Here is a 144,179-nt window from a genome sequence, read left to right on the forward strand (position 1 = left end):
AAGGGGAATAATTGCGGGATAAAACGCAATCGACGACGATCAGACGAAAATGATACGTTTAATCGGCAACGATCGATGCTGAGAATACGCCGGTTTGACAACGATGATAATAACGATGATTATACTGGGTTGAGCAACGTGGTCGTTTGGAGTCCGAAGACCTTTGCAGGACAGTCGTTGTGAAACATCGCTCGACGCGTTGAAAGAAAGAATTTAATAACGATAAGTAATATATTGAACATTTCATTATTCCCGTTCGGATGTTTTATGCAATTTTCCTATAGAAGAGTATCCGAGCTTTACACAGGGTGGTTTATCGCGCTTTATCGCGACATCGTGGCAAATAGTCGATCGAATATGCAGCGTTGACACCGAGGAAATTGACATCAACGTTCCGTGACTTCGTTTAACTTGGAATCTGTCGGAGGACGCAGATAAATCTCTACATGATCGCCCCGATAAATAATCGAATCGGACGTGTCAGCTTGTTGTTTTCGCGTAGCCGAACGGCGCGCGCTTAATGACCTTTCACTCCGATTAATTCGTAGCATACGAGCACCGAATTGACATTAATCGCGGAATTTTCTGTTTTAATTGACAACTACTTATCGAACTAACGAATACCATGTTAAATATTCCTAAGAAGTCACTTTGCTCCTGTTCTTCTGCTCGTTAAATCGAATGGCAACGACCCCAGGCCTCCGACAACAAAATCGTGACAAAGTAACGCGTGACCGAAACGAGTTTGGACCTCGCGAAGGATCACACGGAGACAAATTTAACTCGTCGCGGTAAAAATCGTCGGGCAATCGTCGTCCATTTTACGTTCGTCGACGGAAATTCCGCTTCGTTCGAGCCACTAAAAACGGAAGTTACATTCTGGCAGCTGCACGATTCGTCCCGTCACGAAAAACATCTAAACTGGCCTGTACCAACTCGGTGAAAATATCCCCGAGCCGAATGCCACCCTCGCGTGGGAGTTCGAACGTCATCGGGAGACTCGAAAAACACGCAATCCTCCTTTGTCGTTGTGCTATTGTCGCTTGGAACAAAATTACGAGGTCGTCGCCGCCGAGAAACGTCACCGACTGCTCCTCTGAGCACGCAGCAAAGAATTAGATTGTTCCTCGACACGGCCTGCGTGTCTTTCCGCCCTGAACGAAGTCGATGACGACAGCGTTGTCTAAATTTATAAGTCTGATTTAATAAGACCATCGGAATAAACGTGTGGCAAGTAGAAACTATCGATTTGTCTGGAAAGTCCATGCCAATTTCTTGGTAAGAGGTCTGAATATATCGGAATAGCTCAAAACAAATAACATGTCTACATTCAAATGTGCCTTTGAATTTTTCTTAAAAATTGCCACGAATTTTCTGGACAACCCAATACTATTGTTTGATTTAAAATATTCAGTCAGAGTCAGCCTTTCATCTCCCGTGCAGTAGGTCACGTAAATTGAATACCGAAAGGCGAGCACCCTGTAAACGAGCCCAGCATAATCCAGACTTGTACTCGGCCAACCAGAGTCGTCCAACAACGAAAACCATCGGAATTAATCGACGAGCATCGATTTTCCCTGTGCTTCTCTACCGATCGAAACGGGCGCCATTCGACGCGTACACGCGGTCTATGTAACGAGCATGTGGTGGCCAGGTACAAATTTCCACGAGGCGGCCAATTTAAATATGCATGAGAAACGCGACGAAAAAACGAGGCACAGAAGAAACGAGAGAGGCGAGGGCGGTGGGTTGTTTCGCGGACGACCTCGTTAAGCCCTATAGAAAGTGTCTCGCGGAGGTGACGAAGGTAGACGAGCTGCAGGTGGCAACAGCTACCCCTCAAGGATTACCGCAGAGGATAATCAGCTTTCCTGGCAGGCACCGACGCGTTGCCGCCCACGCCGCGAAGGAATTTATTATTCGCCTCCCTGGCAAATGAGTAAATTAAACGTTTCTCAAGATAGCATCGAGGGGTAGGGCGCTGGAGTTGGATCCTTTATTTCGCGGGGCTCAAAGATCGTCCTCTCTCGTCCGAGGGGGTTGGAGAGGGGCTCGGCGATCGGTATCCTTCTCCACCAGATGTTTGCCGGAGAAGATAAATTATTCCTCTGGCGTGGAGGAAGTTCGGACATCGAACAAATATAACAAGGAATCGCAAACGAACGACGTAAAGATCGCCTGCGGAGTCGCTTCTCCGCAATCGCCGAAAACGCGAGGCTCGCAAACGGAATCCTTCATTTTGTTGACTGAAAGTTGCCAGACGAGCGCTCGGAGAAAGGTGGAACCACGTGACGGAAATAATTAACCAAACAAGCCGGGGGTAGCTTTGACTCGACTCGATCCTTTATCGAACACGATTCTACATGGATCCTTCACTTCTTAACTGAGAAAATATTTGTTTTTCTCGAACGAGACGCTGAAATAAAAGCGAACATTATTGGAGCGAGGTCCCCTGATATTTTGATCAGCCTCGAATAGATAAATATAAAAGTTGTCTTGCCTCGAGTCGCGTACGACGGCCAAGAGCCACTCGAATGAAGTTTCCACGTTTCCCTCGGAACTTCTGGATTCGATGGGGAGAGCTATCCTTGGTTTGCAGGGCGACGAAACGAAAACGCTCGACAAGATAAGAGACCGAGGGAAGTTCGTGGAAACTAGCCGATGAACGACGAAAGGCGACGCCGCAAAGAGGAGATTAAATGGTGTGCCTGGCAAAAAGCTTTAATTCCACTTTTTCCGAGGTTTTAATCAACGGCCAGTTTCCTCGCGTAATCCCACCGAGGACTCGCCGTTAGAGAGAGCTTCTGCCAAAAACTATCCGATCGGTTCCGTTCCGCATACACCGTCACGACGAATGTTCCAACGAAAGCGAAAAAAGGAGGCGAAAAAGTGGCCACGCGAAAATCGAGCTCTGGTAATTCGAGCTGAAATGTTTTCTTCGGTTTCTCGTTTTTCCCTTCGCTGGCTCTCGAATTATGAATGGAAGAAGAGGGGAGACCGATGGCTTCGGAACTTCCGGTCGAGAGCTCGCGGTTACATTAATTCTTGGGTAAATTTTTCCAAACTCCCACCGATGAATTGAAAGCAATTTTTGCTACGTTGAATGTGTCCTCGAGGCTCGAACGAATTTTCCATCGGTCTTGTAATATCAGGTTCCGAGGGAAGTTTTTCAAAGGAGATGAGATAATAATATAACAAACTTTTTAATCTAATGCACATCGAGTAACGTAATGAATTTTTACATTCTACCAAGATAAATACAAAATTCCGACGACGTTCCTCGTGGCTACGTCGATTTCCGTAAAATTTGTTCGACTTTAGCGAGATGCAAGAAAGCACAATTTTCACGTGGCAGAGAGCTGTCAACGTGGCCGCGCTTCGCAAGAGACCTGTCTCGAACTTGGCTAATAAAACTTGAGGATTCTCAGGTCGGTTTTTTATCTTCTGCTCGCGAGGGGCATCTCGAACGCAATTATTCGCAAGTTTCCGTCCGCCGCTTAGTTTCAAGCCTGATGCATGCTGGCTACGTTAAACTTTTACGAAATGGAAGGCGAATGCGAGTCGAGCGACCTCGTTGCGCTATCCACTTTTCACAGAGAAGAAATCTGCGGTGGGGAATCTGGTGTCGTTTACCCTGCTGTTTTATGCACGAAATTGCGATTGGATAAATGTTAAAAATCCTTTCTATCGCGGTTCGATGTTACGTCAGGTGACGTTCCTCGAAACACGCGAAAGACACAGCGTGACAGATAGTAATTAACGATGAAATCCAACGCAGCGAGATAGACGTTGGGTCGAAATCATTTTTAGAAAATATGATTTCCTTCACGGTGCGCCTGTAAAATGTAGTTTTCCACTTGTTTGCGTTTCCAATGGACTGACAGTTCGAATTAAACCTCTATCGTATTTACTCGAGGCAAATAGAATCGGAGAAGACGTGGGAGAAAACAAAAATATGTAAAATTCCGTGCAGTGGCTGAACAATTTTAATTATGATTTCGAGATAATTTATTCAGTTTCCATTATATCCCTTCGTCGCTTCGACGGGAGCATTGACAGATTCGTAACTCAAATTTGCATCAACGTTATTCCCTTTTCGGATGCTTCGATCCTTCGGTTTGTTTACCAGAATCGAAGGCACCCTGTACATACGCGTTTGCAAATATTTATATAACGAGCAAACAGGAACTTCCAGATTTACGTTCACGTTCGCGAATAATTTTGTAGAACTTCAAAACACAAATTTGCTTTTCCAATTTCGCAGGAAACGTTCAACGAGAGTTCCACTCTCATAAAAAGGTGCAACTAGGGCGCGATAGCTACATCTGGTAAACATTCGCCGAGTGGAATATCGTCAAATAAACTCAACGCTTGCATTGAATATAGAACTGCAATAGGATCCTCATTGTCTCGCAAGAACAGCAATTTCTTACGAAAAAAAAAAAAAAAATATTACACCAAAAGCGTTTTTCCAGGTTCCGTCTGCGACTAAACGCGTCGCGACAAAAAGAGCTAAAGGCGCTCGAGTCAGGGGTTCTTCGAGCAAACAAAATTTCCTCGTGGCGGTCGTCGACCTCTTTGGAGCGCGGGGGTGGAGCTGCTTCTTCAAGTTCGTGCATATAAAATCAAATGCAACGGCAGTTAAACCAAAAAGTTTACGCGCTGTCGCTGTCGCGTGGGCGCTCGTACACTCGTCGTGTTAGCGTCGAGTGCAAGGGAAATGAGAAAATTCCTTTCTTCCACGGGACCACCGAACGATTTACCGCACGCAGAACAACCCTCGCGTGTCGTGCCGGTCTCGATTTTTAAGAAATTAAGCCAAACAATGTTTATTCTGACTGCTAAGATAGCATTACCTCGACAAAGAAGAAAATGACTCACTCGATGATTATTATTTTATTTTTTGTACGGATGTTCCTTTGTATGCAAATTGATACGGATTTGCAGAGCATTTCGAGGTACCAGATTTCTATTTTCCGCAGTGGTTCCTTTGAGACTTTATAACGTCCAGAAGTAAGCTCGTACGAGGGGTGGATAAAAACAGAATCTCCTGTTTAAGGTCTTTGTAAAGTGATCCGTGACGAATCAGCGATATTTGAAACACAGAACGCCAATTGATCGGTGACTCGTTAAACTAATAAGATGGAACGACGGAAGGGCGCCTATATCCACCCTCCTGGATAACCTAAATGTGATTGGTAAAGTCGAGGGAGACCTCGATCGGCGTAATCACCGTGACGCAGTTGAATTTAAAATGGATTCTTTCATATTACGATGCACCCCACTGCTACCCCTGACTCTTTCGCAAAAAGAGACTCCGCGATGTCGGTTTTGTCCTGCTTTCGCTTCGAAACTTTTCTATCGATCCATCTCGCGATACTTCCCAAACATTAACGCCATACTACAACTGAATTTTGAGTGCTCGAGATCTTTACGACGTACGAAATACATTACGTTCATTGACGATAATCCGTCGCAATGTCTCTTAACACACCAGTGTGAAACTCGTGGCGAAAAGTGTACAAAGACTGAAACCGACATTGAAGTTCAAGCCGTCTGTGCGCGGAGGCTCTAATGGCCACCTATTTGCGTTACGCGGTCTCGAGTTTACGGGAATTCGTAACCCAAATAATTTCACGACGCAGCTATTCGTTCAAATGATCGTCGTGACATCTCGTTTACCTGAAATTAACGCGCTCGAAGTTATTTTTAAACCGATAATCGTGTTATCGTCTGCGATTTTGCGGTCACGCACGCAACCTGTGAAAACTGCGAGACGATAGGTTTCTTATCAGACGCGACTGTCTCGCGACACGTTTGTTGTTGTTCGAAAACGAAATTCATCGGACTGGCCCGTTTGGAATTCGCGTGGGCTTAGCTTGCTCTGTCAGGCCAAAAATACCGAACGATGGAACAACAACGCGTTGTCGACACTTGGAGCGTACCTGCGCGTAAATACGCGAGCGCGAACGCGACTCTTCGCGACAGAAAATTGCGCAATGAACACAGAGGAAGCTATTTCGAGCGCTCTCAACTCGACGACGACTTGAATGGAGACGGAAGCCACGCTGAACGTATGTTTTTTTCGCGTTCGACGACCAGGTATTGCGCGTTGGATTGTGTCACGAGTCTTGGGCGATGTTCTTGATATCTGTCAGATAAAGAAAAATGTAGGTTACGCAGTTTCCTCTTTTACAAAACAGTTAAATGGCCAGATGGGTTAGCCGTGAGCAAGTCCGCGATGTTAAGAACGCAAACACTGGACGGTGGTTCCCGGTGATTCATCGTTTTCGCGAGATGGACACCTGAAACGGCTAGAAGATAATTGCCCGCGTATCCATTGCTGTCAGTCTCGATCCATCTTCTTTACGAGGCCGTTCGTCACTGGTCATTCATTGACGTTGCTTCATTTCGGCGCGAGTTGGTCTGCGCGTGAACCAGCTCGCTCGAATAATGGATAAACCGGGCATCGAGGGGAGTCCGTTTGCTCGAGACCAGCTTCCGTAAGATGATATAGTCTATTGGACGTAAGGTATATTAAAGTTACGAAATTAATTTATCCAAAAAGAAGTGATCCGAAGTAGACGGAAAGCACAGACATCCAAAAGGAAGTGATCGGAACCTCGACAGCTGCATAAAGATCATGACTATATTCTATGCTCGAGACCAGCTCCAAATCTAAATTTTCCCGCGAAGGGTACGGTTTTCGAATAGTACCCTCGACCAAGTTCTCGCATTCTGGTCAAGAAACTTAGACCGAGGAGGGAGGGGAACGAAACCAGCAGCCGAACGCTGAAGGCCATAGGGGTGAGTGGTTAATGGACCACCCATTCGGTGGTCAAGAGCTGGCTCCAATCAAACGGCCGTGAAAAGGAAGGGAGGCGAGGTGGGAAGTGGGCGCGGTGCAAAAGTTAATCGTCCGCGAGGTGACATTTGAAGAGGAAAACGGAGGGAAATAGAGGAGTTGGGAGGGGGGGGCATGAATTGCGTAAAATGGAAGTGCGAGCTCGAGAGGGTGGGATAAAGCACGAAAGAGAGAGAAAGAGGAGTGGGTGAAAGGGTGCGGGTGTCGCGAAGGGTGACGAGCGAGAACGACGCCAGGGAGAGAAAGAGAGGGAAGGAGAGGGTGAAAGCTGCATTGCAGTATCCGACCCTGGGTAACAGAAGCGCCATCCATTGGCCCGTCCGTGTGATTCTCGGATCGTTCGGCAAGTAATTGGTCGGCTCTCTTTGAGAACGAAAGAAACGCTTGGTCACCCCTTTGACAGACCATCGTACCTGCTCGCTGAAGGGGGAGACGCTTGGGACGATCGGGAGGTGATATGGTTAACAGGTTGATCGTCATTAGGGGTGGAACCGAGAGGACCGTGCGTCAACGCGAGACGAAAGACGAGGGATCATGAGAGAGAAGAATTTGCATGCATAGTTGATTTGTTAACACATCGTTGATCGGCAATTTTAAACAGAAGTAACTTCATGTCTCCAATGAACTGTATTTATATTGTACTGACATAATGAATTGAAATGAAATATTTTACATACATAACACGATGAGCAACAATGTGTTAACCGCCTATTTGATAAAAAGAATTGTATCGATGTGCTGTAAGATAGATTCGCGCAATTGTTACGCGTCCTCTGGAAGAATTCCTCATAGAAAAATTTTCTCTCGGCTATTATTCGACTAATACCGAAGGTGGGAATTTAATTCCGCGGGAACTGTAATAGAGCCCACTTAAGAATTTCGATTACCCGTTCCATCGCCCATCCTGCCGTCCTTTTAATCCCGCAAGAAGTTTCATCGAGTCATACGTCATTTCTTCCCCCTCGATTGCGAATAATTCGTGCCATCGAATCGCAGGCTCCAAGGGTTGAAGAGCGGAGGGTGCATCGCGTTCACGGGACTCGTTTCACTTTTCCAGGCAAATTTATTCATTGCCAGCGAGGATAGACCCGACGTAACCTTCTCCAGGCGGATGAGAGTGATTCTAATTTTCTGAAAGACGCGTCAAGGGCGACCAGTCTGTCGCCAGAAATTTTTCCCAGGGTGGTACATCCCGCGGGAGGGCTCGTGTCTTCGACGAATGTCTATAAAGTATTTCATTGCGATACGAAAACATCTCGCGGAATTCGACCGCTTCGTGACTGCAAGAATAATTTGTATTCCCCGCGTTCTTTTCGCCAAGAATTAGCTCCAGGCTCCCGCTATGAAATATTAAATTCCTGCGGGAACAGTTCCTTGCCCCCTGCGTCGTGTCATTTTTCCGCGATTCTCGGAACCCGCTGTTCCCTTGGATATCGTATCCCTATTCTGATACGAATACGAAATGTTCGAGAAAGCTCGCAGACAGAAAAAGGAGGATTTTATTTTTCTAGTATCGCGTGAATGTCGAGCTTCGATTTTTGCTTCGAATTCGTGCAATATTTCGCGAGCTGGTGATTATTAAATTTAAACGTATCGCTTTCCGCGAATACCATCGCCACGCGGGAAATAATTTGCCACAATCGCGCGCGTTCAAAAGAGTGCGCAAACACGATGATACAATTTACGACATACATAATTGTATTGCGAAATAAATCAACAACGGAATGAAAATTACAGCAAAGCCAACAAAGCAACGAAACCAGAAACATGTTCTCGCAATCAGATGCAAACGAGAGGCTCAAACAAACGGAAACAGACGCACGTAAACACGAGAGCTAAAAGTTTACAGTAACAATACCAAAAGTCAACGGAAAATTCGTTTGTTTATTTAACGTCTCCATCGCGCAAATTTGAGGGTGCAGATCGATACGCAAATACGAGTATTTTTCCGATTATTAATTCATTTGTAGTTTATCGAATTCCTAAACTGTTAAATTCCAAAGAATTTTAAATTATTATCGTAGATATTCCATATAAAGTATCCAGAAGGAAGGAAAGAGATAGAGAAAGGAAACATGGGGTGAAGGTGCGGTTATGCCATCACCGAAGGTGTGAAAGTCGAAAGGTGGGAAAGGTGATAACTACGGCGTGGGGATGAGGTGCGAGATATGGCCAGGCTTCTATTTAAACTCGTCCAGCCTCTGTTCGATTAAATTGTGAGCTCCGTTGGGGGTTTGAGGGGCTTTCGCGGTGTATTTCCACGGTGGTCGATGGGGTGACGTCGACGAGAGGTTCTGCCGATTAAGCGGAAGCTGCGGACCGGTTCAATTCGAAGCCACGTTTCCGTCGTGCAGAAGTTTTCGCGGCACCAGCCGCCGACTAGCTGCTCGCAAATTAAATTTACGTCCCGGGATATCGAGGTCGACCTTTGTCCGCGAAATTTGAATATAAAACCGAGGACGTAATTTAACGTCCCTCCGACAAAGACCGAAGAGTTTGGTGTCTTGGTGAAATTGAATCTATTCTTACGAGTCGGAAATTCGCATTTCTCTGCGTATTTATCATTTTATTATAAAGCGCTTTCATTTTTTACGACTATTTATCAGTTCTCCTCGAAAATTCCTCTGGCCGTCGATCGATATTCTTACATTTTTCCCTCCGCCCAACGTTTCCTATTCCCTAAACCGACTGCTTTTTCAAGCGATCGTCTCCCCCCGTTCTATCGTTTCCAGCAGTGGCTGCTTGTTAGAGATTCATCCGAAAGTACCTTGGCCTCGGTCTCTAACCAGAGATGAGGCCGGGATTCAATTTATTATTCGCGAGGATCATCCTTCGCGAATAAGGTCGAGGAAACTGAGAGTGAAGATTGAGTGTTTGTACGCTGCTACGATAGCTAGATGCCCGGAGGGCGAGGAAGGGTTGGAAATCGCAGCAGATAAAGGGTAATAATGGGGAAAGGGAACCGACAATTTTCATCACTCGTTTCACCTCGTCACACATGATGTTCTCTGCGAGTGTTTGTTTATAACTGGTACAAAATTCCGAAAATTATAAAAAATTCTCATCGCGGAATATCCATAAATTCTTGGACCACCCAATAAAGCAAGAATTCTAGGTCCGTGGACTTTCCATCCCACTCCAGATGCTCCTATTGTTTGCAGGAAATTTAAACCGCGCGTAAACACAGCGGCGCATCGATCTAACCCACCCTCCCACCATCCGGAGCTGGGGCATAATTCAACAGAGGCCAACAGAGAAACCCACCCGAAACTTCGAAATCCTTGCAAAGCAGCTCGCGTGCGAATCGCCGGGAAACGTCGGCGTTAATCACCGTTCAGCCCAAGCACGGATTAACAATATCCAGTGCTGACCCAGATTCTTTGTTTCGCGGCCGATCTCGAATATCTTCGCGGCAGCATTTACACGTGAATCGTAGCCATGAATTCGTGGCTACGGGTTTGCGGAATTCCTCGCGGCTCGTTGGCCCGCGAGACCCCTTCGTGCGATTTTGAAATCCTTCAGCCCCGACCGCATCCTCTGTCGACCCTTTGCAGAGCGATTCGAGGTGATCGATTTCCGAGTATCCTGCCAGGGGATAACGTTTCGGAGGGGATGATTGTATTCTGATCGTCCTGGAAAGGCTATCGCGAGAGTGGTATTTCTGGTAATCCCCGACGTTGATGGGCGTCGAAGAATAGCGAAATGTTTTTTTTTTTTTTTATTATAAACTCAATTTTTAAATTTTGAATCATTTTTCTGAGTCCAGTCAAGGAATACAGTGATCACGAGGGATGGAATACATTCCCGACACCCGCAGAGTACTATTACTATTTTCAGTGTTGAAAGTTTCGAGAATCTCCGAGTAACATCGCGCCACTCCTAATCGATTTACCCCCGCCAGGCAATTACGATTCCCAAGCAAAGATCTCGTTTCATTGGAATCCCTGATCGTTCCCCGTTCCGAAAGCAGTGTCCGATTAATCTTACAGAATTTATTCTTCGATGCTCTCGCCAGGAAGGAAGCAGCCCTCGTTAATAAAGTACGATTTAATCTTCCCGCAGGGCTGAAGCTCCTCGTCCAACCTCCTCTGGAGTCGGTAATTCTGAAAGTTTTATGCTCGCCGCGATCGAGTTCGCGTTAACAAGGCTGGCTTTGCAAAATGGGTCGGTTTCGTCGCGTTCGCCTCGTAATTTCTCGACGATAGACGGCAGAATACAGGATCGCGCATCCTTCAACCCTTTCTCGTGTAAATTTTATAATACCATCTACTCATTCGAAAGTTATATTCGTCGTTCAAATTTTCTCTTAAAATCGCCAAGCGCGCCGAACGCGGTCATTCGTTTCATTAAATTCTCCGCGTTCGGGGTCCAGAAAACCTGGTGGAACTCGCACGCGAATTTAGCGTGGCAGTCAACGTGTTAAAAAGTCGCGAACAATGCGACGTGAGCACGCGAGTTCGAGAATACGGTCTGCCCTTGGTAAAGTAATGCCAGCAACGTGGCTCCCATGCCGGGAACACGTCGAAAGTACCGTTTCGAATAGCTGGCGAGGCGATCGCGCTGCTGGCTGGAATTGGGAACGAGCTTGGATGTCGTCCCGACGCCAGGAAGCGTCGTTTCTTCGTTGGGAAGAGTTATCGCGCTCGAGACTGCGAACGACGACCCTAGTCGAAATTCCCGCCTCCCTATTACCCTTCGCAACATACATTCCATCGTTTAGTTCTAGAAACATACTCACCCACGACTCGCAACTATTCCTAATTTATGCAACAAAGAACAACACCGCGATAGAGCGATCGAATCCTCAAAGGAGATTTAATCGCCTTCATATTCTGGCACAGCACCGACGGACGAGCGGAACACGAACCAATTCGGAGCACGACTCGGTGCAAATTTCTTCCGACGGTTTTCCCGTGATCCAATAGAGAATCGAAGAGCTGTCTGCGAGAACAGCCCGTGTCTGCAAATGGAACGAAGAACACGGCGAATACCTTCGGTGGGAGTTTATTTCTCCACGGAAGAGACTTATTGCGAGCAGCGTTGTCACGAGTTCCAGGTGCAGTTCCCGGTGTCGTGTCGACGCGTTCTCTCTCCTCGTTCCTCGTGGATGGTATTTGTATACTGTTGCGGCGGCCGAGAAAGTACTCCCGCCTGATCACGTCCGGTCTTCCGTCGGTATCCGGGGAAGTTTAATTAAAATCAAAGTCACGTCAAACGTCGTCCCTGAAAGCGGGAACGCGACTCGAGCGACGACGAATGAACAGGAAAGAGATTTGTCTTGGTTTGGCTGCGTTCGATTCGCGTTGTTCTCGATAACACCTGCGCTAGATTTGCGAAATAGAACTTAAGCTCGAAGGTATCGAATCGTTTTAATTAAAACGATCAAATAAAAAATACCTGAATTCACCGTATTGCTTAGAGCAGCTTGAAACAATTACCCATCGCGGTGAAAAGGAACGTCTCGTAGACTGGTTGCCCACGCGAAAACACCGCTCACAAAAGGGTAATTAACTTTTAGCCGCGTCCAAAGCCAATCCCGCCTAGCCGAAACAGCTTATGCGGCAGGAAGCTGCTTTCCCGCTGGCACGGGGAAATTCATCATCGCCAATGCGGAATAGATTAATGTCGCCTCTCGCGCAGGGGAGGGCTTTCATCCTCGTCAATGCTGGAAACTTCCAAGCTCCGCCACTCAGCCAAGTTGGGCCCCGGCCGCTAAATTACTTCGAATCAAGTTGCTCTCAAAGGGGTCCCCTCCTCCCTCTCGCACCTGACCTAACTATCTAGACTACGACGCGATTCCGCTGAGCGGAACGGACCGCGGACATAGTCGAAATTATCAACCATGGGCGTGTCTTCGTCGCATTTGCGGATTATATAAACAAGTAGCTTCGATAATTCGTGTTTGCATTATACAGGGTCTCTCGAAACTGGTGGAAACTGATGTAGAATACAATTTTCTATTATTTCACAAATTTCCACTTATATCTTTTTTAAATAACGCGTCACACGACAAAATTTTATTCTACTTGTACCACCAGTTACGGGACACCCTGTATAAACAATTGTCTTAACTCTGCAATTCTTATTCTCTTATTATTAATTTTCTATGTCTACGTTATAAAGCTCTCTCGTCCTTTTCTATCAAATCGAGAGGTTTCTCCTCCCTTTCGCGCCCGAACTAATCATCCCCCAAACTTCAACCCGATTCCCCAGAGCGCAACGACCGCGGACAAATCGAAATTACGAATTACTCGTGTGCCTTGATCGCCGTGGATAGTCCGGAGGCGATCGAAAACCCACGGAGCCAGAAATCATTGATTGGGGAGATTCTCTGGTGGATGGCGTCCGTGATTGCCGGGGTTCTCCGATTTTTTCCACGGTCTCTCGTTTTCTCTCTATTTTTCCCCGCGGAGAGCATAGTGACCCAGTGGTTCGAGAACGAAACTTCCTGGCAGCGGATACCTTCGTTTGCTTGGAACAAACGAGCCTCGTAGACGAGGTGGTGGTGGTTTTTACGTGCGAGTTTTTGGGACCCAGCTTTTTTCGACTGGAAACTCGCAGGGATTTAATTAGAGCCGGATTTTTGGATACCGTAACGGATGCGCGCGAGAACTTCAGTTTGCGCGGACCTCTGGTTCGCTTGGGGATTTAAGTTTCGTTCGGTGATGAGAAACGAGATCAAAGGCGATTTTTAACGGTAGTAACGGTACTCGAAAAAAAAAATATGATGTAAGGGTGTAGGACAAACAAAGAAGCCATCCGCCATAAAAAGTTATGACTGTACCAATAGCTTCGACACTTAAATTTCAAATTCAAAAAGTGGAGAGTTCACTCAATTTCATCCACGTTTATTTACTGTTTTATCTGATTTTTAACTCGCTCAACAATTAAGTCCTCTGTAGGAAGTGTCAAGAGGCATAAGAATGAAGGATTAAGAGATTGGTTGACTTGCATAAGTAGCGCTAAAGTAACGACTTTCAGCACGTAACTTTGCGCCTCGAAACGGTGTTAAACTTTCACATGAAATTTGAACGTCTTCATAGTTTCGGCAGCCGTGTCTTACGAAAGAGACGTAAGATCTCGTCGGCTCGCCCAAGTTCCCCAACTAAGTATTAACTACTGAAAATGTAAATTACAATGTTTATACTTGCACGATACCGCCTCTGTATTCGTTGCATAAAAACTATTTCGATAGGAGCTCCACGTTTCTCTACGCACGCTAATCCTTGTTCTCTCGTACATCTCGAGCATGAGATTCGCCATAAAACCCACGCCCGCGCAGCTTCCTCCGATCGATATTCATTAAACCCGCCGTCCACTTGGCAAAACTTCAAAACTCCGCGTACCATCGCAGCCATAAGGCGTTCAAATCCTGCGGAACCTTTCGGAAAGGATACATTTGCCGTTAACAAACGCGCCAGTCGTTCAAAGAAAGCCCCGTCTCCGACCTCTGGGTTCCGTCGTCCAAACAAATCACCCAATATTCGCGGTTCCCTTCGTCGAGACTCCACAATCTGCTCGGTTTACTAACCTAATAAAGCGCCCGAAGCAGACGTCCAGGGGGAGGAAGCGAGCTCGAGCTGGAAAAGCTCCGCCACCCTGCGTTTCGTGCCACGTCGATTATTTAAGAGTCCTTTTAATTATATCCCGACGAACGCCGACGAAGGGAAGCCGCGAAAGGGAGTCGGGGTCCCTGGCAGGGAGGTAGCCGTATCTCGGAGGCGGATTAAGAGCTTCCCGCGCGTTAATCCGCGCGGGAGTCGTTTGCCAGGCGTGCCTCGAGCGAAACCTCGAGATGAACTCACCGATATCCAGTGGCAAGGATCGGCCCCTGGATCCGCTGAGAACTTAAGCCAAGTTCCATTTAAGCGGCGCTCCTGCTCGTCACCCTGCCCGACTACGGATCTGGTCTACCAGCACGTCGTTACGGTGCGGTCGCGATTACCGTAATAAGCGGCTGTGTAACGATGGGATCGATTATCGACTCGTAGGCTTCCTTCGCCGCGTCAGTCCGAACCACGATTGACCACGTCTTGCTTTGGGTTGGACTCGTGACGTTGCATCGAACCCCAGTGGCAAGGAGTAATCCAACAAAGTTCTTAACAATGATGGAGAGGACTAACTCGATCATGGCTCCTAGTTGGATCGCGCTGGAAAATGGATGACAATGTTCGGTGATCCTAGGATCTGGCTGTGGTCTTTAAGGCCTTGGAACTCTGAACCGTTATGAAACTTACGCTGAAATACCATGTCTTGCCACGTACGCTAGTTTTCCTCAGGCTTCCGGGATCTATGCTGGAAAGAATTTCTGTTGATCGTCGGGGCTTCTTGGGTGGCATGCCTATCGCGGTAACTCGGACAATTTCGTGGTACGTTGACGAAATAGGTTGAGGAACCTTTGGTGCTGGCTTTCAGTACGTACGGTTATCGCGAGCGAATCGATGACAACGTGCTGTTCCCGTCTTGTCACTGACCTGTGTTTAAATAGAGCGAACGCTGGGGATAATTCAACGGAGAGTGTAAATATAGCTAGGGAGGAAAGCGGCGGGTTCAGATTTAAATAACGAGCAAGAACGACGATCTCGTCGCTGCTACCTTTAATGAATTTCGATTTTGTAGCTTTCTGATTTGCACGTATCAGGAATTGTAATGGTACCGTGGTTTAAGCTTCCTCGCGTAGCAGATATCTTCCATCTGGTAGACGCATCCGAGGCAGAAATTCCTGGAAAGCCTTGATGATCAAACGATAAACGTAATCCAGATCTACCCTAACTGTGATACAGGCTTAATATTTAATTGGGTTGCAGGACCAGTTTCAGATAGAAAGAAACCCCGAACTCTCGCGAGAAACATCTACCATAGATCTAAATTGAACTCGTCTCAAAGCCTAACGCGGATTTATGTCGGATCTAACGAAAATCTAATCGCAACTTGACCCAACTCCGACACAGACGCAGGATTGAATCAGGATTAACTCCCGTTTGACGCAAATTCATCTCGCGTCTAATTAAAACATAATTCAGTCGTGCGAATGGTGCAAGTTCGTAGATACTTAATATCTCCGACATTTATGATACAAATGGTATCATTCACTGTTCGATTAAATATTAATAACTATTACGGTTCGGAATAAATATTCCTTCGAAACATTAATCGTGAGATTGTCAATAATTTAATATCTATCGATCGGACTTGTCAATAATTTAATATCTATCGATTGGACCAACCAACCGAGTAAAATCTCCATACACGTCCGCGGAAAACCCGATCGAAACAGATGGCAGCCACGTAAAGGGGGGTCGGTAGAACCAGTAGAGATTCGCGACAACCCCTCCACAGCGACTTACTCTCTCCACCCCTCATATCTCGTTTTTCTTTCAACGTAGAACGGCTGGCTTTTAGTAGAACGACGCTTCTATTTTTCCATTTGCATAACTTAAGCGATTTGCCTCTCCATTTTCCCCATTTACGTAGCTCGAACGACCCGTCCTCCCATTTCTCCCAGTCGCCGAGTTTTTCTCGAATTTCGACCATATACGATTCGAACGCTGCGAGTTTTCCGGGCCATGACGTCGATCCATCCAATCGAAGCGGCAGTAAACATCAGGAACAGCGGGCGCTGGAATCTCTTAGTGCTTCCTAAAAATTCTCACTGTTCCTGGTAGAGCATATCAAATGGTTCTAAGCATCTCGCAGTCTTCTTACCACGAGACATCGTTGCCTCTCCACTTCGCAATTCTTAGCAACAGCTTCGTTCCCCCAAACTCTTACGTTTCCTAACCAATGTCACCCGAAAGCCGATAACTTGACAACAACAAGTCGTTCCCTGTCGTTCGCGTCGAGGACCTATTCAGCCCTTCGTAAGATGAAATAGCACAGCGATATCCGGCTCGGAAACATTCTCAAAGTGCGGTGACGCTAACACGCGCGAACCAACGTCGCGAAGAATGCGGTGTACGGGTCACGCTGAGATAAAGGGGAACAGAAAACGCGAAAATCAATATGTCTGAGCCGCGCGGAAACTATTTCCGCGAGCTTCCGCGCTCGACAAATAACTCCACTTTCCAGGAGACTGGCATTGTGACCGGGATATATTGTAACTCCGTCAGCAACTGGGACGATCCCGCCCCTCGCGTTTCGCGACTCGGATACACCCTGCACCCCCACCCTGAGTTTGTAACTGTTACATCGACGGTGCGACGACTTTCCATAATCGCGTCGATGGAGCCGCCGTTTCTAGAAACCCTACCGTTGTTCGATGATCTTCTTTCGAACGTTTTATTTCACAGTTTGGAACTGTTTTGAACTGGCTCCAAATACCATTAGTCTTTGGAAAATTAAATTACTCCCAAGTCCGTAAATAAAACAATAGGAGGAACGAAAGCTCGTCAGCGATGCAAATGAACCGAATTTATTGAATAATTTACAGAACGTTTGGAGATAGGGGTTCTCGAATAATCAGCAAGGATAACTCTGAGTACACTCTGGTCGTTCAAGGGTTAATTAAACCGGGATCGGCGCCCTTGCGTGCATTTTCAGCGCCCTCGACGATACAATTAAAATTTCATAAAGCTCGTGTCAACCCTTCGTGAATTGTCTGACATTGCTGTAATTTTCATATTTCGATGTACGTGCGTACATTTGGAAACGAGTGTTCTTAAGAAACTTTGTCATAGAAATCGAGTTCATTCGTAAGCACATAGTTTAAACTCAATTCGGTAGAAACCTCCTTCTCTAGTAGTTAATGTTCTAATTTATTCCGAGAAAATACTCACTTACCGCTTTGAAGTTACGCTGTTAAAATAATTTTAATTTGAATAACGTCTCCGAGAGTTAAAGAACGTGTGAACGTGCAGCGAAGGAAACTCGGGCACAGCCAACTTCGCTTTTCCTCCGACTCGTTCTTCGCCTCTGCTTTCAAACGAGAGAATCGAATTTCACAGCCGGGGAAAAGTTAATCAGCGCGTTGTGTTTAGGATGCCTGCGAGGTGTACCAGCGAAACAGTATTGGTGTTCCATTAGCGCGACTGAAAGTGTATATACCAGTCTTATATTTTTACACGAGTAATTGATTCCGTAAACTGGATCACAAGGTAACCTCGCATTCCCGAACATTAAGACAACAACATCCAACATTTCACGACTCATTAATAACCATCTGACGTTAATCCAAACACTGTTCAAACACCAGCCAGTCAAGGTCGCGATCTACCCTCGTCGAGCAATCGACCAACCCCTCGAAACAACCCTCGGTAGAAATCAAATCCTCGACCGCAGAGCCCGCGGAACGAAGACACCAAAAGCTACGAGTGGCCCGTGGTAAATCAATAATTCCAGGAGCGAACGTTAAAGAGCCATTAAGTCGACGGAACGCGAAAGGAACGAACGTTAACGAGCCGTAAATAAAACCAGCCGACCGCCCTCGCGAAGAGTCTGGGAATGGGGGTGACGCGCAGGCGAAACAAAGGGCCAGAAAAAGGATTGGTAGCGTGCGTCGGGACGCGGTCGCTGGAACCGTGTCAGTGGTTCCATTGTCGCGTCGACGTCGTTCCTTAAGGGTCCGCGGGAACTTCGGTTGTTGTCGTTCTCGACGACGACGCCGCGCGTCGACGTAGCGCGCCGTTATTGACGAGGCGCCGTGACCTGTATTCAGTAACTGCGCGCTCCAACGCTCCGCGTTTCCTCCTCGGTCATTTGCTCGACGAAGACGATGAGCCACGCTGGTCGTGTATCCGCTGTCGTGGAATTACGCGTTGTTTCGATCCCGTGCCCTTGAACGAGACTCTCGAGACGATCGAATCGGAGGAAATGGATACGAGTCCTGATTTTCTTTTTACGCAATATAAGTTTGACGCTTCGAAAACAGGGTTCTATGGTATCGGTTTGTCTGGAAAGTCCATGCCGATTTTTCGATAGGTTGTACAGGCCTGAATATATCGGAATGCTTGAACACAAATAAGATGTAGACATCCCTTAAAAGGTGGAAAGATTATGGAACAAAATGATACTTATAAAATTCAATGAATATACACTCAGTCCCATAATGAATTATTCAATGAATTGGTCTAAACTAAATGATAGATTTGATGTTTCCTAATAAATTTTTCATTACATAGTAATCTTATTTGAATTTCTCTTAAGAATTTTTCTTAAGAAACACAACACTTGAACAATGTAACGATACCTCGATAGCTTAAAAGTTTCTTATTTACTCTTTTCGCGACTTCGTAGATGGAAGGGTGCTGACTGCGTTTTAATTCTTTTTAATTCTTCATCCAAAGTTTCTTCGTTCTTGCTTCGCAGATACTTTCCGGAAAACTTTCGAAGAATCTTACACCTTCTTAGAAAGTAAATATACCGTAACTGAGTCCGATGACTTCGAGTTTGAAAACTAGTACCTGTACGTAGTGTACAGGCTACTCGAAACAGCCACTTTAGCACGTTCGCTGGTCACCGCGTACGTTTAGACAGAAGCAACCCCCGTACCCGATTCGATCTTCAAAGCCCATCGTCGGGCTATCTCGAGCGTACGTCCGCGAGAAGGAGCCCTCCTGGCCAAAAATCACACGTCCCGGGACCGAAAGGCGGCCATGGGTACATCGGTTTCGCATTAAGCGGCGTGACGGGGGTGGTGGATGCATCGGGAAAGCGGCGCCAGTGTTTTCCCTCTTATGCAAAGCCAGCCGCTTCTTGCTACCCTCGTTGTCGATCCGTGCAACGAGGCTGACGCAGCTCCGGAAAGGGGACGAAAAAGCGGAGTGGTGGTTGCAGGATCACGTGGGCGTGCACTCACCTACGTATCGTCAGCCATCTTGGCAGTTTAAAGGCTTCCCGGGGGGCTCTGGGCAAGGATAAACCAGAACCAGCCGCCTCGTTTACGCTGCCGTCCGCCATCCGCCATCCGGCTGGAAAAAGAGCCGTTCGAGGCGAGCTGGACAAGCTACTTAGATGTTGCGCCCCGTTTCTCGATCCCCTCCTTTACGGGGGAATTCGTGTCCCACGGACGCTGGAGAAACGAGATTATGTTAAAAGATGTTGACTCTCGGGAGACGAGCTCTCTGTGCCCGCGAGGAAATCTCTTGCGAACGCTGGCTGCCGCTTTAAACTTAATAGAACTAGAAGAAGAGGGTAGAATAATTTTAAATTGCTTTTTCCTCTGTTATAGGTATACGTAGAGAGGCTTCACAGTGTGCTGGAGCACCGCTTCGTAAACTGTAATATCCCACTCGATGCATAGATTAATATACAGTTATTAGATAGGGCAGCTTTACGGATAAATCGTGATAAATCGTGTAGCGAGGTGTGAATCAACTGTCAGCAATGATAACACGATAGTTTCTTAGTTTGTAACTATCGCGTAAGGTCATCGAACCACACGAGTCCGTTCGCTTCGAAGTTGAATATACCTCGTAGTTCGTACGTAGGGTCTGGAAGAGACACGACCCTTTAAATCTGACAAATATATTCTCGTCTAGCAATTAGCAGCTGTAATAATAGCGATCAGTCGGAGTGTTTAGCATGGTACTGAACTTCCTCGGTATGAAACCACTAACTGGTGGTTAGTATTCGAACCCCCGAGACCTGCTATCTATTTTACTTACGGTTCTACGTTGGAGGGATGCAAGTGTGAATGTAGAGAGACGTAGTCGGTGTAGATGATAACATATTTTGATAACGGTTAGCTCAGTTTATATTTTAGAGAGAGAAATGTAAAGAATAACAAATAATTCCCCGCTACCGTAATTCTCCATTCGTAATAAATCAACGAGAGTGATCGATCGCTAAATTGCAGTATTAAAATTCAAGTTAGATTCATTACGTATACGCGGCTGTTGTCGGTAGCAAATCTGAATGGGGTAGCGAAACGGGAATAGGGAATAAGTGGTAGGCTGTGGGAGATTGTAATGCGTAATTGCTGATGCTTTTGGATTATAAATTAACTCGCAGTGGCAACACGACTGTTATTTAGTAACGGTAATCCGCGGTAGTACGGCATAGTAAATGTTTCATTAATGAGAGACTCTGCCGCCATGGCTAGGCGGTAAATAATTCTAACAAAGTGTGCTAACTAGAGATTAGTTCTAGTTGACAGCGGGAGATTTAATTCTATTCGATATGAATTCGTTTCTCGACGGAGTATTATCGAATTAAAAAGAAATTCAAGGATAGCACAACAGATGCAAAACACGAGTGGGATAGGATTCAAAAGTACAATGGCACTCGCCAAAGAAGAAAGAAGGAAAGCGCGAGGGAGGAGCTACAAGTCGGTAAAACTGTCTTCTTCCTCGGGGACGCGCGAACTGTCCCCGCCATTTTTTGTTCACGGTGAAGCAAACGCGCCCGCGGGATGCTCAACAGTCGCAATATTTTCTTCCCCTCTCCCTTCGTGTCTTCCTTTTCTTTTCTCCCCTCCCATAGAAACTCTCCACCCCGAGGAGGGTGGAACAGGACGATTCGCTGCAACCCTCGAGCGTCGCTGGTCGCAGTCTCATATTTTACGACTGTTTAAGGTGTTCTGCAACCCATAACTTTGCATTTGCCAGCTCTAACTCACGCTGCCCTCTCCCGATGTCTGCGAACTTCCACGGACCCGCTTCCGGTCCGTGATTTCTTCTGTGGTTCTTTGAACCCGCGCCGGGATTCCCTCCGTCGCTGCTGCACTCGTTGAACTTCTCAACCCCGGCTCCCTTTTTTTTTTTTTACCGTAGTCTGATTTGCGGTCCTTTGAAAATTATTCCGAACTTTTTCTTGTACGACGGACGAGTTTATTTTAATTGGAAGCAAATGCTGGATATACTATAATAGAAATAGTTCCTATACGATACGCATGTGTATTTTAATCGAACACGAGCTATTTTGGATTTATAGAGTGATCCACGTTTCTTCCCCGGTGCTTTGCGTACATTTCTAGATCCATTCAAATACACTCTGCAGATATTAATATGCCACGCTTGACCTTTAATGAAATATACTGTTATCGGGTCTATGCTTGTACAGTATAGACAATGTGTACTGTAAAGTGGCTTCTCTTTAACCTTTTCGTTCGACCTTTCAGAAATACGTTCACCCTGATAATTATCAACTACTTCCGGAACGAACGAATCCATTATTCCTGTAGCATATTTCCATCGACGTTGAATTATACAATTTCACCGGACGACCGTGTCTTAACTCCGACATTGGAAAGCCATCGAGGTATCCGATCCAAGTGCCAAGAAAATCCAATGCAATCGTTCAGACGCGATCTCCAATTTTCCAAACGTATCGACGATGCGCCACAGAGACGTCGCGCAATCACGATACCGACGACACGCGATGTCCACGCGGATCGTCCTCCGTCATCCCCGCGAATACCGTCCTTCGTAGCAGGACAGATTCGTGGCTTGGTCGTGCAGGAAATAGCTCGACCTTGACCTTCGAGCGCCATCTCACGTTCTCGCTCTTAAGGGTGTCCCGAGGTAGCGGAAAGCGAGACAGAGGGTGCAAACCCCCGTTTATCGATTCCACGGCAGCGTCAGGTAGCCTTTTCTGTACCGGAGCCCGATTTTTCGACGTATTTTAGGCTCGACGCGACAAGGTCGCCCACGACTCGCGAGACTTTAATCAACGCTGCTCGGAAATCACGACACGGGGGCAAATAAAGCGTCAGCCTTTTGATTCGGGGATTATTTCTGTAACCTCGAGGTCTCGGATCTAATCTCGCGCGACATGAAATATTCATTCGTCGACGAAGTAATTTCGTGTCCTTTTGAATTTGAATTTATCCTCCGCGCGTTGATCTTAAACGCGGTAGCTGTTTAAAAATTGAAATGACGCCTTTGCTCGACCGCGGTCGGCCACTTTCACCGATGTTTTCCGAGGGTAGTACACGCGGCACGAAGAAGCCAACATGTTCTTTTGATCAAATTCCAGATGTGTTCCGTCCTCGGATGAAACATTCATCGAAATACCTCAATTTCTCCACTCGGAGACCCTGGAAGGATCGAGCAACGAAAAGAAGCAGGGGAGTACAATGCTTTCTCTCGCCATTTGTCGATGCGTGGAGGAACGGAACGTTAGTATTTTGCCGAGTAGAGCTCCAACCTCGTAATCGATAAAGGAGTTTCATTGTTGGAGCAACCGGCGTTGAATTTTCCATATTTTAGTCGACCAAAAGTCCGTCGGCCGCACTCGTAGAACAGTTGGCACTTAATTTGCACAGTGAGACTGTTGTGCTGGTGCATCCGCTGCACGCATAACTAAACTTGTCGCACTTGTGCCCTCGCCGCGGGTGGAAACGCTATCCAGGAAGTTTGCCAATTAATCCACGCGGCTCGTTCAAACACGGTTGCTGCACGATCACCGATATAATATTATTCGCGTGCGTACACCCCTTGCATCGTTCTCCTGTTTATTTACTCAGGAGCTATTGGATCGGTTCGATATGCCCAGGCACCGATTTATTCGATTGCTTCTATCAAAACCCTTTTAATATACCGAGGTAATTTCAAAAGGAAGAACGACGAAAAAGTGCAACATCATTATTTCGGGCCAGACGTTGTCAAGTAACACGTTGAAGGGTATACGCTGATCTGCATATTTTGATTACAAATTTGATAGCGTCATCAGCTTAATTACTTTATACCAACATTGTTACACAAATCACGCATTACTGAAGAACGTAATATTAAATGATCATTACCAAAATATTTTGACCAGTCGTTCCCTACGACACTGGGAAATTTAATACACATATTCGCGCAACTAACGTTTAATCAAAAATTAGTATCCATATCGTAATAAAATTGCATACCCCCGAAGATTAATAGACGCCCTCTTAATTAATAAAATGCAATTGAATTTCATGTCAAGTGGACGTTTGATTCGCTCTGTCTTGGACCTGGTCCATCAACCGAAGAACTAACGTCGGTATAATACTCATGCGAACTTCTAATCAGCTGTGACCTTGCCATGACGTCGATCGAGGATAAAATCTACGGAAGACGTCGCACAGAGGGGGCAGAGCTTTATCTGTCGCTTACCGAACGGACGACGAAGGGTGAGTTGAAGCCATGAATACTAAAGCCGCGTTATTAATGCCATCTGGCAAAGTCGCCGCGATATTAGAAGGCCCGGTTATGGCGATGCTTTAGCGCGACCGGTTTATTACAAAGATCGTTCGAGAAAAGGTAGCGAGAACGGGGAGAACACGCTGAAGAAGATGGCCTAATGGCGGAGCAAAAACGCGCTGGCCATCCTAGTAATGGAGCTCGTCGACCCCCTATTATAATAATCGTAAATGCAAAACTACGCCAGCGTGTCGCCCTTAAAAGGAAAACCGCGGCTGGTAGTTACTTTATGGTAATAAGAATGTCTTCTCGAGGATCATCTCGTGGACTCGGGATCCACCGATCGGGGACCGACGAAATTCCTGTTTAATTTTATAAGGCTCTTCGATAAACCTGCTACGCGACGTATGAGGTATCGCCATTAGGTACTCTAGAAATCGGGGATGAAAGGGTTAAAGCACACGTGCAACAGAAATCGTGCAATCGTTAGAACACGTCTTTCCTGATTCGCGAAATCACCTATTATTGTGAATTCCATCGGACGAACTGGATCGAGTTCCTTTATCGCGGCGCAGTGGATCGTCGAGAAAATACCTCTCTTGACCTGAATTTTGATCGGGCGACGCCATCGTTCGACGTGGCTGTCGATGGATCGATATCGATTTCAACGGGAAAATCCGCAGCATCGGTTTAACAAGAATTTTTCGTCAACTTTAGGTCAACCGGGACTTCTAAATTTCTAGTCGATCGCGTACCACAGAGTTAATTTACTTGAAACTTGCATGACTAATTCGAGTTCGCAACGTGCTGAATACACGAAAAATGCTTTTCATATCCTCACCCCTCGAGGACGCATTTTCAACGGAGTGTTCAACTAATTTAACTCCGGCTTCAAAACTGCACCGCTGGGAGCGACACGAATTTGGCACTCGAAACGGAAAGGTCGCGCAGTTAAGGACACGATGGGGGATCCGAATGTCCTAAAAAGTATAAAAACGTGTTACGTCTGATCCTTGGCAGTGTGCTCGCATGTAACTCATTCATGATCACGTAGTAAATGTTCCAAATATAAATACTGTAATCACGTCGTGGAGAGTGCTCGAAAGCTCGTACAAAAGTTCCAAGCTCGAACTAAACACACCGACACCGTGAGAAGACGAAGAACAGCGTACGGGGTAATAACAACTCCTACAAACCACTGACGCGTCGACAAACCTAAACACAAAGACACAGACGAAAGAATAATAAACCAGGGACGAAATTTGCAAGCTTCTATTAGCGCGTGCATCGCGACGGTAACGACAAAAACTAACAAGGAGAGGTCAAAATGATAAAGCAGCGAAAAGAAGGGTGGAAAAAAAAGGGTGAGTTCTTCTCTTTAACAAAGTCCTCGACGCTACGCTTGTTTACTAGCCACCCTGGCCGAGCAGCCTGGCAAAAGTCGAGCTCTCGGGACAATCGCGATCGATGTACGCTACTCCTCGACATCCCCGACCCCCTTCCGTCATTCTCGTACCCCTGCTGGCATTTTTCTCCGCGCCCCCGAGCCCCGCGCCACCCTGCCGCCGGCTCGTGACCCAATTCGCGATAGTAGGCGGCTGTGCTATCTACATATCGCGTCGACCGTCCCCCTCCGCCAACGCTGCGAGGGGTTGCGCGCACGCTGGATTCACCAGGGCGTTTTCTCGTCCCTCTAACCGGGATCTGCGGAGAACGAAAGGAAATCCCGCGACGGAGGAACGCGAGGGACGGTAAAAGGGAGCTTGTATCAAAGATAATCCTTTTCTGCGAAGGGTTGAACGCCCCTGTTCCGGATTAACATCCCAAAGTGTATTTGCGCGGAACGGTTGGAAGATTGCTAAGCTAGGGGAACGATTCTTCCTGGGAATGTGACGAAATTTGAGGGAACGAATTCCTTCCAGTAAGGAAAGCACGGAATGTTTGGATTGTTCTTTGTACATAGGTTTATATAGGGGGGTGCAAAGTGGTCGAAACGATCAGGGGGTGATTCTTGGGTCGAAAATGAATCGGAAGCGAGGAATAGAAACAAGAGCTTGCAGAGCATGATGACTCTTCAATGTCACTTTTCCACAAAACGAAGCATTCGCGCGAGAAAAATTCGTTCCACGATTTCGATTTATTTTTATCTCGAGAGTTCCACTTCGGCGTTACCAACTGCAAATGTGTCGCCGCATTGCCACGCCACGGAAAGCGGGAATTATCGCGGAGCGTTAAATCTTCCTAAACCTGTCCGCTGTTTCTATTTTTTCAACTTTCATTTTTTCCGTACGTTCGACTGGAAAAGAGGCATAATCCGCACCGGTAGCGCGAATCGTCCAGAACAATGGAGGCGCGCATATAAACGCGAAGCTCCTCTCGTAGCACTCGAAAGGGAGAAAAGCTGTAGAGATTAAGCTCTTGTTACCGGGAGACAATTCTTTTTCATACTCGCGAAATCTGGCGTGTTTCACCGGGGCAGAAAGAGTATCGTTTGTTCCCGTACGCTGCGCCCGGAAAAGGGGTTGTTGGGCTCGGGGGTGGATAAGCTGAAACGGTCTGGGTCCCGCGATAAACAAAACGCCCTGTCGCGAGGACGAGGCTTACGTTTACTTTAAGGGATAAGAAGCAGTGTGATTTTCATCGAAAATTGATGCTTGCTCAGTCCTTAGCTTCCCAAAACGCAAACCTCCGCATCCCTCGGGCGTTCCTTCGATGTTTTGTCGACGCTAACGTGAATCGAGGTCAACAGTTTCGTGGTAAATATTTACAGAGTAAAGATTGCACTTTACCGCGTTACTGGAACCGTGGTTTCTTAAGGGCCATTACCGGGGTTTTCATCTGTTGGTCTTTTAATATCGCAGTCACCGTGGTAACCTAGTAAAAACAATTTGAATTCGTTACAGAGGAAAGTACACTCAAACGGCAAAGGAAACTATCTCTATTTTATTTTGATTATTAGAATTCTCGATAACATTCAAACCGACGCATGGCAATGGTGGAAACGAACGGCGAACCGAAAAATGGGGCACATTGTTTTGTACATAAAGTCCTACAAAAAATGAAAGCTTAAAAATGTTTGGAGCCTCGCGTCCCAAGTTTTTATTTTTATTTCCCCTTTGTTGAAACGTCGGCTCAAAGTATTTTGGCGGCACGGCTACAGCGAGGGCGGGATTCTTTTATCTGACAATTTAATAATAGAAAATGTGGACGGCGGAGTTGGCGAGATACCTTTCGACTCGAAAGAAAGTCGAACTCGTCGGGGTCGTCCGTTCTTCGTCGCCGTTTAAAACCTTTCAGGACATTAAATTCCACTTTGCTCAACTTCTTCGCGCTCCGTCGATTTATCCTAATATAATATAACCAAGTTACGGATGACTTTAAGCGACGCATTTCCTTCGTCAATTAACGATTTCCAGATAATTAGCGAAAAGAAGATTTCCCCTTTCCGCGTTTTCTCCATTACACGATTCATTTACCCCGTGAGAAATTTCTTTACGAATTTATCTTCCACCCGGAGAAAAATTGATGTCGTAACGAACGAGCACGCGCGTTTTTTTTTTATAATTTATTTATTTACATTCGCCACCAAAGTACGACGCGAATCGGTGATTCCTATTAGCTGAGAAATCCGCTGAGACGCGATTATCGATTTACGCGGGCAATTACAGCCAGTCGAGCATGCTGAGAGAGAATTTCGTTGCATCAAAGCGCGAGTTGGGATGTCGTCGGATATTGCGATATTAATTTCGTCGTGTGTTCGCGGTTTATGAATTTCCATCGCGACGCTCAGCGACTTCTTGCCGGGGCAATTTCTTGCGACAAATGAAAACTCTTCCGACCCTGATAACGAACGAGAACACAAGTACTAATTCTGTCGGGTTGCGCGTTCTCGTATCCTGAAACAAGATTTATGAAAATATAGTAATAAACGATAGAATGCAAAACTTTAAAGAACGAAACTACTTTGCTACGATCAGACTATATTTTCCCTTGTTTATAATTCACTTTTCGCAAGCATTTATTATTAAACTCGTGAGGAATGACTTGTTCCAACGTTTTCTTCAGCTCGGTCCCCTTCTTTCACTGGCACGGAGTTGATTTATTCATGGCGACGATGAGGCAATTAAGAATTCCAGTTCGCGTGATTTAACAGGTGGCTCCGCAATAATTTACTCGGAATTGGGTTACGTAAATGACTGGGTTAATTAAATGTGATGGGGTAGGAGGGTTGAAGTAGCGGGGGGCGCGGATACGCTACTACTTTTCGTTTCTAATAGCACAATCCCTATCAATCCGAACGGGATTGACATTCATGAATCATCTGACGTTCGTTTATTTTTAATGCACGTGTAATGCACTTCTGAAGGGCGAATGAAAATACCAAATTCATGTCACAGGATGTAGCTTGCATAATAAGAGGATCGTGCAATGCGTTACAGGAATAATTACTCACATTTTTGGACACCTGTTCTACTCGTTTGGAAGATGTTAAATTAACGTTAAGTAAAGTTGAAAGAAGGAATCCATTCTTACTCGTTATTAGGTCATGCTAACTTTCTCCGCAAGAGAGATTCTTAATCATACCCAATGGAGTCCACGGAGTCTCCTCGCAGACGCGGGGGCGTTACATTATCGCAGGGCATCGTGCACACGTACATACTAACGAAATATTTCATAACGGCATATTAACGGGTTCCACACGGTTCCATAGTCTCTGTCGCGACAATTAATCCTGGGCCTGCGAGGAAACGCGCCCACGAGCACGAGCAATTTATGGTACCCCCGAAATTAATTCCGATCGTTCGACGCGAATCGTTTCGCAGCACAATGGCCCGAAGCCGAGGAAACTTGGCCAAAACCTGGAAACGCGAAGTCATCGAACATACAACGTTTTTATCGGCTTCTGGAAGGCTTAAAATAGTTGCCCCGGAACGCTTGACCTGATCTGGCCCCGATTATGCGTACGACGGGGGAAAAACGGGAAATAAAAAAGAGAGAGAGACGTGCATCCACGTGAATCACGATCGAGCTGGAAACGTTTATCGATTGGTACGAGAACCGGAACGATTCCGCTTTCATTGCTGTTTCATCTCGCTGCTTTTCCCCCTTTGTCCGTATCGTTTCGCGAGAATTCGTCGTGAATTTCGATCAACGTCGAGTCATGAGAAACGATATCGAAGGGGTCGGGAGAGATATCGCGTGCAAGGGTCGATTAAATCTTTACGGGGAGAGCAAACGAAAATCGAAGACGGAAGCAAAAGAGGCGAGAGGTTGCCGAATGAAATCAGAGTAGTTCCGCGAGACCCTTGCATCCTTCTTTCAAAGAACAATGCGATCATTTTCGGTGTGCCTTACGTCCAAAGAAATAACTAGAAACCTGTAGGTACGATGCATATGTACAGTCCAAAAGCAATTTTCTAAATTCCTAAGCCACGGAGAGGGTGAATTCAAAGTTAACCAGAAACTTGGCAAGCGGGTACGCCCGGTGCAAACGTTTATTTTCCATCTGGTGACCAGGCTCGGGTGATAATCCCGAATGAATTTTATTGATTCCAGTTGACGGTAGAGGAAGATAAGGGAACGGGGGGCGGCGAGGGTAGGTCAGATGGCTGCATCGTCGAACGCCAATACGATTGCTCTCGAATGTGCACTCGTCGCCATGACGGGGACCAGTTTCGAAACTCCACGGCTGGAGACCGCTTATCGGTACCCGTAAAGGAGTCCTGGTGAATCCTAACCGCGAAGGAAACAACGAGGTAGGAAATCGAGCCAGGATGAGTTCTGGCTCCGGAAGCGACCGACTCCGAGCGCTCAGAGAGAGGAGCTTATATCTTCCTGCGGGGATCATGCGCCAGGATGCTCTAGTATGTAAACGTATGTACAACCGTGGCTTGTGCATACCAATTTCGCGCAGTCGGGGTTCGCTTTGCCCATGACTGATGAGGCCGTTAAGTTTGCGAGATAAATAATGCCATCAGCCGAAGCCGCGTTCGTGCCTTTGTTAGAGCTCAAATTGAAGGTGAGCGGACGAGACGAGGAAGAGCTATGCAATTGTACGTACAAAAAGTACGTCGAAAACGTATAATAATACGTTTTTAATACTCCATACCGATCCGTCGAAGAATGGCTCCTTATCGAGAAGCGAACCGATATGCCCGTTTCGTCCAACGACTTTTCGGTTTCGAAATCTTTTGAATTATTCACGAGGCGCATTTCGAATAATGGGACTTCTTCTTCGTTGCTCTTTCCGCGAGTGAAGCGATAGCGATAGAAATTTTTCTTTTGACGGGGCGCGATGGCTCGGAGCGGCACGAAATTGAAAAATAGGTCACGACGAGTCTCGCGACTGCGATCGGGAGTGTCTATTATCGAACTTCTCGCAAAGTCGTATCGGGAACGCTTTTCCCTCCGCGAGTAATTGCGTTTAGGAAACGTCCAGCGCGCGGAATTCGTGTCAACGCGTATCGATTAAGTCCACCGAGAGGGAATTTCGGAGCGTGAATTAACTTGGAGCTGTCCAGCGCGACGATTTATGCGTCGTGTACCTGGCTGATGGGAATTAAATACAAGCTCCCGTGATAAGGAGTCTATTCACCGCGGAGATTAATATTCGACGTACGTCGGGGCTGCTTGCCGCGCATTGCAAGAGACGCGTGCTGTTCGCTATATTTGACAGCGTTTTCATAAAAGCTAGCGGTGAACCGATAAGATGGCAAAGCAGGAAGCAGGAAACAAATTGAAACGGTTTCAGAGATGCGGCGCGATAAATTGGAAACAGCGACTGTTTAGCATACGATTAACAAAGTACCCCGTGAATTTTCATGGGCGTTAGGTGCGCGCCGTTTCGAATCCTCTTATTACTCACGCGAGATCATCGGCGTGCCTTGCATGCACGCAGCCCGACGTAGCTCGTATGCATATCAACCGAGCGTGTTTCAATTAAATTACGCATTCCAACGTCCACACTCTCGGCGCGTCCGTAGAACAAGCGCTGCGGTGTCACGCGAGTGTCGTACGCACCTGCGACCACGGCCATTCCGCTGGAACGGTGTAAACGAGATATCGTAAACCGTCTAAGGCGCTCCACTCGGGCTAGTCGGTGGCCAACGATCCTGGACCGTTGCGGACGTCGACATTCCGGCGATTCGATTAACCGACGATTCGAAAATTTGCTGTTGACAACCCGCGGACGTGCAACGCGAGCACGAGTAACTTAAGTAGACGCTAACTCGGTTGAATGAAACATGGTAAAGTGGTATCTGTGCGTCATCGAACACCTGCTGAAGCTAGTCGAACGTCAACAGTTATCAAAAAGCACGGAAAACTTTTAGTAACTTAATTCGACACTTGAACTTACGACGAGCTTGAAATCGGCATAGTCTTTAGAATCGCATCTCGAGAGAACCACTTTTAGCGATGATTGCATATTATCGCTTCGAGAATGCTCGAGTCGCGTGCTGCTGGGAGTCGCTCATGTGCGTTCGTCTACGATACGTTAAACGTTTCAACAAACAAGCCAGCTCTCTGCTCGTGGAACTCTTAACGAGGTGTCCTCCTCGTTCGAGCACAAGATCGATCTTTCTTATTCCTTCGTTTGCTGCCAATTCGCCTAGGAATCGCTTCGGCTGCAGCCAAGACCACCCATCTTCGTTAACAACGATCGATCGAACGAACAGAAACCAATTAAGTAACAGAGTAACTCTCGAGCAACAAAACTCCGATCATCGTTCAGGAATATCACCGAAGCGATACCTCGGAGACCGACAAGTGGGTGCCCCACATTCATGGAGCTATTCCTAATTAAACCACTCCTAATTATAGAATTATAGACAGCGGCTCGTTGTCGATACGCGGAAGCCAGAAATCAATCCGATTTAGCTCCACGATGTTTCGCGTTATCCGTGCTGTGATAAGTAACCTTGAATGTAAATCGGTCGAGCGCGACAATATCGAAACCTTGACCGACGCTCCTCGAATCGTAGACGACTCGTTAGGAAACTGATCGAGGGGTTGCGTCATGTTGGCAATTTAAAAAAAATTGAAATTATTTTTTTCTCAAGTATATCAACAAGACGAAAGTACCTTCGATCAACGACGACATCGAATAAAACAACGTGAGACGATAGACAAGGTGTAGCCGAGATTTCCAAAAGTATCCCCAATTTCACGGGAGCTGTGCAACGTTTCCGGCAAACCGTTCCAGCTCGTTCCATATAATCCCGAAATGTCAAAGTTCGCTACACCGTGAATCGATATTTCAGCGTCCCTTCCCGCGGCGCTTGCAGGATGCGATCTCTGCCTGTGAGCAGGGACGATCGTTTGACCTTCGACGAGGATCCTCCAGGTTCCTCGGGGCGTGCGGTGATTTCTCGCCACGCCCAGCACGCGTGGGACGATCCGACCGAGCATCGAAATGGTAAAGGGCGCGTGCAGAATGGAATACCACCGACCAACGGGAGGAAATCAATTACGTGCCTTTAAATCCCACGTCCTGCAACTTCCTATCGATCTTGGCCCCGATAGAAATGTCTTCGAGCGTACGGGTTCGCTTATGGAAATCCTGATGCATTCTATCGGGGAATGGAGTATGCTCGCCATCAGAGGTTCCATTTTGTAACTGGAGCGTCGACGAATGGCGTGCGACAATCTTAAATTTCGTTCAGGTAAGTCAATTTGGAATAACCCTCCCGTCTCTCAGAATCGAATCGCCAAGTAAAAGCCGTCCAGCCTCGACGACCCTTTCGCAGGTGTCGAATAGGGGCAGCTCGGTCACCTAGGTACTTCACCTGGTACTCGACGATCTTGAAAATCCAAGGGAGTCCCAGCTACAATGCCGCGGGGACGAGACCCAGGACCGTCAAAGGGTCAACGCATTCCGTCCTTTGGAGGCGTGCCGGTTTCAAAGAAAACCACGCAACCGGGGGTGAGCGACGCGCAGAGGGAACACGGAACGGCCCCGATCTTGGCTGGCTGGCAAGGACGAGGTCGGCGAGAAAGGCCTAATCGCTACGACGATGTTCTCGTAGCCGACACACAGGCCTCTGCAAAAGGGGTTGCATGCAGCTGCAGAGTGCAGGCGCACCCCCGGGCCGCGGGTTATATAGAACACGAACGAGGTAGGAAGCGGGACGGTGAACGGGGCGAAGAGTGCAGGCGACGAGGGAATGCACATTGAGAAGGAGAAGAGCGGAAAAACGGAAAGAAAGAGAAGGAACGGAGAAGCACAGAGGGAGAGAGCGAGATTGAGTGGAAAAGAGTGGGTGGTTACCGGTGCCGGGTCGCGAAACGGGCCGCGGAGAGGGTCGGGAGTGTAGCGAGGATTCGCTTCCGTGTCCCAGTAGCACTAATGACCGCCATCCTCCCCTCCTTCCGTTCACTCTTCTCCCACCAGCGCGCCCTTGCACTCCCCCACCCGGCATCCGTGGCTCCCCACCATTCGTCCTCTTCCCCTTCTTCTCCCCTCCACTCGCGGACGTACATCCAGGATGACTCGAGTTACGTCACAGCGCCTAGAGCGTGCCACTTCCCCTCCCCTGACGCTTCACGCTATCCTAGCCTCTCCTTTCCCACCGAGCGTGGTTCTCGCTCGCTCGGTTCGGAGCCACTGGTCCCTCTCCTCCATCGCTCAGCTCCGTTGTATCCAGGAACGGTGTATACACACGTTACGAGCGTTCTATATATCTTTCCACTATACCGGCCAGCACTCAGCGAGACCGAGGGGAACCCGGCAGTCTCCGCTGGTACACCGAGCTGCGTGTTACCCGTTCCTCCGCTTGCAATCACGTTTCTCGCCCGTAATCAGCGTCGACGCGCGTCCGATCTGACAGCCCGAGTCGCGGCGGCACGTCGTCGGCTCAACAACACGCGCGCACCCTAGACGCTGGTGACCTATTCGTCCACGCTGCCTCTGTACACGCGTACACACATACACACACGCAAACACAAACACACGTACACAAGTACACTCGCATACGGAAGTCAGCTAGCTGACAGGGTCGGAGACACTGGATAAGACGTGCGGGGTGTTCTTCGCGAGCAGTGACGAGGAGATCGGCGACCGTGAACCGTGACCCGTGATCGCGGCGACCAGTGAGAAGCAAACGGGACGGGTCGCGTGTTTGCAGGTGCAACCGGCTCCGTTTCGTCCCGCCGCATCGAGGAGTAACACGTGCAGGTGTGTATACGACCGCGCGCACGTGCACGGTGCCCTACGTCACCGTTGTTCCCGTGTATGTGTGTGCTCGGCTGATACAGCCCGTTAGAGGATCGCGTTAGGTAGACGCCAGGTAGAGGTTGGCAGGGGTGTAGAGACCGTGGAGTGTATCGTGAATCGTTTCGATGTGCCTGGCTCGAGGGAAAACGAAACGAGTGTACCTCTCTAAGAGACGCGAGCGGCACGCTACTCCCGAGTTATGAGCACGCCAAAGCTTGTCGCGTAAGCGTTTGGGGGTGTAACATAGTGACGAATTTAGTGACGGGGGCTGTTGTTCAGTTCGGAGTCACGGGAGTATCCCAGGGTCGCTCGACGAGGACCCAGTGGAAGTTGGAGTGATCAATGGCAAGTATCTTTAGCGGAGTTTGTTCTGGAGTTGGTCCAGGTGTCTATGAGTCGGATTCGCGTGATCTGGACACGTAAAGTAGGACTTGGACGGCGCGATCGAGAAAGGGATGATATTCTCCGCGGTAATTGTGATTAGCTGCAATGTGTGATACGGGACTAGAGCTGTCCTCTGTTTGTTTATTGGAACAACGTTCCACGCGGACAAGGGATTAATTAGGTTAATCGACGGGTCACGATTCTTGGGACCGCGTGCTTTCTTCGCATGCTTCCCCCTTGTTGATTCTCGTTGATCGAAGAGCGTATTAACTCGTGGGATTTTATGTCCATGCCAGCACGTGTGCTACTTTCTATCAGCAGCTCGTGCCGTCGTTCATGCGACTGTTTGAATCATAATTATAGCCTTGTCCTATGTACAACTTCTTGTGGCGCGTTTGGATTTAATGTCGGAACGACACTCCAGTATTCGCTTTTTATGTATCGAAACGTCGTTTTACGCGGAGCAAGGATTAATTAAACTCTTTTTTCGTTTGCTGTTGTTCTCTCTATGCTGCGTCGATTCGATGCTGGTAGGATTGCACGCTTTCAATTAACTTGTTCCGCCATAACAGTGCGGGTACCGCGACGTCCGATCGGCCCTTCGGTGACCAAGATTTCCAGCCTTGAAACAGATACGTAAACACGAAAGTATGTCTTTCTAATGCACCTGCTTTATGCGTCGTTAGGTCTGTGGGAACCGAGAACGTATAAGTCGGGGTAACCATCGTTGCACCTCGTCTTGTCGATGATGCATCGTCGCGTCCGTGGCCCTCATAGCTCCGATGCGTTTTTGGTAGTATGGACGAGTTCGTTCGAAGCCAGTGCACATGTGGGATGCATCCGGTGGGTAGCTCAAAGGAAGCGACGATAAGGAAACGTGGATGCTCGGGAGATTGTATAAAGCGGAGAGGTCCACGGCGATGCCTGAAATATTTACGATAAGACGCTTTGTACACGATAACGAGCGACGCATCGACGGGGTTTGGAGGCGTAACCGATAACACTGCATCGTCTACCTGCATCACGGATTAGTCGTATGTGTTGGGAACACGATATTCGAGACTCGAATGGTCTCCTAACTCGCACTTGGGCTACACTCGGTTGTCACCGTAGAGGCAAGCTTGTAAAACGTCGCTTGTCACGGATAACTGTGGGATTCGCATGATGTAGTTGGAGCATAGACGTTTTGCATTTGAATCTTGAGATGTTTTGCATTTTTGGAAGTCTTAACAGTCCTTGTCTGGATGAGCTTACGAGTCGATCTATTTCCTTTTCCGGTGTACACTCGTGTCCCTGTGTGCAATGTTGTTAGAACGCTATTTAGTATTACCTCTGCTTCCTGATAAAGATCTTTTATTGACGTCATAGCCTTTTTTGTTTATCCGCGAGTATAACCTGTATACTTTGAAAGAATATAAAGTATCGCGGTACGTGTAACGTCAGAGGTCTCGATGCTTACTCGACCATAAAAACTCACTGCGCAGGATGTCCGATAGAATTTTCATGTTCGTATTCGCGCGATTCCTCGCCCTTTCGCGTTAAACGCCTCGTAAATATTGACTCGCCGTCGAGTAGGCGCGAAGATCGGATCGTCACTTGTGCTTTACGAGCGGTTCCGTTGACAGCTGCAATTTGTATCGCGTACAGTTTACATTGTTCCCCAGCAAACCGTTCCTGGGTGTCTACATAACCGTGCAGCTTTAAATCAATGCGCGTCGCGTAACGTTATCGATAAAAGGGCACGTGTACCGCGTTGCGCAATAGTTGCATCCAGACGTGAACAAAATTCTCGAACGACGAGTAAAAAGATCATCATTTTCTATTTACGACGTTAGCCGTCGAGATGATGACTTCGAAACGTCGCTTCCCTTCTCGGTCGCGAATCCCTCCGTCCTTGTTTGATAACTTGAAACGCTTCTCGTACGAGTTAGGCGAAGTCTGTCTCTCGTAGTCAATTAGGCTCGTCTCAGAACTTGACAGATCTCTACGAACCAAACAACGTCAGTTAACACCTGGAAGTTAGATGCATCTGCAATGTCCTGAGCGAGAACATACAGCTGCGATACGATTTTATTTACTCCAAGATTTATATGCAGTCAATCCCACAAATGTTCAGAAATTGAACGTGCATCGTTGGATAATTCATGACTTCATTTCTTCTCGAGGAGACACGTCGCCATTGGAGCTAGCATTCGGTGAATTAGCGGGGCAAAATTTGGCATTCGTCTCGACGAATGATTTTGCTCCGAAGGCTCTCTAGTCGGTTTGTTCGCCGACAGGTGTTGTAACTGTCCCAGATTCCGGTTCGTTTACCAATAGAGCGCCTCGCTTAAATATATCGCGCGCGCTCGCAGCAGCTGCGCGCCGATTTCGCAACGATGGAACCGCGGAATCCTTGCGAATCGATATCGCCGTGCGGATCGGTTCGCGATCGGCTCCGTTGATAGCCGAAACGAGCCCCCGTTGCGAAACGAAGGGAAAGTCGATCTTTGTTTACGCGCAGCCCCTACAATGCAATCTCTTCGACGATGTCTGACCCGTCGCGAGATGCTCGCCAATTAAGTTTGCAAAACGTTCGCGAGCGTTGCACGCTTAGAGCGATCCCTCACCGAAAGTGAGCACTCGAGACCATACGGACTTCGAGTTTGCTACTAATTCTCTTCCGAGTATATTTTATATTATAACTGCTGTCGATTGCAGACAAATGTTACGCGTAAAAGATTTCGACTGCGTCTCGGTAACTATGTATTTTGTCTTCCATTCCGAAGGGTGTTAAAAGTTCGCGGTGGATAACCTTTGTATATTAAAGTATCGTAATTAAATACATCAATTTACAAAGGTTATCTAGTTAATTAAATACTCGAATAAGAGTACTTTTTATCTGTCAGCAGATAACCTTTCCAATTTACAAAGGTTATCTGCAATCTGCGAACTTTGTCGCTTTGTGGAAACCTGAACAAACGAAAGTATAGTTGGCAACGTTTGCGAACATTTCGTCGCCGTTCAACGCCGACAAATTATTTTGCGAAATTTACACCTATAATTGTACACCTTGCTTATCGTTAATTCGTTATTCAAACCTTTTAGCTAAATTACGATGTTCCTCGTCTCTGCCGTGCGCCAAAGGCCACGGAATGTCGCTTAGCACGCGGAGAATGAACGTTTGAACTTGTTTCGCCCAATTACGCGCCAGGCCATATTCTCCGGCTCTTTCCGCGACTCGTTTCCAAACCTGAATCGCGGCGCCGAGATAACCGGCAAGCACGATTCGCGCAGACATGCGACATTTATGCAAATTTTGTTTGTATATTATTCTGTACACGGAGATCCCGAAACGAATCTAGCGAGCTGTAAATCGATGCGTCCGGAAAGTACGAACAATGACTCGACGAAATTTTCTGTCGCGACGTAAGTCAGCATTTCTGCGATTTCATCGCGTAGACGAAAAACAGGAAAGCGTTTGGAGTAATTGTTTCAAAGACAATAGCGCCGCTCGCTTCTTTCTCGAGCGAGGATGACACGCGTTCCGTGTCGAAATATCATAGTCACTTTTAACGCTATTCCGATTGCAACTGTGCGCAGTTATGCAATATCAGATGCGCCACTGATACATTATCGCGATTATTGCATTGTTCGTAATCTTCTCGAGTAGTAAACCGAATAATTTATTAACGTCCGCGTAATTTAATAACGCTGCAACACGCTTCTCTGCTGCTTCGATAATTACGAGCTGCGCGATAATCAACTAGAAAGTTGTTATTCACTAACCGTTTTACGTTACTAATCACGTGACGTTTCATGCCACTTACTTCACCCCTATTTCTACACCGCGCCTCATCGCGCCGCTAATCAACGGGATAATTATTGTACCTACTGTTACGATTGATTAGCGGTACAAACATCTATGATCGTACCACTATTAATAATAGTAATTCGTATTTTTAGCTTCGGAACACTTGCGCGAGTATTGAAAAAGGTGTTCCTTCGGTCCCAGAAGATGATCAACCAGAAGGAACGCAGCGTGTCGAAGCGAAGAGGCCGTTTCCTCAATTACGTGACTGTTCCTTTTACGATAGCGAGTGGATCCGATTACATAACCGCGGTGCTCCCATCATTATCGTTCCTGTAAACGGCAAAAGTTGTACTATGCAACACGATTCGCGGTTCGAATTTGCATGCATTTCTGGAACGTTTTTCCCTTATACCGCGGATAATAACGGCCATTAGCGGCGTTAATTATCAACCTTATCGCGAAATTTATCTCTTAAATGTAGCCCGCGCTGTGTCCATTATCGTGGATATTACCGCGACCATCGTACGCGACGTACTCCCCTTGTATTTGTTCGTAAATTCGAATCGCAAAGGTTTGAAGTAGCAAGTCTCCGAACTGTTCACCGAATATCAAAGCGTTACTCGACGAACCGACCGTCATTTGTTAAAATTAAAGCAGTCCTCGCTGGTGTTCCAAAGCATCGAACTCCATTAGTTACACGAATCAAGCATTAGAAACGTAATTCTTTACCGTGACGCCCCGAAATGCTCAACCGTCAAAGCCAGATAGTCGAATTCCTCGTTTCTTGGCAATTCCTCGGCATCGTCTCGCAGTTTAATTTAGCGTCAACGCGCGTACAGTATATTTGACTGGTACATTAAACGCAAGGCCTCGAACCGTGAATCTCGAACGGGGTGAGTCATCCTTTTGGATCGCGTTCAATCAGAGTTCAGATTCGCTTCGCTACGAAACAAATTGGTTCGAGATGGTTCCTCGACGTTCCACTGGTGCCATCAGGGTATCTAGCTTAGAGGTGTCATTGAACAGAATACAGAATACTAGAGCCGGTTCAATTAGCCTTTTTCACGATTCTCCCGTGCGTTGATATTCCTCCTTCCCCATTCTTCCGCCATTGACAATACGGGCTTCGCTTTTAACGCTTAAGCGAGCAACAGCATCGACTGCCGGAACGTTTACGTTATGTAATCACGTTTTAAAAGCCGCTCGAGGAGGTAATTAAGCAATGTTTGCCGTACAATTATAGGAAACGAGCTGTTTTCGATCCATTGGCCTGTGACTCGAACGGGCGAACGTGCACACGTTGGCATATTCGGTGTCGAGCCGGCCGACGAATTAAAGATTCACGGGGAAAAACACCAACGCGTAGTCCATAATTGCGCCAAGTGGAAATGGAAAACTGTAACGTGGTCGGTAGAGCAAATGAAATTTTGGGATAAATGCGAGAGACGCCGTTATCCAGGATTAACGGAAGCCGCTCTTTGTTAAATAAACATCGGCTGAAACGGTCACGGATACTCTTCTCCGCCATACGGAATAATTTCGAACTTCAATCTGGAGGTTTGTGTAACGCTGGAAAAAATGGTGGTTTTCCGAGCGAACGTTAATACCCTCTTCATCGAGCACGATGTTTGATAATCAAATATGCTTGGCGAACCTTTCAACGATATCTTTTCTCCGCGGTCTGGAAATACTATTAAAATTGAATTTCCAAGAGTTGTCGTCGTTGGAAAAGCTTGGTAACAATCTCGCTGGAAATACTATTAAAATCGAATGTCTGGGAACGGTGATTGTTGGAAATTTGTTTAGTAGAATCGATGGAAATATTATTACAATTAAATTTCCTGAATCGGTAGTCGCTGGACGTTTCTATCCCGTTGTTACCTCCGTTGCATTTGTTGATGGTGTGTTCCAGCAAGCATTAGGTTAATGCTAACTTGAGAAAAAGGAGTGAAAAAAATTGCAGGCGTAAGGACAGAGTCGATGGAATCACGGGCATCGAAAGTGGAGCATCGGTCGAGGGTTTTTGGGAATGAGACGAGAGCGCTCTGTGCGACAATCGATCGGCGACCTAATCGATTCGATACTCCCACGCCCGTTCCAATCAGTGGCCGCACAAGTTACACAAGAACCCCGCGATTGGTCGATATTCGGTCGTGCGCTTCGTTTTCGTTTCGGCGTCATCCATCGCATTTTCCGGCAAGCCATAATTTTCGAGCGCGTTTAGAGCCTGGTGCGCCAATACCAGCGCGAATTTATGGCCCCGATATTCTGCCTCGGCCGCACGAAACCCACCGCGGTCTTCCGTGCTTGTTAATTTCCAGGCTGGAAATTAATAAAACATACGCAAGCATCGCTCGAGATCCCTGAGGTAGTTTACTAGGGACCAAAGAAATATTTGGCTGAAAATTTATCGGGGAACACCTGTCGTGGATCGGCGCCACGCTGAAAGACTCGACGATGCGTTCGTAGCGATAGCGGAATGAACAGTTGGCGATAATGGGACAGGTCGACGCTAATAGGAGCGTTGGTATTATTGGTCAATAACAGGGAGAAGTTAACGGGACGCTGTGACGCTGATGACAGACGCAGCTGACGTGATACGACGATGCATGATTATTAATTACACGCGATATCGCGGCGATATGAATTTTCGCGGTCGATCGATACTTTAGCAGAATCTGGTGGACGGAAGGGACGAAACCTGGAGTATCGCGGCGTTTGCCGGTTCGAACGAATTCCTTCGAGGGGTGCATCGGGTCCGAATGATCGATTTGCTAGCATCGAGATAGTTTGAATCGATAGATACCCTCGCACGCTACCGTGGAAGAACTGACAACCGGTCGATGAACGAAATTAAACCGAGAACGAAGTTCGCCTTTCAACCGCATCATCGATCTCCTCGCGGCGCCGTTATTGAAGCCGTACCTATCCGCAGCGCCTCGATGCTAATGAGGTTAGTATATCATAACGTCTGGAGAACGAGTGCGGCACGGAGATAAGTCCTTTATTTATACAAGGAATTAGCATGGCCGCGGTGCACGCGCCAGTTCGCTTGCCGCGGAGAATGCGCTATTATTCAATGGGGAAGTACAACGTATACAGGTGGCGATAAATTCTGGACGGTAATGCGTATACTTCGCCGTCGGAAGTAAATCTTCGAGAAGGTACGCCCTCCTTTCGGCTGCATCGAATTGCTTTCGCGAAACGCAACGTCTGCGCTCAGTTCGAGTTGTTATCTCACATAAAATTTATCCAAATAAGAATAGTACTTCAATCAGGACGAGACAAAAATATTGTAGGTCATACGTGCTAAGAACGCTCGTACTGAAAGTTTGATATTGGTACTTCATAATTTACCAATTTCGTATTAAAACACCGGCACAGACTTGCGAATCTGATCGTAACGTTTACATGTCGCGTCGATGCTATTTGAAAAAGGTGTAGAAAAGAGAATGTTCAAAGAGAATGTTCTCTTGGAGCTTCGAGGTTGAAACGGGTCGTGTATCAGGGGTCAGAATATCGATGTCCAGACGGCAAAAAGCAGATGAAAGAACGTGTCGTATACGTTTTGATCACGTCGAACGTTTTTCTTCTTTCTCGTACCTTGAAACGAATCACGTTTGTTTTTACTCGACCAGAACGAGTTTCGAGGAATCGGTACGTTTCCATCGTGTTCCAGTCACGTGGAATGCGTATGAATGAACCGACGCAGTAAGTGTGTCAGCGCAGCTTTCATTTCGAGCAAGTGAACTTGGTTGTACGCGGTGTCTGGCCGTGACTGTCGTAATCTACTTAGTTTGTATTATTCCCCGTTCGGCAACCTTGTTGTTTGAGTGATCCAGGTGTAGCTTCTTTTGCTCGACCAGTTACTATACTTTTACAAACAAATTTTAACAAGCTGAGTTAGTAGTACGCGGTGTCTGGCTATGATCGTCTGGATCTAATTATCGGGCATATCCAGTCCTAACGATTGAGAAGGTTTTACCGATGATACCTGAATTACTTCAAGCGCCCCAGGATTTTGATTGATACCCATTATAGCGTTCTATTATAATTAATCAAAGCGATACGCCACTAACCGACGCGATCATAAATCATTGGTGTTGTAATTAAAAGCTGAACCTGCTTCTTCATTCGTCGTCTTCGGCACATCAATGAGCTGTTTCTTCGCGTATCGTTAATTCGTTATCGGTGTGCGAGTATCGAATTACGATTGAAACAAATCAAAACGGATTTTGTTTACAGATGGAATTTCATATTGTAAAACGAACGTCGTGGAAAGGCAGAGGTTAAATAATCCGTATCGTTGTCGGAGGAACCGACGGAAAATATGCAGCAGAGGGGAAACCTAGCGAGTGTCCTCCTAATCTACCACGTTCGGAATTAATGTTACCTCTACTCTACTGGTAATCCTCGACGGAGGCTTCCCCCCTAACACATATGTTACCGTAACGCACACGCGGACCGTTCCACGTGTCAATAAGTAGCTGGAACACGCTGGCCCATTACGCGATACGTACATACACACAGGTCTATCGTTGCAAGTTCCGCGGTGAACTTTCCTCCCTTCGGGCACCGCGAGAAACGAGGTCAGTATTTTGGGTGGTGGTGCCACGATGAGATTGATCGAAAAGGAAACATTAGCACAGGCTATCTTTTACACACATTTTTCAGTCACTGAATTATTACTTCGGTTAGCCGGCGACCATTTCTCACTCCGAATAGCTCCGAATAGCAATTTATTTGACGAATTAATCTTTCGTAAACCACGGGTAAGTTTGACTTCTAAAAACAGTTATAGGATTAACTGAACCGTTTCTAGAGAGAGTGAAATCTCGTTATAATATTTATTCTATGTACCAAATTCGATTTACGGCAGCTGCTGTTCACCGTCTGAATTACTTCTCGTCTGACCACATACGGACTGTTACTACTTCCAGACGAACTCTGCCATGGAAATCAATCTGCATCCAAGTTTTCCAATAAGCTCTGTTCTCCGGATTATCTAGGACTGTAAATGCCCTAAAGCTACATTATTAAACTAAAATTGAAGGGTAATTTCAACCCTCGAGAACCTCTTTGGCTCGTTTTACCGTGAAACGTCTACCGAGACGTCCATGGGCGTCGCGATCTTTTGGTTGTTCAAGGAGCGTGGAATAAGGAAGATTACGCAAAACGAATGGGAATTCCCGTCTGTGGGAATTAAAAACGTCCAAGGAAGTTTGGCTGAAAATTCAGTAAATTGCTCCAGCCGCGTGCGAATGGAGGGACACGGAGAAGGCCGTCGACGGAATTAAGTCGCTTGAATCGCGCAGGATTACACGCTACCAGGACGACGAAAATTCCGCTGCTACTTTTCAGCCTAACAGTCGCGTCGCTGTGCTCCTCTAGAGCCAGTGATTCTTAACCACCGCGCTGCAAACGTTGAATTTTAATTTTCCTTTCTTTCCTGAACTTTTAATAATTCAAGGCACGCTAAGGAATATTCTTCTTTTTTACTGAAATAAATGAATTTAGGTCGAAAGAGGTGAAAAAGGTTACGAACCACTGGTCTGTGTACGCGACCGCACGGTCTTACGGATGGCGCCACCAGCTGCGAGCTACGGGCGGGTCCACACTAGGTCACGGGTCGATTTTCACGACGTAACGTTCCAATTCGCGCCTGATATTGATCTGAGCTTTTCCGCCCACGTTACAAACCGCCTTCCGACCTGGCTTGGCCCGCGTCTTCGCGGGGAAGGGTTGAAAAGATCCTCGAAAGGCTTCCGATGAGTTTGGGGAGACCTGGAAATCGAAATCTTGCAGGATTTCAGGGTACATCGATCGCTTCGCGGTTTCGTTTATTTCAAAGAACATTTTTCGTATTTAGTTTCAGTCCTGTGGAAAGTATACGATTAATATATATATAATAACCGAGCGCCTGTATGCAAAGCAGTGTAACGCAAGTACAATTTTTACGTAAACTCACGATCCACGTTGCTCAAGTATTAATATTAATGAAGTTCTGGATTAACAAGCCTGCCGTGAGAGGAGCGCTCAGTGTGTTCATCCCAGTGTTACCGTTCGCATTGTGTTCCCAGAGAAATTATGAATTACGCGAGAAATAAATAACACCGCGATACCGCGTAAACTCCTGGGGAAGAATTATTCATCTCGGAGAACAAGGTTCTGGAAATACGGAAACCGAGGCAATAATTTCGTCTCTCTGGAATAGTTTTGCTATTTCTATTCGCGTCGAGGAACGTTGTTTGCAAAACCTGCGCGACATCGAGAGGACGCAATGTGGTGGTAGACCGAGATAATATCAACGTGGTATTTTCTTTATGGGTTACAGGGGTGGTTTCAAGGCTGTCTAATAAAAGTCCCCGGAACGTTGTTCATAAAATTTTCACGCTTTGTATCATTAAGCGTTTCGTCGATAAAGCATGGCCTGTTAAGTCGTTCGAATAATGCATCGATCGGCTCACAAAATAATAATTTCCGAGGCATGAGCGTGTCCTAATATAAACTATATTCCTCGCACCATGCGGCAATACGTGTTTCCCACGCATCCAGATCGCGCACCACGCGGCTCATGCTTCCCATCCGGCGATTCCCTCGACGTAAAGCGTGACACACCAACACGCGTAGACGCCAACCCGTGTTAAGAGGTTTCGGGGTATTTTTCGTGGTTCACTTGGAAGTTGTGGCTTCCCGTTTCTCTTCAAGATTTCTCCAGGAAGTACAATTTGGCACGCTTCGGGCTCGTATGGCCCCGTTGAGGATCCCTGACGTAGATTACGCCCTGGATACGGAATACTTAGGAAGTTTAACCGGATTCGGTACCGCGCGAAATTTCAAGCCACGGCCCTCCGACTCTCGCAGAAGATAAATCCCGGCGACGTACGTGTGCACATGTACGTAAGTGGCGGGTGCCACCCGGCAACCCTCGCGTTCCACCCCCCATCAGTCGGTCGATCAATTGCGCGCGAAGTAGAAGTTCGCCCGACTCTGGTGGTTAAAGTTACCCTCCTCAGTCACGCCCAGGGTTCGACGACCTCGCGTGTGCCGCGATCCAAAATTACCAACGATGGAAAGCGCAGTCGTAGCGGCGGCGCACAAAATATTTCTGTGTCCGTTCCTCGATTGCGACTGCCGTTTAATTCGTGTCGATCGATCATCCAGGGTCGCGCCCGTTAAAATAGCACGCCACCCTCTTTTCGCTGACGTCACCGTCACGCGTCCTTGGGAGTACCAACCCTCGTACGCCCCCGCGCGACACCGAAGATCCTCCGCGTCCAGGACGATCTCTCGATCGGAAACGGTGGCTGCTCGAGGTGGACGGGGGAGCGATAACGATCCGTGGACTCTCGTTTACTGGGTGGGACGGACGAAAGCGACCATGGTTCGGGTTTAAAATGGCGTCACGATTCGAGTCGCGACGCCTGGCGAGGAGAAATAAAGGAGGGTTGCCAAAATCGTGGCATTTGAGATACTTTGACGTCGGTTTTTCGTTTGATTTTTAGGCAAATTGGTACATAATAATATGCGACATACAGTCGATACCATTAATATTCGTATCCTCTATGTCTATTGAAGAAGTTTGACTAAATTTAATAATAGTTTTGATATCACCAAATGAATTTTTCATTATAATTATGCACATGAACAAACATATACACGCATATATTTATAAATACATCAACATATTTATACACCTGGAAACATCAAACGTACCATTTAATTCAAACAAATTTCTTTGAAAACACATAGAGGGTATGAATATTCATGGGACTGATTGTATTAGAAATAGAAGCAGGACGTAACCGCTATCTTCGATTAAAATACTCGTTGAATTCATTGTACGAGAAACGTAAAAACCGTCGGTCGTTTCAACACCTGTTACGTGTAATACCGCTAACGAGAAAGGACACTTAACAGGGAAAACAGGAGGTGATTGTGAAATATACCACTGTCGCGACACGAGGCAAGAACCATACGATATCTGGACGCACGTAATTGTATCTCGTTATGCTCGTTACAGGGGTGTTATCCTAGGGATGAGATAACTCGGCTCGGTAACGAGATCACCACCGCCACCCCCTATTTTTCCACCGTTTTTCCCGCGGAAGCGTGCATGCAAAAATTGCGACCCGTCGCTCGACTATTTTTCCGCCTTTCTCGCTCTTCTTGTCGACGTGGAAAAAACTCGGTCGTCGAGAGCGAATGTTTTCGGCGATCAATACCACCCTCTCGGCTTCTTTCTCGCATCCACCCCTCGGTCAGGCGCCTCCTCTTATCGTTTAAAAAGAATCCAACGAACAGTGGCGCGCCACTCGTCGTCGAGCCGTGGAAATGGGTTCTAATTCGGAACGCTCGAACGGAACAAAAGTCGAAACGCAACGGTGATCCATTTGCGAATTTTACATACGATAAGTCCGGCCTTGTACCGGCAATCTCGTCTTCCCAAGGTGTGCTTCGCACGTGCATTAAGCCGAAGCTTTAGCAAACACGTATCGACGGCCGCGTCACAATTTCAAACAATGCACAGACGCGACGAGCGGAACGGAAATTTTCATGGTTTATTGGAAATTAGAGCGAGGCCTTCCGCTTTCTCGGAAATGTTCATTTTTATATAGGAGAAGGTCGCTCGGTTCCGACAAAGGAAAACGACTTCCCCAGTTATTCGTCGCGTGGTAAAATTTTCCAGGTCGAGTAACCCAGCCTCGCGGTGAAAAATAATACTCGGAATTCTTTTCTCTCGAAAGAAATTGTCGTTAATCGAGGCTCTCCCTCACTTTCTTTGAAATCATAAGAATCGTGACTATTCGTCTCTCCTCGTCGAGCAGAACATGGAAAACGAATCGCGTGCCCACCGATTAATCCGTGGGCAGGTGTTCGCGTGTCGCGATTCCGCGTAACACGATCCTAGCCGGCAATTACTCCCAATATTTCGGTCCGTGGCATTGCGTGTCCAATACAGCTCCGTAATTGGTGACAGCCGACGTGTTCGTCTTCCGAGAACTTTTATTACCGCTCCGGCTATTTCTGATCCGGCGCATCGGCGCGTCGCGATTGCGTTTCGACGTCGATGCACGTCTGCGGTCGACTCTGTTTTTTCTTGCTTGCCTACTCCCCTCCCACGAAACGGGTTGGTAGATTTAAAAATTGTATCCGATCGAAGGGGGTGACTGAGTCACGAGCTCTCTCGCGTTTCGCGAAACTCGAACGAGTTTCGCAGACCGAGTCGAAATTGCAAGATACGGTGAAAAAGTCAGGGGGGAAACTGGTGAAATGTTTGCAAATGTTGTGGCAAAACACGGAAGCGTGGAGTATTATTGAAATCCTGGCTGTCCATCGGGGTCAATTCCACGGCCAACCGATATAAACATTCATGACCGACATACGCGAAACTCGCGCGTGGTCGTTCGAACTTTGACCCATGAACTTTACTAATAACGCATAACGGTCGGCTCTATTAGTTCAGGGTCGGCATTGCCTGAGCATTTCCGATATTTTTTCCAATTAATCAACGTTGAACGCGTGGTACAATGACCGCGCTATGATAAGCCCTAATTGAAATCGCTTCGAACATTCCTCCCAAACCGTTCCCTTCTGTGAACTCGGACAGATTAGACGAGTCATTTTTCTACTCGAATTGCCACGAATGAAATAGTTGGAGTTACATTTTACCTACTCGATTTATCTTCAGCTTCTTAAACGGAGCGTGCCTTTTTCCTAGTAAACGGTATCTCGTGCCTGTCACAAGTCGTCTAGTGAAAGTGAGGCAATCGTTGTAAAAAACTTCTGCGGTTTCACGCGACAGGCTGCGCTAATTATTATTTATTCATCGATACGAACCGATCAATGGTTTCTTCGGTTGAAAACGAGGGTTGTCGATCCGTAACAACCGCGGCGAATCGATTTCGCGCTTCTCTGAATCACTATTGATGTCACTATTCTGTTCGGCGTTTAGTGAAAGTGCTTCGCGAGCGCGGTGACTTGGTTCATTTCTGGTTTCTACTTTCTCCGCTAACTTTAATATTATTACTTCCAAATTTTACAGGGCACGGCTTATGAATACGTGATAGGCTTTTTACGCGATATCTAGCAAAAATAAATTACGTAAGAGAATACGTTCCGAGGCATTACGCAAAACGTATGTCGAGGAATACTTATTTTTCATCTGACGAAGAATATTTTTCTTCTGTTTTTCAGACCAGACACCGTGCAGAACTCGAACCACCGATCAACCACGGCAAAACCACGCAAGGTAACGTTGCTTTCGCCTTATTTGCGACACTGTTTGTATAATCACGGTTCTTGCCGCAGCTACGTATCTCAGGTGGGGCGTTTCGTTGAATAATTTAACTCGTAATGCGATAAATTGGCGTTGTTAAAGGAGATTCATAACAGCGGGGCGTCCGTTGCGTGGTGGGGGATCCGACACAAAAGCCGAAACAAGTTTTGGTTCGCCCCGTTACATCATAATTCCGCAACGTAATACGGCGCGTAACGCTGACTCACTTCCCGTCGTTTTAGTTTAATATTCCGCTTCTGGCGCACGCCTTTCATCCATTCAACCGCCTCGTACATCGATAATGCGTTTGGCAAGTGTTCGAGCCGAAAGATAATTCATCAATTTAATAAACGTTCCCCGATGAATCGAGGCGAGGGTCGATGGAGATTTCTTGCATTTATATAATATTATAATTATATAATACAGGCTCCCTCCATGGTCTCTTTTTGCAACACTTCGACTTATAAATTGATCGAAGTCGTCGCGACACGAGTAGATTCTATCGACACGAGGAGATCTTCCAAAGTATGATCCACGCGACACGCGCGATAAATCACGCGATGATTAACGAATGACCAACGTGACGGACATCGCCTTCTTTCCACTGACCATAAAACGGTGACCAGTAGGAGTTAATAATCACCCCGTGCTTTCACATTCACGATTAAACAAGATGTATGCCCGTTTAGGACGATAAATCAACCCAGCTTTGCATTTCTTCAGCCGACTGCGTTGTTCTCGCCATTATGTAGGAAAAGTTGAGCAACAAATAAACTTTTACCAGCTGCGTGGTAAAGGTCGATCGTTAATCAACTAGGGAAGGTTTCCTCACGAAATTACTCGCAATCGCGTAGGCATTGGGATCTCGTCGGAAATGGAATCCATGGTTCTGCATTAATTTCAAGTCGAATGGAGGAATTTGCCAACGATGCGCGTTAAATTCAGCGCCGAGTCGTGTTCGTAACTTGTAACGATTGAAAGAGTCTTTGCAATTTATTTATCCGCGTCGGTGCCAAATGCTTTCGTTAGACGTAAACAATACGGCATAAATTAAAACTAGATGAGTAAAACTGGCCCGCTACATATATGTGACAGATGTCAGCTGTTTGTTTCCCCGGGGTGGAGTGGAAAAATTACTGTCGTTCAACGAAATGGAATACTGATGTAACCTAATATAGTGCGTTGGGAAAGTTTCCCCAGAGGAACGGTTATCTTCCCGCTAACCATCGAGGCACGTGTCCCGTAAAGAACGCTCAATTATGGGGGCAAAATCATGCGAGGATGAAGACACTTGGTATCGGGGACTATAGAAACCGAAATTTCTAAAATGCGAAGTATAACGAATGTTCTCGCTAAATAGTAATCGCAGAAAGCAGTAGCGTGCCTTAATTTGCATTTTCGATGCTGGAGGCGAACGTGTTTGTAAGCAATAGGCAGAGCGTATGCCGATGTACTCGCACGAGTCTGACAAGTGGGTCGACGCGGTGTCGTACACCAATCATTATAATAACGTATGACCGGTTCGATCGTGGATGCTAAATCACGACACCGTGCGTACATAATATAACATAAAAAGATGTCTCAATCTCAACGGATAGAAATTTGCAGAACGTGTACGTCTGGTTTGTAACGTACGTTTGCTGCTGTCGAGTGTGCGATAGCATGCATCGATCTTTTACCGATTGCTCGATGAGGATACTTTTTCAACGTTAACATTAGCGTCTTGTCAACGCTTATATTTAAATGGTAAAATCGATTGCATGGCGCAGTGGTTAGCGGAGCTTCTGACTTCGGAGGATCGACCAACGGAGGTAGAGGTAGTTCTAGAAGATGGACGAGTTCTCGCGTTAGGGTACATTGTTGTGGGATTGTTGGAAATCAGCCCTCGTTAATAGTTGAAACGACGCATGCCAGGCTCGAACACGTGACATGGACAAGCGTCTCGGAATCCCCATTTACGATGTTTACAGACGTGACGGCCCCTTTCTCGCGAGTTCTCGTATCCGCCAGCAGGGTTTCAGGGTGTTTCTAAAAATTGAAACAAACTCAGGAAGAAGTAGGATCTTGCAATAGGAATTAAAGAATAATTATTTCGATACTGGAACTAGTACGTAATCGAGTCGATTAAATTTTAACGAAGGGAAAAGAGATATCGGCGAAGGAGTCTCGAATCCAATTCCAAGAGAAGCGAGGACGATTCACGCGAACTGAAATCGATTCGATTCCGTGGGGCGTTCCGTCCGGATGTTTCACGAGTTTCCGCAATTTATACAGCCACAATTTTCGGTCGAGTCGCGTCTTCCGCGCGGGCAAGCCTGAGAATTTTCCAATTTCCTCGGTCGCGTAATAAAAGGGAACGCGTGCCAAGCTACTACGGTCTGGCACCGCGAGCGCAGCCGAGGCTGATTTATCGTCGCATCGCGAGGACGTTAAGGGTCCGTTCGCGACGTTGTTAAAATTTAAATCAACAGAATGTGTCGTAACGGCCAGCAACGCGGGCATTCATGGTACATCGGGAAGAACGGCCTTGCTACATTATTAGACGCGACATTAAGCGTACAACAAAAGCGGCGCGCGTACTAGTCGATCGGTTTCGGAGCTGCCGATCGAGACCACGCTGCCAGATGGTGCTTTATTTGCGTCTTCGGCATCGACCCGTCGCCATTGCCGGTGAAAACGACTCGACGATGTAAATAATTCTGATTTAACCGAAACAGTTGCGGACGCGTGCGTCTCGCCACGTTCACGATGAATATACATCGGCACATTTTTGCACCGGGCACTGTAGATGGAAGTGAAAAATACGGTCCTGGAGCCAGGCCAATGAGACTATTCCCAGAGCAAGTGGCATAAATAGCGTTGTTGTGGTGAACGCGGCGCTGGTTGTCCTCTTCTCGAAACAGGAGGCCGCTTTCCGTGAAAAGAAAAAAGTCAACGCACGGATTTGCCCGCCGCGTTACCAGACACGGCGCTCGAATTCATGGAAATTTGATCTGGCCCCATTGCGAACACCGAATGCTACGCGAACATCGGGGTTAAAATCAATCTCTCGACAGCGTTCGTTCACTGTCACCGACGCGTTCGATATCATCCGCGAGAACAAATTCAACGGGAGGAACGGCGCGAAGCAGGAACGCGATGGTAACCAACCTTGGCTGTACGAATCTCGTTATTTTAGATGAGCTGCTTGTCGCAATTTTATATTTGGCAGATTTACGTGAATACGTGAACGAGAAATGACGGAAAGGTAGGCGTGTATATTTAGCTTACTTATGTTTGCTGTTATAGCACTTCGTATTGCGGCTTCTATATGCGGGGACCGATGCAATTCAATTTACGAAAAGATTACTCGTAACTAATCGTAACTCAAAGATTACTCGTCGTTACTAATAAATTTTCAGATCAAAATCCAGAAGAGGTTTTCTCTTAAAGATCTTCCTACTAATCCATCACACTGTAAAAAGGAGGTTAAAATCGTAAACCGAGCTGTTACTCGTTAAATTCGTCGCTATCACCGCCGTAACGTTCGTCCTTGTAAGACTCGGCGTTCCATCGTTCGGTAGCTGTCGTCGTCGAGCTGGTTTACGAGCGATTTTCCGTCCAGGTCGGTCGTTCTCCAAACGGGGAGACGAGCTCGATGGTTGAAGGCCCATTCACACCGAGGCGACCGGTCACTCGGTCGGCCATGGTATTCCTGGGGTGACACACGACGCGCACCTTCGCTCCGTTGAAGATGAGGCCTCTCTATTTATAAATGTGGGTCGACGTGGCTGCGCAGCCGGCTCGTTTCGTCGTTATTACGAGTCCGCGCGGAAACAGGAGTCCTCGGGTTAGCTGCACCGCGGGAGGGTGACAGATTAATTGAGATCTCGGGATCGGTAATTGGCGCGACGTCTGAAATAGGTCGATCGGCCTGCCTCGGAGATTGTATCGCCCTGCCTCTTTCCTTTTTTCGCCTTCGCGATCGTATTCGCCTCGATGGAATGGCGGAAACAAAACTTGCACTCTCAGGCTTCTTCGTTCGAGGAGAGAAGATAGAGCAGATCCCAGCTCGAGCAGATTCTCGCATCATGTGTAAATAAACCATAGCGCCGAGGCAGTTTTCTTCGGTCGGAGACCTCAAGGATGTTGACCAGGTCTGACCCGATACGGTTCTCGATCTCTCGTTCCCTTAGAATAGTCCTCGGGGAAATCAGTCGATTATTTTCGTCCGCGAACGAGTTCTGGCCCACCGTTTGCAGGGGCTGAAAATACCGACACAGAAAAAAATCCATGCTTAGTCGTCGATCGACGATTGGTTAATCGCTCATATCGTGAAGAGGTGGAAGAGAAAAAGGAGACGAAGAGGAGACGAAGAAGATCGTCCACTGCCAAAAAGTCGATGTGGCAATCGCCGCGTTCTTTCGCCGGCTCTGCCAGCTCAGCTCTTCTGCCATCGTTTTAATTTAAGACACCCCTTCAAATGTCACGAATACGCATTCCGTTCCGCGCCGTCTCGTCGTCGGTACGAAAACACGCAGCTTTCCTGCGGGGAACCGTTCGTTTTCCTCGTCTTCGACGAATCCACACGCCGCGTGACTCACTTTTGGAGCTCACGGAAACGCTCTTATGCAAGCCATGCCCGCGGACGTTTCTTTAAATAATGTCGCCAGCCGTAAAGCGATTTGCCAGGCGCTAAGGTCTTCGCCGGCCTTCGCACGCGAGACTTAATTTGGGCCGCAACGACTGGAGTACGGTTACGAGCCGTGCTCCCATAATTGTCGCGTCTCTTTCCGAACATAAAAACTTACTTGCGCGCTTCTTATCATCGGCACGAGTTTTCCTTATGCGGCTCAAGGACTTGCGGGGAAAAATATTGCATGCACGATGCGTTGGACCTTCTCGGATCGGTACGTTTACTTAAAGTAGATAATCGAATAGTCTTCTGTTTCCCAAATAAAATTTGTCCCATGTTTGCGCGATGGTTCGCAACGACGGAAGACGAGACGAGGAGAGTAACGTTGTAAATTATACTGTCGTTGCGTTGGCGACGATTACGTTGTTGCGTTAAACGATCGGCCTGTTGCTGCCACGGTTCACTTAAAGGTCACCGAAACGTGTGTCCTCGGACCCATCGGGGATCACCGAACGAGCTAATTATTACGTCGCAGGTCACGGTGTCGTTAAACGCCATACTCCTGACAGCGACGATCGATCGCGTTGGCTGATACTCGAATCGCGATCGTTCCTGTGCCTATCTTGGCATACCTTCGTCGTCGAACCGTGGGAGAGAGCATATCGATTATTTTTACATCGAAAGGAAATTGAAACGATAATAAAACCAATTTTTGAAAACTATTGGTCTAGATTAATAGTAATTTTTCATTAAGAGTCGTGAAAATGAATAAAGAACGAGTGACACCGGCAGGTGCGAGAAGTCGCGAGAGTTTAATCCGGCTGAAATGCGAGATAAATCGTTTCGTCGCGAGTAGAATGGAATGGAAACCGTTCTGCTTCCCCCAATAAGAATTCGCTAATCAATTCCATGGACATCGCTGACGTTCAGACGCAGCGCGAAAAATCATATCCAGTTAATTTTCGCGATCACGCCTATCGGGCAGCTCCCGTTCCTCGTTTCTCGTTTATCGTCCATCGACAGTCGATCGGGATTGACTGGAGATTTCCACCAGCCGGGTATTCCCTCGATTTTCTCGGTTATTTCAGCGTTGGAGCTTTCGATATCGGAGCGATACATGGAGGAGCATTACGCGACTAAAAATACTTCCCAATAAATTACTAGAGATACGTCTGCTCCCTTTACGACCTCTTGGAAGATAAAAAGAATATTTTTGTGGCAATCGTGCCATGGTTTTGTCATGGAAATCTCGACAAAATAAAACATTGCCATATAGAATACAAAATTTGTATCTTCTCGTATACGTTGCAAGCGATTTAATTGATTTCTTGGTTTGCTTTCCTTCTCTGTCCGCGATCCGTTCTGTCATGGTGCAATAGACACGTCGAATAAAATAAGCAAATAAGGCCAATTGAAATCGAACGTCCACGAACAAAGGTTCGCTAAAATAAAACGATCGTTCGCGAGCAGGTCGACCAAAACATTCCCGCCTAACTGACCCACTAATAACGAGACCTTGGACAGCCTCGAGTATGTTGCGCGCAATATTTTATTGCTCGAAGGCCGGTCGATCAGTCTATCGACTGCTGCCAGAGTTAGGCGGGCAATAGCTAGCCAGCAAAACAGGAAAAAGAGAATAGGGACCAATATTACAGAAACGATACGGACACCTCGTCGCGGTACTAACAAATGCGCATAAAAATTGATGGTTTCTCCTCATTGCCGCGGAAAATCAGCTGAACGATACTCGCGCGCTAACAAACTAGTTTTCTTAATTGCAACCTAAAGCTAACCCGGCGTCTTCGATGAGATAAACGTGGTGAATTATTCAAAATCATCGGCTGCGTTACGTAAGGATCGTGTAATAGGTTTCGCTGCGATCGTTGAACGAATGCGAAGAGCGTGAATTGCCTTCCGATAAGTACGTGTTAATCGATAATCACATTCTTATTCCATTGTTCGACCATCTTCTCGTTTGGCTCGAGCTTCAAACAAACTGTTCAACGCATACAAACGAACAAAAACTCCATGAATTTTATACATCGAAAGTGGAGATTAAAATTTTCAAATATTAAATATTAATTTACGGATGCTCCGTTTAATCATTTTATATTTTTAAAGTATCAGTTTTAAATATGCATTCAAGCTTGCAAAACTCGTTCTTTGCATTTGTTTTTTGTCGGTTCTTCACTGTAGATGTAAAAAGTATTGCAATGGCATACGTTTGCACCTTAACCTTCGATGCAATGTTTAATGTATAAATATTATGTAGAGTTACGTAACTGACCATGACTGCGTCTAAAAGTTAATTTTACGATTAAAACTTATCTCTCGTAACAGCAACTTCTTTCATTATTTCTATCGGCCAGTCGAGCAATCGATTAAGGTGTCTGTATCGAAGACTTATCGCAGTGAGAATTGATTTTTAAATCAAATGAATAGTTGGGAGTAAATTTTGTGAACGATGCTTAAAAAATGAACACGTTCGTTGATACCGATGAAGAGTTCAATTCGAAACAAAGTATCAGTCTGATAGCTATGTAATTGTTGGATGCACGTCGATCATGCAGTGATTTCAATCATCGCGTTACATGGTGTGCAGCGAGTGCACACGATCGAAGAAATCACGTGAAGATACACGACGACTGCGGAATTCCGTGGTCAGGGTTAACGAAACTGATGCAAGCGTCGGTGGCCATTACGAATTCAATTAGTTCTCGGCCTTTACCAGGCTGGCTGACGGAAATTTTCGATCCACTGGCCATTCACGTGCTTCCTCGCGATATTCACGACGAAACGAGCGTTACGTTGCGAGCGTTACGTTGCGAGCTCGCGATCATTCCATTGAGCAATCCCCGATGACTGGACCGAGTCGGTCACGATCAGGCTCTCGCGAACGTGGAGAGCCTCTTCTTCTGCGATTCACGATCTTTGTCAAGGTCGCGGAGATCGACGCTCCGAATCGATTCGTGTCATGCGTGGGGAGCTCGTCTGGCGTTCGGTTTATTGTTGAACCCGCGTTTTTACTACAAACGTGCATCCTTGGCTGTGGAAAGTAAAGTGGATTCAGACACGTGCTGTCTGTTGATAAATACGATGGCGTGAGAGAGTGAAGATTGACCTTTTATCGGGATCACAACGATGTCTGATTAACGTTATAACGAGACAGAAACATGTCGTTCCCGATAAACGATGGATGAACGCAAGACTGGGACCAGAGATGGACGACATTTTATTCGAATAATAACGGAACCAAGTACACTGTAATTTCGATCGAAAAAGCAACGAATTACAAGTAATCTTTCTTCTACTCGTTGTTCGAAATTTTTATCTAGCCAGAAATTCTGCCCATCTCTGGCTGAGACAACTTGTCGATTTTTCCGTCGAATATATTCCATGAATACGATTTGAATACTATTAGAATACTCGAGTATTCCAATATTGCGTGCACTGCTTTAGAAATTCATCGTTCATTCTTAAATCGCGTTTTGATCTAATATTCGAACGATGAAATTTCTAAACTCGAATGTTCGAAGTTTATTCATAGCGTTGGAATTTCAATAGTTGCCGTTGCGAAGAGTTTCAGATAGTTTCGCGAATTCTCGAACTTCTGGGACTGTAGATTCAGACAACCGCGTGAATTATTTTTAGTTAACCTCTAATCCAGAGCGTAGGCTGTCGAATAAAACAATTTTGTTTGACAAATACTTGCAACACACGATTACGTAAATTACTGGAATGAATTTCACGGACCTTCGCAGGCTTCCGTGTTGCATAAACTTGTTTGTTATTCGTTACGAAATGCCACGAATTTGTAAATACACCGAAAACGTTCATTTTCCGTGCCAGTAACCTTGATTGCGAGTAAACAACACTTTCCTCGCAGCAGTGAATAATTTATTTACTTTCGGGAGCCACTCCTTTATCTGATCTAATTGGGTCAGAACGTTTCCCGGAGAAAACTGATCGGAAGATTTTGTGTAATTCCCCTTTGATAATCGTTATCAATTCCAAATTATTGGTGCTGTTGCTGCTTGCTTACTTCGTTTCGTAACTCGTCAACGCGAGACTTTTATCTAGCGAACGAACCCGTCGAAATTTAACGAAGCTTTACTTGAATATCGAAAAGTATAGATTAAAATAGGACGTAACTACCGCTACTATTTTTAGTTCCGCGACTAATTAAGATTTATTTTATATCGATTTGTTCTCGACTCGTTGTTATTACCAGGTTTTCTGTATTTTTATTTCAAGAATATTTCTATCACGCATTTCCGTGGTTCAAATGAAGAAATCACTTATCAATGCCTTGGCCGTAATTACACGCAGATAACGGAACACATGTCTTGGGTCACCAAAATCCCGATCCAGAAATAACGTGCTTTTTGAATCATTGCCCGAAACTTAGACTCTGATTATGGCTGGAATCGGTCGCGATAACCACCGTCATACGATAAATTCTGCGCTATTTAATGGACGAATTCGATTCGATTGTCTCGATACCGCGACATAATCGCGAAACGATCTTAATTGATGATCGCCTCCATCTAATTCGCAATATTGTTTACGTTATACCGCGATATTAGCGCTCCGTTGCGCAACCGCCATGCGACTGGAAGACAAAGGATGAAATTACATAACGCGATTAAGGAAAGAGAAGCCGAATCGTGTGCGAATGTATCAACACACGAGGGGACGATGTAAACAATTGCAAAACGCATTGCATCGGTCGTGTTTAACGTGGAAAACACGTTTTAAGGTCGATCACGGACAGGTATTTATCGAAAACTGTTTACGGGAGGACAGAAATTTATGTTCGGCTACGCATCGAAGGTGTTTGAAACGCAAACGTTCTCGAAATTGAAACATACCACGCCTGGCGAAAAAGAAATTGCGATCTTAACTTTGGCAAGCAGGATTTTCCTACCGCTGATTAATGCCGCGACGAAAAGGCCAAGGGTCGAATCGCTGGTTACTCATGTTTTATAAATAAACTTCAGCAATTGTTCGACGGTCCGTCGAATAAGCGATAACGCAGGGACGACGAGACACGAATCTCCGAAATGACGATTGAATCATGATCTACTATCAGCGTGGTTTATGAATGGCAAGAGGCACGCCCCGTGAACCCGCCACGCACGCACTTGCGCATATACGAGCTCCTGGTGGGCAAAGCTGTTATCGAAGCTACACGCGTTCATGCTGCAACGTCGACATTGCATTTAACATCATGGCATTGCGCTGTACTTGGCCGAGCCGCGCAATCGCTCTCTTGTGTAACCGCTAGGGATGGCTGCGAGAGAATCGCGAATGCCAACGAACTGGACAAAATTCTCAAGAATTATCGTAAAGAATTCACGTTTACAAAGACAAAATAAATCTACTCCAGCCACCATAACGCGAACATAGGCTGCAAGTATCGTCGACAGTAACAGACAAACACGACCACGAATCCTTGTGGACGACGCGCGAGTTGTCCACGACGATACCAGCGACGTTACGAAAGGCTCGATAACGCGACTCGCATATTTTGCGATTCGCACGACGAACGTCGCGACGTTTGGAGAAGTTCAAGATCGTAGCGACGAAAAGTAAATTCCGATGAAGTGTTGCGCGCTGTTAGGTGCAAACCTATTATGCAAATTGCGATTCTCTAACGAGTAGGAGGCTGGAGGAATTTACGTTTTGCAACACCTTCGCCTGCTAGACACAGAAAAAGTGCTGGCACCTGCAACCGTGTGTCTTGAATTCAAGTCGTATTTCTATAAAATAGTCAAATGAATTTTCGGTAATCTCCAGGATAAATAAATTCAGAGAAACGTTACACACGGTATAATTAAATATTTCGTTGAGCTGGCAGAGACCAGACGATGTTTTACCTTCGGCACTCGTCGGAAAGCGTTACCCAAGCGCAATTCGCGGGGAAAATGGAGCGATCGATGGTCGAAGGCGGAAGCGAAATCGACGAGGGAGACGTCGATCGTTCGGTGCATTTAAAGGCAAAGAATTGCGAAGTTAGCCTCGCCAGAGGAAATATTAATGAGGAAGAAATACCGTTTCCTGGCGTAATTAGCAGCATAAAGACACTGTCGCGGTGCGCAGACGTAGTAACAAAAGTATCGTACCGCGCGCGTGCGCGAGTTCGCTAATGGGTTCGCTTATCGCGAACGTTTTCTAGAAAATTCGCTATTTGCAATTAAACGGCTTCGCGACCGTTTCGATCGATCCGTTCGTTCCGATTGTCGCGGCCTGGACGTTTTGTCCACGCAAATTGCTTTAGAAAAGGCGAGTCTTAGAGACGTCGATCGATACCGTTTAGCATGGAAAACACGTTTTGGGGTAAAGGTCTATTGAAAGGTGTTTACTGGACGGGCAATAATTTACGTTCGACATCGAGGCGAGAGATTTCCAAACGCAGAAGGTCTGAAAATCGCGTACACGCTTATCGACCGGAACATTGTCATTCTACAAAAGAAATATGGACAAGACCACGCAAAATGTAGTACAACAACTAATTGTCGCTAAATCTTGTCGCTTGGCGCCTGTCAGTTGCCAGTTTCGAAGGAAACAATTTTCACTCCCACGGAGGCAGGCCATTTTCTAGAATATTCGCTATTTGCAATTTAAACGGTGCTCGCCCCCCCCCCCCCGCCCCCCCGGTTGGATCGAACCGCTTGTGTCAATTGTCGCGACCAGGACGTTTTGTTCGCGTGAATTGCTTTACAAAAAGAGAATCAGAGGTCGCCGATGGAGAACAATGGACATTAACGTCGCGGAATGTAACGCGCGCGTGCAGGCTGCGTAAGAAGGTCTCGCGGTGACCGTGGCCGAGCGTAGCTAGCAACTCACGCAAGAAACATACGTAGCCATCCGGTGCTTGTGTGGGCTTACACGAGCGCGTGTGCGCGTATTCGATCGACCTGGAAATTTTATGATCGACGTGTTACGTCAGAGAACGCGTGGACATACATACGTCCGAATAGAAATGCGTAAAACTGAGACCAATGCGCGCGAGTACTCGGGACCTGACGTGGGAGGATTAACGTGGCTGGATTAACGTGGCTGGTGTTGGAAAATTAACGAGCTTATCGTACTGTTCGAAAGTAGATGGAAGGTTCCAATGAACGTAGTCCTCTGTTTTTTAATTGGAGTCAATTCATCGAGACCTGCGATTCAAGGTGCGACGCGTTAGAACAGTACTTTTCCACTTCCGGTCCTCCCTTCGCGGCGCATAAACACCTGCGTGCAGTGGAAGTCATTTTACAATGGCTTTTATAAGGCATCTTTGGAGTTTTTATTGTGCGTAGTATGCCTCGCGATGACAGATATCGTCGAGCATGACTGTCTATTAATACGCACGTTAATTTTCTGACGCTGATTCTGAAACGCCCTCCGTTAACTATGATAGCACTCGAAACGTGAAAATAATAGATCGCGATCAATATTCCTATGTCTTTTATAATACGAAAGTGTCTTTCGGGTAAGCACTACTTTGGTCAACATCGTGGCCACTATTTTTAATATTACCATCGGCACATATTATGCCTCCATTACGCGAACTAGCATATGTATATGCATGTCGGAGTAATTACGTAATAACTTAAAGACCAGGTACAGTCATGGACTGCTTTTGAACCTGACCTCAACATTGACTTCGTCATTGCCACCGTCCTATGCAAATAATCTCCAACTTAATCTTCTTACGAATCCCACTAAAACGCAGAGCGTCCGTTGCAGGACCTTTGCACCCAAAAATAATGGATCTCTAATGGATATTTGCGCTTTTAATTTTGTATTCCCGTTTCGCCTGGCGACGGTGTTTGGTCAGACGCCTCGAAATTAAATAGCAAATTCTCTGAACCATTTCCAAGGTTTGCACATCAATTTCCGCGCGCGTTGCAAGGTGCAAAGTGGCAAGAAACGAACGAGCGTATCAAGGACTCTGCACTTGCACAGGGTGGCGACGAATTACTTGCTAATCGTTAATTCAGGGTCACGCACGGTGGTGGAAGAGGGGAAAAATCCACGAATTATTATTTATCCATCGTAAAAAGTCGATTTCTTGCAGCGAAAATAGCTAGTTTCGAAGCGTAGACCGTTCGCCAATGATTACTACATGATTACTCGCGCGATAATTGCTCGCCATTGTCAGATTTGTCGGTGATCGTAAATAACGATCGCAATCTGGAATTGAAAATCAGTACTTTGCAATCTTGTAGAATTAATCGTGCATGACTACACATTATCATATCGTTATACGATTCCGTGTTTATTCAATAAAACATCAAGATAAAACGTTTTCGACCCTTTTTTCGCGAATGAATAACTTGTACGATAGGAACATGTAGGAATGCAAGGTAAATCGTGGTTATTCGGTGTACCGATAACTCGGCGACCATTGGTCATGCTATACGCGTCGACCAACGCTGCCACTCGTTACGAAACATACTTCCTGGGGAAATGGAAGTATTCGGACCGTGACGTTGTCATTTTTCGATCGACTTATGCAAAGCGTCGAGAATCATCAGCGTCGAAGAAACCCGCTTTCGCAACGAAGAAAAACATCGATCGCAAGCGGTGAATTTCTATCGAATTCCTCGTGCCGCGTTGCGTCGCTTTTTTTTTTGCGTCTGTCACTTCTGTGACGGCGTCGCGACGCCGAACGTTCCAGAGAGGCATTCTTTCGCGCGTTTTTCAGCTTGTCAGGCGTAGAAAGCGGAGAATAGGAAGTCCGCGAGCAGTCGCCTTTCTTGATCGATTTATATAATGTGACAGCTCGATTGCGTGGAAAAGTGTCGCAGAAAGGTTTGCGTAACGGTAAAAATATCGATTATGCCGACGGATGACTTCGTGTCAGATTTTTCCGTTGGGGGCAAATAATTTGCAATTTATTTGATCGACGAAGAAGAGAAGGCGAATATTTTCCAACTGAAAATTGAACGATTTGCTTCCACGGAGACTTTCAAAAGTGGACGCGTTCAGTTCGATAACGCCCACGCGTGGATGTCGCAAGGATCCAACAGCAGAATCTGGAAATCGAAACAACGACACAGCAGAAGGACCAGAATTTATGTCCTCCGGGTATCGCATGAATCCTCCACCCGTTGCCAGTTGGTTTGTCGTTAACACATTAAGACACTCTAGCCAGAGAACATTGTTGCACTGTTGCACAGCCAGGATCTCGTTTGAGGTGTCAACGGTATGACGGATGATCGTGCCATTAGCACGAGGGAGAGGCGGACTGGGCGCGAAATAACACTTACCGGCAACAGCGAGGCGATTCTTCAACTGTAGGACGAGAACATTGTTCTCGCGTACGTAGCGAGATTTTAAAAAGATCGAGTTAACAGAAGAGATATTCAGTGCACGTTGGACGCCGCTGCTAGAATAGTAACAGCGGAATTCCTGACTCATTCGTTGGAGCTCGTTTGATTCGGTTTGAGGTGGTTTGAGCACTGGATAAATTTGTTTCTCGCAGCGCAACCGAAACGAGTCGTCTATTATCTTCTTTCGGCTTAAGAATTGCTGCAAAAAGTGTCATGTTCTTGCCTGAATTAGGTTTCGATGCACCACCACCGTACCTGGGCTAGCGTCGACACGTTGGAATGCCGCGTTTAAACATCGACGCATCGCGTCCGACTTTGACACGTCGTATTCTACTTTCCTTCGCCGCGAGTGGAATCTGCCCGCTTCGTGCGACAAGTAGAATCGGAGGAGCAGCGAAAACGATCTGGTAGCGAGCAGGGAAGGGAGGAAAGCTGTGGTCTCGTGGCGAGAAAAGCGCGTGGAGCTCGAGACCTTGAGCGCCGCGTGCTCGCGTTGGTACGTCCCTGAGCAGCAAACAGGAACACGACGATTATCCGTCAAATGAATGAAATCGAGTGAACCGGTTCACTCGACGGCTACGCGTACGTACGCCGTCGCTCTGGTTCGCTGCGGATCCGCCTTAAACCAGATCCACTTCTTCGTGAATGGCAGCGCTCGGCGTTCCATGCTCTAAATTACGCCATAGACTAGCCATTCCCTGCTCGTGCGCCATATATAGCCTCTGTAAACAAACAGCACGCGAAATTTTGATTCTCTATGTTGGAGGTAAAGGCTAAATTCGCTCATAGAGCGAATTACGAAACTGCACTCGGCTCCGAAATAGCGAAAGTACGCTGCTGACGATACTCTCGACGGGCCTCCGTAAGCAACTAAAAAACCGTAAAATTGTGTCATTGTTCTCGAACATTAATATTCTCAGCAGGCATTCTGAAAACCTGTCATCTGACCGAGCTACACGGGCTCGTAACTGTAGCCAGACATTCGAACTTTGGGAACGTATTCTTTGAATGCACGGCTGCGGGCTCAGAGCTTTCAGAACGTGTTTATCACTGGGATGACGTGAACAAATATGTAGCGCAAAGGAAACACAAAAAGGTCTCTGTGTTTTACACTTTTGTCGCTATTCGGTTTAGATACCGTGCCCGTAGTTTCACGCGTAGACTATGTCGGCGTGCTTTTATATTCTTAACGAAAACGATTCTTCGTTGGAATGTGGCCATGTGGAGATGATTGTTCTAATCGGAACGAATTGGTCACTTTTTATACTATCTGTGAAATGTTTCGCGATTGGGTAAGCGAAACTACACGCACGCAAAGCATTTTCTACGAAACAGCCGCGTCGAGTATTTGATTAATTCTTCCACAGTATTGAGCGATATACATCGACATTTCTATCGCCATTTCCATTCCAGACAGAAATCCCATCGTTTATCGCGCGATTCTAGAAAATTGATAAGCTTTTTAACAAGTGGAGACGATAAACTTATCGAATCTATCAGCTGCGGAGGAAAACACCTGACCATTCTACCGTACAAGATTAGAAGGAAAATAGAAAATATTTACTGTACAAGAAGTTAATTACTGTAGCTCAGAGAATCGTTGAAAAAAATGCTATGTATACGGTCGAGAAACGAATCGAGATAAGAAAGTAGCTATTTCTCGAGCAAAGTATTCTTAAAAATCTTACGAATACCAGGTTGTTTGGATCACGTTCTATTTTCGTAGTATTTTTTGCTCTCGTGTATTTGAGAATACACGCGAAATCGCGCAATTGTATTCGCTCTAACTCGAACCAGCTCCGCCAGGGATCTGGGGTGGTCACAGAAGAAATCGGTTATACATACGACGAATTAATCTTACTTCTTTCGTCAGTTTACTCTCGTCTGACTTTGACACGTTTGTTTCGTTCCCCGTTCGTTTCTGTTACATTAATATTCTCGTAGCAGCTGTGTACTTTTTTGTAACGCGAGTAACGAAAGCGTTTTCTTTCTGTTCCAGGTAAGCGTTCATTTCTCATCCGTTACCTTACTTCTCGAAGAAATGTGTGGACCGAATAGGTGACGTAACAGCTCCTGTTCACTTTAAAAAACATTTTCAATGCACAGCGCTATATTTTCTAACGCGTCAAACATGCAAAACCCACGTGGCTCGAGCAAGAACCATAACTGTTGGAATGCAATTCCGAGTGAAATATACCATTTGCATGATACGACGAATTATAGGTTCTTTTGAAAATTGCGCGATATCTCGCGTTGAATTTTGCCTGCGCACGTCCCGCGAGGTTGCTCGTAAACCGGAGGCGTTGGAACATTAGCTCAGAGTTTCTCAAACCGAAAGTCTCGAAACGAAGTTAAGAATGCAAGCATACATTTAGTGCATTCGTTTTATTTATTGACGTGCACTTTGCAAGCAGCACACAAAACAATCGAAGTTAAAACAACGTACGCGAAATCATCGATCATGATCGAAACATAAACACGCTACTTTAACGAGACGATAATTCAATTGAGTCAATTGTTTATCAAAAGTTCTCCGTCGCTGGAGAGGTACGTGGCGAAGTTTGAGAAACACTGCGTTAGCTCGTTACGCAAAATAACGACGGCCGAGCGAGCTAGTACTAATACAAGTGTTTTCAGTCGGTTGGCCGTGACCACGAAGCACCGTGCACGGGAAAATAGAAACGCGGGTGCCGCGGCGCCTTCGGCAAAGGACAAACACGATTATCAGAGCTGGTTATCAGCGGCTGTTAATCAAGCCACGATTTATCGGGAGCTCCGGACCGTGCATAAATTTCATGTAGACTGGCACGCACGCCCCTGCGATCGATAACTTCTTTGCTGTAATTGTAATTACACGGAAGTACGGTTCCTTCCTGTTTCTTGTTGTTGGCGTCAGAAACGTCTCGTCTGCTCGTTGATACAGCCACGACTCGCGGTTGGTTTACCTTCGACTTCTACTTCGATTCTCGGTTCGTTTCTTACTCGCGCGTTGCAACGAGATGCTGTTTCGTGAATCTTTTTCCCCCAAACACTGCTTTCGTCAGGCTCTGATTGTTTATGTATACAAGCCTGAAAAACAAAAACGTGCGCTTTGTTCCCTCGGAGAGATAGCAACTAAACCTCCAAATAGACGAAAGGACAATTAAAATCAAATCGTCCGGATGCGCGATCCTTCGATTGCTTCCATCGTACACCCCAGTCGCTGGTGAACTTCGTGCTCGTCGCACAACCGATAACAACGACTTTCCAACTATTCTCGTTAATCTGTCGCGGCGAGTGTCGCTGAAACGTCGTTTCCTGCTCGCAGGCGCGCATTATCGGATTATTGCATTCGTAGGGTATACGTAAAAGTTCATACCGGTAATCCTTGGCATACTTAGCCGGACTCGTATACAGAGTCCCGAGGTGTACGTGCTCGCTCTTAATCTCGGTCGAAAAACCTGCTCGAACAATATGCACGGCACGTACGCGTTTGTGTGCGGCTCTGTCCGCCGGTTGTTGCACGGTCCGACGTTCGTGTGCGCGTAACAGTTGCACACCTAAAGATAGCCATCCCTCGCCCCCTCGACGCCACGTCGCGAACATTCTTATTCCAGTGCTTCTCTCACGTTCCTGCTTCCTGCGCCAGAAAAATTGGCTAACCTGTTTACTGATGCAACAAAGGAAAGGAAAACCGAGCGAGTCCGCACCACGCTCGAGCGTCCTGGACGCGGGTGGAGGAGCCGCGAGGAAACCGGAAGGGAGAGGCCCGACGCGGAGCGCGAGGAAATGTTATATTTAACCGCTTGAAGACACAGGCGAGGAAGCTGAGAGCAATTCCGACGGTTGCTGCGTAAAATGCTGCTACGACGGTGGGAGAATTGCTAGCCGTGACGTTGCATCCCTCGATTATTCTTTTCTGGTACGACGAGGAGGATCGGGTGTCGTCGTGAAAACGATTAAAGTATCGTTAACGCAGATTTATTCGACCCGCAATGGGACCATTGAACGCGATACGCGTGTAAACTAGATCAGAGATAAGGCTAGAGAAGCCAGTGGTAGGACAAGAAAAATTGATAAGAAGGGCCAGCGCGATAAGAGGGAAGAACAAACGGGTCGAGGGATCGATAACACCGCGAAGAAACTAACCCGTATTCAATGAAGCACGAACAAAAGGGGAGGACGAAGAAAGAGCAAGGTCTTCGACGAGAGGATGACAAGCTGAAGGGTAAGAAGCGACGCAAGACACCAGAAACCGCAGATAACGGGCGCGATGGCCGACGCGAGTCGTTAAACGCGGTACAGAAGGGAGTCGACGGCCAGTAGGGATGCGCCCTGGCCTTTATTTACCGTGCACGTGCTGCTTTCCATGGAACCTTTAAAAGGTACGCGCGAAAGGAAGAGTGACGGAGGTGGAGAGAAGGGTGGGCGAGCGCGCTGATGTTTCCTTCCTGCTGAACCTTCCGCATGCTCGAACCTCTGTGCCTACAACGAGCGCTCGTGCGTGAGTCCTCCTATCGAGGACGATCCTGTGCACGCGTGACACATTTTATCGGTTACCACGTGTGGTAAACACGAGGGATCTTAAAATGACACGCGCTGGATTAAGATTTTTTGGACCCTGAGCTACGAGGCTTATCGTCAGCTTTGCGACACTACAATCGATCGATCGACGAGGCCTTCCCGCTGAAAATGGGGTCCAAACAAATAGCTCGGTTATGTATAATATTAGGCATCTAAGAAACGTTCCTACGTCTATGGCCATGGGATCCGTTTTCACCCTCAAGGTAAATAGAATAGTATTCTAAAGATAGAGTACCTATTTCGGAGACGGCCTGTACACGATATAGAACATGTTTTCGTCATAATTTGTCCACACCTAGAATGTCACTCCAACGATAGTTTAGCGGTTGCATACGCGTCTCCGCTAAAATTGTCGACTATGTATTTTTATTTAGATCAAGTATGAAAGCAAAACTAGCTAATGCAAGTTATTTTCATTCGAACATCCGCGTGTCTTTTTCATTATTATTTTACGTAATGTCATTATTTTTATCGGAGGTTTATGTAACTTTCACGAATCGATGTGTACGGCAATCGGTTATGCAATATCCTGTATAAATGTTCCTTCGATTTTGAACAATGTTCCATGACGCGACTACTTAATTCGTCACGAAGTTAGACAAGTGCGCGATAATAGGATTACAATGGCCATGATATCTAATTGTAACAGGTTTCTTTCTATTTATTCTCGCAATCAAAAATTAACGAGTATCCGTGTACTCCACTTCTGAGCGATAACATATTCATACTTGAAAAGTGATCCAAATAAAAAATAACCATGAACAAACATCGCCATTCGACAAATCATTCCTATGATATTGTTTTCGAGTACCAACTGTATGTACGTGTTTCAGCTAGTGTCCATTACGTTTCCCGTATAGCGTATTTTTTAAAATAAATGAAATAGCCGAATACGCTGAAAACGATTTTTAACGAACCATGCCATGCCAATAATTGTTTACACGCGAATCTCGTGGAATAATTCCAGCGTGCTATCTCTTTTCAAGCACGTCGAAAACTAGCGACGACTGACTAAATCTCTGCCCTTTCGTTGGACAGAAAACGAAAAGTAATTTATGTCTAAAACAATACGGACGGTTTACAATAGTGGTTGCGTCCCGTGTTTACATCATCGAGGAAGTTGCGATACGAATCTATGTACCTTGCGATTTGTCGCGATCGTCTTTAGATAGCGAGCTTCCGGTACGTTAGGGTACTCGTTCGCGCGTAAGTAAATCAAGGTTCGGTTTATTTTGTTACTTTTTATATCGCGAAAGTGTGTTTTTCTTTTCGAAACAAATTAGAGTAACAACAGTAACAATAAAACACCCAAGGAATAATACGGAAAACTTAATTAGGCAAATGCTGTGATCTATTGTACGCGGTACCTATCGCATAACAAAACGTTTCTTGAAACAATAGGTTCTATAGAAAACACCGAGCGACAGTCGACAACAGCTTATAAAGTAGCAGCGAAGACGTAAGCGAACGAAGTCGTTATGAAAAGAAAAGAGAAATAACAACAACGACGATAAATTTTCGTTACGTCCAGATTCATGTAATTTCCCGCGCAAAAACTAAATAATATTTCTCCCTTTCTTCCTTAATAAAGTAGCGTAGAGGGTGGAAAGTGACGCGCTCGTGCCTGTCAACTTTTAGTTGCACCCCAGCTGCCAAAGTGGGTGCGCCACTGCTTGTTTCCCGCGACTCGTGTCGCGTGAGGGGAGTATCGTTCGAAACGAAATAACTTTTTTCCAACCGGACCAGTCATTCCAAATGTCCGCGAAAGGCGGCTGGCGATAGCTTCCCTTATCAACGTGTCGTCATCAAAAGCAAGTGCGAGGACAAAAAAAAAAAAGTAGTGCGTCGAGTGCTCGTGACACGTCGCGGTCGCGCGTCCTTGCCAATTACCCCTACATTGGCTCCGGAGTGGGGATCGTACCCCCACCACTCGATTCTACGGTGGCTATCCCTACTCTCGAATTCCCCTTCGCCTAGACTGGTATGTAAGAGACCGCACATGTTTCCCCGCGTTCCAGTCTCGCAACGGCACTCGCGAGTGACTGTTCGTGTGGATTTTCGCGTAACTGGTTACGTGGAATAAAACGTTTTCTCGCTCACCGAACGAAGGACGTTGCAGGGGCACGCGCGTGTGTGTGTATATAAACACGTGTATATATATATATATGTATATATATATATATATATATAGAGAGAGAGAAATATATATGTATACGCAGTGGTATATACCTCGATATATGTATACGCGTGTGCTGTAACTGGCGCGCGCGCGCAAACGACGAGTTCTTTCCGCACAGTGCCGCGCTTCGAAAGACCCGACACGACACAACGCGGCCGACGTTGCACCGAGCAACACACAACAGTCGCGAGCCACAGGAAAACGGAAAGTGCGCGACGAACGGAGCGAGGCGAAGAAGTCGAGGGATTACTCCGTTTTTATCTTTCACGTCCAACGTTCGCGTTTTTATTCTTTTTTTACTTTTATACACCGTACACATACACACGTACACAAACGCGATAAGAGATACGGAGTAAACCGACGTAACCCATATTCCGACGTAACGCGATCGCAGTGAGAATCGTGTTGCGCGTGTGACAGCTTCATTTCTTTTTTTCTTTCGTGAGCCAAGAGGAGCATTTTAGTAGTGGCCAGTACCTGGTGGGAAGAGGATTGTGGATAACCCGTCGACAAGGATATCCCGGGTTTGTTACGGAACTAGTGATCTTCCATTGACGTCACCTCGTGCTTTCGTACCACGAACCGGAGGGACGAGAATAGTGTTGCGCTTGGCCCGACAGAGACAAACGTGAGTATCGAGCCTCCCCCGTCGACTCGAGGCCGCTCTAAATGTTTCTCTAGCCTGGTTCAACGTGTACACACGCGCCTCGTAGGTAATTTATGCACGGGTCGCGATACGAATTCTGTTAACGCGTCACGCGACCGAGCGCGTCTGTCTACGTACGTACTGATTCTACTGCCGCGGCGCAATAACGGCGCGCGACTCGTCGCCTCGACGTTTCGAAGCAAGACGGTATCCCACGCGCGAAAAACTCTTCCACGCGTTGAAAATACATACACGTTGAACGCTAATAGGCGTTTACCGCACACAGTCACACGATTCATCGAGAGTTAACCCTTTGCAGTCGAACGTCCCCTCTGAGGGGACATCGCGGCTCTAGCGTGCCACTCGGATATCCCCTCTCGTGGATCGTCGAGTCTATTAGCGATTGGATAGGATAAACTTACCCAATTTTTCGAAAAGTACGCGTTTCCTTTAAATTTCCCACTGAAATATCGTGAAAAATCAAAGGAAAACCGATAGCGTACGTAAATGTTTTCGACTATAGACGTAGTTGTTGTATACAAAGGCATTTGTTCTGCCTAGGAGGAAAAAGCATTGCGAATTAGAGGAATACGATAACGTTACGATAACGAACATCTAGAACAATATCTTCGATATCTTCGAGCGATGCAGTGTCAACAATGAAAATGAAAGTCAGCCGTACAAACGGAGCCGTATCTAACATCTATGATCGTGTCTTTGTGTCTTGTAGACGGGCCATTTGCGCACGACTATGATGATTATGTTGAAACCGTTTATATAATCTAAACACGATTTAATAAAATGCTATAAACAGGAACTCGTTGTACGCATACTTACGATGTTATAATGTAGCGTAACGGCTTGGAATACATGGAATACGCGGAATAACCGAGTCGCTGACACCTTAATGGAAAATGGAGCCTCGATATGTATTTGCACGTGGAATTATCGATCTCCGGTATTCAAATCGGAGTAGCGAGATACTCGAGTGTGTCGCGATGGTGTCGATTCATCGATACGGGTTTACACGGACGGAATGCAGCCTTGTTTAAATCGACGAACGAATGTCGACGATTTAATCTCGATCTGGAAACTGCGCTCGCTCTCGACGCGTTTCGTTTTACCCCGCAAGGTCGTCTCGTCGAGAGATCTAGAGCGAGCTCGGTGACTCAGTCGACTCGGTGTTACATCAAATAAACATGCCTATTACGACAAATTACGTTAAGGTCGCAACACGGTCTGGAACGAGCTTTTCCTAACCGCGGAAACGACGATTTCCATTCGCAATTTCGAGACGCTGCGGCGAAACTTGCGTTTAACGAACGAATTAAACGAAATCGTATCGACGCATAGGTACGAAGAAAGTTCATCGATGAAAATATTTACTGGATCGCGTTTCCAACCACGATTTTGTGAAATAGACAAAATGTCGGTGGCGAAGGAAGTATTGTGTACCATTTTAGCTCGGTTTAGTCTTCGCGTAACGGTTTGAAGCTTGAATGCACGATGCTTGATGCCATAGCGTGATTACGAAGATATTTAAGCGAGCTATCGTCAATTACCCCTGGCTCCTTTAAATTAAACAGTATTGGAGGTAGGGATGGTGGAATACAAATGTGGCAGAGAATTCGCGTCGTAGAGGTTTTGTTTTATTGCGATGAAAGAAGCATTAAACTATATCAGTTCTAGCAGAGCCATTAAACATCACCGTTGATTACTTTATCGAACAAAGCAATTTCGCAACGTTCGATATTTCCGGCGAACGACGTTATTTGATTAGGTAATTCTCCAATTTTTAGCAGTCTCCATTAAACGCATAGTATTTCTGTACCTTGAGTCGTACCGACTCGTGACCCGTCTAAACCAACGATTCTCAATCTGGGAAACACGTACCCTTGGAAACGCTAATGAGACAATTTAAGGGTAATAAAATACCGTTTTGTCTAAGGTCAACCAATCGTTTTTCATCCAATAGCTCGCAGTTGCGCGATTCGTAAACGATCGGAAGTAAATAGTTTTATCAGCGAACGTCCCCGTACCGTCTCAAACATGAAATTGTTCTCGACGATAATATCGTCACTCGTAAATCTCTTTTTCTCCACAGTTTGAATTTTTTCGCGATTCGAGTCACGCGAGTCAAGGAAAACGGAATTCAATAGTCCCATCAACGGAGGGAAAAGAGTGACTGAGACAGGAGATGGATGTACAGCGATCGCAAGAGACGGAGATAGACCGTGTTCGTCCGTCCCACTTCCTCGGAATTGAGTGGCACGAGGCAAACGAATTATCCAACTAGTGCAGGCCATCGAAATCGGATTATCGTCGATTCCTCTCCACCCCGAATCCACCCCCTCGCCGATGTATCGATTTTCGACGTTGTGTACCAGCAACTTATTTCCCTCATGCTGTAAACATTCGTCCCTAAGCATTCGTCGCACGGATTAATCACGATTTAATTGGAAAATCTCCCTTGGTAAATAAAGCTTTCGAGGCTCGCGCAAACACGCGACCTGCTGACAACCCTCGTCTCGTTCTCGTCGTGTCCATGTATCGAACAGAGACTACCCGCACGATACCGATCATTTTCGGTCCATCGAATAATTAAAGCGAACGGAATTTTTCATAATTCGTTTCGAGTCATGTATAGACGGACGGGAACGGACGAAACGCGTTCGAACGCGAGGTTATATTTTTAATTCTCACTTTTCTTATCTGAAATAGCATAGTTACAGAAATGCCTACCCTCGCAGATTATTTGTACGTAAAATATGGGAGCGGCTCGTCGGGGAAGGCGACAAATTCTTGGTAATTAACGAGGGCAGCGTTTTCCACGCGCGTTCGCGCCTGCCGAAAATTAATGCGCCCCTATTGAAGACCCGGAGAATTCGTCCCAGGGATAAATTCCACCCCCTGGCGTTTCTCCGCGACGAAAGCGAGATTAAACGTAGACCCCGTGGAAAAATGGCGCCGTGGAAGGGGTTGCAGGGAGAAAGGGGTTTAGTTGAGTATAAAATCAATCGCGCTCGGCACGCGGAGACGAACTCCGCTCCCAGCCGTAATTAGTGTCCTCTGCTAATTATGGCGCGACGATTTGCTCGTAACGCGCGATACCTTTCCATTATCGTTGCGAAAGCTATTATCGTGCATTGCATCGCGGCGAAGGTTGCCTTGTTTGAAGTATAATTTTTCAACCGGCGCGTTGCGTTTCAAAATGCTATCGGACGCCGTACGATCGGTTCGGTTACGAAACGATCCAACCTCTGTTTGTTTACGAGATTAGTTTGCACGAGTTGTTCGCAATACCGTGGTCATGGATGCGCGCGAGACTAAATAGGAAACCGTGAAACGAAAGTATCGGTGTTCGCTTCTGCATCGGTGATCTGTAATTATCAATCGGTTCATTTACAGTGTAAATTCTTATGCGTTTTACCATCCGCGTATAAAAACTATCGCGCTTAACGAGAAAGAAACCGATTTACGATACGGGGATCACAGACGAGAGGGCGGGGTGTAATCGGCGACTTGTTCGTACTCACTTTGCAAACTAGAATGGATTAGTAAAATAAATACGCCGTGAAAAACCAATGCGATCGAGGAACTGATCTTCGATTCATAAATTCTCACCTGTTAAGGCGAAGTATAAAATAGTACCGTCGTGTAACTCGATTATTGGAGATATACATCAAGTATGAAATTATATTTGTCGAGAAAACGTTAATCAAAGTAAATGAATATGTATAAAGCTTAAAAAAGCAACACGTAAAAAAATATGCATGCAGCACGAGGTTAAGGTCGGGCATCCCCGGAAGAATAAATATCGTATCAGAATTCCAGCACGACAATACGCGACGTTAATTAAAACCGTGCGGACCGAAACTGCTCACTCGAGCTAATCCACCCCATCCCCATGTGTTTGTTGAAACCGAACAAAGAACAACAAACCGTAGAGAGTGCAAGAAAACAGAGGAACGCGCGGACGACGCCTTTGAAACGAAAGCTTTAACGTTGAGTCGTAGCTTATGGCACCCCGTTAATACCTAACCTCGTGTTTATTAATTCACGAGTCAAATATTTGGGAACGGAATACTTGTCGGTAGGCAACAGTCTCGCGTCGAGCAACCCGTGATATTTGTTCATTACGAGCAACCACGGATGAATAATTAAAATGCTATTTCAAATAATATACCGTGAAACACATTTTATATATACATATTTCTTTTTGTCAAAGTCATAACTATTCTTTGGACGGCAACCAACTTTGCCAAATGGAAATGTCCACTTTACAATTATAATCGAGGCAAAGTATCGGAAGGAAAGATCTGTCAAACATGCTGGTACTACATCATACATTCATTTCATCGTCGAATCTCAATAGTGAAAGCAGTGACATTTGGTACGTCAGAATCGCATTTTAATATTAATCATCCGTGACCTTGCGATCGCTCAACGTATCGCTTTCCTCCGACTCGCCTAATCACGATCAACGTAGCTCGTGGCCTGTCGCGACCTTTATTTCATGTCATATTTACTTTCGTTCCTGATGTTACATCAACTCGACAATTTTATTTTATCGAAGCAGCTATTTAACTATTATCGTAGATCGTTGCCGCGAGTTTGTAGTCTTGAATCGACGTCGATTTGAACCTCGAATAAAAACAATTCGTTCCTGGAGAAGTCGAAGAATATTCGATCTTTGGACAAACAAGTAAAAATGTCTTTTATACGCGTTTTGCAAAAATACAGGCCTGTTCCCGGTCGAAGATTCTCCTGTTTTGTGCAGGAGCGTTTAAACTCGCGTTGCAACAGCGTTGCATTAGGATCGGTATGGTCGTGACGCAAGCGAGGTTTATTGATTCGCAGAATCCAATATAACGAAGCCAAGCACCGGAGGGGTATCTGCTTGTAGTTTTATAGGCCGTACGTATTGTTGGCAAAAATCGTCGTCTGAGCTCGCTTCTGCGACGATCGATCTCGCGAGACCCGTATTTCGCGAGGTCTCCGGTTTCGTCGACCTATTCTCAGAGATTCGAGGACAGAATTATTTTCCGACGAAACGGAACTCGTCGGCGAACCGAAGAAACTGCCTTCGCGAAGCACAAATTCGTTGCGAAGCCAAAGTCCACCCTGTTTTCGTCACCTTGTTAATTCTACCAGAGATTTACTCGATCAGCTACAATTTTGAAAGCATTAGCACCGAACCTCGAACCGACCACCGAGTACTCAGAGTAAATGATTTCAGGGTAGCTCGCGTGCTCCGTCAAAGGTCTCCTATCGGCAGCAAGGAAGATAAAAATAAAAATAAAATCACGGAGCAATTATTTCGGACGTACCGTACAACGCGATCGCGAGTGCAGCGGAAAAGTAGGTTCCAAGGACGACCGTGTCCGTGTTTACCGTAATAAATTTCTATGCGACGTTATTGCTTGTTTCAAGCTCGTTACCAAGTGTAACAGCTTTTATTTCACCTTGGGTCGAGGCAGTTAAGAGGGGTTGCATTTTTCGAGGGTGGCACGATGAAGAGGAAGGGACCGGGCCTCGTTAAGAGCTCTCGAGAAAATGACAGGGTTGCCAAACGAATCTCGAGTTGCCCTGTAGTCGAACGTAATTTTAACCCTCGCCACCATATATATATACACGTGCATGTTGGACACACATGTGCGTCCACTCGCTGTGTTTACTTTGACAATTTTGCGTTGTTTCAACGCCGGGCTTCGTCGCGTGCTCGATCCAAATAACTATTTTCAAATAGGGAGTCTGTTCACGTGCGCGAGAGAAATATATAGAATCGTCGATATCTCTAAACAAATATTTCACGGTAGATTCGACTTTTAGGAATTTCCAATCGACTTCGATTTTCGCGTCAGTCGCGAATCGTTCGATAGCGAAACGTTTACGAGGCGGAGCATGCAATGTTTACGTGAAACAGGCAATTGATGGTTAAAAGAACGTTTCCACGCAACCATTTTGCACGGACACAGAGCGTCAAGCGCGGACAAAGGGTGTCAGCGTCAAAGTATCCTACAGTTTACACGACGCCACGTAAAAGTAAAAGTGGATCGAGTATAATCGAGGGAAATTCTCGGAAGAATACGTTAACGTGTATCGCGGAATGTAGCATAGCATCGTCGAGTGACCTACTACCCCGTTTTCCATGCGATTTACACGACCCTCCAAGTTCAAAGTGGTCGGAGCAAGTCGTGCATAAGCATTATCGGCTATAGCCGGCCAGGTGCTTCGCGTCGAGTTTAAAACGAAGCCTTTCTCTGTCCTGGCCTCGTGGCAGCCTCAGACGACTCGCAAAGAAGGTCTTTAAAAGAGTTTCAATAATTATGGACTATATACGGTTGCGGTTGGATGCAACGCGGTTTGCGTCAACGTCGCGATCATCGAGGACTGTCTTAGAAACACTCGCGATACGCTTGGAAATTGCGGCAACCCGAATGGATCAATTTTCACGCAGAAATAGAACGACGCCTTTTCTCGACGTTGCAAGCGTCGCACCGGCCGCGGCGCTATGTTTCCCAGGCTTCGGTCGATTCTTTCGAATATTTGAAAATTGCGTTTCAACGACGTAATCGTTCGAATGCGCTTGGTCCCCATGCTCTCTGGTACATGTACCAAATTGTCGCGCGACAGGAAGTCGATGGTATGCGAGCCAGGCGCTTATCATCGTCGTTTTTTCAACTGTGAATCAACGATCGCGAGAAATATTCGTTGTCGCGCGACGCGTCACGATCAATGATCGTTCGCGTCGCTTTTCCCTCGGTTGGTTTATTTGTTCCCTTGATGACCATCGTTTGTTCCGTGCTCGGGATGGTTTCGCGGTTCGCCTGGAAAAGAGACAGCGAGCGGGGTGGCGAATTATGGCTCGCGAACGAGATTAAAAACAGGCCGTAAAGAGCGAAACGCGCGGGCATTAAACGTTGAACGTTATCGACTCTCAGGAAACGCGGCGAATTGCGCCGCTGATAAATTTATTGGGAAATTTCGCGAAATTCGTTATCACGACGAAGCGCCGTGTGAAATAAATTCGGGTCTCCGAAGCGAAGCAGAAGTCGCGTGGCTTCGATGGGAAGCAGACCCGGGCAAAATATTAGTCGTTTGCGAATGAATTGCGCAGAGTTTCGAGTCACCTGTTATTCGACTAATATTCAGCTCGTCTCGCGGTCCGAACAGGTTTGGCATGTAAATTTTGTTTTATGGTGATTTGTGTTTCACGCTTCGCGTCCAGGTATTATAATCGGAATGAAAAGCATTATCCTCGGGACACATGTCATATGTCATGCAAATTCGAGTCTTTCGCAGACGTCTTTCGTGAGGCAATTTCGTAATTTTCTACTCGAATTGTATTCGAGTTGTTACTCGCACTTACGCTTTGTTCGTAATCGTCGAGTATCGGTCGGAAGGTAAAATTCCATGTCTGTATCGTAAAATTCGTAAGCAGTCGTTCGTTGCTCTTATCTCGTGGAAGGTTCAATTCAGAGTAATCGCGAAGAATTATCAAGAAGATTACGACGATCTCGCGTGATGATAATTAACCCTGAAGTGATAACGAGAGGTCTTAAGAGACGACGAAGAACGCAATATAACACGATTAATCGAAATCTTTCCCCAAACGCAGCATCTTCGAACCGTCTCCCAGTATCTGTGATCCTTTCCGTTTCGTTGGAATAATAGGTACGTTTAAGATTCACTTGGAAAATGGAAATACATTTTATGTTATGCGTTTTCAATTTGCGGAAGTCTAAGACAAATAAAAAACAGGGACTTAAAATGAAATTTAAATGCGTCAGAATTTACTTAAATACCCATTTGAATAGATAAAGTCGTTAATTTGCGCAAAGTGTCTTCCCTCGTATCTATGCAATCGATGTACCGATTATCTTATGCCTTTTATTACGATCGATCTGAAGTGAACGTCTACTCGCTGTCTGTTATATAATCCAGGCTATCGTTACAGCCGATGGTAAAGGAATTAATACCTACTTTTACGTATTGTGTTTTGTAGATCCGTAAACATTATTTTGTTATCGTGAGATGGCCGATATCTGATGGAAAACGGTTTATAAATAAACTCGCTCGTTTCGTGGGTGAATAAATAGCTGCTTAAAACTTCCAGAATATTTTTTTAAATAGTTTACGTGGACGCTTCGATCTCTCTATTTTTGGTCCATATCGGGTCAAAACGAAGCGAGTTCTCCAACAGTAGGTGAAAACTGGAATTGTAACACCGTTTCAACGTTGCTTCTTGATATACAAACTTGTTAAAATATTCTCGAAAATTCACGCGAGAGAGATGGCAATCGATGGCGTGGAAATTATCCGCTCGAGTCGAAGTTTATCGGGGCGTTTTACACGCGTGCACGCACCGATATAGCGGCTCTATCGCGATTAACGTCGTCGAGCGATATTACGCAGCGAGAGAAGGACAACCGGATACTGATATCACGACGAGGAAGTGGGGGCCGATGAAACGTTATCAGAGACGGTATCGCGTGCCCACGATCCCAATTTCGTGATAGCATCGATCCTGAACCCGCAACCCTTTAACGTGCAGCGGTTATCTCTCGTCGCCGAATATCGGCGTTGTTCCTCTCCGCTTTCGTTCTCCCTCAACTTCTTTTGTCTTCTTTTCACCCTTCCGCGCGAGCTCGTTTCCTTCATCGATCACCAGGATGTATCATCTTCTCCTTCGTGCTTGAAATATTTTTACGTTTATCGTTCCCTGCGCCAAGTTGCATGCAAACGCGCTCTATAGACGCAGATTATTAATTAACACGAACGGAGATTGTAGAATGGCATATGGAAATTACGTGTAATTCCATGTCCGAGCATAAAAACGTTACTTTTAATTGATACGCGACCGCGGATTAATTGGAACGGCTTGTGAAAACGGCAAAACGGAATAATTGTTGCCCGTGTCGGCGTCGTTATCGAGAGAACTCCGCGTCATCGTGGAAACTGACATCTGTCGCACCTTGTCTCTTCGCTGTTCGTTAACGCGTTATCGTAGGACACCGGTACTATTATAAATCGCGTGATTTTTTTTTTTTTTTTTTTAATTCCAACAGCTCGGTCTTCGACATTTTATTTTTCAGCTGTTTACTCCGGAGCAAACGCAGCGATCAGGCGTCTCGATTTTAATTCCACTGTAAATTGTTCTTCGCGAATTCCAAACAACAGAGGATGTGCGTCAACTTGTCGTCAACAGAGACGCGTTGCGCAATTGATAATTTCGTACGTTGAAATTGCCAACAAATGGAAGTACGTACGTAATTATTACGTTAGACATTTACATACGAATATGCACGTGTGCTTGTTGTCTCGAAAAGTCCATCGAATAACATTCGAGGCGTTAGAGTAACTCGAGTCCCTCGATCGATGCTGAGAGTATTCCAGTACTCGAAACGATCGAATTAGGTTTATAGAACAATCGAACAATCAGCGTGTCCCGCTGTACCTGGGAGAAAATTCGGCAAGTAGTAGCAGCCCTTGTTGGTCAGACCATCCACCAGTTTCCCGCGATCGCTTCGCATCCTCGCTTCGATCGACCTATCGACGCACTCTTTTTTCAAAATCCACGGAAAAACGAGGAGGAACAACAGTCGCGGAGAAGAGCAAAGAAACCAAGCAGATAACGATCATTCCTCTCTCGTGACGCAACGACTCGGCGCGGAGAAAAAAAGAATTATCGACGTTGGGTAACGCTTCCAAGTAACGACGGTCTCACTGGAAAACGCCTTTCCCTCGTCGTTATCGCGAACGACGAATTTTTATCTCGCGTCTTGGCAGATAACGAAACGTGTCGCTGGTAAAGTCACCGCGTCTCGCGCGAAGGCGCCGAGATCACGATGCTTCTCGCGGCCAGGTTCCCTCCGTTAATTAACGATCGGCCGCCGCGTGGCTGTCGTTAAAGAGATTTAAACACTCTACGGCGATTCGTCGAGTCCGACCTTTTGCGTCGACGCCCGCAAAAAGCCTGGCAGAAATTACGACCGGTCGTAAATTAACGTGCCTGGCGAGAAATAATTACTCCATCGACGTCTGTTCCGTTCGAGAGACGTTGGTCGAGGGTCAGCCTGGCGGACGTTGAAGGATCGATTCGATCGATTACAATGACGTTCGATGGGTATCGGGTATGCATAGAGGCTTCGAGTAATTCTAAGTTTTCGTTCGAGCCGAATTTAGCAGCTAGGGGGTACGTCGTAGATAAATAATTGCGAAACCCTTACTGTTGAGCAATTAATGTATAGTAGATGTGAAAGTAACAGAAATTTAAGTGTTAAGAATATCGACTTGGATATATATTTACGTGCAAGCTTGTATGTTAGTTTTGACACAATCTCTAGTAAAATGTGTACACTGAGAAGTCGATATCGTCGAGTAAAATGGCGATGCTCGGAAACGATTCGCTAAAGGCCAGTTGAGAAGCTGAGCACCGGCCAAGGGTGGTCACTGCCAAGTAAATCGCGCCACAATTATAGGGGAATAATGAAAACTGAGCTCACGGAAGGCGCAGCCAAATTTCGCGCAGTCGATAGCGCTGCCATCGCCTTAGATCTATATTAGGTAAACGATCTCGAATTCTCTAAACATAGTCGACCTCGACGAGAATAGATCTCTGTCTGTTAACATTAACACCTAGCTGTAAATCCTATCGTGGTTCGTCGCAACGTTACTTCAAGATTTTTGTACTGAAACAAAATGAACGTTGCTCTACCTTCATCGGTGCGTCTGGAAACTTTATTAATTGTTTCTTGTTTTATGTGTTGCAGGTAAGGATTACTAGCAATCTACATTTTATCTCGTTCCTTGGAGAATATCCCTGGTGCCAAAACTCCAAACCCATGGTATTCGTTCTCTAAGTAAGTAAATTCAACGACAATCGCTGTCTCGATAATAAAGAAACAAGCTAACCGACCGCAGTAGTCTATCCTAGTGCGGTACAGACTGCATGGGTCAGTCTAAAATTTCGAAATCCATTTACCACGGTCTTGTGATTATAAATTTTGTTTCGAGAGTAGATTTGAGCAATAATTCTCGACCAAGTGTCCTTTGCGCGAAAGATTCCGGGTCAGACTTCTGTCTTCCAAAGAATGCTCGATAACGGAAGATACGATTTATTGCCGCGGTTGATTAAAGTGCCAGAGGGATGTTATCGTGGTTGAGATCTTTGCTGATAAATTTTACAACGCGCGGCGTCGTGAAAATGCTTCACCGCCGCGGCTAATCGACGTCCGCGAAGGATTATGCAGCGTTCGCCGTTCGAATCGTTCGACGCGATGCACGCGTCGTTTTACGGCGTCGTTCGCGGCACGTGTCTCTCGCTGTTGCGCGTTCGATGTCCAACTTCCTCGTCGACAGACGAAAGGAGAATACGACGCGAGAGCCACTTTTACTGTTCTTTTAATTAACGCAAAGACTTGGGTGAATTACTCGATGGAATTAAATTTACCATTAATTACTTTCGATTGTGCGCGTTTACCGTAAACACGTATCGTCCGTGAAACCCGTTTAAGGAGCGCGTGTACGTGCACAGTTTTTCCTCACGCGTACCAGTAACAGGGGACGCATCGCGTAACACGCATCGAACTCGCTCATGAATATTTCCAGGCCAGTTTGTCCCTTTCGAATGCATTTGTCTTTCGCTGATAATCTGCATTCTGGTGCGCCTCGAGAGCGTATTGGCGTCTTCGTTATCGGTTAAATTAATTTCAACTTATCGATACCGTTATCGTCATCGGTGGTTCTAATTGACAGGCCTCGGCTTCGACTCTTGGCAAGATGCAGCGCGGTTGTTACGCATCCGAATGCAATTATTTATCGACCCGTGAAAATAGAATGCTCGCCGGCGAGCTATATATAATCCGGTGGGTGACAAATTCGAGCCAGAAACACGAATTCGATGTAGCAATTAATAATGACGAACGAGCCAGTTGGGCTCTTTAGTCATCATCGAGGTACGAATTAATATAAACATGGGATAAAATACCGAAGCGAGGCGAGTAAAAGATCCTACGCGTACGGCCAAGACAAACAAGCGAGAAAATTTAAAAAACAGATCGGATAAAAGTGAGATATCGAACATTCCAAGGCGCCCAACGACGAATACATATTTTCCGTAATGTAAGCTCGGGTACCCGCGATTACCTTTGCTTTTCCGTGGCGGAAATCCTCGAGAGCTGGTTGTCGCGTTTCCGTTGCCGCCAAAGCTCTCAAAGCTGTCCTCGTGGCGAGCATTAATCCTGTCTCGACCGCCAAACTTTACCCCCATTCTTTGTTTCTCCGATCCAATTACAAAGGGAAGCTTAAAGTCGGAAACGCGATAGGAAACCATAGTAAACGACGATTCGGCTGTTACGCTCGTTTCCCCGACCGGGACGGGGCCGCGATTTTCCGAACTTCCGGTCGAAATTTCCTCCAACTAGCTGACGGGAAAAGTTCCCCGTGCTCGATCGTGCCTCGAATGGCGGATAATTCGAAACTGCGAGTGGCGACTGTTACGCGAGCGATGAATGCACGATGAACTTGGATAACGCTTGTTTGGAAAACGCACCCGTAGGGGGGAAAATTCAATTCCGTTGTTGCGAATTCGATGTCGATACGTAACAACTTATATAATAGAAATTCGCTGCAACCGAAACGGTACAAGGTAATAAACTTCGCCTGAAAGAAAACGAATGCTTGAACGGGTAGGGAGCTCCAAAAATGGAGATAAAAATTCGAAAGACTCTTTCAGCGGCTGATTAGCACTCGAATGTCTTTGAATACGACTCAAGTGCCGTGAGAGCAGCCGCGAAAAATCGGAAAAGCCAGCAGAGCACGAACTCTATAGCAGAGTTTCCCAAACTGTGGATTACCAGTTCTCCGTGCGATCCGAGATACGTTCTGTGCAAATTCGGGAATACCAATTAACGCAAATAAAATGTCGATCGATACATTCCTCGCGCGCGTCGTATACCTTTTGTATCGTTGTCATTTTTACCACAACTTTTTCGGTTGCACACGCTGTCGCAGAGGTTTCTATCGATGAATGCAGAACTTTCCTTCTGACCTGGCATAGCAGGTATTCGGGTTAGACGAAGCGCAGCGTTAACGCATGAAACGGTGACAGAGGTAGCCGAAGGAGTCGATTGTTTGAGCTCTACTTGGCAATGGTGCCGGAGTTTTTGCTCCGAATATAAAATTAGGTCTGTTCGGGCCGCATGCTGGGATTTCGGAGAGCAGGGGACGTAAATAGATCACCGTTAGAATGCGGCACGTCTTATTCACACTTACGTAAACAGGTCTCGAGAACGCGACGTTGTAGGTGAGCCTCGCGTGACGACGTCCAGAACGGATTACTCGGAGACAGAACGATCGTAGACGTTGCTCGAGAGGGGCTGCCGCGATGAAAAAGTGAATGAAGACGAAGGAGAAGTTTATTCGAGATTCTTACTCGATTCTAAATTTGTTCGTCGAAGACAGACATCGATACGATATTCGAGACGTAGCCTGCGGAAAACTTCGATAGCGTAATAAAATATCGGTTGAAACGAGGAACACTCGATACCAAAAACAACCATATCCGACACTTAACGATCAGACTCCTCGCGAAACGGTACCAAAAGCGGAATAAAAATGTTGAAGCGCGCAAAGGGAAGACGACCACATCCGACGCTAATGGATTCGTGATTTGTTGAACGATCAAACATTTTTTACGAGAAGCGGAAGCACTGATGTACACAGCATCGACGTGGATATTTCCCAGGCCCGGAAGCTTTTAAGGAACGACGCGCGTCGATGGGAAATTTCGATAGTGGAACATCGGTATCGCTAGGAATACGGAAGAGGTCGAAAGTTGGCGTTCATAGAGCTCGTTGCTGCGCCTTGGCGATACGGGGGTGCGTCCGTTGCATGAGAAGAAGGTATCGATCGGTCCGTGTCTTGGAAACGTTTTATATTTTTTGTCTACCCCCTGGTCGACTCGTATTCGCGGTGGTGAGACTCAGCCTGGGATTAATTCCGTGATTATTTTTTACTCCGAATTAAAACTTGAAAGCCACCAGGACTTATTTCTCCGGGGTACAGTTTTCTGTAATAATTCCGAATAAACTTCTCGCCGAAGCACGCGATACCGTTGCAACTTTTACGCGGAGGGAATTTATGGAAATACGGGAATCCGATTGTCTCGGAAATTGTTTCGTCGGTAGCGCGTTTTCATGTCTAACGTCGACGGTTTTTTCTCAAATTCCAGAGATTAACTCGCGTGTCAAATATATCTAAAAAAGTAATCGGGGCTAGCGCTCCAGTCTGGTGTCGGAGTTATTGCACGGTGCCCGCCACAAATCTCGATTTACGAGCTCAGGATCTGGATATGGGTGGGATATCGGCCACGTCGAAATCTTTCGCCTTTTCTCGTTACTTTTCGTTTCGGCTTTAACGACTATCTACCGTTGTCGATAATTCTCGGCCCTCCCGAGAGAAGGCGGGCGTAACTCGCTGATAAAAGTTGAAGATCGAAAAATTGTGTGAAAATCGTCATTTCCATCGAATAAGGACACACGAAAGGGTGAACTCGAAGGAAAATCCTTGGGTCGGGTTCCTTGGTTTACGATCTTAGCCAAGCGTCTATCAACTATTCCGTTTTATTTTACACCTTGGATTTTTATTTCGACCCCCGATTAGAAACGTTCGCTTCTAAAGAAAATCGATGTCAAGAAATAAAACGTTCTTAAAGTCTCATCGTCGAGGAACGTCTCCTCCAGCCAAAGGCTCCTCCCCGCCGTCTCAAAAATTGCAATCGCAATTTCGAGCTCGCCGATCGACGAAGTGAAGGCGGGTGAGTATCGATTTCCGAATCATAATAAAGCTGTTTCGACGACCAAAGAATCATCCCCCGAAGACGATTTAAAACTCCCGTCTGCCCCGGAGCGCTCTCCAACCCGCAGAAAACCGACGCTTTTCCGTTCGCAAATTACTTTTCGCCTCTATTCTCGCTCGATCCGAAGTTCGTTCCCAGGAAATCCCGCGAAACTCGCTGCTATATCCTCGAGGGACACCCTTTTCCTCCGGGTTGAAAGCAACCCGAACTAGCGGTCGCGTCTTCGGATTTTTTACTTTCACCAGATTTAATTTACATTTCGTAGATTCGTTTCTCGATAAACTGGGGGCGGGTGTGGAAATTTGTTAAGAAACTGCGAGAATTCTCGAGACAGGATTCCATGAAGCACAATCGCCAAGCCCAGGCGTTCTTCGCCGCGGGCGCGGCTTCCGATCGATCACCCCGCCCACGTCCTTTTCCTTCCGCTTTTCGCAATGGAAATCGCGGTCAGCCCGGCTTTGCCGGGCCCTCCAGAACCTCTTTTTATCGGATACACCCTCAAAGGAGCAGGTTTTCGCGGAACGCGTCGAAAACTGGCCAGGCCCTCGTCCCCCGACCCTTTGCCGATGCGGGTCCGCCTTTCAGGCCAGCCCCTCGTTAAGGGTGGGTTTCTTTTATGCAGTCCGTGTCAGCTACTCGAGAGTAGCTGCCGCTCTGCGGCTTCCTTTAACGCGGTAATTGAAATTACGCTCGATGGTTCTTTTTTTTTTATTCTCTCTTTCTTTCCGTTTGGTCGTTTCCCCATTGTTCGCTTCAACGTTTGCGTTTCGAAGAGGGAAGAGTTTTCTCGCGGAGAATAAATTGCGGCAAGTTTGACTATATCGCGGACTTTTCGAATCGAATTGGAATCGCGTTAGCGCTATCTTCTCTGTATCGTTGATGGTGGTTAGCGAGTCTCAAAAAGCTTCCAAATATATCCTTCGATTGGAAACTTTTTCACATTAGCGCAATCGATATCCGTTTAATTTTTCTTTTTTCCTTTTCTCCTACATACGTAAATATTTATCCTACATAATATATCACTTGGACATTTGCATATTTTTCGTGCTTTCGTATGCGCATATTTCTCGCACATGTGTGCATATTTAACGTGCGTTAACGTCATACGTTTCTTGCATATCTGCTGTGCATAAACATCTACGGTCTAGTTATCGGTAAATTATATTGAATTCACGTCGATTTGCATCGAAACGCGTAGCTGCTCGTCGCCGTATTTAACGTCGGAGAGAAAAATTAACCTGTACGTTTATTTTATTCGATGTTCTACATCTTTACGTCACATTTTGATCGTCTCGGAAGACGACAACGATGACGCGTCGTTCTTTCGACTTCGAAAACACAGAATCCCATCGTAAACTTGCGTAGAAGGCCGGGAAACTTATCTGTCGCGATGTTTGAACAGTTTAAATCGGTGCTGTCCGATGTAAACTCTCGGGGCTTAAGGAGCTTCTCTCGCTCCGTCTCGATTACTGTACTAGAACGATGTCCCGTCGACGCGTGCACAGGAAGACAAACAGGCTCTACACATGGACAGCGCTGCTTGAAATTATTCGGGAAGCGTGATAGTTTAAAAGTTGAGAGATAACGATTTATTACAAAACCGTTTCGTAGCACTGCTACGAGAAAATGTTGGTCGTTTCGAACGTGTCTTAAACTTATCGACTGGAGCGTTGAACCGAGTCCTCGGTATTGCAGTGGAACGTAAATTTTCGCGAGCCGCGAAAGGGAAGCGGTTCCCTGTCCGTGGAACAAAGAAATTCTTCGTTCATCCGTGCGGAAACCGCGCTCGCGGAAATCCTATCTATGTTTGCTCTTGCGTATCGCGGTTTCGGGTACGGCCTCTGGTACTCATAGTTTCGATGATTATTTCGAATCTTCGCGTGACTGAGCGATAAGTATACCACTGTTCGCAGCGTTACTCGTCTAGTCCCATCGATTCGTAAAATTTGGGTAGAAAAGGAACGAACGATTTTCGCGTCTATCGTCGAATTCGCGGCTGTCTGGAACGAACACGGAACTCTTTGTCTCCGACGCTTTCTCCGATCGGATGATAAAGAGCAAAGCTTCATCGGGACGATAGGATGAAATGTCGCCACGGATTAAAGTAGACGTTGGCCAAGTTTCCGAGAATCGATGGTTCTCCGGACCGGTTCGTGACTAATTGAGAATTAATAGGGATAAAACGCTTACACCGGGAACGATCAGCGGAGATTAATAAATATTCTGTTGACGCAAGCAACGGTATCGTATCGGAAGAGATGGAGAGCTGGCTTCAATTATTTATCGTCGACGTCCAAGATCCGTCGATGAGCAGCTCGCGACGATTTTTCCTTTCACTATGAAAATCAATTGTTTCGCGCCGACTTGGAACGTTATCTGGCAATTATCGAGCGAACGGTGTCGTTTCTCAACTACTTCCTGCAATAACTAGGAACGATAAGGTGAAGTAATTCTCGACGGGATTTCCCAAGTGTCCTGTCTCCGCTATTCTACCGATCGCTCTGTTCCTCGTTTCGCGTAGCACTTTCAAAGGACGATAATGCTTGCTAGGCTCGATTGATAATATTTTATAACGTTCGCGATGCTTCGAGAAAAACACTGCCTCCCGCGATGGACACGGTAACACTCCAGTTGTTACAACGATATCGTTCGCTTCGATGCCACGGTACAAATGTTTGTTCTCGCAGAGGTGAATAATGTACGTTGCTCGCAATTTATCACTCCCAGGGAAAACAGCTGATCGCGAAAAGCCCAAAGCACTGGCCACCGAAAGATTAATACCAGAGTCGCGGCAACGAGCTGGGTGCGAAGCACAGATGGGTCGAATCTTATCCAAATAATAGCAATAGAATTTAGATGCGCTCCTTGCGAAATGGTTCATTCCACGAATACGATATAATTTTCTGCTCATCGGTGTTGTCTTCATCTTCCGTTCGCATTTGAAATTTGTATGCGAAGAAGAATGCAGCCTATCTTCGGCGCAACGTCGATAGGTCGACCAGTCGCGAAATCACCGGAGCACCTCGGCAGCGTTGGCCACGAAACAACCTGGCGGATCTTGGACCGTCTGGAGTCGAGCTCTGAGGATGACAACCGGCCGTATTTTCTCGGATAATGGTCTTGGCTTTCTTCTTTCCTCCTTTGTCCCCAGTCGGCGACCGATACTCTCTTTTTAGCTATTAAGTTCGCAGCCTCCGATTGAAACGTTCTCTGCAGACGACAAAATTATCGACCGATCGTGGACCTCGTTTCCGCGAGTGTCAGTGTCGTTTGATGATCTTTCAGATACAGTTACATTGCTTCCGAGATCCTCCACCGCGACCAGCTCCTTTCCAGAGCAAATCTTGCCCCCGATAAGATCGGATCCTCGTCGTTGTCTCGTGCCGTCGTCTTCAATGAATCGCAGCAGTTTACGCGATCCGCGAAAAAATTCCTACGCGCTTTATCGGGGTCCCGTATTGCCAGAAACGTGAAAACAAAAACGTTCGGGAAGATCTGTCGTTGGTTGAAAAAGAATTCCACGCGCCTGAGTCGGTGGCTGACGCAACAGCAAATCTACCGGCTTAGAATTATCAGAAATTTTTGATACGGTGCAGGAAGACCGAAATAAATCAATCAAAATGTCCACAGGATACAAAGAGACGCGCAGGCGAATCGAGACTGAAATTTACAGCTTAAGATTAACCTCTCGGGGAGCTCTGGAACGATTCGACTTATTTATTCGAAGATTTACAACGCTCGTTTGCGGTTGTTTGTTACCTTAGAATTGAACCTTTATTTTTATACAAAGGAAGCAAACAAGGTGTTTCGAAAGTGGCAAAATTCGATGGGAATCCTCGAAAGAATATGAAACTTTCCATTCGAATGCCTTATTTGCTCACGGGGCGTCTGGGTAGATTTACTATTCCACTGCTTGCGTCACGTCTGACGTATCGAGCATCGCGCGAAAACACCGTTAAAACTTTCCGCGAGACACCTACGCGCGTTTCCAACGATCCATTCTTCCGTCGTCATTCCCGAGAATCGTCTTAGCTCTCGCGGAATCCGGAGAGCCGGATTATTTCGCGAAGAAAAACATATTGCTGTCTTTAAAACCTCGATGCATCGCACGGCTGAAATGTAAGACGAGTAAAGCAGTTTAAACAGTTAGTTAGAAACGCGAATTTCATTCTAAATTGACATCGATGTTATCTAAATGATAGTCGAGGAGTTCCCCTGCCACCGATCCAGGCTCTCAAAGATCCCAGACACCCGCGAGGATTCCCGTTCGCTCTAATTTTCATTTTCTATCGATTCCCGTCTCGAGTGCATCTCGAGGAGAAAAGATGCTCGTGAAAAGGAAGAGAATTGCTCGCAGTCGATTCTCATGGATCACTTTTCCGAAATCCGGCTGCTGGTGTAATTTCCAGAGAGGCTTAAAGCCGAACGGATTGACCCAGGTCGCGAATCCGTCGGGTCTTCGTTTCGACGGCTTTTTTTCCACCATCCTCCTCGAGGGAGGGAGCGTCCCTCTCGTTCGGATTTGGGGCGCTACATATTTAAATAGAGGCTTATGGGGCATGTCCGCGTTCTCTCTCCGCTACCGTTCTCCTCTCTATCGTTTCTCTCCGTCTCTTCGGTGGCGTTGTTATCTGGAGCAGCGGCGCCCGTGTCTAGCGGAGGCTGTGTCGTATTGATCTGTCGGCTCGCTTGCCAGCACACGCCGAAGAAAGAGAGGGAAAAGTAGGGAGCCGGTAATTTATCGCGACCCACACCACGATGTTCGACCAGGAATCGCGCGACGCCTATGGGCGAATCCGATCGAAGACGCCCCGCGTCGCCATCCTTCCGTGGACACGCTTTGAACTAACAGTTCGGTCACGTGTCATCGAACGTCCCGAATCATCGCGATTAATCGCCATCCTCGCGCCCCGGCGCGATCCAAGAAACCTCTTGCTTGCTTGGTTTTTTAAAGTGCGTAATTACGTTACTTCGGTCATTGTATCGACAATTATTTCTATTCTTCTTGACATTACTTTGCCTTAGATAACTTCTTAACTTTGGCTTAGTTCGCGTTATCGTAACTCTGTACATTACCCACTGCCCACTGACTCCCTTCTAGCTGGGGTACCTCGGGGTTGCTAAACCCGTACTGTAACTGCATATTCGCATGCTACAGCCCCTGAGGGCAAAGAAACTCCTTGATTTTTTTACGCCGATCGAAGAGTCGTGGAATGGCTAGATTTTTATTTTTTTTAATAACGGATATCTACGTTGCGCATAAACAAAACAATCCCGCTGATTTAACGCAGGATAAACGACGTCGTTTAGGAGACCCGACGCATCCTAACGGGCCACATCACCACGAGACCAAGCTAAATTTGTCCCAAGATCGGAATTGCAAACGCGTCATGGGATAATTTTGTCCGGTTGATCGATTCGATTCGGAACAGTTCACTGGCCTTGTCTGGATCCTGCGATTCAAGGGCGCCTGCTGTTGTAATCGTTGCGCAAGACGAATGGAAACGATAGTGTCGCAAACGTTTCGACGAATTTGTTAAAAGTCCCTCGGATCGTGTCGTGAATTCGATTATGCGTGTTCGTGATCACTGACGGTCTGCTGTTGCGAAATTCAAGTGTCACATGGCGCACGTGCTAGCGACGCGTTGAAAGTCTTTCTGGAGAATGTATACAAATATATGCTCTTCGCATAAATTGGACAAACAGGTCCAGAAAGTATCCGAGCTCTACGATCTTTGGGTCGATCTTTTACGTGACAAGGAGTCTCGTATTTAAAAGCTGTGAACGTTAAATTCGAATTCCGCTCGGGGACATTGTCTTCGAGTCTCCGGTGCACGGTAAAGCGAAAACGAAACGCGTGAAATAGAAACCACCATCTGTGTAAACTGATCTATCGCGAGTACGGCGGTGGAAGAGGCACGCGTGCAAAAATTATTAATTACGTGGCACACTCGGGCTCGATCGAACGAGTCATCGAGCTCTGCAATTCTGTTGACTTTGAGGAAACGAGATCGCCGCGATGTCACGCGACTCGCTCGCCACGTGGTCGAAGCTAATGTCAGGGTCGCGTTTGTAGCGCGCACTCGCGTCGTTTGTTGTAATCGAGAAAAACGACCGCAACAAAGAAGAGTCTCGAATCATTCTGAATTTTTCAAAACTGAAGGAAACGGTCGCGACTAGCACGATCGAAGAGTTTCCTGGTATTTCCACTTCGTGACGCGACGAACGATTCTCTCGAACCTGGAAGGAGAAAGCAATAACAAGAGGAAAAGAATCCGGACTAAAAGCCGCAATCGTTCGACGAAACGCGATATTTCCTCTGCGAGCATTCGTCTATTGTTCCAGCGGGGCGGAGTCGCGAGATTAATTTTTCAGGTCGAAGGAAGCAGCCTCGCCGGGAAGCCCGCGATCGATCGATCCGTCTCGAAATCGCTGGTGCCGCAACGTGGCTCGATGCGTCAAAAGGGAGGCCTCCTCGAAGGCCGTCGAGTTGGCCAGAGAAACCCGCGGAATCGATACGTTTTCGCCTAAGCATGAATTTGTTTATGCGACGACCTTTAAAACGTCGCCGTGACACGTGAACACGCCGATTTGTTGTGTAACCGGTAGTTACGTAACGCGATTCCGCACGGTCTCCTCCCGTCCGCCATCTATTCATTGTCAGTATAGAGTAATCAGAGAGTTGCCAGCTGCAGGCGAGAGAACGCCGTTCGCTAATTCGCCGATAAGTTCGATGATGCTTCCCGAACTCGTTTGGAACGGAGGAGGAGGTTTGATTTTCGTCGAAGGGAACGACGATTGTCTCGAGGAACTTTAGAAACTAACGCGAGCTGGCGAGGAGTTTGAAGAAGGGAATATCAACGAGGGTACGTCTCGAGATCTGTTCTCCGTGAAGGAGGAAGTAAAGTGTTCGTTACTTCGTTTGGGGTGTAGAGAATCCCAAGACCTTCGTGCGGTAAAGTTTTTTCCATGTCGATGAAAGAGGATCAGATTTTAAAAATGAAACCACATGCGGTTATATTTACACCAAGTGAAGGAACTTGTGACTCCGTCCAAGATCGCGAAGGTGTGAAATCGATCGTATCGAACCACTTTGTAGACTGAAATCGATCGCGTTAAACCACTTTATAGACGTAGATATTAATGCTTTCATAGAGTTGATTAACATGACTAATAGAGGAACAACGATTTTTATAGTTGACGAGGAAGCGGAGCCAGCAAAGCACTCCGATTTAAACACCTTTCCGCCGAAGTAATGGAGTGCAGGGGCGAGTAGGTCGGGTCGAGCACCCGTGTCTTGACCTTATTTAGGTCGAGTCGTAATTATATCCACTTTCAAACGCTTTCTGGCTGCATACTTATACCTTCGTTTCACGAATATTTCTCACTTGGAAAATCCGCCCCGATTCTCCTAGTCGTTGCACTCGAAAACGTTTGCAAACGAGTTATCAACGACACACGTGTTCATCGGGTGTATTAAATTCGTCCTATATTATCCGCGCCGTGGGTAATTCCTCCGACTCCAGATAACGAATACTTCGCACTCCGAATTCGCGAGCAAATGCAAATTTCCGTCCGTAACGAAAATAAAAAACAGTGCAAAGATTTAACCGTTTGCACTCGGATGTCTCTTCCGATAGACGACAGGCTCGCTTTCGAGAATCGATTCGTCGGCGAGCTCCACGTGGACGGGTCCGCACGGATGCGCAATTATGCGTCGTCAATCGAAACGACGCCATCCCCGTCGATCGAAGGGAGCCACTTGATACATGGAATAGCAACGGAGAGCATAATTATCGTCAGACCTGTTCGCCTCATCGATTCGTCGCGTCACGGCGACGAGCGTCGCGTCGGTCGGAAAACGGACCTAACGCGCCGACGTTGAAAACACCTCGACGCGTCAGCGTTTGGAAGCACCCTAAAAAGGACGGAGTTTCGCAGTCCCGTGCTCCATTGACTTGGTTCGCTGAAGGACACTTGTCTGGCCCACATTCAGTCCCCCTCTAGCCACGTGGCCCTCCATTCAGCAGTCGAGGATAGGGCGCACTCGTAGGTCTTTACGCGCATCTGCAACCAACCCCAGCGTTCTCACCTCCGGAGGTTTTACGGAGCTAGACGGGAGAAAGACCGTCCTTTGAATCGCGCCACCCTTCACCTCGTGCTCTGGCATCCGGTTTGCTCGTTGCGCAGACATTTAGGGGAACGCTACAGAAACTTAACGGAGACGTCGGAATTTTTTCGCGTGGAATTTCATTCTCTTCGACATCCGTTTGGGGTACTTTTAAAAAATTTTATAAGTACGAACTAAACAATCTGGACTTGTACTCGTATTCCTCTGTAGGTGCCCCACTGTTCTCCAAAGGGTCCAAAGTTGGTCGCCTCTCGAATATAAAGTTGAACAAGTTCCGACGGATTCAAAGGGAAAATTCTGTTTCGGTACCTTTTTCTTCGGGCTGCAACGATGGCGTGCCGCTGCGTTTATCGATTAGATATCTTGAGAAAAAAGGGACGCTCGAAAACCTAGTTTCAGTCCGTTGTTCGCGGACACGCCGCTAAGCCTTTCCATCTGCTTCGTACCTACTTTCGGCTCGACCTGCTTTTGGGCCTGCTTTCAGCAAACTTCAAACCCTCGATCCTAGTTTCAACTTTCTGCGTCTACAGCAGACCTACTTCGAACGTACCATGCTTCCAGGTTGTATAAGGTTATTCCGATGTGGGGTTACTTGGTATCTAGATGGGTTTATATCGAGCGTGCTTGGGGAACTATTTTGGTCCGTGTCTATTCATGGGATACTTGTATCATCCTCGCTGCGTTTGCCATTTCTGGATGTTCGCGAGCTGATCCACTTTGGATCTATTCTGCATCAGGTCTCTAGGCACAATGCAGGGTTACACGGTGTCTTGTCGAGTTTATGGCGTACGTATTTAGAGATCTATTCGAGTCTCTGTCCCTGTTCGTGGACCGCTCGTATTATCTTTGCCGTACATGTATTCTCCAAAATTACGTTACTCGTGTGTTCGCTCGCGCGTGGCTATTATTTCGTAAAAAATTTTGTCGGCTGGGTTTCTCGCACGGAAAATCTTACGTGAAACGTTGGAAGATTCTCAGCCAGTTTTCCCCGGCGTACTCAGCCTCCCAGATTCAATTCGTTTTTAATTATGCCCGAGAGGAAGTTACCTCGACTCTCAGCGCTTCTTAATTAATAGTTACACGGGGCCGCTGTCGTTTAATAGTCGTTCAGGCCGCGTCGCGAACCACTCGAAAGAACAGGCCCGCCCTGAACTTCGTCTTTCAAGACGACGCTTCCGCGATAATTATCGAGCCACCGTTAATCGTTCCTCTCCCATACCGTCCGTCGCTACCCTCCTGAATCTGTTTCTGGTCGAGGAAGATTTCCGAACGGGTGGGAGAAGAAGAGGGCGACGACGACAGCCGTTTTTCGCAGTTACTCGACTCGCAAGGCCGTGTATTTTTAACTTGAGAACCTTCCGGCAACCCTGGCCGGGATCAATACCTCGGGCAACCCCGTCGTCGTGTACTACTGCTGGGAACCAGAAAGGGTGCAGCGGGGTTAACCTACATATCCAGCTCTGAACCTCGCCGCGCGAAGAAAAACATTTTTCTTTCGGCTGGGGAGACTTTCGCGGAGGGATGGTCGAGAATTGTTATCAGGAAAAATGAAGGGAAAATTTTTCAGCGGTCCGAAGTTACGTTTGCGCTTTTCATAGTGTCGAAATACCTTGGATGATTGCTCGAGGAATGTGTTACTTCAATTCGGAGTCAAAATGTAGCATTAGTTCCGATTATTTCGGAACCCTTCTTCGTTGATATAAGTAGGTTAATTTACTTGAATTTCAAAGGTACAGTGTATTCGATGAGTATATGTTTTTCGCTTCGTGTTCGCGCTTGAGCCCGTTCATCCGCAACGTTTTTAGGGGTGATTACCATGGTTTCTCCCTTCGTTCTCGGAATTCAAATATCACCCTCTATTTATTTCTCAATAAAGCAACAAGCACCCGAAAATAGTTTTTCGCGTCGGAACCTCAGCAGAGGGGCACAAACGAGCCACGAAACGGCCGCAAAGGTGGCCTGCAGTTGCGTAATTGAAAAATACCCGTGGTTCGCGTTGTTCGCTACGATATTTGGCAAAAGAGACTAAAGAGAGGGAACTGGAGGAAAGCAAAGCTGGAAAACGATTACTTTGCGGCGAAAAACGGCGAAATTCTCGTGGAATTATATTCGTTCAAAATTGAATTCTTTCACGATATAAAAAAATGAGTCAGTTATCAAGATCGTAGATTACACTTTACTCACCACTGAAGAGAGTGTCCTGTCGTACACAGTTACAAAATGGCTGCTGATCTAGTGGACTCCTTCGGAGCTTACGCTCCCTTTACCGCCCTTCGTCTGGCCGTTTCTTGGAAGATCGCGCTTGGAAAAAAAGGAGAAGCAGGACCACGACGGAATTGAGTTCCGAGACGGACATACCCCGAGAGTCTCGATGGTCGTCTAGGAATCCACGAAGCTGGAAAAGAAGGAAGAACGTGGATCAGTGGTGCGCAATATATACGAAAGTAAAATCAAAACGTGAATACAGTAATTCGCGGGTAGTAAAATGGCTTTGAGAACGATAAGTGGAGTAAATTTATTGACACCGACGACATTTCTACCAAATGTGCCGAGAGCACTTCTTCAGTCGTTGTGAATGAAACGGGATAAACTAAAAAATAGTAAGTGCGCCACTGCAGAGATTGTAATTTTAGTTTATCGTATATTATTTATGGTGGCAGAGGGCCATGGTACATCGTTTGGCCCAGTGACGAAAAGGGTTGCGCACCCCTGATGGTAGATGATGGAGGATGACGGATGAAAGGGGACCAGAGGTGGAAGGCGGAGTGTAAGAGCAAGGAAAAGAAAATGGCGAGAGATACAGCGGGGAAAAAAGGGAGAATCAGGGGTGGTTCGAGAAAGAGCGAAGCCGGAGGGGGCGAAGGGAGAAAAGCAAAGAAAAGCCTTTCCCTCTCGATGTCATTCGGGTTCAGAGAGCAACTTCCGCAATTGCGACGAGATGCCTCTGTATAAGATAGCCACTCGGCAGCGCTAAGGGCCAATCCCTTTTATTGCCGTTCGTTTCACGGTAATCGCGTGAGTAGCTGAATATTCCGTTGCACCGATACGCGACCAAGGATTCCGGAAAACGCGTTTTGAATTAGCCTGGGGGCTGGAGAGCGTTTTATCCTTCGACGAGGCTTTCGAGAGACTTTTATCCACTTGCTCGACCGGAAATAAAGATCTTGAGAAAGTCACAGTCGATGGAGTTGGAGTGGTTCCGTCTCGATCGAGTAGTTCCTTTCGATCGAGACACGCGTGTCGCCGAAATTTTCGACGGGAGTTTGACTTTTGATATATGCTTGGACAGAGAGAACGTGAACTGTTCCGTATAGACAGTAGCATGTAAATAAATATGATAATGCGAGGGAATGGGAATATCCGTTTCCAGAGAAGATCTGTTCAGGATGTGTTCGGGTCGCGAAGAGTCGAAGTTGAAAAACAAAACCTTGACGTAAACTACCATCGTGGAACCCTTTAACGAGAGGCTGAGAATTTACGATTCCGTCGCGCATAATCGAGTTGCAAATTAGCGACGAAATAAACCACCGAACAGACGAGGGTTCGGATGAGAGCTCTTTGTCGGAGAGCGCAGGAAGCCCGAGAGGGCATTATGCCGCGCGAATACGTCGAAAGCGATTGGCTCTCGTTCGTCTTCTTTGGGGCGGGGGCTGAAACCCGAAGGCGCCAACCCGAAGTAACCGGAACCGGCGTTCCGTTTCAATGCGCGATCGTGAAAAGAGCCGATAACACGGGCTCCGAGTAAAAGCAAATGCCTTTCGAAGATACTGGCTGGGAGTCTTTTAATGTGATTTTGCACTTGCAGAAAGCCTCGTCCAATAGCGATAGGGCTTCTTTGTGCCGCGAGTAGGGGATTTTTATACGGGGACTCTTTTATTAAAATGATTCTCCAAGGGTTATTCGAACCTTTCAATATGTCGACAGACCGATTACGATGAAAAACGCGTACCTAACGAACAACGTTCTCGTCGTGTTGCAGATCCACGGATACCATCGAGTTCGAGCGTGAGTCCCTGGCAAATATCACCGCAGCCAGAGCTTCGAGCCGTTGCCTAGCGGCTTTATCCTCGAGGACCAGGCGGCGTTCGTGGCAAGACGGCCGATCGTGCGAACGTCCTCGGTAATATTCCGCGGCTGCCACGACCAGCAACAGCCCGAAGATTCTCCCAGCAAAGGCCAAAATGCACATCGAGGTGCAGGTGGCGCTCAACTTCGTGATATCGTACCTCTATAACAAGCTGCCTCGCAGACGGGTGAACATCTTCGGCGAGGAGCTCGAGAAAGCCCTGAAGGACAAGTTCAAGGGTCACTGGTACCCTGAGAAACCGTTCAAGGGATCGGCGTTCAGATGCTTGAAGACCGGAGACCCGGTGGACCCCGTGTTGGAACGCGCCGCGAAAGAGAGCGGCGTCCCGATCCAGGACATCCTGGAGAACCTTCCAGCAGAGCTGGCCGTCTGGGTCGACCCAGGCGAGGTGAGCTACCGCATCGGCGAGATGAACGCGGTGAAAATCTTGTACTCCGAGACAGGCGACCCCCACGACGAGAGTTCGGCCGATCGCGAGGTGACCAAGACCTTCAACCCCGAGGCCCAGTGCTTCAGGCCCATCGAGGCCGTTGGCACGTCCTTGGGCGGGCTCAGTCTCAGTCCCAAGTCCACGTCGCCGTTCCCCAGCTCGCTTGGCAGCAACGCGAGCAACGGCTCCTCGAACAACCAGCAGAGCGGCCACGGATCCGGTTCCTCGTCGGCGCCGTCGCCGACGCCCATCAACAACTCGTTCAAGCGCTCGCCTAGTCCTGTCACAGTCTTCATCCCACGCACCACCGCGCCGCTCACCTTCACCACCGCCACCTTCGCTCAGACAAAGTTCGGCAGCACCAAGCTGAAGACCAGCAGCAAACGCGCCAACAGGTTGGTAACAAAGTTCGTTTCTTTTCAGTCTCTTCTCGTCTCTCGGTATCCGTTAGCTTCCACGAGCATCGAGATATTAGATTGGTAAAAAATTAATGTCGATTAATATCGACCAACCTAATATAAATTCGTCCGACGGAGACCGGTCGCAATCCCACGCACGAATAAATTCGACCAACCCACCGCAACCGTTCCACGCACCACGCGATTCACCGGACTTCCCTGCTCTTTATCCCCTGACCGCAACACGCGGTAGCAAACAATCGAGCTGGCAAATGAACCACACCGTAACCTTCCTGCTTTCAGAATGTCCCCCACCGAGTTCTCGAACTACATCAAGCAGCGCGCCATGCAGCAACAGATCCACCATCACCATCACCATCAGCAGCATCAGCAGCAACAGCAGCAGCAACAGCAGCAGCAGCAGCAACAACAGCAGCAGCAGCAGGCTGCTCCCGGTGGTTTGCCGGTCTCGCGGAGTTCCCCGCGCAGCCGCAGCCTGTCCCCGGGAAGCATAGTCGCGGGTGCTGGGCAGCAGCACACGGATCCGAGCGCGTACTTCTTCCAGCACGGGCCAGCCGCCTATCATCCTCAGTTCCCTCATCGCAACATCTTCGACTCGTCGAGCCACGGTGGTTACCTGTCTGCCGATCTCTACACGGGCGCCAACTTCCCGTCGTCCTATCTCGATCCAGCGACGATCGCCGGCCACCAGTTCTACGGTGGCAGCGTGAACGGCACCAGCAGCGCGGCAGGCAGCAACGGGAACTCTCACAGCGCCGGAAACCTCGGCCCCGTCGGTTCCACGGCGACGAATAGCAACGTGAACGGCGCCGCTCAGCAGCAAGACAAGACAGCGTTGGTCGAGGGTCTGAACAACTTCGGCTTGGGCTCCGTGGCATCGTATTCGGCCAGCCAGTATCAGCACCTCCTCGTGGCCAATTAGTTCCCCGCACGGGTCGAAGCCGAGCGAGCAGCGCGGCTCGAGTCGTGCCCCATCCTCGGTGCTGCTTTGCCAGAGAGGCGGGACAGGAGGATCAGAGAGACGGAAACGCCCTTCCAGTCTCTCCTACGTCGAGACGTCGTCCAAAGTCTAGGTTCCGAACCCTGACACACCCGATCCGCTTGCACCATCCGGGGGGCTTCTCGCCTAGAGGAGGCCGTCGACTCCTGCTCATCCTAGTTCCAGCTGTCTCTCTCTCCAGAGAGTGTATCCAACAGTCGCCACGGTAGCTCCGATCACCCGAACGTTTGGTCATCGACTTCATCGGTTTCGACGACTCCCCGTTTCGCGTTCCATCCGTCTCGTCGTTGCGAGAGCCGGCCACGCGTATCCGCGATCGTGGCAGGCTGCCGATCTATGGACAGGCTCGCATCGTAACACGTCCAAAAATCGGATGGGGAGATAGGAGATCGGCAACCTGCGGCCACGCGACTGCGGACGAGGATTCGCGGGAGAGGGAAAGAAAGAGCGGGAGTGAAAGAGAGCGTGTGCCGAGGAATGCGTGTAAAACGTTTGCGGACGAGTAGGAGCGGAGAACGAGGAAGGAGAAATTTTTGACACGACGGGGACTCGCGAAACGCGAACCACCGACTCAACCGTAGAGCTTCGCGTGTACGCTAACGTTCCATCAACCGAATGATCGACGGACCCGATCGCGATGGCGCCCACGGTCGCCAGGTTCGAATGGCTGCTCCAGTTGGCTACCTTAGATCGGCCACTCGAGACCAGTCGTTTCGGTTCAGAAATCGAACGACGCGCACCCACACCTGGGACAGCGAAAAGGCCAAGAGATACATACGCATACACACATTCGGACATCCCCCTACACACACACACACACATACATACACACGCGCGTACACAGACATACGACACGGAAATCACACGCAGAGACGAGAACACACTCACCGTTCACCTGGCGACGAACACATATAATTAATACGTACACACCAACCCCCTCGTGGGCCGACTATCATCGGGACACCAGAGGGGACGGGAGGGGTGAAAAGAACACTTTCGCGCACGACTTCACCAACACGTACACAGATATTACCAACGTGTAATAATTTATTTTTTCACTGGTATAGTCGGAGAATTGATAATGAATATATCTGTAGAGCCTATGTATTATATTCAAGAATAATGCACTCACTTCACGGGTTCTCGCGAAACGGTAGGAACTACTTGTGAACCCGAGCTACAGAAGCGTCGATGAATCGCGTTCGAGGAATGAACGCGACGACCACTCCGTACTCTAGAGCGTTCGCGAAACATAGGGAGGGAGATAGAGAAAGTGAGAGAGTGAGAAGCGACTCGTTCCCTTGGAACCCATCAGCGAACAGACCAGGACCAGCGGAGACGAACGAACAACGTCTTTCTTGAACGATCGCGGGGGTGAGAGAGGACGAAAGCACTGCTGTCCAAGCTCTGCTCCGACCCCCCGGGTGATTTCTTTGTCGATCGAATCGCAGACGATACACGCAGTTCCATACCGTTTGGAAAACTCGTCCTCGGTACGATTTTACATTTTATTTTTATAATAAATGCAGTAGAGAGTAGGGGAGAAAACACGGGGGAGGAGGGAGTAGAAAGGAAAAGAGAATGGCGGTGTGTTCGTAGGAACGAGAGCTGGCTGCGTTGCGGGTCCTCCGAATCAAGGTTTAACAGAATTTTGATGAACGGCCCGATCATCCGACGCGTCTTTCCGAGAGTCGCTTTGAACGATGGTAGACAATTTTGCGTATTATTCGTTGCTTAAGTTATACGAGAATATAGTCTATTTTACGGTGTACGAAACTGTAATCCTTTACATTTTGTAATATTATAATAGTTTACTTTATATTTAAATTCTTAGTTTTATATTTAATTCTAAGACTTAACGTAAGAGACGTTTTTTATCTACTCGTGAAATTGAAACACAATTGTCCATACCTTTTCGAAGACTCAATCGCTACGCGTCGATCTCACTTTTGAATCTTTTATTGCGTTATCGTGCGTAAGATAGCGATTACGATGTTGCCAATAACGATACACTCGGAGTACACGGCTTACTAAAAACTAGGAAACGTAAAGCTTTCGTCGGACTATTAACGAAACAAATCGAGAACGTCGGTGACCGGGTTAGCGTCGAAATTTCGCATCCGAATGAGTATTTCGCGCATTTTTTGGATATCTTTTGATCCAGAGCTAATCCCCTGGCTGAACGTTTTCTTTCGACGCGGGTTCATGGGGCGTCGCGACGACTCTCTCGAGTACTCCAGCTATCGGACAACGCACCCTCTGCTCGTCCAAGTTCGCGACACCAAGCCGGTGGGTGAGAGTTTCCGAACTTTCCTAATTCCCGTGCTATCGAACAAGCTCTTCGGTTTCTCGCTAGCCCATCGATCCTTGGGCTTGGTCGAGGCTGCCTGTCCGAAGTTAGGCGCCGCTTCGTCCGCGCGTACGTGCGCGACGCCTCGAGATCGTAGGTACCATCCACACCGCAGAACCGAGGAGAATGTCCCTGTATTCTCCAAAATCGTTGATCAGAATTTTCGGAAGACGGCTAGTAAAACTGCTGTCGAAAGAAGGCAATTTACGAGAGATGACTCTCGCGAGCGTCGCTCAGGGGCATTCATCGAAGCTTCTAGCAGCGCGAAGAGAAACGGGGACGTCACGGTTAGCCACGAGTAGCCCGCAACCAGCCAGTCCGCGTTCGCCAGTATAATTAGGTGATTACGTTATTAAAGACCGCCGTCACTGTCCTCGACGGACAGAACACGACCGCGCCAGTGACCCAAAGACTGGAGAAGATGCTCCGTTCGAGAAGTCTCCACGGAGAACGACGAGACGAGGTTTCCAGGTGAACGACTGTCGAGCCGGCTGTTCCCCGAATAAGTACCGTGAAACTTCCCATTTGGAATCGATCTTCTGAGTCTCGGTTAGGTCGTTCGATACAGGATACTTTTAATACTTTATCGCGAACAGTTCAAGTACAAGACCCCTAAACGAAGCCATTTTTCAGAAGGTGCCAGTCAACGATTTATTAGAAATTACGTTCCTGACAAATTTCAGACCCTCCTGAAGAGAAAAACGCCTACGCAAAGGCTTCCTAACTCGGACCGAAGAGTCCTCGGTTCGTTCGGTTCTCCTCGGAAACGTCCAGCTCGACAGCCAGCAACGATCGTCCCGAAAAATTCTCCTCGGTCTCGGTGACCGTCGGTACATCGTTTCATCTCGAACGGTGATTCCCTGTTCGGTCGAAGGTCGGAGTCTGTCCGTCGAGAGGAAGACAGCGACGACGGACGGAGGTGCCGTGAGCCGCGGGCCAGGCACTAGGTGCTAAGTATTAACAAAAAAAAAAAGTGTTTATCTTGTCGTCGTGGGACAAACGTACGGAGTACGCGCGGCCTGGAGACTGTCGACGAGCTCGTCCGCAGAGATATAAATCAGGGTTCCTTCGCGTATCGCACGATCCCAGCTCGATCCAAAGCGCGCAAGTGTCCTCTCTCCTTAGGACTAGTTTCTAACCTTAGCGTGACTACTTCGTATCGTGTAAGTGTTGTAGCATAATTTTAGGCGTGACCGTTAATCGTTCTTTCGTACGAATTTTTATATAGCCCGTTTTGTATATGATCGACGCCGCACACATGGCAGCTTCCGTACAGCTGGACCGCGATCCACGGACGACGCCGATCGCGGTCGTTGCGCGCCGGATCGAGACACGGGGATCGACTTGTGATCTGGAAGGGTTGTGTGTTCAATTACGATTCTGGCGAGCCTGGCGTTGCTGGAGCCTCGATTCGGAGCCCCTGGAGAAACTTGCATTTTTTCGAAAGGATCGTCCAACCCGACGATTATCCGATCCAGCGACGCCGCGGCTCTCTCCACAGGATCCACCAGAGACGGGGCAAACGTCTAGACGAGAGCTGACGAACAAATTGATAGACTATGAGTGTTTTCGTTCGTCTGTCGTTGCGAAGACTTCCCTGTCTCTGGGATCCAGCGATCGGACGCTGTTAGACAAATTATTAGGCCGAAAGTTGACGAGCATAGAGAAGACCGACGAGACGAGCGAGTCGGCAGGACGGGTCTCCAGTCGCGCGGGGGGTGCTAACACAAGTTTTTAACTGCGGAACTAATAAGGGTAGACGGGGGTGAGAGACACGGGATTAGTAGGCGTGAGGGGACGAGACGAGAGGACAGTACCCTTTAGTAATATCTAAACTTAATTGTAACTATTAACGATACGTACGACTGTGGTAGCTATGCTAGTACCTGCTATTGTTAAAGAGAGAGTGGCGGGAGGAAAGGGATGTCGATGAAGGGGCGAAGGGACGATAATCGCGACTTTAGAGGGGTGGCTTCGATGTCCATCGGTGGAGTGTCGCGCAGTGTTTCCTTGTGCAAAGGTGTCGGCAAAGTAGACCAATTGCTGCGACCAGTTTCGAGGAAGATTTCATGGTCTCTGTGGTTCCACAGATGTGGTTTCAGAACTTGTTTTTAAATTGAATCGCTATCTACAGTAACATCGTCACCAGCTTTGCTACAATAGCCTTTGCACGGAAACACCCTGCGCCGGAGTTTTGCAAAGATCGTAGTTCGACGGACCATCCGTCGCGATTAGATCGTTTTCCCCTGAAAGAGGAAATAATGGACACTCGAAGGGTCACGATCTGTATCGAGACGCGGAGACCCACCCCATCGAGAGAGAACCTCCAAGCACCGATTATTTTTTTAATCTTTGTAATCGAACGGAACACGGCTCGAGCCAGCCGGGGTGGATTCTCGACACGATCGAAAGATCCCCAGAGGTGATCTCTCTAGGCGGTGGTCTCTTCGTCGCGACAATGGCCAGAAGGGATGGACAGGGGAGGAGAGCAAGCGTTGCAATAAGTTGCGAATCAAACGGATCTCGGCTTGAGACGAGAAGCTCAGCTCAGCGATGAATCAAACACACGATGTATACTCTTTTAAGAAAACCAAAAAAAAAAAAAATGAAACACGGGACGAGTCGTGAGAGGGTGGAGAAGGCACGGTCGGAAAGGGACGCGATCCGATGGAGATATATACTGATAAGAGCATACATTGAGATACACAAATGAAAAACATATAGTATTATACGATTACAATACGATTGTAATGAACACTTTGTAAGCGAAGAAACAAAAAAAAAAAAAAGAATTACGCATAGTTTTCCATAATCTGTAATGGATGTATTCGTTCAAAAAAAAAAAAAAAAAAAAAAAAAAAAACGATTTTTTGAAAAATTTTTTTTTTTTTTTTTATAAAAAAAAAAAAAAAAAAAAAAAAAAAAAAACTGAAGAGAGGAGGTTAAGGTTAAACGAGAAACAAAGATAAGTCACACTATACAGACACACACGCAAAACACACATATTACACGCACACGCATATGTACGTACACAGAGACACACGTCGCCGACAGACACGTATACGGAAGTTCGAAGTATACACGGGTACACGACACAACAAGAAGTAAATGAAAAAGAACAAAAAAAAAAAAAAATATATGACGATGACGATGTTGTTGACGACGATGAATAAGTAAACGAAGTAACATGACGAAGTAAACAACGGTAATCTGTCTCTTTAAAGTATCATGTGTCTATAAACTATAGCAATCGATATTGTCTCTTTAACCGTAAATGGAGAAACAAGTAACCGTGGTAACGTAATAATGTCATAGCGATAACCGAACACTGCAATATTAGATATAATATATATTCATACATTTAGAGAGGTGGAAGTGAGAGAAGAAAGAGCTATGGGAATAAAAATGAATTGGGAGATGCGCACGGTTCCATGCCGAGAAAAATGAAAAATAGACAAACTGACGGAAAAAGGGGACCGTCGCGAGGGGAAAATTCCCGTTGGGAGGAGAGGGAGGGGGGACGATCGAAGGAGCGAATGAATAAACGTCTGAAAATGAAAAACGCGGGAAAGGGCTGTGCGCATGCACGTGTCGATGAACGGAAGCGAACGAACGAAACGCGCGAACGAAATAGAGCCGAGCATGGTCTCCAGGTACACTTTTAAACGAAAAAAAAGCCGTTTCACGATAAAAGAAAAAAAAAAAATAGCAAAGGAAAAAGCAAAACGAAAAACCGAAAGGAAGAGAACAATATATATACGCGTTCTGTGTATCGGACACACTCGAAGCCACACGCAAACATGTACACACACACACATACACACACAACTGTACACGCACACAACACGAAGCAACAGAAAGAAAGACCCAAAAAAAAAAAAAAATAATAAAAAAACCTATCGATTACTCTACCAAGTAATGAATTAACAAGAGGATGATAATTAGATTTGTAACTAATTACATATATATTTTTCAATACTTTAACTACTTGCTGAATGTAAACTATATACATACAATTATATATTATATATATTATATATATATTATATATACACACACGTACCGCTTAGAGCTGTACCTCGGTTCCAGCGCGCCGAGTACCGTGGCTCGTCGACTTTCGCTCCTCGAGAGGGAGAGGGATGAAATCGCGAGGAAGCAGATTAAATCGAATACCAAAAATAGTATCAAAATTAATTTCGATTAACTTGTCGGCCTTTTCTTGTCACCGAGAACCCGTTAAGGGTTGATTATCCATCGGGCCATACAGAGAGACGATTCAATTTGCGGGTAACGACCACCGCGCGGATCTTCGTTTTTGGACAGCGTCTATCCAAAAGTATAGCGACTAATATAGCGAAATAAATGTTGACTCCATTTTCGTAAAACGTAATTAAGTTATCTGTTAAGTATAGGACGAGAAATTCCTCTTGTTAGATCCCCTCTTCGGGAATGGTAAAACCCATGTCTTTAACCGTCTTGGTTTTCACTTCGTGGACTAGTCCTTACCATGTCAGTAAGGAAACGACGTAGCGGTTGCGAAATTGAACCCACACGCGTCTTCTTCTGCATCCGAGTGATCCGTGACCACTGCGACGTTGTCCACTACCTCTTAAGAGGCTGTATCGTACGATTTGATCTGGTCGTTTTTGGTGTCCACGGCACGGTCGCCCCTAGTCCAACAACCGGAGAAAGGCTGCGTAAAAGTAGCCGCAGTTGGTGTTGATATCAAATTCCGCTGACATTCCTGGTCTCCGTGTACCGTATAGTTCCACGGTTACGGGCACAACCGCCCCACAAGTTGTACCGACGCTCACATATCCGCACAGTTCATTGACTGCCTCCAGGGTATCGTATCTCATGGTTGATAGGTTATCTTGATCGAACCAACGAGCCCAGATATTGCGAAAACTAGCTGATTTCGCTAGCCACTTTGTTAAGGTGGCCAAGGTGGTCTCTCGTGTTTCGTGCACGCAGGATGCTACTCGAGGCAAGAGGTTTCGGTCATTTCTCCATCTACGACTTTTACTGGAAGCACGTCGCTTCTTCGTCGATCCTCAAAGTTCTCTAGATCTTGTGGTCTTTAGTCCGCTGAACTGTAAAGGTGAAAATTAACGACAGGTACCTACCGTACGACACGTTTCAACCCACGAATTGAAAGTGAAAGCTCTGTATGGCGATTGTTTATTCTTCGCTCGAAATTGTTCGTTCGGACAAGAATTTTGGCACGCCTCCGGGTGACAGATCGTCAGTCGACGAGTCAAGTCTCGATCGCGCTAAAGGGGGGCGAAGTGAATAGCCACGTCCCCCGGGAGAGGGAGGGAAAGATCTACGCGAGAGAAATGAACCTTTTTGTACCCCACCCAAGTCACACTCTCGGTGTCGAAATGGTAAAAACAAAAACAAGCAACTATGTTACTCGTGTAAGTGCATCCTAAATGTAACTGTTACGAAAAATGCCCCTTCTCCGAAGCCCCACCCCAGGCCCCAGTCTTCATCGTTTCGTACGTAGATAAGAGGGATGAGAATTAATAAACGAAAGCGGCAGAGAAGCGACGAACGAGTGTGTTCGGTGTGATTTTACGAAAGAAAGCGAGAAAGTGTGGATTCGCGTCGCGGAGGAACGATTGGTTGGTTCGCAAGCGGGGTTCGCGACCGTTCCAAGCGGCGGCCCCCGCTACTTTTTTCGCGGCTTTCTTTCAGTTCCGTTCGCTGAAACGATTTTCTGCGCGCCTACGTTTCGCATACCGTGTGTCGTTTTACATCGTTACGTGTACACTTGTGTCGGTGAGAGTGCAGCGTTGGGCAGAGCGTGATCCACGATTACGATTACCGATTCATCCGACAGCTACGAGTGATTATTAGAGAAATAGTCGCAAAAGTAATCACTGCCCAACTCTAAGCGAGATCGTGCGAAAGAGTGGATGAACGTGTAAACGAAAAAATGAAGTATAAGAGAGACCGAGCGAGAGACAAAATAATACATGCATCGGATGCGTGCAAGCGAGACAAAAAACAGCGAGACACTGTACGCCTATATATGTATATCTGTATATAGGTCCTTTTTCACCCGCTACCGTTGTTTCCTTTATACTACTTCTCCTTTTTCATTATTACTACTATTAACTGTTAAGAGTATTGTAATCGAGATGTATTTTCTGTTGGCTTTAGATTTTGTTCCTTTATTTTTGTACGAGAACCGTTTTACCTAGAACCGTGTGCGTATACGCTAAGAATAACTTTTTTTCTTACCGAGGATCCCTGGATCCGTGGTCTGGATCCTGGCGATCTATCGATGGCGCGATCGTCGCTGATGGTCTGCGTCGAGACGCTCGGACGATCAACGACCGTCGCCCACGCCCCGTTAGCCTTAAGGTGACCGATTTTAAATATTTTTTTCTTTGTTCCCTCTATTATTATTATTATTATTATTATTATTATATTTTTTTTCTTTTTGATAGTTTGTTATTGTTGTTTTTTTGTATGATATATGATTATATACCAGCGTGCAACGCGCCTCCAGATAATATAATATATACCGCTATATTATATATACATATACATATACATATATATATATATATTTTTGTTAATAATACAGTGGTTTGATAAACTACAATGATTATTCTGTTGTAATAGATTTGTTTCTATCTCTTATGGTCCGCGAATGCGTAATATTTAAAAAAATGAAGAATAGAACACGTACATATACAAGATATGAATTTATGTATAGACATTATACATACTTATATGAATATCGATTCTATATATACATATATATATATATATGTATATATATATGTATATATATATATATATACATATACATACACACTGCTACATTATATTTTGTTTAAAGAGGAGATAAACCAAAAAAAAAAAAAGAAAAAGGAAAAAAAACACTAAATCGAGACAGAGTAAGAAATTTGCGAGAAGAAAAATGTCGCGTTTTCGGGTGTTGTTACTCGTCGATGAAAACGGGAATGAAGAGTGGAGAGTGAAGAAGTAGCGAGAGAGAGAGAGAGAGAGAGAATGACAAAAATTATAAGAAGCGTTTCTTGAAATTTTTCGAACGTCTGGGACGTCCCCTCGACCGGAAGTAAAGCATACACACAAAAAGCGGGAGAAAATATATACCACGGGAAACGAAGCGAACTGTTAAACAAAAGAAAAAAAAAAACAAAGTGTGACAAAAAAAAATGATGAAACTCGCGTGTAATATACTTATGATATCATTTTGTAAATTATTTTTTGTATTTTTATATATATATATATACACACACACATGTATATATATATCTGAATATCGAAGCATACAAGACAACGCGGAACAGTGTTTGCACGCACGAATAGGAAGATAGAGAGAGAGAGTGAAGAGGCCGGAAATAGAGTGAGAGAAAATTGTGTAAGGAAAATTGCGTGAAAAAAAAAATGTTGGAAAGTTGATACTTGGATAAATCAGGCGTGGAAAACGAGGGTGAAAGATTCGAGGGAAGAGAAGAGTATACGTGTGTGAGAGAGGGAGAGAGAACACGATAACTTCGTGACGCATTGACAACACTGACGATACTTAAACCGATCGTTAATTAAAACAAACAAACAAAAAAATCGTCCTTTCGTTGATCGAGAGCGGCGCCAGGAAGATGCTGTTTCGACAATTAGAATGAAAAGACGAATCGCGTGCGCGAATTCCGCTTGTATGCGGTCCGTTCGTAAAAGAAGCAAACGTGTACACATACACATATACACAGACACATACACGCGTCGTATGTACGTATCCAAACACATTGTGTTAATTCGACGCAGCAGTCCCGAAATGAAATGGATTTTTGTTCCCTATTATTTGTACCTTTGTATTGTATTCTGCAGCTTGTCAGTGCTTTGTTTATTATTACTATTTACTATTAGTACTACTATTATTATTAATATTATTATCATTGCTATGAAATTTTTCACTATTGTACTCTGCCGACCTTGTTTTTCGTACCACTCTATATATACATATATATCTTCTTTCTTTTCGTCTCGTTAGACTGTAACCAGGGACGGGCAAAATTCTTACGGCGGATTAAAAATGTCGAATAGCGAATACAAAGTAAGTATCAATCTATTCGAGTAAAATTTTGCCCGTCTCCTATCGTAACGCATTCGCATAGTAGTGATGTTAGCACGTAATAGACACTCGATTGCCTCCAAAGAGGACTCGGTGTACCCGAGCCGACTACGACAGTGGCAACCTCGCAGAAACAACCAGTTTTAGTCGTATTTACTAACCGGAACCGTGTTATTATTCTTTAAAAAGAAAGTCGAAACAACGTACGACGTTTGGTCTCTCTTCGAGGGGGTGGACAGATTTCGGAGTACTCGAAAATCTTTTATAATTTTATAGAAAACGAAAAGACAGCCGATTCTGGGGCTCGAGGCTTCGGAACTCGATACAGAGTAACAACAAGCATTTTTTTTATGAACAATACACCGCAGGTTCTTTGTTGAAAGCATTCGCTGGAGTTCGACCAGAAATTCGAAGAACCATAATCGGGGATCGTCACCTCCTCGACGACAGGGTCGACCGATCGGAACGTGCACACGCGTCGCGTCGATGACGGGCCTCATCGCAGGATGAGCTATTCAGTCCTCACACTTACGGGGGCCTCAAATAAGAAGGTAGTTCAGAAATCGTTACGCCTTCGTAATCGGTTCACGAGTTCGTACAAAGAGAATCGCTGCGTTTCCTTCCAGATTTGGTAGCTAGATATAGTCTGAACTTTCTACCGAACATATTCGTTTCCCGAAGCAACTTGTGTTTTCTAATATATCGATGGTCCCCGGACAGGTGTGGGGCCTCTAAAATATAAGTGACTCAGGCCTCTATCGATCTCTGAGAGGTTCCTGGTCGTAAACACGGATGGGCAAAATTCTTATCCGGATAAAATAAAGCGGTAGCCTCTGTTTTTATTCGTCGTCTATCATTGAAATAAAATTTTGCCCATCTCTGGTCGAAAGTAATCGAACCCACGCGCCGTTCCGTATAGTGTTTCGCCTCCATCCTTAAGTCAGGCACACGGCTTTCTTAGCTGGCTGCGGAGATCCGTCGAGAAGTTTCAAGAAAATTTCGTTTCGCGCGTAAAAGAAACGAATGACAGAGAGAACGAATGTGGAAAATGATAAGCGTGAAGAGAGTAAGGGAGAGCATGACGTTTCCTGCTTGCTTGCGTGAAGTGTGCGTGCGCCAATCGGAGGGAGCTTTTCTGTTTCTGGTGAGGACATTTTTGCTTATGGTTTTCTCATGCAAGTACGGTGGGACGAGGGTGGCGCCGATCAAACACGCTTCCTGGATCGAATCCCGCGTCTGTTTCGATCGATATCGTGGGCCAGCGACTCTCTCGCGACTTTGGACAGAGTCCAACTCTCGAATTTGTCTCGGGGAAAGACCGAAGCGTCTCTAGAAGGGAATTATTAGGTAATCGAACGAAGATCGATTTCGAGTGAAACTCGCGTGGGACTGTTCCAAAGTTGACAGTCTTTCGGAGATAGCGTAGTCGACCTGCAACAATTTCTCAAAATCCAATTTCGATACTTAAGATACACGATGTTGTACTGTTTGTACTTTTTAATTAGTTCTCGAGCAATTTCTAGGAAAATTGTTTTCCATTGCACTAATATTCTCAGCTAAAGTATTTTTTCCATTAAAATACTTGGCCACAGAATGGATTGAGAAGAAGGATAGTTGGTAACCGATCAAATTACGTTATTAGACGTCGAGAAATAAGAGGATAATTAACCTAGGACAAGTACGAATTTTCTACGAGGAGAAGAGAAAATCGAGTCGAGAAGAACGGGTTCAGGCTCTGCCCCGGTGATCGATAGGCAATTTATAAATATAAGGTTGGAGAGGGTCGCGGCGGCCACGAGCTTCGAGAGATCCAAGATCGGGAGGATCGACAGCGACGATCGAAAGGGGAGGAGATCCAGGAGGCCGTCGGTGAGGTCAAGGGGAGGGCGCCTGGTATTAGTACACATTAGTTTCTTCGATAGGAGGCGCCCAATTAGTTGTTGGAATTCTGTAGTCTAGGCGATAATTCTCGATATAGTTCAATGTTGTCGAGTTTTTATTAGTTGAGCGAGCGAATGCGCGCGATCTTCGTCGGAAACCGGAAACGAACAGCGTAGGTGCACGAGGAACGAGGTATCGAATCGATTTCATTGAACGATGCGATCCCCACCTAGCTGGATCTAAAGGGAATTGTGTTCCTGTAATTTTTGGTACTTTTCGAGTAATATATGATAAATAAAATAGTAAGCAGTATATCGAATCGTCGTGCTTGGTGTGAGATGCTCGAAGATCGAAACGGAGCAGAAATCTGTTCCCGATCTAGAGCTTTTAATCTTTAAGTAGGCACGCTCATATTTGTCACAGTCTGTGCGTTGGGCTCTGCCCAACTCCCAATTTATATATATATTTTTTAATTGTGAATAAATAACATTTTTTCCTTATCTTCGTCGTGTAAGTAGTGTATTTCATTCGGTTTCACCTTCAATGTATATTCTCGAGTCGAATTTACAAGCTTACCATCCGGTAACACGAGTTTCATTTAGAATTATATTCTCACGAGTGCCAAGAATGACCGAAACATTTTCCAAATTTTTCCTCACGAACCGCTTTCGAGTTCCTTAACGCAGAATAGAATCGATAGATACAAATAAATGAAAAAAGAAACACTGGCAACATTTTTGCAACGATCTCTAGAACATTTTATTTCAACGAAAAATGGCGTGAAGGAGTCGAATCGAATCGTTCCCTGACCCGACTTCCGGTTTCCTTCGAGACCCAGCGACTCGACTTCGCGAATCGATGTGTGGTTAAATAGTCGCGACGATATCGAGTCATTAGGTCCGTTCGGAGTATCGCGATTACGTCGAGATGAACTCTCAACCAAAAGCAGACATCTCTGTGTAGCGCCTCGTTCGACACGCGACCGCCGATCGCCACCCCGCGAGCCTAAGAACTACCCCTTCATCCCTCTCGAGCCTCTCTATCCCTCGACGATGGTAATCCCCAAGGATGGGCAAAATTCTCATCCAGAGAAAAATTCTAAGGATAAACAATCGTTTGTTCGTTAAAGAATTAAAAATCAAACGTGTCACGATGGACTCGACTAAACTGCTTTTGCCCATCTCTAGTCACTTCGCGTTGTAGAAATCATAAAAATGCAAAAAAAAAAAAAGATGTAAATAAGAGGAAATCGAGAACGAAAACGTCCAGGGTGTTTCGAGGGCCCTTGGACGTTCTAAGGGCGGAACTCGGAGGATCGTGGGGTGGCGATCTGGAAGGGATAAAGAGTGTGTGTGTGTATGAGAGAGAGAGAGAGAGAGAGAGAGAGAGAGAGAGAGAGAGAGGGGTGAACAAGAGGCGCGTCTCTGTTGCACGGTCGCTATCCACGACGTGTGAACGTTAGATGAAACCTTTATCTATATATTTGCCACGATATTCAATACGTGAATGAGTATATCTATTAAATAATATTGATATAAATACATAGATACAGAGAGAGCGTGTAAGGGAGAGTATGCCCGCGCGAACGACAGAGAGAGAAAGTATGGTAATATCATGAAATTATTATTCTTTGTTACTTCTTTATAATTAAAACAATAAAAAAGCTGCTGAATAAAAATATGCCCAACGTTGTTCGTTATTTCTGCCTCGGGATAAGATCGAAAACTCGCTGGGAGCAATGGCGGCTCGTTTCGGGGCTGAATCGAACCGCAACGTTCCGATCAGCGAGCAGAAAACGCATAGAGAAATTTATTTCCGTGCGGATGAAACGCTTGCGACGGTATCGCGCGCGCGTCGCATTAATTCAGTCGGAGATCGACGCGCGATACGTATGGGGATGATAGTTCGTTAGAGCGAGATCTAATCGTTTGGGTCGCGGCGGGTTCGTTGAAATATTTTCTGGCCGCTGTTTATATTCGCGACGCCGTTTCAACCCGTCAGCGAAACGTGGACTATCAAACGACGGCCACGTAATGTATTTGCGATAAATATTTATTTCAAAAGGTGGCTGCCGTATCGTGATGAGAGGCCGTTCGAATTCCATTGCAGCGTGTTTATTAATAAATTTGGTCCAGGCTTAATCAGTGCGATGCAGAGAGAGTAGGATTGGAAGAAATGTGTCAAAACGGGAAACTTCACAGTCTAACAAAGGTAAACATAAAGATTGGAGTCTCGTTTCTAATGATTTTTCGCTAAACGACAATTCGAGCTGTCGTGTGTTTTATTTCGTTATCGGAAGGTTTTATCCAGACAAGAGATCGATCCACCTTTAGCTCAGGACTCCGTGGAGCAATTTATGTAACGCGAATCGCTCGACCTTGAAATTGGAGAACTCGCCAGATGCGCGAGCGGTACTCGCGGCCATAACTCCTCGCTGTCGATCGTCGTCTCTATGGTTTCGCGTGTTTACCGAGTTACGTAAAGCCGATTCCGTCGCAATTGGATTGCTGCGACCGGTTCACCGATGCCCTCGAAGTTCGGCGTTTCAGCGACGAGATTTCGCATTTTTCATCTAAGCTTATCCCTGTCGAGGACTCGTCCACCTCGCGACACGGAAGATCCAGCAGAAACGATTTAACTTTTCATCGAACGATCCATCGTTTACAGTGTCTAGCAAGCTTCGAGTACTGCCTACAGATCTACGAATTAGCTTAAAAGCGTGATTGCAAAAGCAAGATACGAAGCAGCCGGTTCGCTTAGAGAGGTATCGTAAAACGATCTCGCGTCTCGGCTTACTCTCTGGTTCGATCGTTTTCGACCGATGGATTAACGATTTCGAAAATCGAATACGAGCCTTTGCGGAGAAAAATCTGCACTCGATACTTCCACGAACTCGACGAGATTTCAATCAGCGGTTTCGTTCGTACTGAGAAGCTTTTCGGGATAACGCGCGTGAAACGAAGAAGAAAGCTCGTCGCTGAAAATTGAAACGATCACGTGGAATAATAGTTCACCATGAATCGAGCACGACAAGCAATGGGAAATGATCATGCAATTGCGAGGAGGCTGAAGTGCGTGTGCATCGCCCGGTGATGCATTGAGAGCGAGGTCGTCCAAGTGTCGATCGACAGATATGAAACTGGCGTAATGTCGGCCGTTTCAATACTAAATTGTTTATTTGTTTGCCCGGAGTTCCAACGCTGTGCCAAACAATTGTGTCGAGCATCGTTAAAAACAATTATTCATAGTACTTTAGATACACCTGAAGATGTAAAGAAACTTTTAACCGTCCCAAAATCATAAGGATATTTATCTGATTGCTCCAAGTGGTCGAAAAAAGGGAAATTCCTGCTGGGAATAAATCAATTCAGAGTTTACGATAATTATTCCCTCCGGAGTGACCGTTTCCATGGAAGTCGCAGATCTACTAGTCAGAAGTAATTTCGAAGAGAAAACCGCTTCTTCCGAATAAGGAACAAACTGTACACGCTTCGAAGGAAATCGAGAACACATCGTTGGAACAAAACTCGCGCCTCAATGTCACCGTGGCTGACAGAAAAAGAAAAGGCCACGCGGGATACGAGAATAGTACATTGGATTTCCAGCAAGGAACGAAGATAATTCGATTAGAAGTCAGCGACCATGACCAAGTTTACGGTGCACGGTATAATTGCCGATCGCATTATCGAGTGTCAGAAGGTAGCTCACGCTGAAAATCTGCGGGTTACGATTCGCGTGTCGCAGACACGCTAATACGATTTGCAAGCAATGACTAGTCTGAATCATGACGGCTGCCGTCGAGAAAAGCTATTTCGAAGTAATTTTCTTTAAATGTTCGAGGTAGTAGTCGAGCATTGGAAGAACCATGATTTTAAGGTGCGATGAAACGAACTATAGCTTTATTCATTATAGAGAGATAACTCGGGTCGATGTTATGTTAATAATACAGAAAAAAAAGAAACGTGGACAATACGCGACATGAAGAAGAATAAAAAGCGTGATCCAGGGCGAATTACCGTCATTAGGCCTCCAATTCAGAAGCGATCTTGGACCGATCTGTTGAAAAACGCGAGGAATCTCGATCGCGGACCGCGTGTCGCCTGTCCGTCCTTCGACAAGGATCCAGGCTTCCACGGAGAACACGTAAGCGCGTGTGTCGCAAGCGGGGTTTCACGCTACGCATGATCAACACTCACCTTGTCACCGTATCGAATGACAGAGCGAGGAAAAGATGTCAGAAGGACTCGGAAAGTCTGAAAATGGAACCGTGATTGAATTTTTTGCGTTCCATCTGTGTCGACACTGGGAAGTTCGAGTACTCCCTCTCGTAATGCCGCGACATGTACTTTTTGTTCTGTCGCAGTGTACCCTTTCCACCGTTGGATTAATCGATGAGAATCGATTTTACTTACTCGGCTTTAACGCCGAGTTTCCACCCTCGATGAACGGATACATATCCTCGAGATCCCTCGTGTATCCATTAAAATAATTACGAAGCGCCCCGCACGTGACCAACAGAGTAGACATTTTTCGTCGAAAGACAAACCCACCATTTGCCCAATTATGTTAGCCACAGAATCCACCGCTTTGCCCCGCATTCGTCATCATTCCGCGTCCTTTCGAGGACCGCTGTTGCGATCCACCGAGGGCCTTGGATCCCCGCGACATCCCTAATCAATTAATTAGGCGGCGAGTCGGCGGCGTGTCATTCGAGGGTGCCTAATTAATCGATTAAGTCTCGAACAGCACAGCCACCGGTGTGTACACGATCTTAACGCTTAATGTACTATTGTATCATAGTCAACGATTCGGTCCAGCCGGCTCTTCGGTATGCCTAGAACGAGCGTCACGGTTGGCCGTTCGACGGCGATCCAGAACTCGCGGCGCGTTGATCGATCGATCGACCAGCGTGTCCTGTTTCCATTCGGTCTCGCCTCGGCACGATCGACGGTGACGTAATCGTGTTTCACGAGCGGTCAATGTTGTCTAAATCGTCTCTTTGAACCACGGCCTACAGGTGATTTCCATCGAATGCGTTCAATCTCGATTTCGAAGTTTGTTCTTTTATGGTCGGAAGTCGCGTCACTGCGTCGGACTCTTTTTGGAGTTATAGACGAGGGACGAAATCAAATGATCGCGGTTATCTCTACTGCTACCCGTAGAATCGCGACCAGCATACTTTCAGGTGTAGACTGCCTGTCTCTTAAACGAAGAAACGAACCGATTCGTGTTCATCGAGACGGCATCGTTTGTCTCTTATACTAATAGTTCTGTCGTAAAAGTGTCAACGGCAGGTCTGGACCATTTTCCGATTCGCTACCATATCGTGACTAGGTTGCCAACAGAACCAAAGTCATCCTAAACGCAGTCACGTACGAATCGTGATCCAATTCGAATCAATATCCTTCGATGCACTCGACTAGTTTGCTACGAGCTCCGATTTCCTGCAATAAACGATTTCTTAATGGAACGCTTAAACGATGTGCCAGCTTTCCTTGCCGAGAGCAAGGTAGCTCTGCGTCCTTTTTCCAAGGCTTTGTCAAACTCCTCGTTTAAAAAAAAAATATTATTCCTTGCAATGGGAGTTTCTCAGATCCGTGCAGGCCGCTCTAGACTACCAATAAACGATTCACAACTTCACACGTGTAGAGGGGACGAGTTAGTTAAAAATCCAATCGATAAGCAGCCTCTGACCTATCTTCCATGCACTGAATAATTAACGACGTTACAGATACCAGCGTTTTTAATTAAGGGAATCTAAGTAAGTCGGCTGTAGTGTCACTTGTAACAATGTGGCTCGAGCAACGACAGCTGACGACACATTTTGATATTGATTAAAAGTGTTATAGTATTATCATAGTATATCATTGAGTACATCAAGGGCCACAGTTACAACTTATACACGTAACGCTCCTATCGCGAAATCGTCGTTTCTACGTTTTTTCGTGTTCTGAAACTTTCTAAAAATAAATGTAAATTCCACCGGGGCAAAGTATACGATTTCAACCATTCAAAGTTTTGAATGGTACCAGACTTGTTTCGAACTGTATATCTAACTTACGCCATCGTGAAACTATTAGACAGTGTGTACGTTGAGACGAGAAACGTTAGCGCGATTATGTTGCAAGACTGAAATGGATCGGTCCACGCGACCTTCTAGCCTCTTTCGATGTCGCTCATTTTAGTGCCTGGCCTAATTCATCATAATTGCATTCAGACACTGAGAAACCTACGCGACACCGGATAAAATAATCGTGCCGCAGCGAAAACGAATAAAAATCGACATCTAGATATTTGATTAATCGATCAACAAAGCGCAGAGTACGAACTCTCGTTGGCAAGTACTCGCACTTTGGGTCGATTCTTCCATGCGTCATACGAATCCTAAGTCACCCTAGCCCCTGCGTCATCCAATCCTGATTCACGCATCGAAACACTATATCCTAAACCTTACCCTGTCCTATTAGCCTAAAACCCCAAACTCCAGCAGAGGGGTCATTCTATCTCTTCATCGGTACGTTTCTAGGGGATGTTTCGTGTTTCAACGAACAGTACGGCCAAGTTTCAACTTACCGCGAGTAAAACCTCCGCCAAGCAACCGTGTGAAATTAATCAACGCTCGAAGTTTAAAGAATCCGCAACTGCGTAGCTACTTTCGACAGTTCAAAAAACATCAGCAGTCCAATTAACGCTCACCGACTTAAACCTCCAACTTTTGGAAACTAATGGTCCCTGGAGTATCAACTCGAGTCGACAACTCGAGGCCACTGTTTGCGATGCGTGCACCGAATACTAGTGTTTGCACGTGAATGTATTACTTGGACGGGAACGATGCCGTTCAAAGCCGCTTAAGGAACACACCCGTTGCACGTGGCGTGTAATTCAGCAGCTGTCTGCAACACCGTGGACGTAGCCGAGATGCAAAAGATCAAAAACGAAGCGCGTTTCTACCGTTATTATCGTCGCTGCCAGTCGCGAGTCGCTAGGCGCGCGATTGTTCGGCACTGTCGCTCGCCGAGATGTCTTTGAACCCGTGGATCGGATTAAGGAAGACGCAATTTCAATTGCAAGACGTGGAATGTGCGACAGATTGCACTGGGTGTCCGAGATGCAAGTCGAAGTTGAAAGCTCGGGCTAACGAAACGTACTCACCTTCGAGGAAAACATAGAAAACAGAGAATTTCGATAGACGCTTGTAGTTTACGAAACGACCTGTATTTTTGTAACTATTTTTATTGTGTACGAATGTGTACGTCGTACAAGGAACATCTGCGAACCGACGGTAGAAGAGGATCTTCTTTTGAGAAGACTCGATTAACGTGTACGTGTAAATTGTAACGTCCTAAGTAGGCTCTCGGAAATGTACACTTCACTAATTGATTACAGTACATCTATACGACGAGGCTACAAAACAACGTAACACGACACATGTCGAACACAAAATCATCGATGTGAACTGCTGTCCTAAGTTTTGTGCAAACTTTACCCAAACTTAAAAACAAATATTCACAGTTGTCCCTTGCGACCAATGTTCCGTCCCGTAAAAAAAAAAAAAAAAAAAAAACGCGGCGATGAATTGTCAGAAGTGAATATATTGATACAATATACATACATGTATTGATAGCCTTTGGAGAAAAATAAAAAATAAAACATTTGTGCCCTGTATACACGTGTATAATATTCTATCATTTTTCATATCATTGTACGAACTTGCTATGATTACGTCGAAGTTTTATCCGCATTCGTAACAAACAAACGTAAAAATTAACAAATATCTGCGAAGCGTCTTATTTTTGAATTCCTGGCCACCTACGAACGTTTTATGCACCACGACGCTCGTCTTACCATCGTCTAGGTCTTTTCCATCGTTGCGTAAAAATATTATAATACAAAAATCAATTTATCGTACAGAAATATAGCTTCTATATTCCTGTATGCGTACGTCTGAAAATCTTCCGACTAATCGTAGTCGTAGCACGAAACGTTAACTGCGAACAGCGTAATTATCGTCTCGAACATCTGCCTTAAGAATGTTAACGGTAGCTGGAATGTCTCAACGTGCAAGTCCCGGTGCTTCTTGAGTGATTCCTCGAAGGAGCATCGCGAATTACACGTCGTTTCTACGAAATTAGGCGTCGAAATGTAATTGTTCAATGATTCGCAGATTCGAAGATCGTGTCAATTACACTGCTTAAACTAGTTAGAGGATAGCGTATTCGAAAACGAGGTGTCCAAAGGCTTGAAAACCCCTGATACGACACAATTACTACAGTGTTACAATTACTACATCACCCCACTGTGTTTTGCAGGTTGGACAGATTAGCAGACTCGTCGATAAGGCTATCTAGAGGTGGACCGAAGAAAAAATCGATTTGGAGGACGTCCAAATTGGCGTCACTTTGTCTGCATTGCTATTGAGAGAAGAAGCAGCTATTTGGATTGCCGAAGAGGGATTCAAACCCATATGATTTGTTTACAGGACAGTTGCTTCGATCAATTGAGCTACCCCGAACAGTCTCTAGTTCTGTCTCCTTTATTCTTTAAGTTAAAGAGTCAAGACTCCAAGATCAAGACCCGAATGTTGTCTCCTCCATAAAAGCTAACATCTACCGTTTTCTCAGAACCGCTTTAATGCTTCTATCTCCGAATGGAATTATTTATCTATAGATTGAAGCAGGAACTTGCGGCAACGAACTTAAACTACAACTCTGGTAGCGGATGCGGTATGTCCCCCCACAGATTAACTCTCGTAAACCGGTCGTGCCTGATCCCCTAATTGTTTCGAGCAGCGTAAAAAGAACACGTAGTCATAATTAAAAACCCAAAAACTCACGGCACTCTGGCCTGAACACAAAATAACGTCAAATGATGCTAAAAGAAGCCGAGTATCTACATTTATTAATCCTCCCTTTATTTGTTCACTATATGCAAAACGCTACAGCTTATACATTGCATATACAAGTATGCGCTTAATAATAAAATCCACGACGTAATAGTTCTAATCCCAGTGTCCAGTAACAATGCTCGTTTAAATTGAAGTGCAAACTTGACGTGGAAGACGTCGTTCATCCTCCACGCCGTCACTGTGATTACTAATTCCCCGTTTGCTCTATACAACTTCGCGCGCAGCTTTTGGGAATGCACATTTCCAGTGATCCCAAGTAAACGCGCTCGATTAGATCGTAATGGAACCATTACGACTCGTCGCTGATCAACGAGAAGAAAAAAAAAAAAATAGAAGAATATCCATCTAGCGATCATTCGCAGACAAAATCATGCACAACTTCATTCGGTATAATGCGGCAAATGGAGCAACGCGTTTTAAACGGGCGACCAAGATTTTGTGTGCAACGCAAGCGATAAATTGACCAATAATTTTAATGGTACTTTCGTCGTAGTTCCTCCGGGTGTTCAGGATGGAGAAGCAGAAATCTAGGTAGCCCGTTTGTTTCGCGTTGACAAATGCGATCGTTATCGAACAATGTCTTTCGAGTCGTCGATGTCCACCGGAAAAAGCACTGATATCGTCACGGGGTGCGCCACGAATCAAGTTAAGTGTTCTTGAAAACCGTAATAACTCTCGTAAAAACATTGAACGAAGAAATATATATACTCTCTCCTCCTTGATCATCCCCCTCGGTTTCTCTCCGATAATTATGAGTTATTTACAGAATTCATTACTGATCGGGACGACTGTCGTCTGGTGTCTATTGGGACATAGCTCGACAGCCACGGCAGGTAGAGAAGTAGGACTGGCAGAAGTATTAAAACGTACCACTCAAATCAAACAACGTTAAGAAACACGGTGCGCTTAGAACACGTGTTAGTCGTCGTCCATCGTCGAACGAACGTGAAAGCGACTTCGTGGCTCGGTAGAAAAATGTTTGGATCAGCATTCGTCCGATTCGGAGTGTCTTGCTGACCCCGATAATTTTGTATTCGATTCGTCCCGAATACCTAGCACGCTTCGTTAAGCCTCAGAATGGTCCTTGGAAATTTCCTTGACAGCAGGGAAAGACGATCGGGTCTATGCTTGACCCATGGCGTCATGGAACTTGAAGTAGTGGATCTTCATGGCCCTGTTGTTGGGATACTTGATCTTGCAGTGGGGACAGGTCGCGTCCACGGCGTCCTTCACGATGTAATTGGTCAGGTCTGTCTCCTTGTGAAAGTTCTTGTTGGTATCCGCGTCGTAGACGGTGTTGTGGACCGTCAGCATGTGGTTCGTCATTGCTGTTCTGGTGAACACGTGTTTGCCGCACAGAGTACAGCTGTAAATCATGCTGGTGTGCGACTGCTCGTGAGCCTTGAGGTTCTGAAGCGTGGGGAACATCAGCTTGCAGCCGTCGATCGGGCACGCGTGCTGAGGCGGTGAGTTCTTATGTTTGACGGTGAAATGCTGGCGCAGATTCGACACACCCGGGAACTCCTTGAAGCAAATGTTGCAGCAAACCTTTCCGTTGTTTCCAGCCAACGGGATGCACTCCGAGGACGTCGTCGTAGCTGCTTTGACGATATTCTTCACCACGCGCGACTTGTTGTGCATCAGCTGCTTGTGCTTGTATAGCACGCTCATGTTCGGGAAGAACTTCCTGCAGACGTGGCACATCACCGACTTCTTGCCTGTATGCACGGCATCTATAGCGGACAATGGTTTTTGCAGGCTCTCCTCCGACTCCACTTTCACCTTCTTCGATTTGGGCTCGTCTTGCGAAGACATACGCGAGTTGTTGTACAGCGACAGCGGTCGTTGATTGAATATTTCGCTGTGCAAGTTTAGCTGATGGCGTTGCAGCGACTGGCTGCTGCTGAAGACCTTTTGACAGATGTTGCACAAGTTATCGTTCGCGGTGGGCTTTTTCATCATCGACTGGAACTTGGCGGAGGCCGCGGTGGTGGCTTTGTGAAGCTTCTTGTGTCTCCATAGCACCTTCTTGGAGCTGTACATTTTCCCGCAAATCTCGCAAGGGAAAGTCGGTTTGCTGTGATCGCTGAGAATGGGATAGGCCTTGTGCCATTGCATGTGCATGTTCAGCGTCTCCCTGTCAGGGTAAACGTTCGTGCAGAGCTCGCACTGGAGCTCGTCACTCGAGAAAGTCTTCTCGGACTTGTTGCGGGCGCAGTGTACGTCCCACAAGTGTTTCCTCAGCTCGGTTACGTCGCTAAACTTGTCGTTGCATACCTGGCACTGGAAGTTGCCTTGAGGTTTCGTGGGGGGCGGATTCGGGAAGGATTTCCGTGCCCTGGCCGGCCTGTCGGAACTGGTATTGAAATCCTGTTCCTGTTTGGGCGTGATCAACGGTTTCGCCGGTTTCTTATCCTCGTTCGTCATGAATCGTATGCTTAAGCGCGAGTTTGCTCGGCTATGCCATGATCTATGTATCTTGAGGGAGGCTTCCTCTAAAAACACCTTGCCGCAGAGGTCGCATTTGTGACCAGTTTGAGATCGCGACTTCTCACCGTGAGCGTTTTGGAAATGAAGATTCAAATTCCCTTTGAACACGAAACTCTTTGGGCATTTGGGACACATGTTTTTCAAAGCTTTGTGCTCGGTCGTTATGTGCCGATCGCGTATCTCCTTGGTCTTGAACGTTCGCGAACAGTCGGGACAACTAAAGTGAGACTTTCCCGATTTGTGTATGTTTCGTATATGTCTTCGGAGGTTTGCGTAGTTGGAGAACATCTTGCCGCACGAATGACACTCGTTCTTGTTCGTACCGGGATCCGAGGTAGCGCTAACGTTAATCGTCTTGGAGTCCCGCGAATCATCCTCTACCGTCCCGTACTCCACGCATGAGCTGTTCGCGTTCTGCTCGCTCGGATCCTCTATACCGTGATCCTTCATGTGGCTCTCTAAGGCACCCGCGCTGCTGAACATGCTGCGACAGATCACGCAAGAATAGATCTTCACCTTCAGATGAAGATTCCTGTGCTCGGTTAGCTCGGCTCTGGTGGTGAATTCCAAGTTGCACAGGGCACAACTGTACTGATTGCTGTCAGATATCTTGGCTGCGTTTATTTCCGCCTCGAACGTGTCCCAGTCTTTGATCGGGGTCGTGATATTTTGCATTGGCTTCTTGGTCTCCTTTTCGTGGTTCGACGCGGGTTGCTTCACGTTGCGTGGCCTGCGATGCGTCTCATGATGAGCCAAGAAATCGCTGGGAGATCTGAATTTGCTACAGCACTCGGAGCATATGAAATCTTTCTTTTTATGGTCCAAAGTGATGTGGTTATGGAACTTTTTGAACACGAGATACGTCATACCGCAGTGCACGCATTTGTAGGACGTTCTGACGTCTGGCGATAGACGTTGACACAAATCTAGATGCTTAAGCATGTTAGGCCTGTATCGGTAGATCATTCCGCACAAATCGCAAACGTGATTGTGCGCCGGATCGCCGTTTTTATAAGGAAGAGGAATAGTCGGACCTTCTCCGTGCGACTTTCTTATCACTTCCTGTTTTAGATTCGGAAGAGGTGCCATTGGTTTTAATTTAGGAGGAGATCGCGATGGTGAGATTAATTCTTCGTATTGTCTGTCGGAGTGTTTCGAAAGATGGCTAAGTAAATCTTTCCGGTTTGGCATAGAACGTAAACACATGTTGCACGTGAAGTACTTCTCCTCGCCATGGTTTGGTATAACCAGTGCAATTTTCATCGCGCACTCAAACGAAGCACCGCAGTGCAATTTGTACATTGATCGATCTGGGAATTCTGTCAAACACGCGATGCACGTGTAAGGCCTTAAATCGGGCATGTGCTGACGAATGTGAGAAAGCGTATTCCTTCGATCGGTGAAGCTTTGTTGACAGGAATAACACGAGAACGTTTTCAATTGACTGATGATACTTTGCTGTACCTGCGTTAGCGGAGCATCCTTCTCCATGCTGATTAATTCGTCCTCCAAGTCTTCGATCAATTCTTCTTCGTCGTCTAGCTTCTCAGGATCCGCGTCGCCATTTTGCTTGTCGGTATGAAATCTTTCCATATGTTTCGCGTAAGAATACTTAGAATGTAAATTGATTTGACAATGCACACACTTTTGCTTGAAAACACGCGCTCCCCTGAAGTGAGTGTGCGGACCTCGTCTAATCTTCTTCTTACTTGCCGATGTCGAGGCGCTGGACTTTTGCGTGGAATCAGCTTCCATGACTCTGTCTTCATTACTCGAGAGAGGGTTAGGTACGAGCTCGCTACCGGTAACAGATTCTATTTCTATGGTACAGTCCGTATCGTAGTCCAGTTGTGGCTCAGGTTTTGTAGGTACGTCCACGTCTTTCGTTGGTGCTGGAACTTTGGGTACATCTTCTTCGTCGTCGGTTAATATTTGAACGTGAACACTATTCGGTACGTTATTTATACTATCTTCGATATTTATTGAGTCCTAGAAACAGAATATATCGGTAAGATACTCAAAAATTCATACTCATACTCATTCATCCTTATACTCACCAAGTCCGATTCAATAGTAGACTCTGAAATAACCTCAACGTTGTCTTCGTAAAAATCTAAATCCACGGGTTCATCCTTGATAGTTATGACCTGTACGAGTAATAGTAACATGTTCACTGGAATTTCTTATAATATTTCGATGTACAAAGTACTAAAAATGGATACTTACCATGGGAATTGACTGCAAATGCTTCTCTAGCCATTGGTGTAATTTATCTTGAGAACGAAGGCAAGCTTCCTTATAATTATGCCACTGATTCACATTTCTAACACACTCCGCACATATGTCTTTTGACAATTTATCCGTGGCTGAAATCTAAAAGGCATACATACTGCATATAAGTGTGCCCTTCCGAAGCCTTAACTTAAGACGCAAAGCTCCCATTAAAATAAGGTTAAACAGCAGCATACTTTGAACTAGTATCTATCTAACAAAGAATGGTCAACAAAGGTAAACAGAGATAGTGCTAGTAATTATCTTAGTCGGTTCTAATACATCTATGGATAGTCCAATACAGACTTAACCTCAAAGCGCACGCATTATGGATCTAAACCAAGCGTAAATGCGTACAACGAAATAGCAACAAGGAAGATATATTGAAAGCTAAAAAGACTACCGAAGAATGATACTTTACACGCACCTGAATCGACAAGCAGGCTTGTATCTTAGTGACCAACGGTACCGGAGAGTCTTGCATCCCGAAAACCGACGACTTCGGCTCGTCGGTGGAGAGGCAGAGCCTGCACACGTTTTCCATGTCCTGCAACTCCACCACCTCGTCCATCGCGGACGTTTACTGCCGTCGCTTTTCCTCGCAAGATATCTCGGTATTCTGGCTGCCAACTAAACGCGCTTTCCAGGAGAAGGTTAGGGACGCAGCGTTTTGTTTGTACGTCGACATTTGAAACTGAAACCGAGCGGTCCGTTTCCGTAGCGTTCCACGCGTTCAGGAACCACCTCGCAAAAGGCGCGTGTCAAACAGTGCCGCAAGATATTCGTTTATCAAGTGTGTCTTATCGGGATCCGTGTGTGTTGAGAGCGAACAATTTTGTGCCAATGATAACAGATAATGGGCATTCTACCGTAAACGGGAAACGTGAGGAATCATTTACTTCGGTAAGTTCAACGACGATAGCTCAACGTTCGTATTCTCTGAGGGTGATGGTGCAGATGCTTGAAAATTTGACCCTATGAAACCATAATATTTCATTTGTTTTGTTCTGTAATAAATGCCATACATGCATCGACTTCTTAGAATAAGTAACCGAAAGCCAAGCAGTGGTGAAAAATCAGAAAGGGATAATTTCCATTGGTCGAGTCTTCCTTTATTTGTACATACTTTTCGATACACACTTGACACGAAATTGTTTGCCATTTGTACGCGTCGATAGCACACATTCTACCTACGTAAAGACGATTTACGAGATCGTTCGTTTTTGTTCGAATAACCTACAAGATCGACGTTCCGTAATCTTGAAGCATTCGCAAGCAATGTATCATATTGGCGGTAAAAAAGAATTCGGTGTATAAAATCGGAAAGCTTGGAATTGGAATCGGACTAGGACTAGGTCGTTAACGGTCACGTGATCCCTTTGACTAGTCGGTGTAGGTTACAAAGTTGATCCCGCGCAAATTTAGTCGCGTCTTTGAAAGAATTTGCTGACATTCGTAGAACAATTGCGCTCGTATGTCAAGTGTTTGCTATCTGAAGAATAATCGCGACTCGTGCGCATTGAGTGTGTCAGTGACAAAGGACAGCAGACGTTTCGCCATAAACAGAAAGCGTGAAGAATCGTTTACCTCTGTGAGTAATCACTTTGAAACGATAGCATCAATTTTAGACAACAGCAGCGATGGTGAACGAGAAAGGAATAGTTTCTATTGGTCGGGTGATCTTTTATTTCATATATACTTCTCGATATACACTTGACATGCAATTCTCTGTCGTTTGTATGCTTCGATAAAACAGGTTGTACATACGGAGTACGTGAACGTACAACGGGGCGTCCTTTTCAATTTTTTACTTACAAGATAATTGTTCCATAATGAAACCAAACGATCGTCATTCGTTAATTTTGAAATATTCGTAGCGAATCATCGCTGAGGCGTTATAAAAATAATTCCGTGTATACGATCGATAAAATTTAGGGTGTAAATCGGATTGATCGAGCGGTGTATCGCTGTTATAAATGGTCACGTGACCTGTGCAACCGATCACAATTAGTTAGAAAAGTAGAAACTCAATAGAATATGGTGATACTTGAAAAAGCAATGCACTAGTTTATCAGTTAATTTTGTCCGTGGAATGTGACGTAAACGTTTTAATTAATCGCACCTAAGCTAAGAGAAAGAGCTTCTCAACGTAAAATTATTGAGCGTTCATTTTCGACGTGTTGTAAGTACGGCAGCTATGGAATATTCTCGGAAAGCTCTTCTACGCGGGGATTTCTCTAAAACCACCGTTCTACTTGGTACACGATGAGCTTTCGCGCCTCGTTAAATTCTCGGTGTTTAATCAAATACACATGTCTTTTCTTTTTTTGCTTAACACTGTAGGGATCGTATACAGTGCGAGTTAGAACCATCGAGACATTTCCTACGACTATCCGGGGACTCTCTGTCCCGTGAAGCTATTCACATTAATGTACAGTATAGGATTAACCATCTATATATATTTATATACTTATACAGGGTGAGGCATATAAAACAGATCACCTAAATAACTTGCCTATATTTGGAAAAAATGAAGAATGCACCAAGCTATTCTTGACTGGTCTTAAGTGGGACGTAATGTAACGTCATTAGTTTTGTGTAGGTTAGGGCTAGATCAATTCGTTTTTGTTCTTACTTTCTAATAGAGCATTTTAATGAGACAAATTATTCAGAAGGCCTGTTCGAAGTGCCTCATCCTGCACATTTCTATACATGTATCGTCAACAAACATTGCGTGCCAGTCGCTTTAAAAAATATCGACATTCTTCCCGCGCTTTTTTTTTTTCATCTTGTGCTTCAACGATCTGTAACAGTAACGGACCAAACCAACGTCCTTTTGCATCAAGGTGTATTACGTACTCGAAAATGTAGCGTTAATCTCTCTATTTCATTAGCGTTATCTCTATTTCGACTATCTTATCAATGGACTACAATATTGTGTTAGCTCTACAAATAAATTCTCAGCCCCTGTAGAAAATCACTTATAGCATTCCTTCGTCTAAGCGATACCGTTGTACTGGTAGTGGAATGTTATATCGTGAAGCATCGTTGATTACTTTGACTCTAATGGGAATTACTTCGATAATTAAATTTGAATTTGACCGATAAATTGTGCAAATTTTAATTTTCGTCGAAGCTTCTGCAACGATATAGACAATCGACGATTCCTGCGCTCGATCCCGATTACGAACAATCGAATAGCTACGACCACTTGGCGCCATTCTCGCGGCCAACGAGTTCCGGTTCGCTTTTCATCGTTCGCTTTATCTATCGTACGGAAACGTGTGCGCAGGGCTGTTGCGCAATTCAAGTCGTCAGGCAATTGGAACTGAAACAGGAACTCCGCTGAGACTGTTGACGAACGTAGTCTTGGACGTTGAATTTGGTGTCGTCAGGGTCGTTGCTCTTCCGGGCCATCAACTCCCTGAAAATACACAAAACGACGTAGGTAAATCTTTTTTTCAAGAAAAAAAAAAAAGGGAACGCATTCAAATCGTGCCTGTCTCTGCGTGGATATCCTAACGTCGTCTACCTCAACGATAGTCTGAACAGTAATCTCTAAATATAGGATGATCCGCTAACTTGCCCACCCGCATTGTCTTTGCTTTTACAGTCACGAATGGTAGAGATATAATCTCATAGTTTTTCTTAGACTTTCGAAAGATGTTGGTTACGAAATTAAGATCAACGGTTTCTAAAGCGAAATTTATAACGATCAATTCACGTTGTGCAAACTGCGATTACGAGAACCTCTTTGCAATGCTTAAGAGGCTTATTGGATCGAGTTGGCCATGATTTAAACGTAAGACTCATTGAAGCAGATCAAACGCAACGTGTAACGCTGCAGTTTCATCGGTTTAACGTCTTGCTCCTTTTTTCATCGAGCCGCTGGGTAATTAAATCAACGTTTTTCAGATACCTAGCAACGGCCAAGAAGGCCAATTCGACGTTCAGGCCGGTTTTAGCAGAGGTTTCCATAAAGGGGACTTTGTACTCTTGCGCCAACCGCTCGCCGTCTTCTTTCTTCACGATTCGTTCCTGTCCGCAGTCCGATTTGTTACCTGAAATTATTTTATTTCAACTCGTTACCCAGTTAAATTAACACTTGGCAATATAGAACGGGGATTCCTCGACAGTGATTCTAAGTTTATCGTAAACGACCGCGAAAGGTCATCTAAATTTCATCTAACACTTCGTGTCCTCCTATTCCACCTACTCACAAACTGTTTCCTCGTTCGCCTGTGAACCGAGCGCTATTTCACTCTTCCTAGACCGTTCTCTTGGACTTTCTACGAAAGCAAGAAACTAATCGAAACCGCAAGAACCAGTTGCCCCGTCCATCGACTTATCGATCATTGGCAACTTTCTCGGAAACTGGACGATAAAGAAAGCTAACTTCTCTCCTTTCCGTTCCTTCTTTAAATTCACAAGCGAAATGGTCTGCGCGTGCTGATCGAAGATTAGGAGCATTTTCAGCGTCCCTAAATGGTAAACAACCTCTAAACTCGCCCAGCAACATTTGCTCTTTCAAGATTGGGAGCGTTTTTCAACGTCTCCAGGTGTAAATAATCTCTAAACTCACCCAACAGCATGATGACGACGTCCTCGTTCGCGTGCTCGCGGATCTCGCTCAGCCAAGCCCTGATGTTGTCGTAACTCGTCTTGTTCGTCACGTCGTAAAGCAATAAAAGAGCTGAAACCAATAATGAACGTTATGCGTTGCGCAACCGGCCGTGATCCTGGTAATTGGTTGTCCCGGAAACAAAAGCTTTTACGCGACGTTGTCCGCGTTATTGCGCGTCCAGTCACTCGTCCTCTTTTTGCGCCGCCAGGAAAATTGCTCTAGCGCTCGTTTCGTCATGCAATTCTCTGACCAACGACGGGACAGAACAATGTTTCGCGCACGCAAATTAACTGTTCAGAAATAGATTTCAACGAGGCCAGGAGAACGGAGGACATCCTCGACTGCGAAGACTTGGATCGCTTCTTGATACGAGCCGTTCACTGCACGAATCGATCCCCACTTTTTGAAAAATCTTCAATTTACGTGTCGAAACACTTGGTATAGTCATCAATTTTTATATTTATAATAATTTCCTCGAATAATAATATTTAATATCCTCCGTTATCGCAGTTTTTTCCAGTGTTTCGTTAGTCTGAGTTCCCAGTTTAAAAGGATTCGTTTGAGTTGGGAAACGAAGAAGTTAAGTTTGAGGCGAAGATTCATCTTCGTTTAATGCTTCTTGAAGTTTCGAGTAACCAAGTTCTCAATAGTTCCTGAAACCGGCATTTTCTGTTTTCATCATTCGAAGAGATAAATACGCCGCGCTTTAGAACTTTTCCACTCCGATCCCCGTCGGTGGGTTCTTCCCGCTGGGAAGCTTGTTTTTCCAGAACGCTCCGCGGGTTAAAGCCCAGGCCAAAAGCACCATCGCCCGTGTAATAGAAATGGAGACACCCATTGTCGAAGTGTCTCCGTCGCGTAATTGTTACCAAGCCTTTGAAACGTCTAACTATTGTCGCGACAACGTCTCTGTTCAAAGAGGGTTTCTTCGCGCAAACAATGGCGGTACCCCCTACGGCGGATGCAGCGTTTCCTTCGCCGCCCCTCTCGCTTCGAATTCAGTTAAGTAGTTCTCCAAAATTAACGCCATCGTTGAATTTAGGATCATTCCGCGACCTGGTTCGACGGGGCCAGGTCGCTTGCTAGAGATGGGTTAGGAGAATGTTTTCCTTAGGAGAACCTGGACTGAAATTGATTTTCTTTGATCGATGCAGAAGTAGCTTCCGAGGACGTTTTTCCTATGTGGCAAAATAAAAGAGAAAAATTCTCGACGTTTTTACGAAACGTCTCGTATGAAATTCCAATGATTCCTTCGACCTCCTGCATTCCAAGATACGTCCACTCTTGCAGATTAGCATTGGGCAGTCTATGCGTGCAAAAGAGGTGAATTTTCAACGCGCAGCTTACCTAGGAAGAAACCATTTCTGAACACTCGGGATCTAGAGCATGGTATTGCATTGGGTAGCAGCGATTTACATAATGCTAGGCTGTGCAAAGTTCTCCACTTTTTTATCTCGTGCATACCAGTTTTAGGTGAAAAAGTTCATAAGCAATTCGATCGTCGGGCAAACAGACTTTTTCATGCTCATTCCGCTTACTCCTGTCGTTCATAATTATCACCAAATTACTAGAAGCCGGATGATACACGGATCAGGAAACTTGTTTGATTGAAATCAGTAACGTTCATTGCAATCGTGGCTAGCCATTTCATTTAATAACCTGGATTAATATCGCCAAAAAGGCGGGACTCCCTCCGAACGCAAAGTGTTTCGTAATATATTTTAAGTGCCGCGTTTAAATTACCGTATGCCTCGAATACGAGGTAAAATAAATATACAATTACCGTGAGCGTCTCTGTAGTACGCGTGCGTGACGCTTCGAAATCTTTCCTGGCCAGCCGTGTCCCATATTTGAAGCTTCACAGACGTGTCGTCGACGACGACCACCTTGTTCTGAAAAATAGAAGAAAACCACTCATGCTTTCCATTCGGACCGGTTCCCTCGCGCGCGTCTACTTTGACAATATCACGGTTCTCTACCAATGCGAGCAATGCATTTCGTCGCGGGTCAATTCTCTGAAAGCCGCGTCATTGATACCCTGGAATGGAATTAGAGTCTCACCCTAAAATCAATGCCCACGGTGGTTATGTAGTTCCCAGACAGGAATCGGCCGTCCCTGAATCGCGTTAGAAGGCAGGTCTTCCCGACACCGCTGTCGCCCAATAGCATCACCTGCGTTACGTGAAAATTCACCTGTGAAAATAGTCGCGAAACCGCAGAGGAAGCTCCAATTTCGCGAAACCAGATACTCTCGAACGCGCGTGATCGCGATTCTCATTTTTTTTTTCCGAGGTGGTTCGATCCTTCATGAATGGGATTCTCCCTCGGGAAGTTAATTTTATTGTCGCTTGGGAGCTAATGCGACTATCCGATAAAAAGTTTCTTAAGAGGACGAGTACGTATCCACGACTACTAATTTACATAATACTGGACCTGTTCCCGACCTCGTTCAACTCGTTTAAACGCTCTGTCCTCGCGGTTATCTTAAATAATTTGAAACGGTATTCTTTATTCGTTGCTCGATTAATTCCGTTCTTGACAAACTCAATAGCGCTACCCTCGGTTAGTAAGTTATTTAGTTACCACCGATCGACCTCGTCGATCCTAACAAGAGGAGACAGCCCCAGCGATATTAATCTCTACTCGTTTGTAGTCCGCATCGTATCGCCGATACGGCGTGTACTAATTTATAATTGCTTTACCGTCGAACATCAAGAACAAACACGAGTAAAGGAAATAAAGAAGGAGGGTTTACATTAAAGAATGATTGTATCTATGAATAAATTTAATAAAGTCACTTATTTGAGATAACCGAGAGGACAGAACCCTTGAACGAGTTTAACGAGCTCGAGAACAAGTTCACGTTATCGCGTGAATTATTAGCTGTGATACGCATTCGTTGTCAGTCTCACCGTTTGAAAGGTTAATTTTCAAAAGGCGGCTCATAAATAGAGGTGCGCAGCGAAGGAATTCGCGGGATTGAAATTAATCGATTGGTCGAGAATAGAAGACACGATCTATCGACAAAGTAATCAATTACTTTCAACTAAATCGAGGTGTTATCCCATGTACGCGAAATCAACTTTCACGCGATTTTTTTACTCTGTCCTTGTAAAGGTAACGCGAAAAGGTTACGTCGAAAGTTACACATCACGCGATAAGATCCGGATTGATTAATTGCTATTAATCGATACGGCGGTAGCTAGTGTATCAGGAGAGAGGGCAGGACCTTGAAAAGGAGCTCGCCGTGATCGGGTGGGGCCTGTTGGCCCGTCGAGTCCACGCTGTCCCGCGAGGACTGCCGCCTGGTAGGGCCCATCGACTCCTGGGACCTGTTGAAAGCGGAGGTGCTGGCCTGGGGACTGGAGGAGGCAGGCTGGGTTGGGCCCCTAGCCCCACCAGATGATCCTGGGCCGCTCGACCAATCGCCGCCTGGTGACCCGCTTTTACGTGAGCCGTGTCTGCTACGCTTCGTCACGCTACGCAGCTTCGCCTCCACGGTGCTCATGGGCCCCTGCTGCCGGGAGCACCAATTCTTCTTCTTCTCGGCCACTCCTCGTCGCGTACGTCTTTGTCGTCGTCGTCGTCGTCGTCGTCTTCGTCGTCGTCGATTGTCGTTTCGCTTCTTCTGCTTCTCCCGAGCACGAGCACCCGACGATCAGGCTGTACCTTCTGTCTCGCTCGAGGTCAATCAACTTTGGACCAAAGAAAGAGAGGGACGGAGCAGTCTTTCACTTTGCGCCTCTTCTGGCTTCTCCTTCGCCCGTTTCTTCGCCCGAGTCGCGGCCGATCAACGAGCACCGGAGTGAAAGTCTGCGGGCTCGGTACTATACGCGCCGCAGCATGAGGACTCTTCGATCCGGCGTCTTCGCCTCGATGCTTCACTCTTTATCACGTCTACGTGCCAGGACTTCCAACCTCTATCGCGCGTAGGCTCGAGTAACACCTACAGGAGGGGAACCTGTTGATTAGCAAGCAGCCTGGAACCGGCGTCCCTTTCGCAGGATAATTCGCGAAGGGTGATAGATATACGTTGGCTGAGAAAAGGAACCGGGTAAAACGACTTCGGGAAATACGGATACAAATAGAAGACTTTGCCCATCTCTAATCGACTCTGAATTGCTGACGCGAGAACGTTCTTCGTCGGCAACGCGATCCTCGACTTCGAAGCTTCACCGTCGTTCCGCTTGTTGCGCATCGGATTGCGTAACGGGGTAACACCTATGTTGATTCGGCGCATACACCGTGCCCGCTTGCATAAACGGTAAGCATGTTTTAATTAATTCGCGAAATGCAGCCTATTCCCATTGATTTCCGCGCGATACAACCGCGATATACGGTTTAACGTTCGTTGCAACTGTTTGCACGGTTAAATTCCATATCGTGCACGCGATCCGCCATTGCATTGGGAATACCGTTTTATCCTAGTCAACAGTCAATAATTGGTAACGTCGATAATTGCCGCGAATGTTGACGCAGCCGAACAATGTTGGCCGATCAATCCTGTATCTGAATAGGCTTTGACGCAAGTTAACTTCCGTCGTCCTGTGCCGTTTGCGTTATCGTCGCTCGAATTGTCATACGTTTCGCGAAGAACTTTGTTCAGTTTTATAACTATTTCGATCGACCAAATTCATATTTAACAAGTCGACCGCTCGTTAAGTGAATCAACGTTGTTCGGAACCGCGACGGCCGCAGAAGGCGCGCGTTCGTTATGGCGATCGCAAAAATCGACATTTCCGTCCGAGCAAATTAAACCCGAGCAATTACTATCTTGTCATGACGCAACGACCGCGTCAAGGCTGGCTGTGCATGGTAACGAGTTGTCTTGCACAGCGTTCGACGTTGATTTTGTTTACGAATATTTCGCGAAATACACCGCGGATTGAGACCTACGCGCAAACGATCTCAGCGCGATATTAAATTTCCCCACGGATCGAACCAAAGTTTGATCTAATTTGAATTAATTTGATCATTGAACAAATGATTTCATTTTATTTCGTTGATTCCCGTTTTTATAGAAAATTTAATAGGGACCACCCTGGCACGGAAACAGAATGGCGTTTTCGGTTTTGAAGGGAAATAACGAAGGATCTCCGGTACTCGTTTATCTGTCCGTTCTTTCCGCTTTTGAAGCCGATTCCTTCCCCCGAGGCCGTGGATAAAATCTCTTGCGAAAATTCGCGCTCACGTGTAGCATTTTACCGCGTTTACCGGCGATTCCAGCTCGCCGGACGATGGGCGGAATTGGCTTCGAATAATACATGAAAAATGCAATCACCGTATACCGATTTATTCCCAACGTTTATTTTATCGAGCAGTTATCGTGATATATTCCCGTTCAACGTGAAACGTTATTTCATTTTATTATACTCGATAATTCATATCGAACGAACGTCGAATCGGAGCGTATCTATTTGTATAAATAAAATTACAAGTGATGTCCGCGAGTGGAAAACGTGTAGCGACTCGCATTTTCGCGGGAAATCACGCATTTCGACGATTTAATAGGCTGGTACCTCGTTTCCCCCCTCTTTTTTCGCGAACGTCGTTTATTGAAGCGATGCGCCGTTAAAACTCGTTCGCATGCTCCGATTGCTTCCCGTTTCATCGAGTGCGGAATTTCGAAGAGCGATTGCATCCGGAGTTTGAGATCCCAGATGAAATTGGGCGAATTCGATAATCGGCTAACGATTTTCCCTTCGTTAGATATGTAGGTTAAGAACTCGAAAAGAAGAAAGAACTTGGAGTAGCTTTTTGCTCGATCGTCATTGTACAAACGGAAACGAAGTTTTCATGGTGAAGGAAGCAGATTAGCTGACATTAACGACTACTTGATCATCGTTCGTTTATATTAATACTCGAGGGTCTTGTTTACAGTTTCATCTAATCAGGTTCGCTATAAACGAAGGAGGAATGTTCGATTCTAACGTTCGCGTTAACGAGTATTTGCACGGCTGACGTATGCAGGTGCTTACTTACTTTTGCGAGAAAGTGCCACCTGCGGTTGTCAACCGTATACATACACATAGATAAGATAATACAGAGAATCTTTTGTGGCAAAAGTAAGTAACCACCTGCGCACGCCAGTCGTTCGTGTGCACAAGGTAATTCCAGAAAATGGAACGAGCCGTAGCTCGTTTTTAGTACTGAACGGCAATACAAACAATTGATGACGTGAATAGTCCCCATTGTTGCGCACTCGTGATACATGGTCTTAGAAACGAAGAAGCGTCAGATTAATAGGTTGGATCTGGGTAGAAGTGGCTAGATCCGAACAATTCGTAGTAGAGAATTTACTTCTAATTAATCCACAGAAATTCGTGTCGTGTCACTCATTGCTTCCCTCTTTTGCAGACGTGCTGGACAAAGATGCAACACGACGTCGAGGGAACTCGGATTGATGAATTGGATCCGATTAAAAGCAGATGGATCCAAACAATTTCCTCGCGACATATTACACATAATTAATTCCCTTCTACGGTGTGTAGATGGAAGACGAATTTGCAACGCGTATGCCGAGTTAAAGAGGAGTGCACGAATGGGAATTCAAAATAAAGGCGAAAGGAGTTACATTAATTAGTTTAATTTGGACAGATGCGACTGAATGACATGCTTCTCATTAATTTCTCGCTTCACCGAGTAGTTGAAAGACGGATTCAAAGCGGATTCTCAGTGTCAAAGGGAGGTACGAGGATGGAGGAGATTTCTGACGCGGATTTGGCGGCAAAAACCGAACCGTGATGCAGATACGAGGCTGGTTAGTCCAACCTACCGCTTTGGGCCCACCCACGCCGTACCTGGCGTCAAAAAAGCCCTCGGGGTTCCAACAAAACAGGCCCTCTGGTCGTCAGACTCGACCCGACTGGTGGCGCCCTTCGCGATGCCATACTTGGAGCAGTCGAGCAAACCACAGTATACAGCGGCCTGGGAGATTCTCTACAGTATGTTTCTCTCGAGATGAATCATCGTTGGAAAGGTATGTATTCCTAATTTAGTGACTCATAAGAAAAGACAAAATTTCATTTAACAAAGAATACGTGACGTAAAAGTAGCCTTAGAGACCTCTGGAGGACAATACCTCGTTTAAAAATTCACGATTAAGCGTCGCATGTTAAGCGTCAAATGGACATTTCAGAAATAATTGCTGTATTCTTACACGACACGAAATTGCATAACGAATTGTCGCTAACAGCTGTTGCCATAATTGTCAACGGCGTATCCGTGGATTCCGCCGCGAATTCGACAAATTGATTACTTAATTGCCGACCAATTAGCAGCGACGATGGATCGGTAAGATTCATCACCCTCGAGTCGAACACCGATCGGTGGCTTTTGAACATCGAATGCGCGATGCTTGCTGGATGCACAAGCCGCAAACGTACAGTGCATCCGCGTTGCGTCGCTTAATAACTCGTACTCGGATTAATGATTGATCGAGCGTGAGCGACGATCAATAATTAATCACGCGTACAGGTGAGCGTGCTGGCATTCGGTGTTTCGACTCTGCACACGTGTGCTGTAATCATCGCGTAGCCAACGCGGAACGAAAATCGCCGTGCTTCTTTCGTTTGGATTAATGGATATCATTTGGATTACTATGCGGCAGGTGCTTGAATATTCCATTGTCGTCGAGTTTAAATCGAAGGTGGAGGCGCGTTTATTCTCGCTTTGGTTACTGCAATTGTTAGGTAGTTCAATCGTAAGCTCGACCTTCGCGACGATAGAGATTGTAGGCTATGGCTACTCCGAAAAAAGGACAATGATCTTTTAGTTGGGCCTTTTTGGAGCGAGCTGTCTCGACGAGCAACGCGATTAAAGAAACCTGATCATCGCGTTTCGGTGTCCTGGTCGGACAGTGACAGTTCTCTATCCGTCGCACGTAGGAAAGGAAGCGCACGCGCAGCCGGATGTCTTTATGTAATCGGGACAAAAACCTCAGGCGCAGGTGAGAGAAGGACATTCAACCCGGCCGATTTTGGTCGCGCCGCGCAATTCAGGGACCCTCGTGGCCCACGTGATTTGCACGGTCCTTTCGACGTGTGCGCGTCCGCCTTAACGAGGACGCGGCGCTGAGAACCGTGAAAAAGGATTACGTCCGCGGAGTTGTATCGTACAACGACACAGGACGAGCCGTGGACTCTGCCAGACGATTTAGGGTCTTGCAGGCGACGGCCATTTTCAGGAAAAGATCGAAGGAAAACTGCACAAAAGTTTAAGTTAAATTGGCAATCTCGTCGATCGATCTTGAAATCCTACACCTAAATTATCATCTTTTATTTGTCGTGCTTTGTCGTCGCCTTGTCGTTGCCATCTGATAATTAAAGAACGAAGAGGTGGACGAAATTGCTATCTGGGTGAAAATGTCAAATAACAAATAAAAGACACACTTGCTCCACTGAGACAATTGTGGAACGCCGAAAGATGTTCGAGGACGAAGATTGCAGAGTGGAGGAACAAGGTGAAGTGGCAGCCTCGTTATCACAAAGAAACTCTGCCCTTGTTATTCCCTTTGATTCCGCGTCGCATGCTTCCCAGCAACGAAATATCAATCGACTATCATACCGTCGGTACTAACGAGGCTAATAAAACCTGGCACACTTCTCTCTTTCAAGCGGGTCACGGTTGTTAGGGGGAAAGACTTTCAGGAGGGTCGAAAGACACCCCTGAAAGCTGCTATGGCGGAAAATAATAGCGTTTTCGCGTGCTCGCGCGAGAGAACGACTGTCGCCTAGTCGTTCGAACAATGCCTCTAATAATACTCGACTACAACAAACATTGAACTCACCGAACGATAAATCTACGAAGAAAGAACGAAAATTATTACGTATGAACTTGAAAAAAAAAAGCATTTGTTCACACTCAGAGTAACTATGACTGCAAGTTAATTCATCGCCCCGACGAGATCCCCACAAGGAGGTTCGATCGACCGAAACTCTGTAAACTTTTTGAATATCATCACCGCATGAACAAATGTTGCTTCCATCTTTAAATTACTTTTGGCGAAAATTGTGTATCGTTAAAATTCTTGCCAAAGCAGAAAACAATTTTAAACACGATATAAAACTATTTGTGGAGGCAGTGGGATTCGAACCTACGACTGTCCGCGGGTTCGGCATCCATAGTCTGCTGCGTTAGCGACTTCGCCAAAGCAGCTACTAAACGAAGGATGTTCTTTTTCGTATACCAGATACAAATTTAACTTGAAGTATAATATATCGTGTATGTTTGTGTTTATTGGGATGCGTCCTATATCCTGCTTTTAATATATTCGTAACATACTTCTTAATAACTCATATACAGCTGGGCGTAGTATGTTTAGTCGCTTTCTGCACCACAAGATGGCAGCGCTAAGCGTTTACGAGACGAAAGACTTTGAGGTTAGCGACGATGCTGTTATTACGGCATTTTAGTTACGGTATATAAAAACTTCCTTTCGACTAAATAATGAAAATATAATTAACTGCCACAGGAGATACAATAGACTCGATCAAAGGAACTTCCAACGCAATTTCTCTTTCCGAAGGAATTAAAACAATTTCCTTCGGGTCCAGGAATGAAAATATAACAAACTCCAATAACGAGATCAATTAACCGTCGATAAAATGAATTTCAAGCGAAATATCGTAAGTCCTAAACGAACGTTTCAGTCCTTCGGAAACGTTATCTCCGATTCGGAATTTTTTCAAACAATTTCCTTGCAACAATTGCCATTTTTATTTGGCCCGCGCGGAGGGGAAATGTACAATAGTTCGTCAAAGTAGAAGCGTATACGTAATGTACATTTCACGGTTGGTTTTCATTTCCGGAATTCGATTATAGCGAGGCTGTATGGCAGCAATTCCGTCGTTTCCATCCAAGCCCTGCAACTTCCTGGAATTGAAATCCCGCGAAATTGATCAAAGGCGCTTCCGTCGCAACTCCTCCGCGGGCAGCTTCATTTTTCTGTAACGCTTTTTGCGTGTCGGTATCGGGAACCAGAGCTTGATTAAATTTCAACTGCGAACACTCGTACATTGTCTGTTTCAGCCACGCTTCGGGCTACCATCTAATTTGCCCTCGCCGTGGCACTCCTCTGTCCTTCGTAATTAAGTAAAGTGTGCCCTCGAGGCGGAAGAACGCGCGACGAGAAATCGCGGCGAATAAATTTCGTTGTCGTGAAAAACGTATCGTCTCTATCGTTATCGTTCGCAGTGTTGATCTTCAAACTTCGTCGGAGTTATCTTACTTTCAGATTTCGGAGAAAAATCGAGGCATTTGTCCTAGATGAAAGTTCCACCATCACGGGTCGTAAACTTGACGCGGCGAGTTTGAAAATTTCACGCTTGATTCACGGTTTTATTATCAAATTTGGAGCGCAGAATTTTGTTCGACAACATTGATATTTCATACTGTTCCTGGCACGACGAGTAAGGGGAGAAAAATGTTGGAGTTACGTCTGGTAATTGAAACGAATTGAAATCAGAGCGAGAAAGTATCCAGGCCGCGGAGGAAATGGAAAAAACACGAGTCGCGTCGTAAATATTAATTGAGACGCTGGAACAAATATGGTTGGGGTGCGTTAACGCTGACACCGTTTTTGTTTTTCCCCATAAAATACGCGATTCGTCCGACAAATACACGATTGGCTCATCTGTACGTGACGCGAATATTTTCCCGTTGTTGAGTCGGGATCGTGATTTCATCTAGTATCAAATTATTGTTTCCTGAAAATTAATGATGACGTATTCCTCGTTAACGCTGCAACATTACTCTCTGCGAGCTGAGCTTCCATGAAGCTTTTCCCGTACTTTCTGCACAGAAAGCTATACATATACGATTCCTTTGTAATTCCTCGAATCATTAATCGTTCATGAATATTACAACGAGCGCTAATTATTTTTAAAGAAGCGACTGTCAGCGGTTACACTGCTTTTCATCGCTTTACTGTGTAAAAGTCGGACTGCCCTCACGTAATTGATGTTATCTTATTTCGCGACATATTCACCTGATACAGGTGAAAACCAGTCGTGAATTTTCCAGAAAAGTCACTAGAAAATTTAAAATTATTTCACGCTCGGTTTAACATTTGAATTGAATTTCTCGATAAAGTGTCGTGTTAAAGTACTTCATTATTTTATTAATGTTGTCGTGTATTGTGCAATAAAGTCAACGTCAATCGATGGAAACACGTTGGAAATATTCACTTTCAAAGTGATTGACGTTCTCGAATGTTTACGTTACGCTCTGTTTCATAGTTTAATCGAATACCTTCAACATAATATTTTCACTGCAATTCGTTTCAAATGAATAATAAATTTTAATGAAATTCTTTCGCAAAAATGTTCCGTGTATGGAAAGAATATTCGCGAAATTGAAATTTGTTCATACGAATTTCAATCAAATCTTTTTGAAAGGAATAGTTGAATTGGGATTTTATCGAGATTCTCGATTTTTGTAAAAGAACCCGTGATATATGGTTTTCATGGTATCTTCGAACGAATTTTGCTCGTATCGAAACTGGCAAACAGTAGTCACTGTCCTCGCGTCAGCGTTTTTATTGACATTTCTCTGAAATAACTTCGTTCTTTGGCTTAATTTACAATACATCGTGAATTTTGAAATTTCGGCAACGCGTCAATCCATAGACCTCATTCATATTCGCTTTCAAAGGAATCGACATGTCCGAATATTCATTCCACGCTCGATTTGATATCGTAATTGAGCTCCTTCCACATAATATTCTATTGAATAACATCATTGCTTCGTTAATGCGTCATCCATCGCGAAATTTGCAATTTGTTCGTCGTCCATTTGCGTAAATGAGTTACTAATATTCATTTCAAAAGGAATCCGGACATGTCCGAGTGTTCGTTTTACGCTCGATTTGATATTTCAAACGGCTTCCTTCGACGTAATATTTCATTTCATCGAATAACATAGCTGCTTCGCTAACGTGGCGTCCATTCTGCGACATAGGTAGCCGATGCGAAACGGTGGAAACTCATTAATATTCGCTTTCAAAGTGATCGAGGTATTCGAATGTTTATTGCCCGCTCGAAAAATAATTTTCCATTCGCGGTATCACTATTCTCAGCGAGTGCGCAATTACTCCGACATTTCTCTTCCCTTCGTCGTTGATAATGAGCCAGTGATACGTCAGCCGTGCATCGCGGTTAATTGGTAAATATACAGTTTGGAATGTTGAAGGGAATTTCTAGATAAATGTACCGTTCTCGAGCCTCGGTTTCGGCCTTTGAAAATTATTTCACGTTTCGAGCATCGTCTCCTGTTCCGTCCCCTTAATTTTCCACTCGCCATTTAGAGAGTTTCGGTTCGATCAAAGGTTTCCATTCGAGCTCTTTTTTTTTGCATCCGATCGCGCATTTTTCTCGGCGTTTTCGTTATTTGTCTTCCAAGTGTTTTTATCATACCGAATGGAAATGGTGTACGGATCTGGGAGCTCGTGTTCATGGAAAAGAGAACCCGAGAGCTCGCGCCGCTGGCTCAAATGAAATATCGCTGGCACAGATATCGCATCGAGTGGCGAATAAACAGCCGGATTTTCCGGTGAAATCGTCGGTTCGTTTTCACGCGGAAAAAAATAAAATTCTAATCCAGAAACGGTCGATCGCCCCAGCGGCAGTCGATGCGTATAATCTCCGTAAAATATAGCGATCGAAATATCAAGATTACGTTGAGCTGCCTTAAAAGCGCTCCCGTCGAAGTCGCCGCGACGAGGATCGTACCGAGTGGCCAGCTCGCGGGCTATTCGATCGGCCCCCATACAGCATAATTATCGCGGTAAATCATTGTTAATACGACTGGGTACTCGCAAACTCGGGAGGACTGGTTCTGGAAGACTTTTTGCGATCCTTCGTCTCTCGTTCTTTCTCTAGATCTCATCCTCGTCGCGCTTTCCATCGTCTTACGATCGCGCTCTCGTTGCGCTTTTTGCAACGCTATATAAATTATCTCTCGCCGCTGAACAGTAGCCGCTCGCTCGTGCATATTTTCAACGATAACGCGACAGTTAGGCCGGTCGATATCGCATAATTAAATTCCTGACGGTTTCGCCTGGCGATTTCGCGCGCAAACAAACGCGAATCGTGAATTATTTGAGGACACCCGGACTCGTCTTATCGGAGATACAACTACTTATCGCGTTCATTTGCAGTTTTGCCACTCGCGTGCTGGTCGGTGCATGGTTTTACGCCCGCTGGAAATTAAATCGAGTTGAAAGAAAAGTCCACCACTCTGATACGCGTCGTTTGTTTTTTATGTTTATTTCTATTCTAATTCGATATTCGTAATCCTAATGCGCGCGACCAAAACACCCGTCATGTACGTAACCGTGTAATGGAATAATGCGATAACCTGTGGCGGCGCGAGACTCCGCAGGAGTAGGTGTCTGCATTAGCAGATTGCCACTACGTTTCGTCGCCTTTCCAAGGATTTGTCGCATAATTTGCGAGAAATTGAAGCCTGACGTCCTGAAGATTACGCAAACGATGCCAAGTTTCTCCAATAACAGGTTTTATTCAATTTACAGACTGGTACGTCTACGAGTAACATTCTGAAAATAGACAAAAATAGCGTATCTGCTTTTTGCTCTTTGCTTGGTTCGCAGTAGTCGACGTTCGCTTTAATAAAAAATTTAATTACAGAAATGGAAAACACATTGTTCCAGAGGGGAACATTCGAGCGACAAAAATTTGCAATTTACATTCTTCGAAATGCCTAAAAATATGACTTCTGAAAGAAGCTGTAGCGATTCAACAACTCTCAAAACGTCCGAGGAACGTAAATGGTCTTTTAAGGAGGGAAAAGAAGAACAAAATCGTATCACTCGAAACACGAGCTTCGAGTTTGGAGCACTCTATCGGGCAATCTGTGTCTCGCGCGTCGCGAAATCCTCCAGGCGGTTACTGCCCGATGAATATTCAGGGATTCCGTTACATTATGCTAATTCCCCGAGAAACGAGCAGTCGGAGATCCATAAGTAGCTTGTCGAACCGTTGTTCTACTGACGGAGGTACACGAAAACATGTGGAGCGGGTAGAAGCAATTTCTAATCGCAACTTTGTCCCCTCCCTAATTTATGGCATACATTACACGCACGACCGGTGAACGTTATTTCTACGAATTATGCTGTCTACCTGTGTTACGAACTCGGTGCTCGATACTGGTGGAATGTGTGATAAACAGTTTCATAGCAGTTTCAATCGCCCTGGTACTCGTAACTTCAAGGTTATAAATTGAGATCTCTCGTGTAACGATTCAATTACATCGTCCACAGTCCTATCGCGAATATAATTTTACTTTGAATGTTATTTAGCGTGTACACTCGAGCAGAAATCTCGACGATTACAGTTTTGATCGGCCATAAAATCACGAGCTCGTTACGATAACGATATTCGGTCGCTTCGAGGATATCGAGAGATCGATAAAATCGTCGGGATTGCGATGCGAACGCACACACGAGCCACGAGAGTGCGAAAGTTCAAGGAACGCGCCTGCTTAGACACCTGCGCGTCGTTTCGACGTAATCGTAAATATCAATAGGGTGTCACGCAACGTCGACAGGCACCTCGTTGCAATTTCTAAGGGGCGACTATCACCCTCAAACTTGCCGACGAAGTACTTATTTAAATAAAGTTGAAATTTGCATGTTTCTGCAAAGGCACGACAAGTTTCTGCTTCCATTGTTCTACTCCAACTTCTTAAA

At 46.1% G+C, this 144,179-nt stretch overlaps 3 protein-coding genes across 16 annotated transcripts in view; 1 reads left to right on the top strand and 2 right to left on the bottom strand.

The window, feature by feature from the left end:
- Positions 1-33,589: 33,589 nt before the first annotated feature.
- Positions 33,590-101,357, top strand: LOC128891514 (protein Tob1-like). Of its 6 annotated transcripts, none has more exons than XM_054151027.1 (5): positions 33,590-34,087; positions 42,549-42,892; positions 48,501-48,555; positions 96,885-97,817; positions 98,124-101,357. In XM_054151027.1, the coding sequence occupies exons 4-5, from the start codon at positions 97,087-97,089 to the stop codon at positions 98,761-98,763; spliced, it is 1,371 nt and encodes a 456-aa protein (XP_054007002.1). In that variant the 5' UTR covers positions 33,590-34,087; positions 42,549-42,892; positions 48,501-48,555; positions 96,885-97,086; the 3' UTR covers positions 98,764-101,357. The 6 variants fall into 6 exon arrangements, with proteins under 6 accessions (XP_054007002.1, XP_054007001.1, XP_054006998.1 ...); XM_054151026.1 differs by lacking the exon at positions 42,549-42,892 and adding an exon at positions 80,687-80,776; XM_054151023.1 differs by lacking the exon at positions 42,549-42,892.
- A 19,846-nt stretch (positions 101,358-121,203) lies between these two features.
- On the bottom strand, positions 121,204-125,529 carry LOC128891507 (zinc finger protein 62 homolog). Its single transcript, XM_054150999.1, has 4 exons — positions 125,276-125,529; positions 124,804-124,950; positions 124,635-124,724; positions 121,204-124,566 (listed from the first exon to the last, which is right to left on the bottom strand). The coding sequence occupies exons 1-4, from the start codon at positions 125,417-125,419 to the stop codon at positions 121,210-121,212; spliced, it is 3,738 nt and encodes a 1,245-aa protein (XP_054006974.1). The 5' UTR covers positions 125,420-125,529; the 3' UTR covers positions 121,204-121,209.
- Positions 125,530-127,165: 1,636 nt separating this feature from the next.
- The window catches only part of LOC128891518 (ras-related protein Rab-37-like), a 79,307-nt gene continuing 62,293 nt past the window's right edge, over positions 127,166-144,179 (bottom strand). For 7 of the 9 annotated variants that reach the window (XM_054151042.1, XM_054151044.1, XM_054151045.1 and 4 more), the window contains exons 2-7: positions 132,702-133,418; positions 131,534-131,644; positions 131,256-131,364; positions 129,431-129,541; positions 128,768-128,909; positions 127,166-128,272 (exon numbers count right to left, since the gene is read on the bottom strand). In XM_054151042.1, the coding sequence (XP_054007017.1) occupies positions 128,155-128,272; positions 128,768-128,909; positions 129,431-129,541; positions 131,256-131,364; positions 131,534-131,644; positions 132,702-132,980 (870 nt within the window). In that variant the 5' untranslated portion in view covers positions 132,981-133,418 and the 3' untranslated portion in view covers positions 127,166-128,154. The remainder of the gene's footprint in view (positions 128,273-128,767; positions 128,910-129,430; positions 129,542-131,255; positions 131,365-131,533; positions 131,645-132,701; positions 133,419-144,179) is intronic. The other 2 variants (XM_054151048.1, XM_054151039.1) reach the window with 1 other exon arrangement.

The sequence above is a fragment of the Hylaeus anthracinus genome, unplaced genomic scaffold (assembly GCF_026225885.1).
Source record: "Hylaeus anthracinus isolate JK02 unplaced genomic scaffold, UHH_iyHylAnth1.0_haploid 12002, whole genome shotgun sequence".
Taxonomy (NCBI): Eukaryota; Metazoa; Arthropoda; class Insecta; order Hymenoptera; family Colletidae; genus Hylaeus; species Hylaeus anthracinus.

Bases quoted from the DNA above. Each gene is read 5' to 3' on its own strand.
- LOC128891514 (XM_054151027.1), top strand. From the start codon at position 97,087: ATGCACATCGAGGTGCAGGTGGCGCTCAACTTCGTGATATCGTACCTC. The intron at 97,818-98,123 runs GTTGGTAACAAA...TCCTGCTTTCAG, and splicing joins AGCAGCAAACGCGCCAACAG to AATGTCCCCCACCGAGTTCT.
- LOC128891507 (XM_054150999.1), bottom strand. From the start codon at position 125,419: ATGGACGAGGTGGTGGAGTTGCAGGACATGGAAAACGTGTGCAGGCTC. The intron at 124,725-124,803 runs GTAAGTATCCAT...TTACTCGTACAG, and splicing joins ATTTGCAGTCAATTCCCATG to GTCATAACTATCAAGGATGA. The intron at 124,567-124,634 runs GTGAGTATAAGG...TTCTGTTTCTAG, and splicing joins CTACTATTGAATCGGACTTG to GACTCAATAAATATCGAAGA.